The sequence below is a fragment of the Dendropsophus ebraccatus genome, chromosome 4 (assembly GCF_027789765.1).
Source record: "Dendropsophus ebraccatus isolate aDenEbr1 chromosome 4, aDenEbr1.pat, whole genome shotgun sequence".
NCBI lineage: Eukaryota > Metazoa > Chordata > Amphibia > Anura > Hylidae > Dendropsophus > Dendropsophus ebraccatus.
Window position 1 is genome coordinate 147,312,238 of NC_091457.1, and position 110,013 is coordinate 147,422,250.

Here is a 110,013-nt window from a genome sequence, read left to right on the forward strand (position 1 = left end):
TGTGGTGATATTATTTCTTACTTGTTATCTGGCACTGTGTTTTATTGGTCTTGGTATACTCAATCTGGTCAGTAACAATATGGTGGTGATGGTTGTGGTGTGGCGGTAATATTTCCTTCCTATATACTGGTATTACAGGTGATATTGGTCTCAGTATACTGGATTTGGTCAGTAACAGTTTGGTGGTAATATGTATGGTGATAGTATTTTCTCTTCCAATATGCTGGTGTTATTGGTAATATCTGTCTTGGTGTGTGTATTTATATATATATATATATATATATATATATATACATATATATATATACCAATAGAAAGGAGGGGGGGGGCCCAAGTTGACCGCTACGCCCCTGGCCAGGACCGTCTCTTAAAAGTGTTTCAGCTGCGGGATGGGGCTACCAGCGGTGCAGAGCTTGCTCAGGGATGGCAGCAGGCAGGTGTCAGTGCATCTGCACTTTGCACTGTGAGGCGGAGACTCAAGGAGGGCAGCAAAGAAGCCACTTCTCTCCAGAAAAAAACATCAGGGACAGACTGATATTCTGCAAAAGGTAGAGGGAGTGGACTGCTGAGGACTGGGGGAAAGTCATTTTCTCTGATGAATCCCCTTTCCGATTGTTTGGGACATCTGGAAAACAGCTTATTCGGAGAAGACGAGGTGAGCGCTACCACCAGTCTTGTCTCATGCTAACTGAAAAGCATCCTGAAACCATTCATGTGTGGGGTTGCTTCTCAGCCAAGGGAATGGGCTCTCTCACAGTCTTGCCTAAAAACACAGCCATGAATAAAGAATAGTACCAGAATGTCCTCCAAGAGCAACTTCTCCCAACCGTCCAAGAGCAGTTTGGCCATCAACAATGCCTTTTCCAGCATGATGGAGCACCTTGCCATAAAGCAAAGGTGATAACTAAATGGTTCAGGGAACAAAACATAGAGATTTTGGGTCCATGGCCTGGAAACTCCCCAGATCTTAATCCCATTGAGAACTTGTGGTCAATCATGAAGAGACGGGTGGACAAACAAAAACCAACAAATTCTGACAAAATGCAAGCATTGATTGTGCAAGAATGGACGGCTATCAGTCAGGATTTGGTCCAGAAGTTGATTGAGAGCAGCCAGGGAGAATTGCAGAGGTCCTGAAGAAGAAGGGTCACCACTGCAAATATTGACTTGCTGCATTACCTCATTCTAACTGTCAATATAAGCTTTTGTTACTCATAATATGATTGCAATTATATTTCTGTATGTGATAAAAACATCTGACAAACACACATAAAAACCAGAGGGCAGCAGATCATGTGAAAATATAAGATTTGTGTCATTCTCAAAACTTTTGGCCATGACTGCATACGCTCCAGCCGGGATCCCACAGACACCAAGGAAACGTATATTTTTGTAATAATACGAAAATATACGTTGTGTGAACATAGCCTAACACAGTTTGCAAGATCGCTGTCCTCAGTGAAACACAACAGGGGGATTTACTAAATAATATTTATATTGAATATTATTTATATAATATATAACACAAAATATTACATGATGGTTTTAAAGGGGTTGTCCAGCGAAAAACCTTTTCTGTCAAATCAACTGATATCAAAAAGTTATATAGATTTGTAATTTACTTCTATGAAAAAATCTCAAGTCTTCCCATACTTATCAGCTGCTGTATGTCCTGCAGGAAATGTTGTTGTTTTTTTTTTTCAATCTGACACAGTGCTCCCTACTGACATCTCTGGCCAAGACAGGAACTCTTGTCTCGGTTTTCTATGAATCCCCATATAAAACCTCTTCTGCTCTGGACAGTTCCTGTCTCTCAACAGAGAGCACTGTGTCAGACTGAAAATAAAACAACATTTCTTGCATGACATACAGCAGCTACTAAGTATGGGAAAACTTGAGATTTTTTAATAGAAGTAAATTACAAATCTATATAACTTTCAGACACCAGTTGATATGAAAGAAGAAGAAGATTTTCGCTGGACAACCCCTTTAAAAAGGTATTCCCAACTCCCATCTCTTAATAAAGTTTGCCCATCTGCACCATAGTCTACTCTAATTTATGCCAAGATTATAGTAATTGTGTAAAGCCATTGGAGGCCACGCGGCCAAGTGTCAGGACTAGTGCAAAAAAGGTAAAAAGTCACAAAATATTGCCGTGGTGTTACAGTATGTTGGAGCTGATATATGATCTGGCGTTAAATCAGCTGAAAAGATAGTTCAGATATTATCTTATATTATGAACACTGTGCGACTGTCCAAACATTTCTGGTCTCGAGTAGGTGAGGAAAAATGTCCGACTTTCTTACTTTGTCTGGAACATCTCCCCTTATAGCTCTCCATTGTGCTGTATCACTAAATAGCCAACTGGGTGTTACCAGCTGGAGGCGTGTCACTTTATTGGCTTGCACTGATTGGATAGTCTCAGGCACTGTAGGGACACGCCCCCAACTGATAACACCCATTTGGCTATTTTTGTATAGAATTCTAGTACGAATAACAGAACAGAACAGAGCTATATGAAAAGATTTTCCAGAGCAGCAGATGATGAACAGCTTAGCTTGTCGCTCCACCATAGTATTCCTTCTCAATGTTGCACTATGTCCTGTAGATTGCACCTGACAGCCGCAGTCATCTACCACCCTCGGCTAGCTCCATTGTAAGGGGCCTATTCCACAGAGCGATAATCAGCCCCATTTGGCCAATTATCGCTCCGTGGAATAGAGAGAACGATCAGCCGATGATCGACTCATCGGCTGATAATTTATTTATGGGCCTTTTACACGGAACGATTATCGTTCGTTTTTGCACGATAACGATTGCATTTGAGCGATAATCGTTCCGTGTAAACGCTGCGAACGATCAAGCCACAAGCGATAAATCGTTCATTTCGATCTTTCAACAGGTTCTCAAATCGTCGTTGATCGTTCGCAAAAAATTCCCAGATTGTTCCGTGTAAACAGTCTTTCAACGATTTCACCTATGTGTGAGATGGGCTTAAGCGATCGGAAAACGATCTTTCCGTACGATGTATCGTTCCGTCTAAACGCTGATCGTTAGAAAAAAAAACATGGTTCATTCAAAATCGTTAATCGTGCGATCGGGCGAATTATCGCTCCGTGTAAAACCACCATTAGATTCAAACCTAAAATCATCGGGCACCAATCGCGCATCGCTGCATGGAATAGCGATGCGCAGCGAGCGACCGACGATCTCCCAAGCACCATACATTACCTAAGCATGTTGCAGTTCTCCTGTGCTCCTTCTTCCTCCCGATCCCGCGTGCAGCAGCAGCTTCGGTGCAGCCTGTTAGATGACAGACCGCTCAGCCAATCACTGGCCAGGACCGCCGCGGCCAGTGATTGGCTGAGCGGTCTGTCAGCTCAGGCAGTGCTATACCAAGTAGTGGGCACTCTGAGCCCGTGGTGCTCGTGGGTGCATATACTATTTCAAAGAAAATAAATCCCTGGCACTCCTCCAGCACTTAACTTGCAAGGTGATTTATTCACATAACGAGGTGCACACACACAAAGAGTCACCCTATAATGACCCTATATGTGCGTGCACCTCGTTATGTGAATAAATCACCTTGCAAGTTAAGTGCTAGAGGAGTGCCGGGGATTTATTTTCTTTGTCAGCTCAGACAGGCCGCACCGAAGCTGCTGCTGCGCGGGACTGGGAGGAAGAAGGAGCACAGGAGGAGCCCTGCAACATGTGTAGGTAATGTACGGTGCTTGTGAGAACATCGGTCGCCCACCGCGCCAGCTATTCCACGCAGCGATGCGCGGTGGGTGCCCAATTATATATATATATATATATATATATATATATATATATATATATATATAATATAATTTATTTATTTTTTCTAAATAATATAATAAAAAAATTTAAATGATCCTTTTTCAAAACTAAAAAAAAATAAGAAGTTAGTAAGTTTAAAGGTAAAAAAACCCTATAAACTTACTCCAATCTGCTACAGCCGCCACGCCGATCCTTCCAGTACCCAGTCCTCATGGCTACTTCCTAGTCAGTGACTGGCCGAGCACTGGCGGAGCATTGCCTTTGTGGATGGAGTCATCGGCCTCCAGGAAGAAGCAGAAGGTGTTGGCGCGGCAGCTGTGTGGGATCAGGGAAGGTGAGTATAGGTTATAGTTTATTTTATCGCACCTGCAGCCACATATTTTTTTAAATCCTCAGATAATCCCTTTAATTTAATCGGGTATTGCTGTAATTGCACCGACCCGCAGAGAGAAGATAACTTTCTACCGCATGGTTTCACATCACACGTTATGGTAAAATGAAGGACCTTATTACAAAGTACAAGCAACAAGACGAGTCCTGGATGAATACGAGTAGACGGCAGTGGGAATTGCGCATGTGGCCGCTTACACAGAACCGTCAGCGTATAGAAATCCTCAGGCTTAAAGGGGCTCTCCACCTTATCATTAACCTCTAAATATAATTTAAAAAAAATACACTTTTGAGTATCATTTCCATTGCCAGCACAGCAGCATATGTCCTGTATACGTGTATAGGCGTCTGGTATGGGATCACTCAGGAATTGATGTTGCAGGAAGCAGCGCTTCATGCGCAGGTGACGTCACCCCGGAGCTTACTGTACGCAGCTGTCACTCACAGGCGAGCTCCGCCCCCTCTTCCTCCTCAGCCGGCTCCGTACAGTCATGTGACCGTGACGTCACACAGGGCCTTTCTCATTCTAATATCAGGGCAGCTCCATCCCCCTGGAAACAACAACAAACGCTGCTCGGTCCTCCCGGTTATAGGAGCGTCACCCCCGGTGCTGAACGCCAGCGGAGCCGGTAGTGGGGCGGTAGACATGCAGTCCGAGGACGCCAGATACCTCAAGAGGTGATTGCTGGGGAAGGGGGAGGGGGAGGATGGTTGTCAGGGCTGCTCCGCACCTAGTGATGGATGAATTACCAGATAATGGCTATATATAGTGCTCCTCCTCCTCATCACCCCCCAGATGTATGACCCCCATCATCATCACCCCGCAGATGTATGACCCCCATCATCATCACCCCGCAGATGTATGACCCCCATCATCATCATCACCCCCCCAGATGTATAACCCCCATCATCATCATCATCATCCCCCAGATGTATAACCCCCATCATCATCATCATCCCCCAGATGTATAACCCCCATCATCATCATAACCCCCATCATCATCATCATCCTCCAGATGTATAACCCCCATCATCATCACCCCCCCAGATGTATAACCCCAATCATCATCACCCCCCAGATGTATAACCCCCATCCTCCTCCTCCTCCTCATTGTCCCCCAGAGGTATGACCCCCATCATCATCTCCCAGATGTGTAACCCCATTATTATCATCCACCAGATGTATCACCCCCATCATCATCCCCCAGAAGTATAACCCCCATCATCATCATCACCCCCCCATATGTATCACCCCCATCATCATCCCTCCCATGTATGACCCCCATCATCACCCCCCCATATGTATCACCCCCATCATCATCATACTCCATATGTATGATCCTCTCATCCTCCTCCTGGTGTATAATAACTCCCATCATTATCATCTTCATCCTCCAGATATATAACTCCCATCCTCCTCCTCCTCCTGATGAATAACCCCCATCATTACCATCATCCTCCCTATGGGCCGATCTCTAATCTATGCAATCCAAAAATACGTGTGAAGTTAAAAACGGGGTTTCTCATCACCATGGAGATTCAATCGATCCAACAGGAACCTTTACGCTCCGGAAATCCGGAGCACAAATACGCACAATGCCTTCATGACATATATTTCTTTATAGTAGCATACTAAAGCTCACAGCTGATGTACTCAGACACGGACGCCCAGGTACGTCCTCCGCGCATGAGGAAGGAGGAGTTTGTTTGTTGAACAACCCCTTTAAAGCAGCTGATCGGAGGTGGTGCCGGGAGTCAGACACCAATGACCTATTCTGAGGCCAGGCTGTACATTTTATAAGGCTGGACAACCCCTTTAAATTTGTTCTTTTTTTTGTAGGAAGGTGAAAGGAGGTAACATTGATGTCCACCCAACAGAGAAAGCGCTGGTGGTTCACTATGAAGTGGAGGCGACCATCCTGGGGGAGTTGGGAGATCCCATGCTCGGAGAGAGAAAGGAGTGTCAGAAAATGTAAGTGGTGGTTGATGCAGTTCCATCTATCTTATAAAGCGTACCCACCACTACAAGACACAGCTGACCTGTCCATGGGAGATGTCCGAGGTTTTTATTGGCTGGGATATGAGCGTTCAGACCACAGACGATCAGCAAAATAAATGGAGAGAGAAGAGCACTGCCACAGGCTTCTTTCTCCCATCTGTTTCTATGGGACAGCCACATATAGGCGTTGGGCCAGTTCACACTGAGAAATCAGCGCTGAGTCAGCAAGGAAAGTCTTCTGCCCGGAATCACCTCTGGTGTGATTCTGCGCAAATTCATTTCAATGGGATTCCGCCAGCGGAATCCCCCAGAAGAATTGGCATGTCAAAGCGGATCCGCTGCAGAAAGTTTTGCGGGGAAATTCCGCTGTGTGAACTTTAGAGGGGAAATTACCATTTGGGCCGGAATATTCAGTGAGGAATCAGCGCTGATTTGGCCCTTACATTATGAGTCCATCCAGGTCATGTGATTTGATAAACTTTCCTACTTGTGCCGTGACCCATGTTGATGGTCACTATACGGTCAGCAGTTTCCTTCATCACCAGCAAATCACCTGCAGACAGAAGTAGCTGTGATCAAAAGTCTAAGCTTGATTCTTTGGGACAGAGCGCGACTAGGGCCTCTCCGATTGCTGCAGGGACTAGTTTTTTGTGGGACTAGTTGTACTTTGCATTGAATTGATACTTTTAATTTTACTGTAAAATGTAGGGCCAAAAAAATAAATTAATTCATTTTTCAATGCTTTATAAGCAAATATTTGATTCCTTATAGAGCTCAATGCTGTATGACTTCCAGTTGCCATGTTAACCCATGCAGATCTGAAATGGTGGACATTTAGAACATAACCTCGTAAATTGAATGACAACTATTGAGGAGTTAAATGTCTGGTATTAGCGTGATTACTGATGTCGGTCATTATCAGCATGTGTTGTCTGTAAATAGCAGCCGACACCTGCTGTGTTTGGGGTGGCCTTAGCTTCTGAGCCCAATCCATACACCTCTTTCCTTGTCTGCCATGTTAGTTTACGTGGAGCGGGGGTTAAACTTGCAGTAGTGGTAAATTCAGAGGCCGTAGTTTTGTGTTTGGCCACAATTTGATCAGCTTGAAAAAAAAACAAAGAGATTGTTTACCTTTTTTTTTTTTAAATCAACAGTTGCCAGAAAGTGCCAGGGATTTGTAATTTACTTCTATAAAAAAATCTCCAGTACTTACCAGCTGCTGTATGTCATGCAGGAAGTGGTATTTTTTTCAGTCTGGAGAGCAGGAGAGGTTTTCTATGGGGATTTGCTACTGCTCTGGGCAGTTCCTGACATGGACAGAGGTGGCAGCAGAGAGTGTCAGACTGGAAAGAATACACCCCTTCCTGCAGGACATACAGCAGCTGATAGGTACTGGAAGACCCGAGATTTTTAAATAGAAGTAAAATACAAATCAATGGCACTTTCTATTACCAGTTGATTTGAAAGAAGAAAAATTGTGATGAACAACCCCTTTAACTCTGAAACTTGGACACCACTACTAATACTAAGGTTGAAATTCTGTTGAGCATTTGTGGAATCACCGACATTTTAACAAATAATCTCCTTTTCACATTTTTCTCTTAAAGCATTCGTCTGAAAAGTCTTAATGCCAACACCGATATCTCTTCTCTGGCGCGGAAAGTGGTGGAAGAATGTAAGCTCATCCATCCTTCAAAGTTAGCTGAAGTGGAACAGCTCCTTTACTATCTCCAGAACCGCAGGGATGGGCTAACCGGTAAAGGTGAGGACATGGTCATCCTTCAGTTTTATCAGTAACACAATAGTGGATCTGGACTGTTCATGCAAGGTAAATCAAGGCTTCCCTCTCCTCTCAGCAGCAACCCAGTGCTTACTGTAACCCTTTCCTTGCATTATGTACTGTGCTGCCTACTGTTTCTAATCTCCCCCGCTGCCCTTTGTTTAGTCTTCAGCAGCAGAAAAGTGTTTAGTGTAACTATTTCCTCGCTATGTTGCTGGTCGATACCAGTTTGATACTTATTAAAGTTTGAAAAAAAATGCTTAAAAATACAAATATAATGCCCCCCCTCCGCCTGCAGCTATGATGCAAGGAGTTGATGTGCGCAAGGAGTTATGCTGGGAGTTGTTGTTGTGTGTTAGGAGGCTGCTGCGGCAGAACGGCAACTCCAAGCATACCCCCTTGCGCACAGGAGGTATGTTGGGAGTTGTAGTGCAAAAGAAGGTATGCTGGGAGTTGTTCTGCACAAGGAATAATGCTGGGAGTTCTAGTCCACAACGATGTATGCTGGGAGTTGTAGTTCTGCAGCAGTAGCCTTCCAATACAACTCCCATCATACTTTCTTTTGCAGTACAACTCCCAGCATACCTCCTTGTGCACAAGGGGGAATGCTGGGAGCTGTAGTGCACAAGGAGATATACTGGCAGTTGCAGTAGCTCCCCGACAAAACACACACACACAATCCACTGTACCGGCAGGACTGCAGCATCGGTGGCTCCCGGAAGAGGGAGTGAGGAGGGGGTTGCGATCGAGGGCAGCTACGATAGCAGGTCTCGGGGGAGGGGGGCTTAACATAGAGGAGCTCTACGCTGGCGGGTCCCGGGGGCAGAGAGGCTTGGGATGCGGGACTTTCAGCAGTTCCAGGTGGGCAATTGTTAAATGACCTGTCGCCCGCTGGATCTCGGGCTGCAGTCATTAACAGTGGGAGCCGCTCCATATGCAGCAGACTCCTATGGAGCAGCTCTGGAGGGGTTAAATCTACACTGTAAAAAGTGCCAGCTATTTGAATTTGGCTCCGCTGGGAGCTCGGTGCGCCGGAGGAGAAGGTGACGCTAGGGGGGCTGGGGGCGGCACAGAGAACATGGCTGGCGCTCCGGTAGTGTTCTCTGTGCTAACATGTATTAGGATAGACATCAGGAGGAGCTCACTATGGGACTCACTATGGGCCAGGGCTTGAGCAGTCCTGCTGTTCCTGACAGCCATTGGTGGCAGCAGAGGGCTGTGTCATATCCTACTGATGCCACTTAATGTAACTAAATATATATATATATATATATATATATATATATATATATAATGTGTGTGTGTGTGTGTTATTCTCACTGAAACAGCCCTTTAAGGGAAAAGGAGAGGCTAGACCACATCTATTTAATATGACGGGTAAGCTTGGACTATCAAAAGAAGAGAATCCTGACATTCTCTATGTATTGTGTTATTATCCTGTTAGTTGAATCCAGATGGAGAGAATAGAGATGTAAATATCTGGTTTAATGTTTTGTGCGCAATTTACTTAATTTTCTTGATATCCTGCGTGGACGTTCCAGGTCTGTGCGCCCCTCTGTAGCCGGCAGGGTAGGATTTCTTACATAAACCATTCTTGGTTTGGAGGTTATTTTTATGTCTTACAACTTTACGCCAGCTTAATATAAGCCAGTGTTTCATTTCCTGTTCAATATCATTCAGGCCGGAGAGCGATGATGCATCCACTGCTCTTTACACTGATGGGGAGGGGGGAGGGGGGAGCTATAACATGACACATGGTCATCCTGAATACAGCAAATACAGTCTTTACAAATAAAGTATTTCTATTCAAAGCACGTCAGCTTCACATTGTTTTATTGTATCATTTTTTATGTTTTATTATTTTAGTTTTACTTATTTTTCGGAATATGTGTATTTTAAAAAAAATAAAATATATAGATTTTTTTTAAAATATTTTTTTCCCCCTATATTGCCGCTAGGACATACTAGATTTTTCATCACGGCTTCCATTGTGTGCAGATAATGAGTTTTCCTACTTCAAAGGGATTTTCAGCTAGAAATGATTAAGAATGCTTCCTTCCCTCTCTGGAGGTCTTAAAGGGGTACTCCAGCATTTTTCTTTTAAATCAACTGGTGTCAGAAAGTTATATAGATTTGTAATTTTCTTCTATTTAAAATTCTTAAGTCTTCCAATACTTATCAATTTCTGTATGTCCTGCAGGAAGTGGTGTATTCTTTCCAGTATGACACAGTACTCTCTGCTGTCACCTCTGTCCATGTCAGGAACTGTCCAGGGCAGCAGAGGTTTTCTATGGGGATTTGCTGCTGCTCTGGACAGTTCCTGACATGGACAGAGGTGGCAGCAGAGAGAACTGTGTGAGACTGGAAAGAATACACCACTTCCTGCAGGACATAAAGCAGCTGATAAGTACTGGAAGACTTGAGATTTTATGAGCTGCACAGTAGTGGAGACTTCCTGCTCAGCAGTTGGGGGTATGCAGGGGGAGGAGGACAGCCTGGAGTAGATGTCAGCAGTGCATGATGGGAATTGGAGTTTGCGACCCACATGGGCTGCTTTTGAATTATGTCTTCACACTATGGAAAATAGGCGGAGATTCCGAGGGGAACCCCCGCACGTGGACACTGCTCAGAATCCTTCCAGCTTTTTTAATGGGATGCCTTGCACGCCCCTGCTCTCCGCACCTCTCCGATAATGCCACCATGTCATGACTTATGGCCAATGCTTTCTCATTACAGAGAAGAAAGACAAGAAGAATAGTAAACCCAAGGACCCGCCACCATTTGAGGGAATGGAGGTAAGATGGTGGTATAATAATTGCTGGTATAGTACATCATGTAGTACAGTGACATGGATAGAATAATTGTACATAGACAAATGTGAAAGATTGATAAATTCTTAAAGGGGTCTTTAAAGTGATAAAATATGACCTCCATGGTCACATGTTGTAAAGGTAGCTGCTAGAACTGAGCTGTTTTTTTTTTTTCCTCCCAGAGTGAAGGAAAGTTAGTTGGAGAATGTGGAAAGACACTAGATAAGAGGAGAAAGAAGCATTTTTCTCTGATAAGATATATTACAATGTTTCTTATATTCTCTTCTACTGTTGATGTATGCAACTTTTTTTTTAAATAACAGTCACTGTTTAAAGGGGTATTGACAGAATTTAACGTTATCCCCTATCCATAGGTTAGAGGGTAACTAGATGAAAGGTGGGGGTCGAACCGCCCATCACCAGAATAGAATGGAGGAGAAATGTCTCCTGCAATCAAAGTGGACTGTGTATGTGCAGCCAGCATGCCATTGAGCACGATCGGCACACTCCATAGACAGTGAATGGAGCACTGGCCGTGCATGTGTAGTCGGCTCCTTTCATTGCAGGGGACCATTTGTTAATCTGTTCTGGTGACTGGTCCCAGCAGTGGATCCCCCACTCATCGCCTAGTTCTTCCCTGTCCCATGGATACAAGATAACTGTATACTGTGGGAGCTCCCCTTTTACTATTGCATTTATTGTAGGTGCAGTATATGATGCAGTTTTGCCCATTTTCTAACAATTTGTTCCCATTTTCAGATTGATGAAATAGCGAATATCAATGACATGGATGAATACATTGAGTTACTGTATGAAGATATTCCCGATAAGGTTCGCGGTTCTGCCCTTATACTGCAACTTGCAAGAAACCCGGACAATCTGGAAGAGTTATTGCTGAACGGTAAGTCTCCCCCTTATTGAAGACTTGGGGTGTTTTGTCCATTGGGGGCTTTAAATTTTTTTAAAATTTTTTTCTTCTTAGAAACGGCGTTGGGAGCTCTGGCCCGCGTCTTACGGGAGGACTGGAAGCAGAGCGTGGAGCTGGCCACAAATATCATTTACATTTTCTTCTGCTTCTCAAGGTAAATCTCCTCCTCCTCCTCCACCAACACCCGGGGTAATTCTTCTGTATAACCTGCTTTATGGGAGGATTTCCTCTAATTATGATTTGCTATTTTTCTGAATCTCCTGAGAGTAAAATATATGGCTGTGGGTTCCTGAACGTTAACCCCTTCCCCATCGGGGATTGTTGCCATGTTTGTAACCCCTCACCTTCTAAGAGCCATATTTTTTTTTTTTGTCTTTGTGGGACCAATTTACCAAATGTAAAAAACAATAACTAAAATGCTTAAAATTATTTTTCTTTTAAATAAACTGGTGCCAAAGATTTGTAATTTATTTCTATTTAAAAAAATCTTGTCTTCCAGTACTTATCAACAGCTGTATGTCCTGCAGGAAGGGGTGTATTCTTTCCAGTCTGACACAGTCCTCTCTGCTGCCACCTCTGTCCATGTCAGGAACTGTCCAGAGCAGTAGCAATTCCCCATAGAAAACCTCTCCTCTCCAGACTGGACATAATACTACTTCCTGTAGGACATACAGCAGCTGATAAGTACTGGAAGACTTGAGATTTTTTAATCTCAAGTAAATTACAAATCCTCTGGCACCAGTTGATTTAAAAAAAAAAAAAAAAAAAAAAGATTTGCTAAACTACCCCATTAAAGCGAATATGACCTGATGGGCGCTGTCTGATTCTGCTGCTGTTTCAATTCCTGATATCTGCTTTTTCTGTTGTTGCACTGATGTCTCCATTCCTGGGTGATGCGCATCTTCTGTATTCTCTCAGTGCCGCCTTTTGTATGAAGTTTGCCCTGGCTTGGCGCGAAATAATTGCTGTCCGCATCAATGTTGCTACCAGATACAGAAGCCATGTTTAACAAGGGGAGGAGACATCTCCTGCTCACAGACTTCTTATGTGTATGTAGAAAAATAAGCAGATATCTGGAACCAGACGTCGTATTAAAAAGTAAACGGCACCATCAGAATCTGCGTGGCAGCACCCATCAGGTCCTATGAAAGTTTTTCAATGTTGCTTAAAGTGGTACATTTGCTTTAATCTCTTAATGGACGCTAGTATGCCTCTTTCTATGGCGGTCATCACAGGTTTTTATTCTAGCCCACTGCACAAAAAGAAAATGTACGTTTGGTATCGCTGTAATGTTACTTTTCCCAGAGGTGATGACTAGAGATGAGCGAACCTCCAGCATGCTCGAGTCGATCCAAACCCGAACTTTCGGCATTTGATTAGCGGTGGCTGCTGAAGTTGGATAAAGCCCTAAGGCTATGTGGAAATCATGGATACAGTCATTGGCTGTATCCATGTTTTCCAGACAACCTTAGAGCTTTATCCAAGTTCAGCAGCCCCAGCTAATCAAATACCGAACGTTCGGGTTCGGATCGACTCGAACCCGAACCCGGTGCGCTCATCTCTAGTGATGATATTTTTTTCCGTATGGTGAATGGCAATAAATTTAGAATGCAAAAACGAAATAATAAGCAGCATTTTTTCTATTTTCTTCACAAAAAAAGATAGGAAAGAATTACCAATAAAATATATGAGCCCATAATTGGCGTCATTAAAGGACAACTCCGGCCAAAAGTATTTTTTAATATGTTATTACTTATGAAAAGTTAGACTAATTCCTAATGTACATTAATTATGGGAAATGCAGATATAGGGCTATTTCCCTTAGATCAGGGAGACTTCAAATTCTCTCAAATACCGTGACGTCACGAATCAGGTGTAATTCCAATGGAGTGTCCAGCAGGGGGCACACTATATATAGAATTCAATGAGTACCATTGACTTCTATATATAGTGCGCCCCTGCTGGACATTCTATGGAATCAATGGCTGTCTATTTAACACGTCTGTATGGACACATACACTGTACTACTCCCCCATCATCTGCTCTTAGTATGAGCAGATGATGGGGGAGTAGTACCAGGGCCATCCCCATCACCAGTCTGCCCCCCTCCCCCCCCCCCGCTGCCACCACATATGCTCTGTACTACTTCCCCATCATCTACTCATACTATGAGCAGATGATGGGGAAGTAGTTCCAGGGCTATCTCCATCGCTGCCGACCCTGCACTTCACCTGATCCTGGAGCCACATATGCCCTGGTACTACTTCCCCATCATCTGCTTTTTACTATGAGCAGATGATGGGGGAGTAGTGCCAGGTCTATCCTCATCACCGCCGCTCCTGCTGTCACTCGTACGCTGCATACGTCCGCTGGCTGCAGCTCTGGCGTGACAGGTGGGTCCGCTGCTGTAATTAATGCCCTGGTCTCAGGGAGGAAGTAAGCCGGGGCCTACTTCCTCCCTGAGACTGGGGCCTCAATTACAGCAGCCATTGATTCCATAGTATGTCCAGCAGGGGTGCACTATATATAGAAGTCAATGGTACTCATTGAATTCTATTTATATAGTGCCCCCTCTGCTGGACACTCCATTGGAATTACACCTGATTCGTGATGTCACAGTATTTGAGAGAATTTGCAGTCTCCATGATCTACTAAATTAAGGGAAATAGCAGTGTATGTACATTTCCCATAATTAATGTACATTAGGATTCGGAATTTGTCTGACTTTCCATAAGTAATAACATATTAAAAAATACTTTTGGCCGGACTTCTCCTTTAACAAGTCACGTGTCATGCAAAATAAACCCTCAACAGGAAAAAAAAAAGTTACATCACTGGAAGAACAAGGGAAAGGGAAAGGGTTAAATCACTATATTCTAATCCTTATAATTGTGCAGTATGATTTGTAGTTTTTTTCCCAGCACCATTTTGGGCTAAATTGGACTTTCTATTCAGTTTTACCTGATATATGATGTGACCAAAAATCATCAGTTCTGGTGGGTTTTTTTCCCCCCCACTGTTTTTTTGACTATCGATATTACTTACAGTAGGCTGCCCTGCTTGACTATAGACTATAGGCTTACAGATCTGTGTGTCAGAACCAAGTATATCTTTTGCTGAATCCGTTTTGATTTTTGTTTTCCTCTGTTCTTCCAGTTTTTCTCAGTTTCATGGGCTGATAACACATTATAAAATTGGAGCACTTTGTATGAACATCATTGACCACGAATTAAAGCGCCATGAACTATGGCAAGAAGAATTGGCCAAGAAGAAGAAGGCTAATATCCTTTTTAAAAAAGTTTTCCAGTTTGACTAACTATATATATATATAATATAAAATAATAATGATGTTGTGCCGCGCTTAAAAAGTTACCATATTATGCTGAAATGGTTAACTACTTCGCATAATAGCTTTCATGTGTTTATAAGAGTCCACCATATACCCACAGGGGATGCTTGGGGCGGGCCTGGTCCTATGGAAAAGATTCATAGATGATGTGGTTTTTATTTGGGAAGGTGATCGATCCTCACTTAATGAATTTTTAATTAACTTAAATAAAAATGAGTTTTATCTTAATTTTACACCCACATCTAGCACCACAAGCATCAATTTTTTAGATCTGAATATTTATATCCAAGATGGACAAATATGTACGAGAACTTACCATAAGCCTACTGATAGCAATAGTTTTATCTCTTTAGACAGCTGTCACCTCCCTATGTGGCTTTTAAATATTCCACGCAGCCAATTTCTACGATTAAGAAGAAATTGTACATATAAAGAAACATATGAGGAAGAAGCTTGCATACTACAAACTAAATTTGCACAAAAAGGATACCAAATGGATCAACTGGAACAAATCAGGAGAGAAGTGGGAGAGATAGAGAGAGAGAAACTAGTGGAAAATAAAAAAGTGATCAAGATGGATAAACAATATCTACCTAATGATCAATTTGATATACCCCTTATCACTACATACTCAAACCAAGCAAAGAATGTGAAACAGATTATACAGAACCACTGGAACATTTTAAAGCAGGACAAAGTCATAGGCGATTTGATTCCCGACAAGCCAAAAATGATATATCACAAAGCGCAAAATTTAGGGAATAAAATTGCTCCTACAATTCATCAGAATAAAAATAAAAATGGACAAGGAAATGGTATAGTCACATATGGAGAAGGTTTCTTCCCCTGCAAAAAATGCAGGGGGTGTATTAGTATGTCAAACACCAAACGAATGAAGGAAATTAACCATCAGGGGGTTATGCATAAAATAAGAAGTCACATCACATGTAAAACAAAGGGGATCATTTATTTTATCAAGTGTCCTTGTAACAAATTATATATAGGAAGAACAAAAAGAGCACTAAGTAAAAGGATTTCAGAACATATATATAATATCAATAGACAATTTGATGGCCACCCGTTATCCCGACATTTTAAGGAACACCACAATGGCCAAATAGGTATTTCCACATTTGGGGGATTGGAAAAAGTAAACATAGACCAACGTGGTGGCAATTTTATTCATAAGATGTCTAGAAAAGAAAGCGAGTATATATTCCTATTTAATAGTTTGCAGCCGGCAGGACTGAATGCCGACTTTGAATTGTTTGCTTTTTTATAAAAAGAAATTTGGTTGGCATTAAAAGGTTAATCCTGTGCGGAGGACATGTACCTATATAAGGAAATCCAGCAAGTGAGGCAAATCCCTCTTGAGAAAGAAGGTCGGAACCTTTGAAACGCGTTGAGGACACTTTTGCCTCCTATAGCGATCCGTACTGTGACGTCACAGAGGACTCCGTTCAGGATTATTCCAACAAGCGGCTGTACGCGCCACCGGCCGGGGCGCACGCTTTGTAAAGTAGTTTAAAACAACCATAAAGAACTGTAAAGGACGTAGAGAACTCTAACTAATTCAAGGGACTTTGAAGGATTTTAAAGGAGTTTGAAGGAGAAAGAAAAAGAAAATCAAAAACCTATCAGACGCAGTATTGGCCGATACGGAGGACCACAAGTCAGAGCACAACCAGTACACCAATGCGGTGAGTGACTCTAGCTCTTATAAACACATGAAAGCTATTATGCGAAGTAGTTAACCATTTCAGCATAATATGGTAACTTTTTAAGCGCGGCACAACATCATTATTATTTTGTATTGTTTTTATTGAGTGGGAGCAGTAACCACTTGTTGGTAGCCTGCAGCTATACGGACACTGGTATTTTTACGAATAACTGTGTCTATCAGGAGCGCGGTTGTTTTTTACACAATTTTATATATATATATAATATGACATATATTTGACTAACATATATATATAGTCATTGTTATAACCTACAGTATAGGTCATAGTAAATAGGGCAGGAAGCAAGTATCTTCGTTCACTGTGTACAGGCCGCTACACAGTGAATGGTGCCAACTGCATCCAGCCGTATTCTATGTGTAGTGCGGGCACTGAATCGGCAGGGGTGTACGTTGTCATCATTGCCAGCTCCTGCTGATGCCACATACCCTGCACCTAGCATGCCTTCTAGTTTAGTATCATCTAACCAATGCAAACAACAGCAGAGAAAGTGTTAAAGGGGAATTCCAGAGTGCGAGCCACTGCTAACAGCATAGAACGGTGCAGAGGAGAAAGGTAACAGACGTACCTTCATCCTCAGCACCCTGTGCGCAATAGGGAGTTATCAGCATGTTAGATTGGTCTCACCTGCTGATTGTTCCCCTGTAACCGCACTAACCTGGTGCAGGTATGCCGATATACAGGCACAACTCTACAGTGGCCTTGTATAATTGATATAATTGATCCACTGCCAGACTGTGGAAGGAGGGCTGAAACCTTCATAAGTTGTTACCCCACCTGAGAAACATGCAGACAGGAACACAATGGACCCCTTAAGTCTTTGGCGCAGAATCCAGAAGAAAGCAAAAGTGCAGATAGCACGTCATATAAATTCTTTCTTTATTGCTAAGTGTTTCAGTGGCAGTGAAGAAAGGTTTCATATGAAGCACTGTTTTCACCTTCGTTTACTTCTGATTCTGCGCCAAGGACTTATGGAGTTCATTGTGTTCCTGTCTCCATGTTTATCTTGTAATTTTGACATTAGGCGCCACTAGTTTCTGATCATCCTTAACTTCTTGAATACTTGAAGATGATCCTGAAACCCCATCCCTAAAAAAGGAATATGAGAAAACCTATAAAAAATACCAGGGGCTTCTTGTCAAGCAGGAACAACTTCTACGAGGTAAGTACAACTGCAATTCCAAGATTTTTTTTTTTTTAAATAATAATAATTTTTTTATATTAAGCTATACAGCGTTGTACAACGGCTGTGATTATTACGAAAATATGCGTTACCTTGCTGTCTATGGGATCCTGGCCGGAGCGTATACACATGGTATACGCTCTGTCCGGGATCCCTAGCGCCGCCGCAAACAACTGACATGTCAGTTTTCTGTGGCCGCTATTCATTGAATAGTGGCCGCAGAAAACTCTGTCAGTGCAAACTGTGGAGCGAGCGGCTCCTGTCGCTCGCTCCATAGTGTGCAGTTAAGAGTTCTGATGTGGGCGTGCACGGATGCGCCCGCATTAGAACTCTGCGGCTGCAAAGATCATCCGACCGGTACTGCAGTACTGGCCGGGATGATCTTTTCAGAGACTCATACATTGTGTGAACATAGCCCAAAGCTGTATTTTTTTTAGTTTTTTTAAGAGTAGTTTATATGAGTATAAGGGTGCCTTCACACACACTGGATGTATGAGAATACATACTCGCAGTGGGATTGATATCCCGCTGTGAGTACGTATGTTAACCCCGCAGCGGCCGGAGCATACATCACCTACTCCCCGCTCCGGCTTGCTTCAGGGGTTCTGGTGTCTGCTCGTCCCGCTCAGCCAATCAGTGCGTTGCCCTGTCCCAGTCACTGATTGGCTGAGGGGGACGTCCTACCGAGAACCCCCAAAGCAAGTCGGAGTGTGGAGGAGGTGATGTATGCTCTGGCCACCAGGGGGTTAACTTACATACACGCAGTGGGATGTCATTCCCGCTGCAAGTATGTATTCTCATAGGGATGCACTGACACTGGATCCGCATCGGATTTCGCTGTGAATCCGCAGCGTTAAATCCGCTGCGGATCTGGTGTGTGTGAAGGCAGCCTTAGAGTGAGGTTTGTTTTTTTTAGTTTATATGAGTATAATGATGTCAGATTAAGCCAGTTGTGTCAATGGAAATACAGATTTTGGTATAAGAAAATCTAAGCGGTTTATTCTGTGTATTTGTAGTTGCTCTCTATCTGCTGCTGAACCTGGCCGAGGACACTCGCACTGAGCTGAAGATGAGGAACAAGAATATCGTCCACATGTTGGTTAAAGCACTAGACAGAGATAATTTTGAACTTCTTATCCTTGTGGTGTCTTTTCTGAAGAAGCTCAGTATCTTCCTGGAGAACAAGAACGACATGGTAAGCCAAACGCAACAAAAACAAATCTTAGGCTGGGATCAGATGGTGTAGCCGGGATGTGTGCCTGTTCTGTGGTTCCATGACAGTTTTGAGTAAAGAGTATGGTATTTATGTGCTTATTCTCTACTTGCCCCAAAACTGCAGTATATTTTGTGTGGTTGTGATGTGCTGCTACTCTGTGTGTCTATAGCTGATCCTCAGAAGCAGCAGAAGCATGGATGACATTATAGAGCTGTACTGAGCATTGTAAACTCTGAATCACACCCTGGGGTAAAATCTAATGCTCTGAGTAAGGGTCCATTTACACAGAAAGATTATCTGCCAAAGATTTGAAGCCAAAGCCAGAAACAAACTATAAATAGAGATCAGATCGTAAAGGAAAGCCTGAGATTTCTCCTCTTTCAAATCCATTCCTGGCTTTGGCTTCAAATTGTTGGCAGATAATCTGTCTGATTATCTTTCTGTGTTAATGGACCCTTACTCTTGTGTAGTCTCTTTGCGTCTGGCCCTCTCCTTTGACTCCCCCTCCCACCTTCATCCTTTCTCCATAGATATGTATGGGGAGCATGTAACTGACCCATGAGTGAGAAGGCAAGACACAATTTGACTGTTTTTAAGCATGATTGAAAGTTAAGGGGTGGAGGGAAGCAGGAAAGGAGCCTTAAAAAGAGAGAAGCATTTTTCTCTGATAAGATATATTACAATGTTTGTATTCACTTACACTATTGACTATTTAATCATGACTGTATGAGGGACTGCAGGGCTTCTGAAGCCCTGGTCCCGATACAGTTAAGGGCCTTTTACAAGGGGCGATTATCGGCTAAGAGTGTTGCTAGAGAGGCTTCTGCGGCCGATAATCGGTCCGTGTAAAAGTGACTAATCAGCCAAGGATGGGGAAAATGCTGATTGGGCCTTTAGAGCAGTCTTTAATATTTATTGTTTTTGGGCACACATCCTCCTGTAAACAGGGTTATGATGGTAGTCAAAAACAATAAAAGAAAACTGACAAAGATAACAAGCGGCATTTCATACTTACATCCGCGTCTCCTGTGATCTGACAGGTCTCCCATCCTCTGGCTGTATCTTCAGGCCCCGCCTCATCCAGAATGAGGAGGCGGAGCCTGAAGACACAAGGGGCAGCCAGAGGACTGTAGAGCCGGATCAGAAGCAGCGCTAATGTAAGTATACACTGCTGCTTGTGATTTTTAAATTGACTGTTCCCTGGACTGCCCAAATGATGCAAGGATTGTTTTCATGCAGCCCGGGCCCCTCGATTAGTCATACTGTGTAAAGGCACTGCAAATGAGCGATGATCTCACTGATTGGCCCTCGTTTGTACACCTTTCCCCACGGCTGACAAATCATGGTGTGTAAAAGGACCCTTATATATCGCTAACACTACTGCATGTAGTGCTACTAATACTGAGCCTCTCCTAGTGTCTATTCTAATGCATGTTACCCAAGAATAGACGGTCTGTGCCACTAGCTGTGCAACACAGTGTAGCAGAACAAGCTAATGGTAGCATAAACTAGAGACAGATAAGCTGAACAGAATGATGTATCACTTACATTGTTCTGTGCAGCTGATCCAGAGATCTCCTCCTGAATAACATGGACAAAAAGCAGTCTTCTCCATTATGTGCTTGAGCCCAGTAGTCCAGGATATTCATGAGAAGCATAAATCTCCACCCACCAGCTGCTGATTTGCAGTTATCTATCCATGCTGTATATAGGCAGTCAGCTGTCAATCAGCAGCTGGAGGGCGGGGAGGGGTGTGGCAAGAATCCTGTTCTCCTGCATATTAGGAGAACAGCTGAACAGAATGATGTAAGTAATACACCGATCTGTTCAGCATTTATATCGCTAGTTTATGCTGCTCTCATTCCCTTTTAAGTGTTTTTCTATATTTCATTATAATTAAAGGGTGATGGTTATTTCTCATATACTTGTATTCTGGTCTCTTAACATTTAATTTCTTGATACCTATTTTAGGCAGAAATGGATATCATTGAGAAGTTATGTAAAATGGTGCCATGTGATCATGAAGATTTACTCAATATAACTTTGCGGCTTCTTCTGAACCTCTCCTTTGACACCGGCCTGAGAAACAAGATGGTACAAGTCGGACTTCTCCCCAAGCTCACAGTTCTTCTAGGTATGACCTTGCTGACTGTATTATTATGCTTTCTCTTAGGTTGAATGTTTCACTGTCTTGTATAGTTGGTTTATTCACCCTGGCTCAAGATGTCAGGCTATTCCGCCTGGCTGTCATTGAGCAGTAAGGGATTCTGTTCAACAGCGCCGAAAAGAAGCGACGTGTCTGGTTTGGTTGTGGTCTTGAAAAATCAACACATTTTCTGCATCCAAAACAAGGAGTTTATTGCCCATGTGAACGTAACCTTAGAGCTGATCATATAGAGGTCACTTGTTGAACACGGCTCTCAGCAGTAAGATCACTATGGGGGGGGGGCAAAATCAATAGCTTCTCTGTCTTGCTCTCCATCAGATTTGCACTATAACATGTCCAGAGTGATTTTTCTTTTCCTCAGAAGTTCACTCCAGTTTATGAAGTAATGAAGTGTATTGGCTCATGTGCTGGGTGAGGCCTGCTCCCATTACAGCGCTCAGGGCAGGTCCTCCTGTCTGCACATGCGGTCAGTGCCACACTCGCCCCACTTTTTGCTGCTTCTAATACATGACATCACCATAGTTTTGCACTCAGTTCTTTAACCCTTTGAGGACCAGGCCCAAAATGACCCAATGGACCGCGCCAATTTTCATTTTTGTGTTTTCGTTTCCCTCCTCCCCTTCTAAGAGCTCTAGCACTTTCAGTTTTCTATCTACAAGGCCATGTAAGTGCTTGTTTTTTACAGGAGTAGTTGTACTGTGTATTGGCGTCTTTCATTCTACCATAACATGTATGATGGAACCCCAAAAATATCATTTATAAAAATATAAATTGGTGAAATTGGAAAAGAGAATGCAAATATGGTAATATTTGGTGGGTTCCTGTGTCTACGTAATGCACTATATGGTAAAAGCGACAGGATACTATTACTCTGTAGGTCAGTCCGAACACAACCATATGCAGGTTACACAGATTCTCTAATGTTTTTTATATATATATATATATATATATATATATATATATATATATATATATATATATATATATATATTATTTTTATTTATGAAATCCTTTTTTTCCCTGTGAATAATTATTAATAAAATGGGCCTATTGTGACGCTTATAACAGTTTTATTTTTTCACCTACGGGGCTGTATGAAATGTCATTTTTTTTCCGCCATGATCTCTAGTTTTTATCAATACCATATTTGTGTAGATAAGACATTTTGACCACTTTTTATGATTTTTTTTTATATATCATGTAACAAAAAATCAGTAATCCTGGAAATTTCTTTCCCTCTTTTCGTTTACACCGTTCGACATGACGATTGTTATATTTTAATAGATCGGACAATTACGCACGCTGCGGTATATTATATGTTTGTTTATTTATCTTTATATGTTTTATTTATATAATGAGAAAGGGGGGTGATTTAAATCTTTATCGGGGGAGGGGCTTTGGGGTATTTTAAAAAACATTTTTACTTTCTTTTTTTTTTACACATTTTAAGTCCCCATGGGGGACTTTTACATGCAAACAATAGATTGCATTCACTGATCATTGCTATGCTATAGGCATAGCATTGATCAGTCTAATAGGCGCTCTGCTGATTGAGTCTGCCACAAGCATTCTCAATCAGCAGAGAGCTAATCGGACCGCACCGAGGAAGGTAAGAGGTGGTCCAACACAGCGACAGTTACACTGCGGGGGGTTCCAATCGGTAAGTGACAGGAGCTGCTCCTGTCACTTTCATCTAAACGCTGCAATCGCAGCATTTAAGGGGGTTAATGACAGGCTGCAGTGCAACCAGTGCAGCTTGTCATTAACGGTGAGGGCCCAGCTACTGATTGCAGCCGGCCCCCACCTGCTATGAAGCGCGCTCTGCTCCGAAGCGCACTTCATAGCGGGATAAACACCCAGGACGTATCTGTACGCCCAGGGTCATCTGGTGACAGGCAGCCAGGGCTACAGGGATGTCCTATGTCGTCTAGGGGTTAAAGAGGTATTCCACTCAAACATAACTTTTGATATGTTGCTGCCCATGGTCAGACTAACAATTCCTTCCATACTTTTTATTATCTATTCAGTCTCCTTTCCCTAGTTCTGAGCTGCTGCTTTCTGCTGAAAACACAAAAATCTGTGTGTGAGCTTTTCTCTCTATCCCCTCCCCCCTCCCTTCTGAGACAGCTGATGTAAACAAGTCCCTGGCAGGCTTTATCTACAACATTCTAGCTTCTATTTAATGCTGGAAGGGTTAATTACAGTGAGTTGATTAGTAACGTGATCTCAGATTAACCTTCCCAGCATTACAAAGAAGCTATAATGTTGCAGATAAAGCCTGCCAGGGACTTGTTTACATCAGCTGTCTTAGAAGAGAGGAGAGAAAGAGAGAGAACAGCTCAGGCATAGATTTTTGCATTTTCAGCAGAAAACAGCAGCGCAGAACTGGGGGAAGGAGACTGGATTAATTGTTAATCTCACCATCGCCAGCAACATATGAAAAGTTATGTACCATCCCTGATGGGATGAAAAGTTATGTACCATCCCATTGGCGCAGTGCACCCGGAGCTGCAGAAGATGAGTCCTCCAGTATAAAGGAACATGGCAGTGGTGGCATTATTGTTAGTAGCTTTGAGAAACTAAAGGCAAGACACGGTGGCTACTTACCAGGGGTGCCCACCCAAGTGACCCTTGCTGCCAATTTGCATACAGCACATATAAGCTGTTCTCTCCACATCTCTAAATGGGATGACATCCAAGTATGGTCGGAAACGTTGTATTAAGGTGCATTGCGTGTTACTTATGGTTGCTTGAGTTGTCGGTGTATTGAAGCAGTTGTCATGATAGTGTCCTCGTCTCAGCCACATGCAGAATTTGCAGTCTTCAGTATCTGATCAGTGGAGGAGAAAAGTACAAGGGTCAAACAGGGCAAAAAGCCCAAATGAGATGCACATGTCCTGCTGGGAAACCCGACTAGAAGGTTTATCGGCATTGCTCACAGTTATTACAGACAGTAAAATTTATGTTCCCTCGTAATGCTTCACCAATTAGGATGAGGGGATCCGCAGCCGAGCCTGTGCCGACCATATGCTTCCAATAGTGTTTTTATTAATTCGATCTCCAGTCTTTTGAAACTGGTGAAAAAAAAAAATATATCACATCTACATGTGCACTGCTTATTGCTGGTGTCATTGCACCGATAACAGTAAGGATGGGCCTATAGATCCACGGGACGTCTACAGAGGAACAGCACAGCTGCATCACATCAGAATGAGAAGAATTGGGGTGTCAAAAATTATCATTTTCTTATGCTTTTTCTGTGTGTGTGTGTGTATGTATATAATATATATGCATTTGTTCTAATGTATAAACTGCCTTTTATATTTCAGAAAATGAAAACTACAAGCAAATAGTCATGTGTATTCTTTATCATATAAGTATGGATGATCGCTGTAAATCCATGTTTGCGTATACGGACTGCATACCCCAGGTACCTCCTCTTACTTGTATTATACTATGTCTTTGTGGTTAATCCAAGGGCAAATTAATAATTGTAACATATACAAATTAGTGTAAAATGTTGGTCCATGAAAAAAATATTGGATTTAAAGGGAATTTGTCACAATAAACATGCAGCCCAATCTGTGGGCATCATGTTATGGAACAGCAGGAGCCGAGTAGAGTGATGTACATATTTATGGGGGAAGGTAAAGGGGTACTGCGGACCTTTATTATTTTTAGCAATATATGAAATATTTTAAAGAGCCTATTCTTACCATGCTCACTGTGCTCCCCCAGTGTTCTTCTGTGGTGTCCTCAGGTCCTCCTCTGTATGATTCCACCCCAACTTCTGAGACGTAACAGCCCTTTTAGCCAGTCACTGGCCTCCATGCTGTCTTGTCTCAAGCAGATATATATATATATATATATATATATATGATAGATATGAATGTAGGGACTGGAGATCCCTTTTTAAAGTATAAGTAGTAAGGTCTTAATTTTGCCCTCTGCTTAGTCTTGGCTTAGGAGTCCAATGGGCATTCCTACTCAGTGATTAACAGCCTTTCTTGTATAACTGTGTATGCAGAGATGGCTGTCAGTCAGTAGAACCGCCCACTGGACTTCTAAGCCCAAATAGAGGCTGCCACGCACATAGCTATACTGACAACCAGCCTCCACATATTTTCCTGTGGTTTTTGTGCATATATATATATATATATATATATATATATATATATATATATATATATATACTCAGTCCTTACAGTAAGATTCTCTTTGGTGCCTATAGCTTTCACTTTACCAGAGCAACCTAAGAAAAAAAAGCTGAGCTGTAAGACAGTGCCATAAATCAGGTACTGGAAACCATCATAAGAACTAATATATATATAATCTCTTGGAATCCTACCTGGTAGTACTGAAAGGGTTATATGTAGTTTTGCTTATTTAGCCGTTACGTGGCATCATGTATTTATCTTGGCTCGCCGTCTGACACAGAGTCCCTCACCTATGGCGGCTGATGAATGAAACACGACTGGAGATGGAGAAATGATGTCATTTAGGGAAGTCTTGTCTATGATCTCTTTATAAGGAATAAAGAAAAGACCTTTTATTATATATATCGCAACTGATCAAACCAACCAAACACCCAACAACATGCCGCCCCCAAGGGGGTAAATAGCAGCTTTCTCCAGTCTTTCTAAAATAAGACTGAACAAATGAGAGTCCAACTTCCCATCATCTCTGTTTTTTCTGAGCATTTATTACTGATTGCAAAACCGCCTCTTCTTCCTTTCTATGTCCCTGTGATATGAAGATTTCATACACCTGAAACAAGGGTATATTATATTGTTTTATTACTAGACATGTCAATGCTATATACATTATCAGGTTACTATAGGGGCTGGGCACAAAATAAAATCTTTTTTTTTTTTCAACATTCTTGATTTAAATCTCAATTTTCCTAGTGACTCTAAGGGTTATCAGGAATTAAAGTTCAGTATGTATTATAATAAACTTATTGAACTTATTGTAGAACAGTTTATTCTGCTTCCTTGATTTGGAGTGTTTGGTTTATGTATTGCAGATGATTGAACTCCTGTTTTATTTGGGGTATTAGGGTACATGCTGCAAATTTCAGCTATTTATTTATATGGGTAAAATCCATTAAATCTGCAGCCAATCTATCACATTTGTTAGATATAATCCATACCATATAATCCTCACTATCAAATCCACACCATATAATCTGTACCATCAAATTTGCAGCATATAATCCGCACCATCAGATCTGTAGCATATAATCCGCACCATCAGATCTGCAGCATATAATCCGCACCGTCAAATCTGCAGCATATAATCTACACCATCAGATCTGCAGCATATAATCTGCACCATCAGATCTGCAGCATAAAATCTACAGCATATAATCCGCACCATCAGATCTGCAGCATATAATGTACACCATTTAATCTACAGCATATAAAGGATATACTTTTATATCCAGAAAGAAAAACACTCCCAAATTGTGTTGATATGAAATAAAAAATGTAACTCTCCACCCTTGTTGCTCATATGGTAACGCCCTCCTTGTTCCCTGCTGCTTACTGCACAAAATTGGTCTTTATTCACTTAAGAAGAACTCCAGGGCTGGGGCGTCGGAACATAAAAAAAAACAGATCATACCCCGTGAACATAAAAAATAAATAAATCATACCCCGTGACCCCGCAGCACAGCATCACCGTAGCTCCTGGCCCTGTGACGTCATGACCTTGGCTAAGCAATGCCTGCTAAGCCACTAAGTGACAGGGACACCTCTGCCTGGCTGAGCAAGGTCTACCTGCCAGGTCACAGCGATACTGTAAGATGGGAGAAACTGGAGACCGGAGGCTAAGATTCCGCCAGTTTTACTCCGTGCGTAAAACTGGCATAATTCTGCTGCGGAACTCTCTGCGCAGAATCCCACCAGCCTCTGTGTCAATACAGGCAGTCTATGGGAGGGCTCGCGCACCCTTTCTCCGCGCCTTTCTGCTTGTCAATTCTTCAGCGCAGAGAGGGGAGGCGTGCAAGCCTTCCCATAGACTACCTGTATTGACATGGAGGCTGGTGGGATTCTGCGCAGAGAGTTCCGCAGCAGAATTCTGCCAGTTTTACTCCATGTGAACTGGCACTTATCCTAAGCTATTTTTTTTTTTAGTCCCCACAAAGTGACCGCTCGTACAGCTCCGCTCACTATTTCTCACTAGATTGATGTCTTCTACAGCTTGATATCCACCAGAACTGCCACAACTCGGAGGCAAACAACGTTAATATAGTAATAGCTAAAACATTAACACTCCGATGTTTTCTTTCTAGTCCAGAAATATACGCGTGGTGGTTATACACATGCAAATGCCAACCATATGGCGGCCCGCTCGTCCTGTGAACATGGCGTTTTGGTGATGTCATGTGAACATTTCAATATCATTTTCTTCTCAGCGCGGTGAGCGATCGGCTTGGTCGTCCACATGTTGCACCCCGGCCTTCTGTTCTCAGTCAGGCTTTGATCTCGAGGGCTCCCTCTCCCAAATCATCCCTCCCAGCTGAACCCTTGTGCTCTCCGTACTCCATTGTTTGGCAGGGTGCAGAACTTCAAGCTGGTCTGCGGACTAATTCCTAAGGCATGCAGAACCACAGTATAATGACTTAAAGATGTTCAGGATAGGGGAGGGAAGAGGTGTGTGCGCAGAGAGGGAGAGCGATTTAGCGTTTGGCCTCTGGTCACTGGTAAATACGTGAAGTCAGGTGCCAGACAGTCTAGACACGGTGATTTTTAGTGCGCCCCTTATGCTATCTGATACTCAATATGGGACTTGTCTGATTAAGCTCCTTACATCTTCAGAACGCCTGCAGTCCTTTTTAATGCCTTCCTGCTAAATTAGGAAAAGATGACAGCGGGCACCTTTTAAAAGCGGGACAAATTTAATGTTAATATTTCCTATTGGGTGTCAATTATGACTGCTTTTGATGTGTCATGCTTCTCAATTATTGTAAACAGCTTATAACAAGCGACCAAGTTCGTAAAGTCAGTTTTGGATTTAATTAGGTTTTTTTTTTTTTTTACTTTTAAAAAAATAAAAAAAAACATTCGAAAGCAAGTTAAACTTTGTGTTTTTTTTTTATAATTGGCGTGAACCGATATGTACAAGGGCTGTGTCTAGGGTCGGCTATTGGAGTAGCCGTCCTATAAGTCACTGTGAGCAGAAACCATAGTGCACTACTACACGGGGCGATTGTCATGCGAAAAATCGTTATATCGTTCGAATTTAAACGATAATCGTTCTGTGTAATTGCAGGCAACGATCGAAAAATCGTCCGTATGTTGTTGATCATTGATTTAGATCTGAACCTAAAATTATCATTAACCTTTCGTTGTAATTCCACGTTCGTTCGCTCAAGTTCCGCATTTGTTCACTAATCGTTAATTGTAATTGCACATTGTTCATTGTTTTGCTGGCAGCAGAAGGAATAAACGATTATAGGAACGATCGTAACTAATGACCATCGTTCTGTGTAATATGGTGAACGATTTCAGGTAATGCTGCGTTTACACGTAACGATTATCGTGCGAATTTTCACGATAACGATCGAATTCGAATGATCGTACGTGTAAACGCTGCGAACGATCAAACGACGAGCGAGAAATCGTTCATTTTGATCTTTGAACATGTTCTCAAATCGTCGTTGATCGTTCGCAAAAAATTCTCAGATCGTTCCGTGTAAACAGTCGTTCACCGATTTACCCTATGTGTGAGATAGGCTTAAGCGATCACAAAACGATTTTTCCGTACGATACATCGTTCCGTCTAAACGCTGATCGTTATAAAAAAAAAAATTGTTACTTCGAAATCGTTAATCGTACGATCGGGCGAATTATCGCTCCGTGTAAACACAGCATTACGATAAGCAATCTTATTTGCGATCGTTTATCGTTAGTCATTAATTGTTAAAAATTGCTCCATGTAATAGGACCCTAAGGGTGTTATTACACGAGCCAATGAAGGCCTGATAATAACTGTAAACGAGCACCGATCTGCTAGATTGGCGCTCGTTTACTGGGCCTATTCCACAGCCTGATTATCATTTAACAAGGGCTGCAGGGACATTGTTATCGATGTCCTTGCAGCCCTTGCTTTTACGTTATACATTACCTGTCCAGGCTGCAGGGCTCCTCTTGTGGTATCACGCGCTCCTGCTCCCGGGCTTCCACGTGGTCCTGGCCAGTGATTGGCTGAGTGGCCTGTCAGCTCAGACAGGCCGCGCTGGAGCGCGCGGGACCCGGGGAGAAGAAGACCGTAAGAGGAGCCCTGCAGCCTGGATAGGTAATGTATATCGTCAGTCACCGGCCGCGCACCGCTATTACATGTAGCGATGCATGGTCGGCGCCTGACAATTATAGGTTCAAACCTATATCAACGATCAGCCGATGATTATTGTCATCGGCTGATCGTTGTATTTATTACACAGAGCGATAATTGGCAGAATCGGGCCGATTATCGTTCCGTGTAATAGTACCCTTAGAGTCCTGTTAGAAGAAGTGATGTTTGACTATTACCGATTAACGATAGACAATTGCAAACAAGAGCTTTCCTGAACGACCTGAAATTGTTCACCGTAAAACATAGAATGATAGTCAGTTACAATTGTTACTACCATTACTACTTCTTCTGATCCGAACAAAAGAAGGAATGATGGGGGGATATTTATCAAACATGGTGTAAAGTAAAACTGGCTCAGTTGCCCCTAGCAACCAATCAGATTCCACCTTTCATTCCTCACAGACTCTTAGGAAAATGGAGGTGGAATCTGATTGGTTGCTAGGGGCAACTGAGCCAGTCTCACTTTACACCATGTTAGATAAATCTCCCCCGATGTGTACATCTTGTGAACATTTAGTGAAGGATTAATAATGATTTTATGTTCAGCTTAAAAGATGCGATCAACGACACATGAACGATTTTCGTTGCCTGCAAACGCACAAAATTTGTTTAAATTCGAACAATATAATGATTTTTTTGCACGAAAATTGCCCCGGGTAATAGGGCCTTTAGACAAAAGTTGGTGGAACCTGCATTCTTTGGCGGGTTTGGCTTTGCTCCCTCCATGCTCCTGATACAGGCATTGCAGTCAACTGCGCTGCTGGAAGCAATCCGTATCTGGCGCATGCCTGCATTGGGAGCACAGCTGCGGTTTTTACATAGCATATCCTGCCGCCCACTAAACATTACAGTTACCCTTTAAATCCGACAGAACCTATTTAAGTCAATGGGATTCTGTCTTCCATTCGGCAGCATTCCCAACGCAAATGTGAACCTAACCTTAGTGTTAAGCAGTTTAGTAATGTGTGTGTGTGTGTGTGTGTGTGTGTGTATGTATGTGTCTATATATATATATATATATATATTTTTTTTTTTTTTTTTTTTTTCTTTCTATCTTTTTTAGTTGATGAAGATGTTGTTCGAGTGCTCGGAAGAACGTATTGATCTGGAATTGATTTCTTTCTGCATAAATCTAGCTGCAAACAAAAGAAACGCTCAGTTAATATGTGAAGGTAAGTGGGACCTGTAGCTATTATTACGGATTTTCTTTTGTAGCCTTCATCAGAGTCGCTGCTCAAAAAAACAGCTGGCCGTGCCATGGAAATCTGCAGGGAAGATGTACGGACGGCGCCCATAGAGATGAATGGCCACGTATGTAACACCAGCTGGCTCTCTCGTTTTGGTTCATAGAGTGGGTCTCAAATGGGGGACTCTTGTCTTTGATGTCCACATGTCCCAATAGGGCCCATAGACCGGTTATCCTCACCAGACAGCAACATGCTGAACAAATGCTAATGTGAATTGTACCTCGTGATTCTTGTGTTGCTCATACGAGCCATGAAGCACTGAATTATGAAATAATCCCTAATCATTGAAAGATGTCTCTTGCCTTATTAAATGAACATGTTTGGCTTCGTACCTTAACTTGACACTTACAAGGGTTTATAGGAGTATTTATGTGAGAGTGCTAGTAACGTTGTAGAAAGAAAAGGGAAAAGAAGACCAAGTTGGCCGCTCTCGAACGCTCTTTTCTGTGAAAAGTGAACAGTCTTTTCTATAGAACCAAGGAGACTATATGCAGAGTACCGGGTTGGTCTCTATGGTTCTCTATGGATAGTGCTAGGGAGAAAACAATAGAGGATAAAGCTTAGTCCATCTCAATGTTAAAGGGGAACTGTCGGCAAGTTACATAAATCTAACCTGGTGATAGCCCCATTTTGCACACAGGACGTTGAGGAGGAAGGTATGTCCCTTACCTTTATCCTCAGCGCTGTTCCCGTGCTTTTAGCAGTATAATCCACAGACCGGAGCACCGTTAGGAGCACTGCCCCACCCCCAGAGCACCGATCTGGCCTGCCTGCTCCATTGATTATCATTAGAAGGAGTCGGCTGGACCACGCGATGGGGCGGGGCAGTGCTCCTAACGGTGCTCCAGACCAAGAATTACACTGGTAACCAATAGCGGATTATAATAGGTCCGTTTCGGACGGTAGCCCGGTGCCCTGAGCTCCTGGGGGGGCCCATGGCCACCCAAACAGACTTATACTTTCAGTGGTGTATTGTCTCCTGGCTACAGTTCTGCCATGATTTGCAAAAAATTGCTGCTTTTTTACTGCTATTTTGCACAAATCAGAGCAAAACTGTAGCAGGGAGACAATTCAGTAACATTAAAGAACATACTGAAGGACCTTATCATGTGACTATGATGTCACCACAGGTCCTGTACAGTCTGCACTAATAAAGAGCAATACTAAAGATATAGTTACAGTGGGGTAGGGGGGCCCAGCCTTGGTAAACAGCCTTGGGGCTATGGTAAATCCACCACTGCTGGTTAACACAACAGGAATGGCGCTGAGGAGGAAGGTAAGAGACATACCGTCCTCCTTGGTGCCCCGTACACTACAAGGGGTAGCAGCAAGTTGGACTTGTCTAACCTGCTGAGAGTTCCCCTTTAAAGTGTCACATTTCCAGTGCATAAGAATAAAGCAGATGTCTCGTGAAGAAAACTCCTATGGGTCTCAACTTTATGAACAGGGGTTGTCTGGTATTTCTAGGTTGTAAAGAAATGTCATATTGCTTGGATATGGTTGGGAATCACATAGAGGGAAGGTTAGGAGTCACATAGAGGGAAGGTTAGGAGTCACATAGAGGGAAGGTTAGGAGTCACATAGAGGGAAGGTTATGAGTCACATATACTATCACATAGAGGGAAGGTTAGGAGTCACATAGAGGGAAGGTTAGGAGTCACATATACTATCACATAGAGGGAAGGTTAGGAGTCACATAGAGGGAAGGTTATGAGTCACATATACTATCACATAGAGGGAAGGTTATGAGTCACATATACTATCACATAGAGGGAAGGTTAGGAGTCACATATACTATCACATAGAGGGAAGGTTATGAGTCACATATACTATCACATAGAGGGAAGGTTAGGAGTCACATATACTATCACATAGAGGGAAGGTTAGGAGTCACATATACTATCACATAGAGGGAAGGTTATGAGTCACATATACTATCACACAGAGGAAAGGTTAGCAGTCACATATACTATCACACAGAGAAAAGGTTAGGAGTCACATATACTATCACATAGAGGAAAGGTTAGGAGTCACATATACTATCACATAGAGGGAAGGTTAGTATATGTGACTCCTAACCTTCCCTCTATGTGATAGTATATGTGACTCCTAACCTTTTCTCTGTGTGATAGTATATGTGACTCCTATCACACAGAGAAAAGGTTAGGAGTCACATATACTATCACACAGAGGGAAGGTTAGGAGTCACATATACTATCACATAGAGGGAAGGTTAGGAGTCACATATACTATCACATAGAGGGAAGGTTAGGAGTCACATAGTATATGTGACTCCTAACCTTCCCTCTATGTGATAGTATATGTGACTCCTAACCTTTTCTCTGTGTGATAGTATATGTGACTCCTAACCTTCCCTCTGTGTGATAGTATATGTGACTCCTAACCTTCCCTCTATGTGATAGTATATGTGACTCCTAACCTTCCCTCTATGTGATAGTATATGTGACTCCTAACCTTTCCTCTATGTGATAGTATATGTGACTGCTAACCTTTCCTCTATCACACAGAGGGAAGGTTAGGAGTCACATATACTATCACATAGAGGAAAGGTTAGGAGTCACATAGGCTATCACATAGAGGAAAGGTTAGGAGTCACATATACTATCACATAGAGGGAAGGTTAGGAGTCACATATACTATCACATAGAGGGAAGGTTAGGAGTCACATATACTATCACATAGAGGAAAGGTTAGGAGTCACATATACTATCACATAGAGGGAAGGTTAGGAGTCACATATACTATCACATAGAGGGAAGGTTAGGAGTCACATATACTATCACATAGAGGAAAGGTTAGGAGTCACATATACTATCACACAGAGGAAAGGTTAGGAGTCACATATACTATCACACAGAGGAAAGGTTAGGAGTCACATATACTATCACACAGAGAAAAGGTTAGGAGTCACATATACTATCACATAGAGGGAAGGTCCTTTTTAGTAGTACGACAATTGCAGATGTAAAATGTATTTATTTTTCTTCTAGTTTTCTTATTGTCCCCTAATAATATATATATATGTATATGTTTAGGGAATGGGCTGAAGATGTTGATGAAGAAAGCTCTCAAATTTAAGGATCCATTGCTCATGAAGATGATTAGGAATATTTCTCAACATGATGGGCCGACCAAGAATCTGTTCATAGTAAGCCATCTGTCTTTTCTATCTTAGTAACTCATGTTACTAAGTAAAGACTTTATTATTACTGTCTTTCTCCTAAAATAACATAGGATTTATTATTTTTTTTTCTCTGAAAATGTCTTCCTTTCGGGGTAGGATTTTTTTGTAGAAACATGGTAGGCTATGTTCACACCTGGGTTGTGATTTTTCCTGTAAAGGTGTCATCAGAAAGAGACCTATTATTTAAATCATGTTTTTATGTTAAAATGTTTTTTAACCCCTTCGGGACCAGGCTAATTTTCGTTTTTGAGCTTTCGTTTTTTCCTCCTCGTGTTTAAAAGACCATAGCGCTTGCATTTTTTCACCTACAGATCAGGCTTTTTTTTTTTTGCGCCACTAATTGTACTTTGCAACGGCAGCCTTCATTTTCAATACAACATGCTGTGAAATCAGAAAGAAATTATTCGTGCAATGAAATAAAAAAAAAAAAGGAATTTGTTTTTATTTTCGGGGGAACCCTGCTCTGAACCACTGCGATCCTGGGTGCTATCTATAGCCCAGGACCGCGGCTATTAGCAGGCGCGGTCTGATCTGTTATGTTCTGATGCGGGAAGGGGTACAAGAGTACAGTGACAGGAGTACGTTAACAGGTGACAGCAGTATATAGATAACACAGACAGGAGTACAGCAACAGGTGACACCAGTAAATAGATAAAACAGACAGGAATACAGTAACAGCGGACACCAGTACATAGATAACAGACAGGAGTACAGTGACAGGTGATACCAGTAAATAGATAAAACAGACAGGAATACAGTAACAGGGGACACCAGTACATAGATAACACAGACGGGAGTACAGTGACAGGTGACACCAGTATATAGATAAAACAGACAGGAATACAGTAACAGGTGACACCAGTACATAGATAAAACAGACAGGTACAGTGACAGGTTACACCAGTATATAGATAACACAGACAGGACTACAGTGACAGGTGACACCAGTATATAGATAACACAGACAGGAGTACAGCGACAGGTGACACCAGTATATAGATAAAACAGACAGGAATACAGTAACAGGTGACACCAGTACATAGATAACACAGACGGGTACAGTGACAGGTGACACCAGTATATAGATAACACAGACAGGAGTATAGTGACAGGTGACACCAGTATATAGATAACACAGACAGGAGTACAATGACAGGTGACACCAATACATAGATAACACAGACAGGAGTATAGTGACAGGTGACACCAGTATATAGATAAAACAGACAGGAATACAGTAACAGGTGACACCAGTACATAGATGAAACAGACAGGGGTACAGTGACTGGTGGCACTAGTATATATTTAACACAGACAGGAGTACAAAGACTGGTGACACCAGTATGTAAATAACACAGACAGAGGTACAGCGATAGGTGAGCCGGGAGAGGGCAGCACTTTTTCTGATAGAGCGGTTTTCTTCTGGCTCTATCTCCGGATCCGTATGGGTCTGAACACACGGACTGATGAAAACTTTTCACATCTCTCTATGACATGTCAAACGTTTTGTGAAATAACAGTGACACTTTTTAGTCCTTCAGTCGGTAATCAATATCAAAATGTGTAATCGGTGGTTAGAGGCAACTTTGATTTACTGTGTATAGCAATAATTCACCAGTCTGTGAGGTCTGAACAAGGCATTAAACATTTGTGACTTTTCAAGCCCCATTTTGTAAGTCAAAGTTTCCATTGATACCACAGGACTATGTCGGGGATCTGGCGGCTCAGATTTCAAATGATGAAGAAGAAGAGTTTGTGATTGAATGCCTCGGAACACTCGCCAACCTCACTATTAGTGACTTAGACTGGGAGCTGGTTCTGAAGGAATATAAGCTTGTCCCTTACCTGAAGGATAAACTTAAGCCAGGTAAATGTCACTGAACTGGTGGTTACGTGTAGACTGGTTGTGTCCAGTTTCTCCTGGTGATCTAGCATTGTAAGTGATTTACCAGGACCCATCATTGCCTGAAATTCTTGCTTCTCGTTTTTCCTTTGTCTTAGGATCGGCTGAAGATGATCTTGTCTTGGAAGTGGTTATAATGATTGGAACGGTGTCCATGGATGACTCCTGTGCCGCCTTGTTAGCAAAGTCTGGAATTATTCCTGCACTTATTGAACTACTGAATGGTAAATTTCCGAATACTGATATAAATGCTATGCTATAAAAAGACCATAGAGGGTCTGATGGCCGACTGTTTTTGATGATGATAACCAGTGTGTTTGTGTATGTATATGTATATTATTTATTTTTTTTTTATTTTTTTTTTAGCTCAGCAAGAGGATGACGAGTTTGTCTGCCAAATTGTCTACGTCTTTTACCAAATGGTTTTCCATCAAGCAACGAGGGACGTCATCATAAAAGAAACTCGTATCCTTTTGTCCAAATGTTTGTAGAAGGTCTGCTAAATGTATATTACCGATGTACAAAACGGAGGCATCAAAACCCACAGTTTTTTTGTTTTTTTTTTCCATACTAAAGTCTTATAAAAATTGTGTGGCTGAACTGCAGCTCTGAAGTGGAGTCCGGTGTGTTGGCTTCTTGGGGTAAGCTCACATTGGAGTACTGCTGGGGACTCTTATTTGCTCTTGAAGAGAATCTCCACTTACTGACCCTCCCCAAAACACTGGTACCGCTTGCTAGATTAACTAAAGTCCTTCCTGGATCTCTTTTTCACAATCCCTGTGGTGCTGTCTTTGGGGTGAAAAATAATATTATTATTGTGCAGCAGGGGTGTCAATAAGGCGGGGCCTACAGTGTTCATGCCCTAAGGCCTGTAATGCCTCTTGGTTCTTCTCCTCTGCTTTCTAGTACCGCCTCCAGCCTGTAGCGATCCTAGATGGCGCAGAGGCAATGACTTTCTAGTTAGGAACAAGAGTCCTCAGCTGTAATCCTAAGGGGTTATCAATGACTAGAAAAAACACAGCTACTTTTTTCCCCCCAAAACAGTGTCCCCCCTGTCCTCAGGTTATGTGCAGTATTACAATTCATTCTCTTTAATGAAACTGAACTGCAATTCCACACCCAACCTGAGGACAGGAGTGGTGCTGTGTCTGAAAGAAGAAGGTCATGTTTTTTTAAGCCTGGATAACCCCTTTAACCCAGAGCTGTTAAATGAATCGGTCAATTCTGCTAGTCCACATGTTAGAGCCACCATATTGCTTTATAACTTAAATAGTTCTTTTTTTACCCTGCTTTTTGTCATCTCTCAGTTAAGAATTCCAATGAAGCTATTGCATAAGTGAGCACCAAGCGGAGATTATATTACAGACATTTTGGGAAACAGTTAGTCATGTCTGTTATGTAGATGTTTCTGAATCAGGTTGTTTGTCTCTCCGTAGAGCTGGGAACAAAGCCGGCCTGTACTACTGCCTTTTGTCCGGAGACGCTCTACCTATGTTTGTCAGATGCAGATTTTCCACTAAGCCAAACATTCAGCAAATTACAGCCCAGGCGCTCGGCTAATTCATGTTTGGAAGTTTTCCTGTCTGGTTGATATCATAATTTCATGGGTCTGATTTTTTTTTTTCTTTTGGCAGTGAATGAGTTAAAATAAGTCTTTGCCATCTTTCCAGACAACTATGCGTGTCCTGATTTATAGCCTTTTTCGTGTACATGTTCATATTTTTACGTCAAGTGAAAAATGGGGCAGCAGTCTTTATTAAAAATTTCCTATTGTTTTGCATCCTAAAACAAACCTAATTCTGCAGTCACTCTTGCCCCCCTTTTGTCCCCTACGTTTTGCCATTTTCTCTACCAAATGTAAAAGGGTATTCCACTGCAAATCATCATGAGTTATACGCTGTTTATATGCATTTTACATAAACTACCTCCCCCCTCGGATACAGAAAAACAGGTAAAAGGAGTCCTCTCCATCTCACGTCCTACTCCTGGCCCCCACCTTCTGAGACGTGGATCACTTGTCCTCCTTCTCTTCACTGAGCTAGGTTAGCAATTATAACTCTGCCCACTGAAGAGATGGAAGACACGTGAATGACTGACATCACTTTCATTGGCCGTGCCTAAGCGTAGTGTAAAATATATTATACAGGCTGTGTCACCTCAGCCACCTCTTTCCTGGGCATGCACAGTAGTCTCCTGCCACCTCCCCCCCTCTCTCCTGGGCATGCACAGTAGTCTCCTGCAAACCCCTCTCTCCTGGGCATGCACAATAGTCTCCTGCCACCTCCTCTCTCTCTCCTGGGCATGCACAGTAGTCTCCTGCCAGCCCCCTCTATCTCTCCTGGGCATGCACAGTAGTCTCCTGCCAGCCCCCTCTATCTCTCCTGGGCATGCACAGTAGTCTCCTGCCACCTCCCCCCCTCTCTCCTGGGCATGCACAGTAGTCTCCTGCAAACCCCTCTCTCCTGGGCATGCACAGTAGTCTCCTGCCACCTCCTCTCTCTCTCCTGGGCATGCACAGTAGTCTCCTGCCAGCCCCCTCTATCTCTCCTGGGCATGCACAGTAGTCTCCTGCCAGCCCCCTCTATCTCTCCTGGGCATGCACAGTAGTCTCCTGCCACCCCCTCTCCTGGGCATGCACAGTAGTCTCCTGCCAGCCCCCCCTCTCCTGGGCATGCACAGTAGTCTCCTGCCCCCCCCCCCCTCTCCTGGGCATGCTCAGTAGTCTCCTGCCACCCCCTCTCTCCTGGGCATGCACAGTAGTCTCCTGCCACCCCCTCTCTCCTGGGCATGCACAGTAGTCTCCTGCCCCCCCCCTCTCCTGGGCATGCACAGTAGTCTCCTGCCACCCCCTCTCTCCTGGGCATGCACAGTAGTCTCCTGCCCCCCCCCTCTCCTGGGCATGCACAGTAGTCTCCTGCCACCCCCTCTCTCCTGGGCATGCACAGTAGTCTCCTGCCCCCCCCCCCCCTCTCCTGGGCATGCACAGTAGTCTCCTGCCACCCCCACCCCCTCTCCTGGACATGCACAGTTGTGTCAGCCCCCCTTTTTCCTACACATGCACAGTAGCCTCGTGCCAGCCCCCTCTCTCCTGGGCATGCACAGTAGTCTCCTGCCACCTCCTCTCTCCTGGGCATGCACAGTAGTCTCCTGCCACCTCCTCTCTCCTGGGCATGCACAGTAGTCTCCTGCCACCTCCTCTCTCCTGGGCATGCACAGTAGTCTCCTGCCCCCCCCCCCTCTCCTGGGCATGCACAGTAGTCTCCTGCCCCCCCCCCCCCTCTCCTGGGCATGCACAGTAGTCTCCTGCCACCCCCCACCCCCTCCCCTGGGCATGCACAGTAGTCTCCTGCCACCCCCCCCCCTCTCTCCTGGGCATGCACAGTAGTCTCCTGCCACACACACCCCCTCTCTCCTGGGCATGCACAGTAGTCTCCTACCACCCCCCACCCCCTCTCTCCTGGGCATGCACAGTAGTCTCCTGCCACCCCCACCCCCTCTCTCCTGGGCATGCACAGTAGTCTCCTGCCACCCCCACCCCCTCTCTCCTGGGCATGCACAGTAGTCTCCTGCCACCAACCACCCCCCCCCCCTCCCCTGGGCATGCACAGTAGTCTCCTGCCACCCCCCACCCCCCTCTCTCCTGGGCATGCACAGTAGTCTCCTGCCACCCCCCACCCCCTCTCTCCTGGGCATGCACAGTAGTCTCCTGCCACCCCCCACCCCCTCTCTCCTGGGCATGCACAGTAGTCTCCTGCCACCCCCCACCCCCCTCTCTCCTGGGCATGCACAGTAGTCTCCTGCCACCCCCCACCCCCTCTCTCCTGGGCATGCACAGTAGTCTCCTGCCACCCCCCACCCCCCTCTCTCCTGGGCATGCACAGTAGTCTCCTGCCACACCCCCACCCCCCTCTCTCCTGGGCATGCACAGTAGTCTCCTGCCACCCCTCCCCCCTCTCCTGGGCATGCACAGTAGTCTTCTGCCACCCCTCCCCCCTCTCCTGGGCATGCACAGTAGTCTTCTGCCACCCCTCCCCCCTCTCCTGGGCATGCACAGTAGTCTCCTGCCACCCTCCCCCCTCTCCTGGGCATGCACAGTAGCTCTGGAGCCATCTTATAGTTAGGTTGCCGTAAGTCACTGCATGTATGATCCAAGGGAAACACAAATCATCTGGAGCCTGGGAGCGAGGAGCGGATAAAAAGAGCAGAAAAGATGAATTACTGGAAGGAAATTAGATTAGAGCCCATAAATCACATTAATTTCTATCAGATATTTGAAAAAAAAGTCCGATATGGGAATAACCGTTATATAATCTGATTGGTTTGGCTCATATTATCTTTTTGCTAATGTGATAATTTCATTTATGAAACATTAGAAATCGTTTGGTGAACTTCTAGAATAGGAATGAAGCTTTGGCCCATTTTTGTTTCTATGTGAAATATACTTTGTGGTCAGATTAGTCCAAAAACCATGAAAGTCACCCAGCAAGAGGAGCCGCAGGAGCTTTGCCACATATATACATATATATACTGTATACATATATACACAGTATATGTAGAGCTCTCCAAAGCGTCAGGATTCCCACAACTTGGTAGATGGAGCCAGGAGAAGGGCTCCCTAGACTTAGGGCCCTATTACACGGGACAATTATCGTGCGGAAAATCGTTATATCGTTCGAATTTAAACGATAATTGTCCTGTGCAATTGCAGGCAACGATCGAGAAATCGTTTGTGTGTTGTTGATCGTTGATTTAGTTCTGACCCTAAAATTATCGTTAATCGTTCGCTGTAATTCCGCATTCGTTCACTAATCGTTCAGTGTAATTCCACATAGTTCCTTCTGCTGGGATAAGATGGAGTAAACGATCGTAGTAACAATCATTATAACGATTGTAACTACCGACTATTGTTCTGTGTAACGATTTCAGGTTAACGATAAACAATCTCGTTTTTGGTTGTTAATCTGTAAAAAAATCGCTTCGTCTCATAGGACCCTTACAATAGAAGCTGTGTCTCTTGCAGTAAGTTGGAGAGAGAAGAGCTCGGAAAGTGCTTCTCCCGGCTTAATCCAGCGATCAGTCAGGGTCTGAACAAAGCTGCTCAAAACTTTCTACATGTCTCAGGTGTCAAAAGTTTCTTGAACTGAAAATAACACTTTACAACTTTACAAACATAATAGATCCACAATTCTTATATAATTGAGACCTCGAAAGTATGCACAGACGTGTCAGGAGAGCGGACTGATCTTCTTCAGTCACTGTCCAGTATGGGTTTTTATGCACTTTAGGGGAGATTTATCAAACCTGGTTTAAAGTGAAACTGGCTCAGTCGCCCCTAGCAACCAATCAGATTCCACCTTTCATTTTCCAAAGAGTCTGTGAGGGATGAAAGGTGGAATCTGATTGGTTGCTAGGGGCAACTGAGCCAGTTTCACTTTACACCATGTTTAATAAGTCTCCCCCTTCGTGTAAAGTGAAACTGGCTCAGTTGCCCCTAGCAACCAATCAGATTCCACTTTTCATTCCTCACAGACTCTTTGGAAAATGAAAGGTGGAATCTGATTGGTTGCTAGGGGCAACTGCGCCAGTTTCACTTTACACCATGTTTGATAAATCTCTCCCTATATATGTATTTTTAAGGGATTGCATTTTTTGCTATTATTTTACTTTTCCTCAGCACATCCATTTCAGAGGCCCCTGCCTATCTAATAGACTTAATGCACGATAAGAATGCAGAAATCCGGAAAGTATGCGATAACACCCTGGATATCATAGCAGTAAGTTAGCGCTGTCATTTGTCTTTTCGATGAAAGTTGACAGATAAATATGTGCCTGACAGGACCCGGTCACGGGATGATTTCTATTGCATATACATTACTATACGCTCAGAAAGATACTCCAATGTATAAGGCAGTGTACTTGTACCTAACGTTGTCTGCTTGTGGCTACATTCGGCCCTCTTTGTGAACTTCGTTACTAAGTTTGTTACATTTAAAGGGAACCAATCACTAGAACTTTCCTTATAAAGCTACTAGCAGCAGCCGATAGACGAGGTAACCCGCTGCCTTACCATGTGTTCTGTGCGGTCTGTGGTACCTTTAGCTGCAGGAATTCTATCTTTTATTCGGTCACGTAAGGCAGGGGGAGAGCCAGGAACTAGTCATCTGGGCTGTGACTAATCGTGTCACTCTCCCTGTTAGCGCGCGCTGACGTGGTTCCTAATAGGCTGCTTTTCCTGTCAATCACCCTGCAGAGCGCTGACAGAGAGAAAGCTGTGACTAGTCACAGTACAGATGACTAGTTCTCTTTGCCTCACACGACCAGATAAAAGATACCACAGACCGCATAGAACACATGGTAAGGCAGCGGGTTACCCCATCTATTGAACGCTGTTAGTAGCTTTAAAAGGAAATTTTTAGCGATCGGTTCAACTGGTACAAGAAAGTGCTAGAGATTTGTAATTTACTTCTTAAAAAAATCTCAAATCTTCCAGTACTTATCAGCTGCTGTATGTCCTGCAGGAAGTGGTGTTTGATTTGCAGTCTGACACGGTGCTCTCTGCTGCCACCTCTGTCCACGTCAGTCGCAAGTTCCCATAGAAAACCTCTCCTGCTCTCCAGACCGAAAAGAATACAACACTTCCTGCAGGACATACAGCAACTGATAAGTAGTGGAAAACTTGAGGGTTTTTTTTTAATGGAAGTAAATTACAAATCTATATAACTGTCTGGAACCAGTTGACTTGAAAGTTGTTTTTTTTTGTGAACTACTGCTTTAAATCATTGAACCAACCACAGGTGAAAGGAATTCTGTAGTACACTTCCATTTTTATCCAAAAATGGATAAAAAAAACAGATGCATTTGTGTGCATCAGTTTTGACTTCAATTGTAAAAAAAAAAAACGGATCAAAACGGATCCGTTTTTTTTGACGACACAAAAACATAGCTGACACTACTTTTGTGTCCGTTAAAAAAAAAAAACGGATCTGTTTTGATCCATTTTTTATTACAATGGAAGAACGGACGCACACAAATGCATCTGTTTTTTGCAAAAGTTTTTTGCAAAAAACAGATGAAAAAAACGATTGCAAAAACGCAGTGTGAACCCAGCCTATCCTAGTGTCGAGCAGACCTGTCAAACTGTTCGGATTAGGCAACATTCTCCAAACATGAACGATGAAACATGAATGGAAACCATTACTAAAAGGTCATTCTACACGTTGGGGAGGGACCAAGCTGTGAGCTTTATCTGTTCTCTTCTCTATCTTCTGGGGTGGCTTTGCTACAGCCTCCTTTTTATTATCACAGACAGAATGGGAAGTCTGAGCTCAATTTTAGTCAAAATGGAAATTGTAAGATGTTATGGTTATTTTATAATATAAATAGTAAAATGAAAAGATTTTCAAAAACATCAAAAATTCTTTAAAAAAAATTATTTACCAGGAAAACTTTAAGATTTAAAGTGTCACTGTCGTTTAATTTATTTTTATTTTTTTTGCAGAAATCCATAGTACAGGCGATTTTAAGAAACTTTGTAATTGGGTATCATTGGGTATTATTATTATCATGAAAAAGCAGTTTGAAGCTCTCCCCCCTGTCTTCATGGTTCTCTATGGAGAGGGGAGGGGTGGAGGGAGATGAGGCACCAAAACAGGACAACAAAGAGTTAATTTACAGCTACATCACCAGACTGACAGCACTGACCTCTCTGACCTCTGAATACTGGCTTTCACACAGGTCCCACTCTGTAATCCTTTGTTCATTGCTCTCTGCTGGCGACTAATCTCCCTCCTCCCCCCTCCCCTCTCCATAGATTAGACAGGGCAGGACTGATGTAAACATGGGGCGATTTCCTGATAATGAGCAGTGAATGAGAGAGAGGGGGGGGGAGGGGGAGACCTGGGAAAAGGCTTTTTGAATGCAGATAATGGCATATTTGCCTAATAAACCCAATTACAAAGTTTCTTAAAATCGCCTGGACTAAAGTGACAGTAACACTTTAAGCAATAGGTCACTTTCTAATGACACGTCAAGCGTTACCATTTTTCCCATGTAGGAATATGACGAAGAATGGGCAAAAAAGATACAAAGTGAGAAATTTCGATGGCACAACTCCCAGTGGTTGGAGATGGTGGAAAGCCGTCAGCTGGATGAGAATGAGCAGTATCTGTACGGAGATGAACCCATTGAACCATTTATCCATGAAGGAGAAATACTGGAGAGACACGACTTGTACTACAGTGCGGGTGAGATGGTGTCCTAATGTCTAATGCTCATGTCCGTTCACACAACGCTTGTATATGAGCAGGATATGTTATGTTTTTAGGTTTCCTCCCATCACTTCTGCCAACCGCTCCTGGATCTGTTAATGGAAAATATTTCCATACTTGCATACAAGCATAATTCCTGTTTTAGCAAAATTTTTATGTTGACATAAAAATTTGAGTTTCCCTACAGGGACGTCGGTTGTTCTCTCTCTTTCTTCATATATATATATATATATATATATATATATATATATATATATAATTGTGTCCGTTGTCCTTGAATCTGTCATCTGAGCTCCAGCAATTGACTGCTCGCCGGTCACTAGAGACCAGCAGAGTTCTGATCCTGAGTAATTCAGCCGTGTAACTAAAGATCGTTGCAAGATAAACAAAATTTTTCAGAAATTTTTTTGAAATTGCAGAAGCATTCACACATTAGCGCCACCTATAGTTAGCCAACCTGTAAGTCAGCTTCCAGCACCTTGAACCTTGACCTACGTTAGGGTCCTGTTAGACAAATCGATTTCTCGTTTTTTCTATGATTAACGATAAAACGTTTGCAGACTAACACTTTTGCAAAGGACCGGATATCATTCACCATGATATACGGAACGATAGTCGTTAGTTACAATCCTTTGTATATTCTAGTGAATAAACAATTTTAGTTACGACCTATGGGGGAGATTTATCAAACATGGTATATAGTGAAACTGGCTCAGTTGCCCCTAGCAACCAATCAGATTCCACCTTTCATTTTCCAAAGAGTCTGTGAGGAATGAAAGGTGGAATCTGATTGGTTGCTAGGGGCGACTGAGACAGTTTCACTTGAGATACATAAAAGATACATAATTTCCTTTCTGTCATTCGTCCTAGAAGGACTCATACCATCTGAGGGGGCCGTGAGTCCGGACTTTTTCAACGACTATCAGCTTCAGAATGGAGATCTTATTGGGCAGCATTCATTCAACACCGGGTAAGCTTCCCACCCCCGCCCTTTTTTTTTTTTTTTTTTTTTAAATCTTATGCTTGTTTCTTCTGCTTGTTATGAGATGAAGCTACACATCATTGCGCTGTGTTACCAAATTCCACAAAAATCTAATCATAAGGCACCACATGCAAACACATTACACACATAATACCAGTATAAAGAAGGGGCGGCACTCACCATCATTCCGTGCAGAACATCGTGCTTAGTTTATTTCAGTATGCCCGTAGTAACTTACAACTCAGCAGGTAAGACGCCAATCTGCCATAATGATGTCAGGTGACAGCTGTTTCGCGCTATATAGTGCTTCTCCAGACCCCTGCGAGGAAAATGTAGAAGTCAAAGGGCTCAATGACCAATATTGGATAATTTAAAGAGTTACTGTCATTGGCAGTAACTTTTGGCAAGTCTCACTGCTGAGACCCGCTGCCATCCTGGAGACAGTGTACATCTTCAGCTGTCACTCAGATCTAACTTGTTTGCTTCATTACAGTCTATGGCGTGAACAAGTCTGATGTTCTGCCGGTTGGTGAGTGGTGCACACTGCCACGTATTCCCACGGCTCGGGATTGTAGTGGTTCCCAGGAGTGAAACCCAGTGCGATGATTAATTTTTGACGTGTCCGATTACGTGTGAAAAGTTGCTGCAAGTGACAGTAAGGCTGGGTTCACACTGCGTTTTTGCAGTCTGTTTTTTTCATCCGTTTTTTGCAAAAAAAAACGAATGAAAAAAACAGATGCATTTGTGTGCATCCGTTTTGATCCGTTTTTTCATTGACTTACATTGTAAAAAAAAAAACGGATCAGTTTTTTTTGACGGACACAAAAACGTAGCGGACACTACTTTTGATCCATTTTTTTTTTACAATAGAAAAAGGGATCAAAACGGTTGCACACAAATGCATCTGTTTTTTTTTCATCCGTTTTTTTCAAAAAAACGAATTGCAAAAACGCAGTGTGAACCCAGCCTAACACTTTAATTTCCATTTGTTTGGGTTTTTTTAGCTTTTTTTTTTTATAATTTTGAATCGAACTCTTGCTTGTTTAAAAACTAAAAAATTCTTATTCTCCGACTCCAACCGTTCGAGTTCCTTTGACAGCCCTCTAAAACAAGCTGGATATATATATACGTACATATTTTTTTCTTTCTGTTTTATTCTGTCGGAGTGAATTTTCCTTCCAGGAAGTAGCCGGAGGGGTTTATTTGGCTTTCCAGATTGAGCGGTCTTTGATCTCCCGCTTCTGTCACTTCTCGGATTACATAGCTCTTTTTCACTGCAGTTAATGAGAACAAAATTTCCTTCTTTTTCCCCACTCGCATGCTGTGAAACGTTAAGCCAGTCAAGTCCTTAAAGGCTAAAAATGTAAAGCTCAAAAGCGCAGTGTCCAGTTTTGATGATGTTGTCTTTGTAATTTATTTTAGTCCTCCGCCACCTCCTTTTTTTTTCTTTTTTTACGGGACCCACTTTATTAAAGATAAGTGGTTAAAGGCCGGCATTTGCGGAAAGATTTAAGACCCTCACAAAATAAAGGGCTCATAACTTTTGTTTAATGCCAACACTGGGAATTCTAAAATGAAAGCTAATTCGTGTGTTTTTTTTCTTGTCTAGTGTTTTTTTTTTTTTCTCAATGTTCAGCCTTTCCTGTACAATGCATTAAGGGATTACTTAAACCGGTTAAGCCTAATGTATTCATGTGTACGTGTAATTGGATCAACAGATACTGTTACCGGAGAGAAAAATTTATGTAAAGATTTGTGTGCGAGAGACTCTGGCAGCGGCCGAGAAAAAGTCACTAAGTGCAGAGCGTAAAGAGTTCTCCGCTCCAGCAGCCGCACTTACCGAGACACGCACTCTGCAACTCTGCTCATGTTTAGTCTCGGAAGAAATAAAATATTATCATGGCTAAGACCAAAGGAACAAAACCCATATATGATAGAGTGACTGTTGGCTTGGTGTTTTTCTGGGCAAAATTTTTACCATTTAAATCAATTATTAATGTGAAAGTGAAAAAGTTTGTAATTTATTCACAATAGGGGACGTTTATAAAGGTTGCACCATGGGCGTACACCAGCTGTAGAAGGGGTGCGGCAAGGCAGTGAGAAGGCATGGCCTCCTCCCTGCCTGATTTACCATGATTTACCAGGTGTAAATTATGGCAGGAACATACCCCTACAGCAGACGCAGGTCACACCGGTTTTGCAAAGAGGCGTGCATCTCTTAGTGAATCCAGCGGGCCTAATTTAAGTCCTGTAGGCCAGTGATTTTCAACCAGTGTGCCGCGACACAATGTCGGCTGTGCCGCAGGGAAAGTTCCCCAAACTATGGTGCCCCTGTGAAACAGGAGAAAACAATGGGGGAGAGAAACCTGGTGATGGGGGAGAAACAGGGGAGAGAAGCAGGGGGGAGAGAAACATGGGGATGGGGGAGAGAAACAGCGGAGAGAAGCAGGGGGGAGAGAAGTTTGGTGGAGAGAAGCAGGGGGGAGAGAAGTTTGGGGGAGAGAAGCACAGGAGAGAAGCATGGGGGAGAGAAGCACAGGAGAGATGTTTGGTAGAGAGAAGTATGGGGGAGAGAAGCACAGGAGAGAAGAATGGGGGAGAGAAGCAGGGGGGAGAAGTATGGTGAAGAGAAGCACAGGGGGGAGAATAAAACAGGCCCAGGTTTCACACTGAGTGACTATAAATACATTTAGAATCTATATTATTAACTATATGTATAATATGTACTGTTTTAGTGTCATTTTGTGCCATTTTGGTTGGTGGTGTGCCCCGGGATTTTTTAAGTATAAAAAGTGTGCCGCGGCTCAAAAAAGGTTGAAAATCACTGCTGTAGGCATACGAGTACACCAGTCTTCATACTTCAATCAAGTGATCCGCTTTTCTCTGAATGCCTTTCTGGCCATTCTAATGTATAGGTAATAGTCAGTGATTACGACACTTAAAGGGGTACTCTGGCAGTTATACAGATCTGTAAATTACTTCTTTTTTAAAATCTGACGTCTTTTAGTACTTATCAGCTGCTGTATGTCCGGTAGAGAGTGATGTATTCTTTCCAGTGTCACACCTTGCTCTCTGCTGCCACCTCTGTCCATGTCAGGAACTGTCCAGAGCAGTAGCAAATCACCAAAGAAAACCTCTCCTGGTCTGGATAGTTCCTGACATGGACAGTGGCGTGTCAGACTGGAAAGAATACATCACTTCCTGCAGGACATACAGCAGCTGATACTTGACATTTTTAAATAAAAGTAATTTACAAATCAATATAACTTTCTAGTACCAGTTGATAAATTTATTTTTTTCACCAGAGTTCCCCTTTCAGTGGAAGACTTGATTGGTGCTAGTTTATAGAGCCTGTTACATGGTTCGATCATGCGAGACGGGCTGCAGAAACAATGACTAGATTGTTCATGTGGCCCTTTGCTGCCATCACTGATTGGCTGCTATTTCACAAGGAGATGTGCGAAAAATGAGCAATTATTTGACCAGATTGGGTGACCAACCAGTGTTGGTCAACTGATCACTGGCCCTATTACACAAGGAGATATCAGCTTCTTCGGTAGTCCAACATGTGCTTCTTCTTACGCTCACACATACTTAGTGCCTGGGAAGAGGAGTAGATTATAGGCAGCTCCCTCCCGGTGTAGAGGGTAGAGCATACGCTTGGAGTCTAAAAAGGTGCACAAAGTTAGAGGGGTTAGGGGTGTAGTGGGCAGAGAAATCAGCTCTCTGAATTCTGGGAATGCTGGGAAAGAGAAATTGGCAGCTGCAGAAGACCGGAAATATGGCAAATGAACAAATTACCCTGTCTTGGGGACCTCATTAGATTTTCAGGAAACATAATTGAGGACATTTATTGTCAATGAAGAGGTGGCGCTCAGATTTCAGATGCTCCTCAGTGTCAGAAAAACACTTTAAAGGCGAACTCCGACCAAATGTAAAAAAGCAGAAAGGAGAGGTGAGAGTATAATAATGAAGTAATACTTACCTGTCCCGGTGCCCCTTCAGCCGCAGCTCTGCTGTTCACTGTCACCCTCCACGCTCCTGTATCTACCAGGTTTCTGTTTCGTCACAACCTGCTCAGCCAGTCAGTGACTATATCACTTCCTTATTCTATTCCCACCAACCCCTGCCTCTTCTTTTTTTTACATTTGGCCAGAGTTCTCCTTTAAGGGTTCATGCATGTGTACAGGCTCTGTTGGGTGCTGTATACATGGAACTTTTTCCCTAGAAACAACATACATACACCGGGTGCAGAATAACATAATTCGTATGAAGTTGGACTAGAGAAACCTCCTTATAAAGTGGGAGCAATAGAGAGGTACATCAGAGAATGCATGCACTTCTATGGTAGCCCTGATATACTGTAGCTCTGTACACAATGGGGGAGATTTATCCATCATGGTGTAAAGTAAAACAGGCCCAGTTTCCCGTAGCAACCAATCAGATTCCACCTTTCATCCCTCACAGACTCTTTGGAAAATGAAAGGTGGAATCTGATTGGTTGCTAGGGGCAACTGAGCCAGTTTCACTTTACACCATGTGTGATAAATCTCCCCCAATGTGCGCCATTGTCACTCACTGGTTCCATACTGCAGCACAAGAACTCTCCAATGTAAGCAATTGTTACTTCCAAATTTGTGGGTGCAGTTTGGGCAAGACTGATTCTTCTTACATCATGACTGTGCCCCAGTGTACACGGCAAAGGTCCTGCAGCTACAAGAGAGATTGGCAGGGCTGGGAGCCAATGGCTCTTAGTTCTGCATTTAACTGTAAGCACCTATTAGGAGCATTTACAGTTAAAGAACTAGGCATAGCACCCAGGGGCCCCTGCACTTACCTAGGTGTGCTGGGTACTAAGACCAGCGCTGCCTCTTCTTCTGCGGACCCGGTCTTTATGGCCCTGTACCAGCAGGGGGTCCACTCTAGCTTATTACTTAAAGGAGTTGTCCAGCAAAAATCTTTTTCTTTCAAATCAACTGGTGTCAGAAAGTTATAAAGATTTGTAATTTACTTCTATTAAAAAATCTCAAGTCTTCCCATACTTATTAGCTACTGTATGTCCTGCAGGAAATGTCTTATTTTCAGTCTGACACAGTGCTCTCTGCTGACATCTCTGTCCGAGACAGGAACTGTCCAGAGCAGGTGAGGTTTTCTATGGGAATTCATATAAAACCGAGACAGAGTCCCTGTCTCGGCCAGAGATGTCAGCAGAGAGCAGTGTGTCAGACTGAAAATAAGACATTTCCTGCAGGACATACAGCAGCTAATAAGTATGGGAAGACTTGAGATTTTTTAATAGAAGTAAATTACAAATCTTTATAACTTTCTGATATCAGTTGATTTGAAAGAAAAAGATTTTCGCTGGACAACTGCTTTAAGGAGAAGGGGTGGGGGATTCCCTGTTGGGCCCTCCCGATCATGGCCCTGACTTCAGCCCTAGCCAAACTATCCAACACCTTTCTGAGGAATTGGAACGCAGACCTTCCCATCCATCATCCATCCCAGGCTTTAGATCTGTTCAGTTGATGATTGGTGGATAATAAATTTGAAGCTTTTCTACGAGAAGACCTTACAACCTTAAGCTTTCTTTTTTTGGGTGTGCTTGTGTAACTACCTTTTTTTCCTATTTTTAGTCAACAAAAATAAAATATGGGATCAATAACGTGAAAGTGAAGCCATCCAAGTTGGTAACATGAAATAGTGAAATGAATGCCATATCTTCCTACCGCTGTGAATCTGACATGGGAATTTGCGCTGTGACCTTTGTTTTAAGACATTCCTCTATCATATAATAGTCCGCGTTCTCACGGGAAGACTATTTCTAAATTAAAACAGATGATTTTCTTGCAAAACCATAAAGTTAACAATAACCAGAACACTGATTCAGAAATAAAGTTGCATTTCACACACATATCAAGCAATAAAACAGCGGCTGACTGATACAACTGAATCTACTACAGGCACAGCCGGCCAAACAAAGGCTTTAGCACAGTGCTTACACCGCTCTTATGGATAAACAATGCACAAGTGCAGTAAAGTCATTTAGTTAAAGGTGGCTCTTTGCTTCAGACACCAAAAGTCTTCCAGTACTTATCAGCTGCTGCATGTCCTACAGGAAGTGGTATATTCTTTCCAGTCTGACACAGTGCTCTCTGCTGCCACCTCTGTCCATGTCAGGAACTGTCCAGAGCAGGAGAAGTTTTCTAAGGGAATTTGCTGCTGCTCTGGACAGTTCCTGACATGGACAGAGATGGCAGAAAAGAGCACTGTGTCAGACTGGTAAGAATACACCACTTGCAGTAGCTGATAAATACTAGAACTTTTTAAATATATAGAAGTAGTTTGCAAATCTGTATAAATTTCTGACACCAACTGATTTAAAAATATTATATTTTTAACTGGAGTGTCCCTTTAAGGCTATATTACATGGCTTGATAATGAGGCCAGTGCTAGTGATGTCTGTGCAGCTCTTAGCTTTAATCAGCTGTCCACTGAGCATCTCTTATTACACAAAGATGTGTGGGCGACGGGAGGATGTTTGTTGACATGGTGAAAGACAGCGATCAGCTGATGGGTGAGTGTTTGCTTGCCGGCTGATCACTGGCTCTATTACACATGTAGGTAGCTGCCTGATTTGGCATATAATCTCTCTATGTAATTGGCCTATGTAATTCTCCCCATTCACAGCAAATGAATGCAGAGCACAGACTAGTGTACATATGGAAAGTGTGAATGAGGCCTCAGGCTTAGTTTGAATGAATAATTCTTGGCTGCTTGATTGGCCAATAGCTGTACAAAGTGGATGACTTTGTATAAAACTCTGCCTCCCCATGGCATAAAACAATAAACTAGTCATACACATAAAAAATCAGTTCTCTTAGTCGATAAGACCAAAATAGTATTGTTCCAAAGTGGTATAAGGCTTTTGTTGCTTCCGCCAATCAATGTTCTTCATTGTGTAATGAAGCTTTCTGCAGTTTCTATAGCTGTAACTCCTGTCCTGTCAGTGTTAGCAGCGCAGCACCCTTGTGACCATTACATATCAGGACATATCAGTGACTGCAGACATCTGGACGTGGTATTCCAGAGACCTTTTCTTTTATTCTTTAATTTTAATAGAATCAAATGAAATAAGTCATGAAAAGTTACGATGTATATCTTATGTGTTTATTTATTCCAGATACACTTTCTCCTATCAAACTATGCTCAGGGGGCAGTTAAATAGCAGAAAACCTATACTTACCCTCCTCACTCCTCTGCTGCTGCTGTCTCCTTGCCGATCCCCGCTGCACTTACTTGTGTCTGTGTCGCAGAACCTTCCCATTCAGCCTGTCAGTGGCAGCAGTGGTGTCCGGCCTCTGCTAGGCCGAGTAGGAAGGTCCTTGTCCAATACAGACACAACAAATGCAATCACAGAGATATCAGTGGCGTGGGAGCGAGCAGAGTAAGTATGTTTTTTCCCATTTAAAGGGGAACTATCAGCAGGTTAGACAAATCTAAGCTGCTGATAGCCCCCTATTGTGTATGGGGGGCTGAGGATGATGGTATGGCTCTTACCTTCATCCTTGGCACTGTTTCCATGCAGTTTAAATGTAGTGCTCTATCCCGGAAGGGTCAGTTCACACTGAGGAATCGGCCCTGAAATTCTTGTCAGTTCTTTGAGCGGAGAGCTGCGGAGAGCAAAGGCGCCCTATATCTTACATTGAAGCGTTGAGGCAGGCGGAATTCCGAGTGGAGTCCGCCAGGGGGATTCCGCTCGGAATTTTGGCGCCAATTCCTCAGTGTAAACTGACCCTAAGGCCATTTGTAGCACTGCCCGGCTGCCAGAGCACCTATCTTCCCTCGGCCAGGGCGTGCCACTCATTATCATTAGAAGGGATGGACCAACCGGGGGCGGCTCGGAGCTCTGGGGGCGGGGCAGTGCCCCAAACAGCCTTATGGGACAAAGGACTACATTAAACTGCACAGGAACGGTGCTGAGGATGAAGGTAAGAGACACACTTTCATCCTCAGCGCCCCATGCACAATTGTTTCACAAAATTTCCCGGCACTCACCAAGACTTTCTTGAAAACGTGCGTTTATTTACATGACGAGATGCACACAATACAGCAGGGCAAAATGCGTTCCAACTAGGTTGCCATTATCAACTGCCTAAAACGCAACCTAGCCGAAACGCGTTCTGCCCTGCTGTATTGTGTGCAAGCAAGTCTTGGTGAGTGCCGGGAAATATTGTGAATATATTGTGATTCAATCCATGGGCACCATGTGACGGAGTGCTGACATTCAGCTCCATGCATAATTGGGACATAGAATTATCTAACCACCTAATAGTCCCCCTTTAACTACACCCACAGAATTTTTTTCCCAGAATACCCCTTTAAAAGCTGTATAACGATATAACATCATATACACATGAGCTTTTCAGTACCTTTTCATACAGTATCCCATGTGCAGTGCTATAGGTGACCAATACCACTACCCTTATTTAACATGCATCGGGAGACAAAACACAAGATGTGAACGAGGTCTTATACTTTCTGCCAGTTTTCTAGAAACCTTTAGCTGATGTGCTCCCCGCAGACATCTCGTCTGTAGACCCCTCCCAGTATATAAACACACGGCAAGTTCAGCTGCCACTCCTGGAAGGTCACAGATCACCGCATCGGCCGGGGGTAATCCAAGAACCTTTAAGTGCCACAACATCTCAGATGAAATTCACTCTGACAGGGCTGGCAAGCCAGTGGGAAAAAGAAATATTTGTGCTTTTAGAAGTCCACATGCCGCTCCTGCCAGTATTACCGAGGCCTGGAAGTGATTTCAGCCTTTAAAAAAAAAAAAAAAAAAAAAATCATTACAAAAGTGCAGAGGTTTCGCTCACATATTAAAGGTTCTAAAAACTCGGGAGTACAGCGGGGGTTTAGTTTTAATTTGCTGCCCGTGTTCTTGTTAGCTCAGACCGACCCCGGCCCTTTAAGATAACAATAACAGTTTGTGTAGCAGTCGGGGTATGACTGCTGATTTGTGTGCTCAGGTCCTCCATGTGATTACTAGGCCGCCGCCTCTTGGGTTACACTGTTTATGTCACTTCTTAAGGAATTTGTGTGAAATGAGGCTGCGGCAGGTTTGATGTATGCAGATGGCTTTAGAATTAGTAATGGTCCTTGCTATTAAAGTCAAATAAAGGGATTTGTCAGTCGGTGAGTATACATTGCTAGAAGGGTATTAATGCAGTCCTCAAATCATCGTGGTATTTTTTTGTGTTTTCACATTACATTGGTGGGAATTTCTTTCTTGGGATAATCAGTATTGCCTAAAGGGGTACTACGAAGAAAAAAAAAAGTGTTCAAATCAACTGGTGCTCGAAGGCTATACAGATGCTGAAAACTCTGCTGCTGGAAGTGGTGGATTCTTTCCAGTGTGACACAGTGCTCTCTGCTGCCACCTCTGTCCATGTCAGGAACTGTCCAGAGCGGGAGAAGTTTATATAAGGATTTGCTGCTGCTCTGGACAGTTCCTGTCATAGACAGAGGTGGCAGCAGAGAGCACTGTGTCAGACTGGAAAGAATACACCACTCCCTGCAGGATATACAGCAGCTGATAAGTACTGGAAGGACTTGAGATTTTTAAATAGAAGTAAATTACAAATCTATATAACTTACTGACACCAGTTGATTTGAAAAAATGTTTTGTGTTTTTATTTTTCCCCCGCTGGCGTGCCCCTTTAATAAAAAAAAGTCCTTTGTCATACAGAAGTAGGTGAATACCTTATGGGCCAGTTCACGCTGAGCAAACACGGCGCAATTCCGCGACGGAGCTCTCCGCAGCGATCAGTGTCCTGCTTTGAGTGAATGGGAGAGCGCGCGCCTGTCCGCTGCCACCGCTCTCCACTCAGAGGATGGGTTCACACTGAGGAATTCTCGCGGATAAATTCTGCGGAATTCCGTCGGCTGTACGCGCGCACGGCCGCACGCCTTTCCGGCGGCTCCATAGACAACATTCTATGGGCCGGCTGATTCCGCATTCCGTCGAAAGAATTGACGTGTCAATTCTTTCGGCGGAATCCGCCCGTGCATAAAATGTTGTCTATGGCACAGGCGGAGAGGCACGCGGCCGTGAGCGTGTGCAGGTGAAGGAATTCCGCAGAATTTATCCGCGAGAATTCCTTAGTGTGAACCCACCCAAAGAATGAACATGTTAGTTCTGTGAGCGGAGAGCGGCGGCAGTAGACAGGCGCGCGCTCACCCATTCACTCAAAGCAGGACACTGAGCGTGGCGGGAATTGCGCCGTGTTTGCTCAGTGTGAAATGGCCCATACTCTAACAGCTAAAAGAAGCAAACTTGACCATTTCTGAATAATTCACACTGTTCTGCTGTGGTGTCTCCATTGGATAGCTCGGACTTACAGTTTAGAATCAGTAATGTACTGGTATTTATTTTTTTGTCTTGCTTTTTCTTTAAGTCAGTAGCCAAGAGCGCCATCTAGTGGATAAGGATTTCATTGTACATATAAGTCTACCTTGTCCATGACCTTATCAGCAGGTTCGTACATACTGCATCCACAGCACAATCTGTGATCCCAATGCTGCTCGTATTCTTTTCCTCCTCTGTGCCATTTTTCTGTATTTTGATGAAAAGCAAATATATTAATGTGCATAAGAAGGAGGGGACGTAGAGCCTGTCAGGTGGGGGGCTGAGGAACGCATATTTGCTTTTAATCAAAACACTAAGAAAGCTGAGGAGAAAAAGAAGATGACCGGTGCCGGGAGCAGGAACTCTGCAGCTATATATATAGGTATATATCAGCAGGGTCATAGGTACAAGCTACACGGCTTCTCAGATAAGTAGCATGGCCAAAAAACTTGTCCATTTGCTATTGTGCAACTATCATATTGGATTTTTAGATTTGCAAATACAACAAAATCACAGACAGGTCACAAAGAAGCTGCAATTGTACGTGACTTACATAGAAGCCTATGATGGTGAAGTCTTGTGTGACTAATGACCAAACCTGCTAATGGGCGTTTGGTATTGTGACGTTGTTGTCCTGTTTAAGGTCTTGTTCACACGTTCCATGTTTTGTGGATGTGCCATCGGTCGTTCCCCCTCCCTCCGCATGGCTTCATCTGTCAATATGAAACATGGAACGTGTGAATAAGGCCTAAGGCTGTGGTCACACGTTGCAGTTTCATTGCAGTGCTGTTACAGTATACTATAATTTTGGTGAAAGTGCTTTAGCGCCTCTACAGTACTGCGATGAAACTACAACACGTGTGACCAGCACCTATGTGGACCTTGAGTTAAAAATACCTCTTTAAAGGGGTAGTTCACAAAAAAAAATTCTTTTAAATCAACTGGTGCTAGAATGTGTCAGAAATGTGTAATTTACTTCTATGAAAACATCTCAAGTCTCCCAGTACTTATCAGCTGTTGTATGTCCTGCAGGAAGTGGTGTATTTTTTCCAGTCTGTAGAGCAGGAGAGGTTTTCTATAAGGATTTGCTACTGCTCTGGCAGCAGAGAGCTGGAAAGAATAGACCTCTGCATGACATACAGCAGCTGATAAGTACTAAAAGACTAAAGATTTTTTAAATAGAAGTCATTTACAAATCTCTGGCACTTTCTAGTACCAGTTGATTTTAAAAAATTTTTGTGAATAACCCCTTTAATCCCAGCGCATGTAGTTAACAAGCAATATAACTTAGGGCGACTCTGTACCCACAATCTGACCCCCCCCCCAAAAAAAAAAAATGCTTTTACGCTTTTAAGATAGCTGCTTTTAATCCATGATCTGTCCTGGGGTCCGTTCGGCAGGTGATGCAGTTATTGTCATAAAATACAACTTTTAAACTTGCAGCCCTGTGTCAAACTGGCGTGGCCAAGATTGTGTATGCATTAGGCTTTCACAACCTCTGTGTCCCTCCTCCCCACCCTCCTTATCATTAGGAATGCTCCAGGCATATTGTGTCCTATTCATCACCTGTGTCAGCCCGGCACATGGGCTGGATTGTTAAGGCACCTGTGCAAATGTTCACTACAGAGGAATAGGAAAAATCCTGCCAGAGGCATTCCTAATGATCAGGAGGGTGGGGAGGAGGGACCGAGAGGCGGTGCAAGGTTAGGGCACAGATACTCTAGGCCACGGCCATTTGACACAGGGCTGCAAGTTTAAAAGTTGTTTTTTAGGACAATAACTGCATCACCTGCCGAACGGACCCCAGGACAGATCATGGATTAAACTGGAAAGGGGTCGGCACTCCGATCTCAGGTGGTGCCAGGGTAGGAAATCGGACATCAAAAAGGAAAATCCCGGCACTCGCCAAATTCTGCAAAGTGATTTATTGGTGCATGTACAGACAGGCGGATAAAGGACGCGTTTCGGCGTGAAGCCTTTCTCAACAAGGCTTGTTGAGAAAGGCTTCACGCCGAAACGCGTCCTTTATCCGCCTGTCTGTACATGCACCAATAAATCACTTTGCAGAATTTGGCGAGTGCCGGGATTTTCCTTTTTGAGATCATGGATTAAAAGCAGCTATCCGAAGGTACAAGTGGTTTGGGGGGGTCAGATTGTGGGTTCAGAGTCACTTTAACACGCAACTTTGGATTGGATGGATTGGACAATCTTCCTACCAATCCTAATATTATACTTTATGTATTTTCATGCAATTGCAGCGAAGTTATGTGTTGCTGCTACTGTTTTTATTCTGTATATTTATGCAGATTGTGGTATATAATGTGTTTTTTCTGTTTTAGGATTGTTGATAATTACGGGCAATCTGCTGCCATCCCTGGGCGACCTACAACTGCATATGGCTACCGTCCAGATGAACCTTACTACTATGGAATTGGAGCCCGATAATCGCCGACCGCCCCAAACATCGACTAATAACCAGAATAAATTCCGGTCAGCTCCGGAGAAAAGCATGCTTCTAGTCTGTGTGTATGACAGTAGATGTGTGCAGCATCTCTGAGGACGTCGATGATGGAATGAGCCCCATGCCTTAAAGGGGTTATCCAGCACTACAAAAACATGGCCACTTTCTTGCAGAGACAGCTCTTGTCTCCAGTTTGGGTGGGGTTCTGTAACGCACTTCCATTGAAGTTAATGGAGTTTACCACAGATTACCACATCGGAGCTGGAGACAAGAGCAGTGCTGTCTCTGCAAGAAAGTGGCCATGTCTTTGTAGTGCTGGATAACCCCTTTAATAGTCCTGCACCTGTAATGGGAACAGACACAGATGGTTTGGTAGGAAGCGTACTGCGTTATTACATGTCCAAGTGTTATCCATTCCTTATTTATATTTAATTTAATAACCGTACAGCCGCATGTCCGCCATGATTTCAGTCCCGCCACCTAACACCTCAATAAACACTTGTTACATAAAGCCTCAGCCTCCTTTTTATTCTATACTATTTTTTTATAGTCTCTAATGGTAAAATGTTGTGTAGAAAAAGATGGCAGGTAATTTAAACGTCCATTGCTTAAAGGGAAACTATCAGCAGGTTAGATTCATCTACACTACTGATATCTCCCTATAGTGCATGGAACGCTGAGGATCATAGTCAGCTTCTTACTTTCATCCTTGGTGCCGTTTTCACAGTGTTAGGAATTTAATCTATATGTTAGTAGGTTGTTTTGGTGCACTTAAAGGAGAAGTTATGGAAAGTTAGACAAATTCCTAATTTATATTAATTACGGGAAATGCATATATTGTGCTATTTCCCTTAATTTAGTAGATCAGGGAAGCTTCAAATTCTCTCAAAAACCGTGACGTCACGAATCAGGTGTAATTCCTATGGACTGTCCAGCAGCACAATATGTAGATGTCTATGGCACTGCATTAAAATCTATGTAATGTAATGTGGTCTAATGCTTTATTGATGCAATACGTTTATGGAATAATTTGGGGAACAAGGACACTTGCTCCCCGAATGGAGGGCACCGAGCAGGGAGGGAAAGAGTTGCCGGTGCATCAACCTTCCCCCTCCCTCTTTGCTCGGTGCAGTGGGACAGATACACACTACTACTTCTCCCATCATCTGCTCATACTATGAGCAGATGATGGGGGAGTAGTATCAGGGAGATCACCAAGACCCCCCCCCCCCAGCTGACATCCCCCATCTCCAGGCTGGGAGATGGGGGATGTCGGCTGGGGGGGTCTTGGTGATGGGGATCTCCCCGGTACTACTCCCCCCATCATCTGCTCAGATGAAATGGTGTATTCTTTCCAGTCTGGAGAGAAGGAGAGGTTTTCTATGGAGATTTTGTTACTGCTTTGGACAGTTCCTGACATGGACAGAAGTGGCAGCATAGAGCACTGTGTCATACTGGAAAGAATCCACCACTTCCTGCAGGACATACAGCAGCTGATAAGTACTGGAAACATTTAGTTTTTTAATCGAAGTAAATTACAAATCTCTGGCACTTTTGGACCAGTTGATTTAAAAAATATATATATTTTGGTGAACTACCTCTTTAATGAAACTTACCTTCATCCTCAATGCCTTGTGCGCTATAGGGAGATATCAATTTCGATTCTTCTAATCTGCTGATTAGAAGATTTAGTTATCATGGGAAACACAGCACTTCCTGTGTTCTGACTGTTTTTTTCTCAGAGAGTCAGAAAACAGGAAGTCCCGTGTATCCCAGGCCATCTGAGCGCTCACAGAGAGAAGGCAGTCATGTGACTGATGGACACATTGAGCTGTGATTCTCTGTACTGGCAGGAATTACTGTCTTTAGTCTGTTTTTTTACAACTAGCACAAGTCAGAAAATCTGCCTTCAGGGGACTGGACCTGGATTTCTGGTAAGTACAGCTTTGTTTTACAGCATGATAACAACAAAAAAATAATAAATTTATATTGCAAACTTTCTTTAGATCACATCTACTGTTGATTTAGAGCTTGAAAGTTATAACGACAGGTACACTTTAATGGTGCGTTCACACCTACAGGATCTGCAGCTGATTTTCTGCAGCAGATTTCATTTAAATAACTGAACACAGCATCAAATCTGCTGCAGATCTGCTGCAGATCCTGTAGGTGTGAACGCACCCTAAGGCTACATTTTTGCAATCAGTTGTTGCAAATAGTACATGTGAATGCAGTTATAACAATTAGAATCCTTTGAACAAAATGTTTTTTTTCTGTTACATATTGGCTTTGGAATCATTTCTGGTCTTGTGTAGACCAGTGCTTTTCAGTTCTAGACCTCATGACCACCAACAGGTCATGTTTTAAGGTTTTCCTTAGTATTTCACAGGTGATATAGGTGATATAATTATACATCAGGTATTATTACAGGCAATATAATTATACTCATCAGGTATTATCACAGGTGATATTATTATACTGAGTGCATCCTGTATTATCACAGGTGATATAATTACACACAGTGTATATGGTATTATCACAGGTGATATAATTATACACAGTGTATATGGTATTATCACAGGTGATATAATTATACACAGTGCTTAAAGGGAACCAATCACACACAAATTGGGCATAAAGATAAGGAAACGTGCTGGTACATCAGCCAGCACGCTTCCTAACCATCCTCCTGTCCCCCCCCGTTCCATGAACATTCAGCCCGCAAAGTTAGTTTAATCGTGTCCCGCGTTCTATGCAAATTACCATACAAGTAGTCACGGTGGACGGGCGGCTGGTCAAGTAGTCACGGTGGGCGGGGGCTTCGTCAAGTAGTCACTGGGTCCTGGGCCGGCTCTGGCGCTGTAATCACGCCCCTCCGGGCATGTTGTAAAGCGGCGCCTGGTGACGTCACTCGGGGGGGGGGGGCGGCATTGCACGTCGGCCACGCCAACGGCTTTACTGAGCTGCGCATGCGCAGTGCAGTGGGTGAAGCCGCTGCTGTACTATGCTGCGCAAGCGTGCAATAACGCCACCCCCCCCCTCCCCCCCCCCCCGAGTGACGTCACAAGGCGCCACTTTACAACAAGCCCGGAGGGGCGTGATTACGGAGCCGGCCCAGGACCCAGTGACTACTTGACGAAGCCCCTGCCCACCGTGACTACTTGACCAGCCGCCCGCCCACCATGACTACGGGACGGGGGGGGGGGGGGGGGGGGGGTAGGGGGATGGTTAGGAAGCGTGCTGGCTAATGTACCAGCACGTTTCCTTAGCTCTATCGCCAATTTTTGTGTGATTGGTTCCCTTTAAGGTATTTTCACAGGTGATATTATAATAAGTGCATCGGGTATTATCACAGGTGATATAAATTTACTCGGTGCATCAGGTATTATCACAGGTGATATAATTATACACAGTGCATCAGGTATTATCACAGGTGATATAATTATACACAGTGCATCAGGTATCACAGGTGATAGAATTATACTCAGTGCATCAGGTATTATCACAGTGATATAATTATACTCAGTGCATCAGGTATTATCAAAGGTGATATAACTATACTCATAAGGTATTATCACAGGTGATATAATTATACATCAGGTGTTATCACAGGTGATATAATTATACATTAGGTGTTGTCACAGGTGATATAATTATACTTAGTGCATCAGGTATTATCACAGGTGATATAATTATACTCTGTGCATCAGGTATTATCACAGGTGATATTATTATACTCGACGCATCAGGTATTATCACAGGTGATATAATTATACTCGGTGCATCAGGTATTATCACAGGTGATAAAATTATACAAAGTGCATCAGGTATTATCACAGGTGATATAATTATACTCTGTGCATCAGGTATTATCACAAGTGATATAATTATACTCGACGCATCAGGTATTATCACAGGTGATATAATTATACTCGGTGCATCAGGTATTATCACAGTGATATAATTATACTCGGTGCATCAGGTTTTATCACAGGTGATATAATTATACTCGGTGCATCAGGTTTTATCACAGGTGATATAATTAAACTGAGTGCATCCTGTATTATCACAGGTGATATAATTATACACAATGCATCAGGTATTATCAAGGGTGATATAACTATACTCATAAGGTATTATCAAAGGTGATATAATTATACATCAGGTGTTATCACAGGTGATATAATTATACATTAGGTGTTGTCACAGGTGATATAATTATACTTAGTGCATCAGGTATTATCACAGGTGATCTAATTATACATCAGGTGTTATTACAGGTGATATAATTATACTTGGTGCATCAGGTGTTCTTCGTGTGGGATATCCTCAAAACATGACCTGTTGGTGGCCATGGGGACTGGAATAAGGAAGCACAGGTGTAGATGGACCAGGAAGAAGCGGCTTTTTCTCACTATCATTGAAAATGTTGGATGGACATTCTGGTTAGAGATTGTGAAAACACCAGGGGGCACCATATTGTGTAGAACAGTAATATATAGAATATATAAGTGGCAACTTGTTTAGGACTAAGCCATTGTGCAGCTCTGAAATGAAGCAAGATTTTAGGCATCTTGTTCTTGTCAGTTTGTCATATATTATGCTATTGTTTAGAATTAAAAAAAAAAATAAGAAAAAAAAAATGTTTAAAGTGTCACTGTCGTTAATTTTTTTTTTTTTGCAGAAATCAACAGTCCAGGCGATTTTAAGAAACTGCGTAATTTATTAAGCAAATATGCCATTATCTGCATTCAAAAAGACATTCCCCAGCCCCCCCCCCCCCCTCCTCTCTCTCTCTCTCTCTCTCTCTCTCATTCACTGCTCATTTTCAGGAAATCTCGACTCTTTTACATCAGTCGATCCTGTCTGTGCTATGGAGAGGGGAGGGGGGAGGAGGGAGATTAGTCACGAGCAGAGAACAAAGGATTACACAGTGGGAGCTGTGTGAAAGCTAGTAGTCCAGTGATGTAGCTGTAAATTAACTCTTTGTTGTCCTGTTTTGGTGCCTCATCTCCCTCCACCCCTCCCCTCTCCATAGACAATCATGAAGACAGGGGGGAGAGCTTCAAACTGCTTTTTCATGATAAAAATGCATTTTTCGGCTAGTAAACCCCAATACAAAGTTTCTTAAAATTGCCTGGACTATTGTTTTCTGCAAAAAATGACCGTGACGCTTTAGTGCTAAGGCTATGTTCACACAACTTATTTTTTTATGACAAGAATGATTGTTGTTTTTAATAAAACAATGTCCGTTCTTGTCATAGAAAAAATGTGTTGCATCGAAGTCAATACAAACAATGGCCGTTTTTACACAAGGTATCGAACAACAGCTGCTGTTCACTACGGCCCAGGAAATAATTGACATGTTCTGCATTCATTTCAATGCAACAACTGCTGTTGTGCGTACCTTGTGTGAACATAGGCTAAAAGTGAACACACATACTGTATATGGTACACTGTATACATGATATTATGCTACTTTTCCTAACGGTCAGTCAGAGCCGTCCTGGTCCCACTCTCCATGTGGAGATCTAAGGAGTATCTGATACTGCCCCATGTTAGAGATACCATCCACAAATACTGACAGTATACGGATGGAATCTGTATGCCTTGCATTGACTGCTATGTACGAGTCTGTTCTGGGAATGCAGACTATGGGGGAGATTTATCAAACATGGTGTAAAGTAAAACTGGCTCAGTTGCCCCTAGCAACCAATCAGATTCCACCTTTCATTCCTCACAGACTCTTTGGAAAATGAAAGGTGGAATCTGATTGGTTGCTAGGGGGAACTGAGCCAGTTTCACTTTACACTAATGCCCCATATAAATCACATAGCTCCCAACTGTCACTGTTTCCGCGGGACAGTCCCGTTTTCGGGGTGCTGTCCCGCGGTCATGGAACAGCACCCAGTGTCCCGCATTATATGTGGCCCCACCGAAAAAAACAATAAACCAGTAACTCACCTGTCCGCCGGTCCCAGGAGCTGCTCTCCCGGCAGAGCACGCACTCCCGTCATCCTTCGGGGCGGGCAGCGGGGTACAGACACTGACTGTACCGAAAGTGACCTGCTGCCTCTATCATGAATTACTTACGGCACAGTCAGTGTCGGTATACCCCGCTGCCCGCCCCGGAGGATGACGGGAGTGCGCGCTCTGCCAGGAGAGGAGCTGCTGGGAAAGGCGGACAGGTGAGTTACTGGTTTATTGTTTTTCTGGTCGGGCCACACAAATGGGAGGATTGGCTACTATGTGCGGCACCATATGGGGGATTGGCTACTATGTGGGGCACTATATGGGGGCATTGGCTACTATGTGGGGCACTGTATGGGGGATTGGCTTCTATGTGGGGCACTGTATGGGGGATTGGCTTCTATGTGGGACACTATATGGGGATTGGCTACTATGTGGGGCACTATATGGGGGCATTGGCTACTATGTGGGGCACTATATGGGGGGATTGGCTTCTATATGGGGCATTGGCTACTATGTGGGGCACTATATGGGGATTGGCTACTATGTGGGGCACTCTATGGGGGATTGGCTACTATGTGGGGCACTGTATGGGGGATTGGATACTATGGGGGCATTGGCTACTATGTGGGGCGCTATATGGGGGATTGGCTACTATGTGGGCACCATATGGGGGCATTGGCTACTATTTGGGGCACTATATGGGGGATTGGCTACTATGTGGGCACTATGGGGGCATTGGCTACTATATGGGGGCATTGGCTACTATGTGGGGCACTATATGGGGGCATTGGCTACTATGTGGGGCACTATATGGGGATTGGCTACTATGTGGGGCACTATATGGGGGATTGGCTACTATGTGGGGCACTATATGGGGGATTGGCTACTATGTGGGGCACTATATGGGGGCATTGGCTACTATGTGGGACTATATATGGGGGGATTGGCTTCTAGGTGGGGGACTATATGGGGGCATTGGCTACTATGTGGGGCACTATATAGGGGGATTGGCTACTATGTGGGGCACTATATGGAGGGATTGGCTACTATGTGGGGCACTATATGGAGGGATTGGCTACTATGTGGGGCACTATATGGGGATTGGCTACTATGTGGGGCACTATATGGGAGCATTGGCTACTATGTGGGGCACTATATGGGGCATTGGCTACTATGTGGGGCACTATATGGGGCATTGGCTACTATGTGGGGCACTATATAGGGCATTGGCTACTATGTGGGGCACTATATGGGGGCATTGGCCACTATGTGGGGCACTATATGGGGATTGGCTACTATGTGGGGCACTATATGGGGCATTGGCTACTATGTGGGGCACTATATGGGGGTTGGCTACTATGAGGGGCACTATATGGGGCATTGGATACTATGTGGGCACTATATGGGGGATTGGCTACTATGTGGGGCACTATATGGGGATTGGCTACTATGTGGGGCACTATATGGGGCATTGGATACTATGTGGGATACTATATGGGGGCATTGGATACTATGTGGGGATTGGATACTATGTGTAGCACTATTGGGGGGATTGGATACTATGTGGGGCACTATAATGGGGGATTGGATACTATAGGGCATTTTGGGGGGGATTGGATACTATATAGGGCACTATTCAGTCCGCAGCATGTGGTGACTGTAGGGGAGTGGCTATGGAGGGTTGCTATGGGGGCGTGGCTATGGAGGGTTGCTATGGGGGCGTGGCTATGGAGGGTTGCTATGGGGGCGTGGCTATGGAGGGTTGCTGTGGGGGCGTGGCTATGTGGACCGCGGCGCACATGTTGCTCTTTGCAAAAGTTGGGAGGTATGAAATTAATAGGTTCTAAATCTATACTGTCTGTAATTACGGATAGAAATATACGGCTGTGTGATCACAGCCCAAAAGTGCAGTATAAACAAAAGTTAGAGGGAGTCTTAAAATAATGGCAAAAAAAAGGTAAAAGTAATAAAGTAAAGCATAAAAAAAAAAAAAAAATACAGGGTGTCTGTAATTGGGAGTCAGCTATGTAGTGTAGAGCACTGGTATCAAACTCAGGCCCTGTTGCTGTTACAAAACTACAATTCCCATCATGCCTGGACAGCCAAAGCTAAAGCCTTGGCTATCCAGGCATGACGGGAATTGTAGTTTTGTAACAGCTGCTCTAGAGGATAAACGCTCTCAGTTGCCCATAGCAACCAATCACAGTGCAGCTTTTATTACATGTAGTGTTCGTTAAAAATGAAAGCTGCGCTCTGATTGGTTAATATGTTTTGTTTTTTTAGACAGGCTTCTTTCACAGTATATGAGTGAAGAGCAAAGAGTTTGGAAACTGATACAAGAGCGCCCTCTACTGTCCCAGCCATTGAACGTACACTGAACAGCAGCATAGCCGCCACGTTATGGTTGGCATGTAACGATCACTGCGCATGCGCACGATGATATTTGCTGCTCGGGGACCATAGCTGACCGAGCTGCCAATTATCAGGCTAGATCTCGTGGTGGGCGTGGCCTGCTGTGTGCTCGGCCGCTATTGGATTGCGGACGCTCCAGTCTGTTCCGGGTTAGGAGGCAGGGACGGACAGCGGCACGTCCGGGTATTACAGGTGACAGCGGCTCCGCTCCATGGCGCTATGACAGACGCTCCGTGCGGCACCACAAGCCGAGCTCCCCGTCACGGCTAACCCTTCTCTGCGGTGCCGCATACAGGTTCCCGCTGGCCGGGCTGAAGGCAGCCATCCCTGCATACGGCTGCAGGATTATGGGCTCAGAGAGCAGCTCCATGAGGGGATTCACTCTGCAGGACCCGCCATGGACTCATCCCTCCGGCCTCACCATCCACCCGGCCCAGCTGCAGGAGGGGCGCCCGGCCTCCGTGTTCGTGTACCAGCCGGACAACCAGGAGAAGGTGGACAAGGCGGCCAAGGTGAGATCAGCTGGCAGCCAATCACATGGCAGCGTTCTGCACTGGCAGCCAATCCCGATGCTGCTTTCTCTGAGCGTCCTGGCAGCCAGTCACAGCGCAGCACCGTTTTCTGTGACCTATCAACCAATCACAACACATCTTTAACCTGTCCTGAGAGATGGCAGCCAATCACAGCACAGCTTTCATTTCTTTAACTACCTTTGAAAATAGAAAGCTACATTCTGATTGGTTACCGTAGACAACTGTTATTTTTCATTAGATACAAGTATTAAATTGGGATATAAGTTAGTACCAGGGTAAATAAAGGGGGGGACTATGCCATCTTGTTGCTATGGGCAACGCCATTATGTTTCCTTGGTGATTCATCTCCAGTACTAGTGACAGGAGCAGCTTTAGATGTAACACTCCCTCTAACCCTGGCCGTGTACAGATACCTGTGGGAATTCATAAGGTTGCAAGATGTTATCTGCTCCTGATAACTGGTTTATTAGCATTGTAAATGAGGCATTGTGAGCAGGAGGTGGAACTAGTCAAATGTAAATGCTGAGGGGCCCCACCATGATGGGGGCCTATATAGATCCATATATACAGGAGTCAGATCCTTCCTGATATCGTCAAGATCAGACGGTCATGTGGGGGGGTTGCGTCCCCCCCAATAGGGGATAATAATAGGTTGTCTTGCACCTCATTGCCTGGTCCTTATCTTCTACCAGGAGATGCGTTGTTGCCAGGGGAGTCTATTCCCATTGAGAGCACAAGCACGCTCGGCTGATACCTTGGTAACGTCCCCTATTAGAGTCTTTTTATTAAAGTGCTGATCAGCAATTTTCACTGAAGATGAGAGCATTTTTCCATGTTCTGGAAGTACAGACTGGTATATAAAAGGTACCATGTGTCTCCTTGACCTAACAGTGTCAGCAGTTTGGAACGTGAATTGCAGCTGATGGATTCCCTTTAAAGGAGACTTGTCACCCCCCGTGCCGGGGTGACAGGCTCCTGATCCCCTTATATGTAGCTCATCCTGCTGCCGGTCCCGGGACGGAGATGTCCCAGTCAGGAGCCAGCGCACGCGCTGTGGAGATAGGTCCGGCGTCCATAGAGAATGAATGGAGCCGTGCGCGCGGCAGAGATGAGTCCGGCTCCATTCATTCTCTATGGACGCCGGACCCACAGCACGCGCGCCGGCTTCTGACCAGGATATCTCCATCCCGGGACCGGCTTCGGCAGCGGGACTTGGCAGGATGAGGTACGTATAAGGGGATCTAGCTGGGGGTCGGGAGCCTGTCACCCCGGCACGGGGGGTGACAGGTCCTTTTTAAGGCCATCTCACACATAACGGATCCGCTGCGGATCCCTGCCGTGTACACTCTATGGGCAGACAAACTCGCAGCAGGATGGACATCCCGCTCTGAGTATGTCAGCAGCCCGCCCCTTTAACCCCCTTCCGCCGTAGCGTATACTTCACCTGCTCCTTGCTTCGCTGATGTATGCGCTCTGGCAGCCGCGGGGCTTAAAGGGGCTGCTGCTGACATACTCACAGGGGGATGTCCATCCTGCTGCGAGTTTGTCTGCCCATAGAGTGTACAGGGCAGGGATCCGCAGTGGATCCGTTACGTGTGAAGGCACCCTTTAAGGGGTACTCCAACCTATAACAAATATCACCTGCTCACGGAATAGGGGATACCTATGTGACCATGGGGCACTGACTATTGGTTCCTCCCGAGAGAGGACCGGAGTCTCCCATCAGAATAGAGCCATAGGGGTTCTCTGGTGGGAGTGTTCATTCTGGCTGACATTCATAGGATAACTTTAACCCTTTCCTACCCGGCCATGTACATTTGCTGGTACTCTTGGATATTCAGTACAGGAATGGTGGGGGGCGTCCATAGTAACCTAGTGCTGATACCGTACTGCAAGTACTGGGGCTAGAGGTACCACTTACCTGTATGACCCGCCAGCTCCTGCTGAATTGGTATCTGTGATGTACTGTATACAGAGGGACAAGCAGGGGGGATGCAGATGGCTCGGTTCCTGTTAACCATGAGTAATGTGTTCTGAGGCCTGGTGGATGAGTTGTATATTTAGGGCAAAGCTAACTGTGGGAAAGTCTTTCCTGATCCCTTAGGATGACCGGGTACAAATTATTGCTTGCATGTAGGCAAGATAAAATAAATTTGTAGTTTCTGAAACCTTAGATGTCTTTGAGTTGTCCAGCTTTATCTTCCTTTTATTTGGGCTTTTGGGCTCCCAATAATGTATCTCGTAGATCGGCACTTCTTTACTAAATCTCCATGTGACTCGACTAATCGTGCAGTTGTGCTGTGGGGGTAATTGCTGGATCATTCTTGTAGACCTTTGAATATATCACTGTGTGCCACACGCCCCCTGTTTATACAGCAAGATATTTAAATGGCCAGTCAATCAGTGGACAAACAAAGAGTTTTCTTGTCCATGGGCTGATTCTTTTACACAGGATACTTATCGGGGTCAGTCAGCTGATAATCTGTCTGTGTAAACGAACCTTTAGGCTCTGTTCATGTCTATGTTGACAAATTGCATTATATTTTACAATGACAGTAATGCAGCTTGCAGCGCCGTTCTTCTCTCTAAAATTACTGACATCGTAACATATGTAGACGGACCCCGTTATGAGCCAATGAGGTCTGCCGGGCTGCGTGACAGAACCATTACAGCGTGACTAAGGGCTATGTAAGCGAATGCCGATCTGCTCGATAATGTAAAATAATAAACATTATACTTACCTCTGCAGGTTCCCCCGGTGTCCTCCTGCCTGTTCAGAGGATTCCTTGCTCACTTCAGTCGCCGTTTGCACGCTGAAACCATCTGTGAAGTGACCGACCACTCCACCAATCACGGGCCATGGTGCTCTGCCACTTCACAGAAGGTTTCAGCCTGCCATTGGCAGCTGCAGTGAGTGGGGAAAAGTCTGCAGGACACCTGGGGAGCATGGACAGGTAAGTATAATCTGTATTTTACTTTACCCTGTCATCAGCCGTAAGCCGCACATCAGCTATTACACAGAGCAATGTACACCCAGCAGACGATTTATAAACATCTTAGAAGACAAAGATCAGCGGATCAGCTTTTCAGCTGACCGTTGTCTTTATTACATGGAACGATAATCTGCCAGATCGGTCTGATATGGCAGATAATCGCTCTGTGTAATGGGGCTCTTACTTCCATCACAGAACAGGTAAATGGTATTGAGACCTCAGCCTTACAGATTTTTATAGTATCGGTTTTTTGGACGTCTGTTTTGATCAGTCATAGGTTTTACATGTGGGTAAGACACGCCTCCCTTCAGACAAAGCCACGCCCACCCCGCCCACTTGGCACACAGTGAGCAGACTGATGAAAAGCTGTAAAAATTTTGTGCAAAACCTTGTGACTTTACATTTGTCCGTAATCGCCTTGAAATGTATTCTTGGTAATCATTCTCTCCTTTCTATCCCTTGAAGCATCTGAAAACCTTACGTCACCCGTGTCTCCTGCGATTTCTCTCCTGCACGGTGGAGGAGGATGGGATCTACCTTGTGACGGAGCGGGTGCAGCCCCTGGAAATGCTCCTCCAGAAGCTCTCAGCTGACGAAATCTGTTCCGGCATCTACGATATTCTCCAGGCACTTGTATTCCTACACGAAAGGGTACGGATCTATTTTTGGGAGTGACATTTTAGATGGAAATATTCTTGATTTTGTTTGGAATTATAGATAAAGTAAAATGCAAAGTTCTATCATGACAAGACATTGCGGCATGATGAACACTTAGAACGACGGCCGTGTCTGAGAGCAGTTCTTTAAGTGTCTCTATCATTTAAAGGAAGGACATAAAAAAAGTAATGTCCTATCCACAGTGTCGGCTAAGCAATCTCAAGAATAGGGACCCTGTTGGATTGTGTGTGTGTGTGCAGGGGGGGCATAGATGCATGCGTGCAGCTGCTACATTCATGCCCTATGGAACCACTGGAGAAGCTCCCTGTTGCACAGATTTTGGGGTCCACATTCTCACAATCACGGAGGGCCCCAGCAGTTAGACACCCCCCCTCCCCCCATCTTAGTTGTGCCGTATACTGTGGACAGGACATAATTTACTTTAAATCTGCTCTGGATTAGTAAATAAAGAAACATATACTCACCTGTTACCAATCCCCTTCTAGAGTCATTTTAACAGTGATGGTCCCTGCTGTCAATGCTTCCTGTGTTCTATTTTGACACAAAGGAAAGTCCCGCTCAGCTGATCACTAGCTGCTGCGGAGAGCAGGCTTAGTGGGCATTTTCTATGTAGTAAGATGGAGAACAGGAAGTACTGAAAATTACCTGTACTATCTGTATGGCATCAGAGGAGGATTAGCAGAAGGTGAGTCTATTGTCTCTTTATCCCCTCACTGAGCACTTTTATAAAGTGTATCTGGAAAACCCCTTAAAGTAAATTGAGTCTGTGTGTGTCATAGTTCTTGTATTGTAATCCCTTTTTATTCTGGTAGTAACCTTTTATTCCTTACAGGGGAAGGTTTCCCATAACAACATTTGCTTGTCCTCTGTGTTTGTGAGTGAAGATGGACACTGGAAATTGGGTGGAATGGAAATGGTCTGTAAGCTGACAGAGGTGTCTCCGGAGGTGAGAAACATATAATATACAAGAATATGTGTACAAGATGAATAGAAAGGTTTCCCATTTCTAACGTATTTCTAGCGTAGTAAAAAAAAAATACTGGGTCAGTGTTGGGTTGTGTTCACATCAACTTTTGGTATTGCTGCTTTAGGGTATGTTCACACTGAGTAAATCAGGCGGAATCCCACCTTTCTCAGTGTCCCCTAGCCTGTCTATAGGAGAGCACCCGCTCTTCCGCTGCCGCCGCTCTTCACTCAGAGGTGACAGGTCACTTCTTTGAGCGGAGAGCCACGGCAGCGGAGAAGCGTGTGCTCACCCATAGACAGGCTACGGGACACTGAGTCAGGTGGGATTTCGCCTGATTTACTCAGTGTGAACATACTCTATGTGCACGCTAAAGAATCCCAGCGGATCACCCGCCACGGATTCTGCAGCTCGCCCCCGCTCACGGATGTGCGCATCTCTGCTGGTCTTATAGGCTTCATTCTATGGTTTGCCAGATTCTGCTGTCAGCCCGAAGAATGAGTGGGTTTATTTTTCAAGCGGACGGAATCTGGCAAACCATAGAATAAAGCCTGTGGGGCGAGCGAAGATGTGCACATACCCTCACATGAGAACGGTCACAGCAGTACACACCAAGTGTATCCATAGGTATAGTAAGCTATACAGGGCTGACAGGCTTAAGGACACTCTGTTGGTCTCCATCGGGTACTGGAGACCAATAGAGTGTCCTTAAGCCCATCAGGCCTGTATAGCTGACTATAGCTTTAAGAGGATAGAATAGATCTACATTACACTATTCCATAAAAATGAATGATATATATAGGATACCACTACATACAGCTAGTCAGGTTTAATCTTTTTCCTATAGACATTAAGGGGTGTTCTGGGACTTAAAGGGCTATTCAGAGTTAATAACTTATCCCCTATCCACAGGGGTGAGTCCCCTCTAATCTCCAGAACAGGGCCTTGAATGTTTGGGATAAATGGAGAATCCCTTTAAGAAATTATGTAGACCTGTTATGAACACACAATCTGGTCCTGGCATCCTGCCTTGTGCTGTGTGTTACAATGCTGTATCCTCTTTCCAGTTTCCTGTGTTTTGTGTCTGCACAGTAACATGCATGTGAAGCTTTTATTCAGTCCTGCTATCGGAGCTCCTTCATGTATAAGCCAATAACCATCCCCTTTGGTCTCTGTATTATTTGTACACTATATGTGGTTTGTTTGCACACTTCATAATGAATCCCGCAGGGGCCGTATAATGACACGTCTCCTCCGGGGATCAGATCCAGCTAGTTATGTTACATTATGCCAGCGTCTCTCCAGAGGGACTCTATAGCTGACTTAATGCACCGTGTGAGTCACATCATTGTGTTGCATGGCCCTTCCTTCCCTGAGACATCTAGGTATAGCAGGCTGTATTTTAGATGTAACCTGAACCGAAAGGAAAGTTTTTGTTTGTTTGTTTTTCCCACTGTTGGGAGACAAAACCCGTTTTCATACAATCCTTTGTATAGCAAAGGAAAGCTGACTTGACCTTGTTTTATATCATGTTGCTTTGCTGCTCTGGTAAGTGACCAGTCTCTACAACAGTGGTAGGGAACCTTGGCTCTCCAGCTGTTGCAGAACTGCTGGAGAGCCAAGGTTCCCTACCTCTGCTCTAAAGTATATATGTAGCATTGCTGCTCTGGGCAGTGACCGGTCTGTACAGTATATATGTAGCATTGCTGCCCTTGGCAGTGACCGGTCTGTACAGTATATATGTAGCATTGCTGCCCTTGGCAGTGACCGGTCTGTACAGTATATATGTAGCATTGCTGCTCTGGGCAGTGACCAGTCTGTACAGCATATATGTAGCATTGCTGCTCTGGGCAGTGACTGGCCTGTACAGTATATATGTAGCATAGCTGCTCTGTGCAGTGACTGGCCTGTACAGTATATATGTAGTATTGCTGCTCTGGGCAGTGACTGGTCTGTACAGTATATATGTAGCATTGCTGCTCTGGGCAGTGATTGATCTGTACAGTATATATGTAGTATTGCTGCTCTGGGCAGTGACTGGCCTGTACAGTATATATGTAGCATTGCTGCTGTGGGCATTGAGTGGCCTGTACAGTATATATGTAGCATTGCTGCTCTGGGCAGTGACTGGCCTGTACAGTATATATGTAGCATAGCTGCTCTGTGCAGTGACCGTTTTGCTTGTTTGCTTTCCTCTATAGTCAGACATATAAAAATTTCAATTTTGTCCCCATTTTACTTCTTTTTTAGTCGGCAGAGTTTGGCGTTTTGCCGGTATCTTTAAGCCACGCTCGCGATGCTTTCTTGTTTGGACGGTTGGTAGAAAGTCTTCTGGCACATGTAAAAGTTCAGTGTAAGTAACTAAGTACCATGCAGATCTATCATACTCCCCCTGTCACTGATTATCTGATCATAGTTGTCACTGTGGCTGGGAACGGGGCTCTGAAGCTTTGGAGAGACCCCAGACTGACTAATGTCTCCTTATGAGTCTAGGACAAGGATGGGGGAACCTTCGGCCCTCCAGCTGTTGCAAAACTACAATTCCCATCATGCCTGGGCAGCCTAAGATAAGATAAAGCTTCGGCTGCCCCGGCATGATGGGAATTGTATTTTTGCAACAGCTAGAGGGCCGAAGGTTCCCCATCCCTGGTCTAGGGAGACGTCTATCAAATCGAAGCTAGTGGGGAACGCCACAGCCTGTGGTTCAGACAGCATGATACTGATGACTGCTTCCCTTTAAAGGCACTGGACATCTCAGCAAAACCTTTTACTTTTCCTTGTATTTATTATGGTGCCAAACATTTTCTCCTTAGGTCCTTATCTAAAAATGTTCCTTAGTTGCTCCCATAGAGGCTGCAGACTGCTGCTGTATAACCCCCTCCCCACTGCTATCTAACAGTCACAGATAAGACAGCCTACCGTACAATGGGAAACTTTTAATAAAGGAAAGTTTATGGGGAAAAAAAATCCAAGAGTGTCCATAGCCTATAAAAGGGAGCATATTACTGTACAGTGATGGCGTATTAGGGGCTAAGCCAAAGACATCGAAATAAATCAATCAATGTTTTTAATTTTGTTTCCAGCGGACGTTCTCTCTAGTTTCAAGACCACTGTTAAGAACTCCCTCCTGAACCCCGAGCCGGAGCTCCGTCCTGCCCTGTCAACTTTACTAAACCATGACTTTTTCAGGTAAGTAACTACAGTATAGCGGAGAGCTGAGGCTTTTCTATACTTAAAGTTTCACTGTCGTTTAAATTTTATTTGCAGAAATCAATAGTACAGGCGATTTTTAAGAAACTTTGTAATTGGGTTAATTAGTCGAAAAATGCATTTTTATCATGAAAAAGCTGTTTGAAGCTCTCCCCCCTGTCTTCATGATTGTCTATGGAGAAGAGAAGGGTGGAGGGAGATGAGGCACCAAAACAGGACAACAAAGAGTTAATTTACAGCTACATCACCGGGCTATCTCCTCTGAAGTCATAAATCGACAGTGACACTTTAATGTAGTAAATCTAGTCACTAAACCTGCTCTAGAAGCTATGTACTAAGTCTATTTACTATCGCTTTTCACTGATTATTTTGTATAGTAGTTATGAATATAATGTCATGTTGCGCATCTCTTTGGTTCACACATTTTTATCATATTCTTTGATGTCTTATTTTCCTTAACTAGAAACGATTTTGTCGAAGTTGTCAACTTCCTAGAAAGTTTAACTGTGAAAACTGAAGATGAGAAGAATGAGTTTTTCAAGTGAGTTTTCAGCCTTATAAATTTCTAGGCTATCCTCCGGATGGTAGATGGTGGGGGTCTGACTCCTGGCACCCCAGACGATCAGTTTAAAAGGGGGCGCAGTGCATGCGCCATCATTGCAGCATCTTCAGTGCCTCTTTAAGCATCAGCCCACTTCCATCTATTGTAACTGATGGCCACCTTTACTGTTTGTTATTGGGTGGCTGTTCTTTCCATGCACATGCACACTCACTTAGGGTGGATTTTTCGGCAATAAATGATCTTAAATCGTTCACCCTATTACACAGGACGATGATCGTTCTTTACAGTCGTTCTTGTGCTTGTCCTTTCTTGGCTGACCAGGGAACGACGTGTTATTACACCAAACGATTTGTGAAGATCAACGACGAAAATTGGTCCAGATTCAATCAAACGGTCAACGATTCCTCGTTGGTCGTTTAATCTTTGTCTGCTATTACACAAAACGATTATCATTTAAATCCGAATGATCTAACAATTTTTTTTCTAACAACAATCGTCCCATGTGATACGGCCCTTAGTCACTCTTTCTCAATGGGGATAGGGGAACATGCTGCTGCTAGACGTCTCTGGCAGCCACCGCTTATCTCCCCTTGAGAATGAAAGGATCTGACTTTGAAATTCCACATGCCTAATACTTTTCCTTGACCACTTCCATCAGAGTCCAGAGGCCCGATACACATAAGACAGATGTATGGACTCTCCAAAATCAATGCTGGGTCCATACACACAAAGGTGCTCACACAGCAGTATATGTCGGCACAGGAGCTGTAGACTTTTAAAGAACTGTTATAAATGAATGTGTGTATAATTGTCAGTATAAGGTTGTGTAATAAAGCTTTTCCTCTTGTTTAGGACTCTCTTTGACAGAGTATCTTCCTTGCCAGAAGAGCTCATCTCCTCCAGACTGGTCCCTTTACTTCTCACCCAGTTTGTATTTGCTGAGCCTATGGCTGTAAAAAGCTTCTTGCCCCATCTTCTTAGGCCTAAAAGAGGTAAATTCCAGTCACGCTATAAGATCACCTTTTAGGGTAAAGGGTTCCTTTGTTTATAAACTCTACCTATATGTCATCATAGAAGTCTTAAATGGGGTGTCAGGGTGATATATTGGATGTATGTGTATAAAATATGTAACCAATTTTCCCCTTTGATTGACTATAGATATTATGGGAAGAAACCGTGAAGATTGTCTTCTGTCCCCAGCTCTCTTCCAGACCAAAGTCATCCCAGTATTGATGAAAATGTTCGAAGTGCATGAAGAACATGTCCGAGTGGTTTTGCTGACCCACATAGACGCATATGGAGAGCTGTTCACGTTAAAAGAGCTGAAAGACATTATTCTTCCACAAGTATGTGATACATAAAATGTTTTTAGAGGGGACTGACCACAGGTTCTATTTAAAGGGAATCTATCATCAGATTTGTGCAAACGAAGCTGCTGATATCTCCTTGTAGCCGTGTACCTCACCACGCCTACCGAAAGACCGGCCTGTTTAAGCATAATTCAATATGCATAGGAAGGAGTGACTGACAGAGGAGGTGGGCAGGACGAATGGTGCACTGGGGGGGGGGGGGCTGAGAAACGCCCCCAAACTCCTAACAGGCTTAATAACATATTTCCTTCTAAAGTATTTGAAAACAGCAAAGAAAGGAACACCGGTCCTGGAAACATGAGGTACGTGGCTGCCGGGGAGATTTTTCATGAACCTGCTGATAATTTTCCTTTAGGGTATAAACCCACACACCGTATAAGCAGCAGATATGCAACAATTACGCAGCAGATTTGTTGGTACAGATTTGATGCTGTGTTCAGTTATTTAGATCTAATCTGCTGCGAGTTTGCTGCGAGTTTGCTGCGTATCGCAGCAGTAAATACGCTGCATATACGGTGTGTGGGTTTATACCCTTAAAGGGAACTAATTGGTGTGATTGGGCTGATATGGTTCCGTGCAGCACAGTATTAATCTGCTGTGCAGCTCGTGGAGAATACCCTATTCTGGTGCAGCAGTAGCTTTACAAAGTGAAAAAAGATTTTTTTATTTTGCTGCATGAGGCTGGAAGAGGGGCTCCCCACCCAGATGACTAGTTGCCATCCCTCTTCCGACCCTGTGATGCCTATTAAAACATAATTTCCCCCCATGTTTCCCCTGGTATACTCCGCAAACTGCACAGTAGATCTATACTGTGCTGCAGGGAACCTTATCAGCACAAACTGCTGATTGGTTCCATCTAAAGGAGTCTGTAAGCTCTTTATTATATCTGCAGCTCATATGATAAAAAACTGACAGAACTCCTTTTAAAGGGGTTATCCAGGAGGAAGAAAAAACTTTTTCCTTGCCCTTGGTGCTCCACCACGGAGTGGCAAAATTGAAAATTGGCTATGTCCTTAAAGGAGTTATCCAGAGAGCGGAGAAGGTCCTACCTGTTCTGCTCTCCAGTGCTCCACTTACTCCCTCTGGTCTCATCCGCAATAAGAAGGGGACTGGTGCATGTTTCACGCAATTTGCTGTGACATCAGTAACATTGGGCAGAAGTTGAACAATACCTGCAACATACACCTACTCCGTCTCGTCCCAGAAGATACTTCACTTCCTCCCTCTGACAGGTGGGACCTATTCTGCCCTCTGTATAACCTCTTCAATATGCAAAACAGTGTCAATTTTATGTTTGTCTCTTTCAGGTGCTCCTGGGTTTACGTGACACCAGTGACTTGCTAGTGTCTGTAACCCTTCGTGGCCTGGCAGCTTTGGTGTGTTTACTTGGACCAGAAACGGTGGTCGGTGGTGGAAGGGTTAAGATTTTCAAAAGTACTACCCCAGGATTTACAAAGATTGCAGATACATCTCCTGAAGGTAAGTGCAGCCGATACCTCGTCCGTAGTCAAACCTCATAGAGATCTGCCAACAAAAAAACACAGTGCATAGAGAACCATATCACACCTAGAAGCCATTGTGAAAACTGATGGAAGCTGATTATATATAGGTCAGGGATGAGGAATCTCTTGCCTTCCAGCAGTTGCAATGCCCGTCATGCCTGGACAGCCAAAGCCATATTTTTTGTTGTCCAGGCATTATGGGAATTGTAATTTTGTAACAGCTGGGAGGCTGAAGGTTCCCCCTCTCTGATGATATAGGTTATCCATGGCTGAAGCCACAAGGTGGACCTGCTTGTAAGTTCCTTTGGTCAGGATTGGCCTATGTGCACACCTGACCATAGATTCAGTACCATGGCTTCTTGTGTCTTATTATTACACAACCAGCATTTTCTTTTTATCCCTGTGAAAGATCTGGAAGGTTTCTCTAGCTCAGGGACCTTCTCCCTCACTTGGTAACGGTGGTATACACAAGGCTCCCCCGGGATTATGTTCTTGCACCTTGTGTAGTCACAATAATGTTTAAAGAAGTAATTCTCAGGATATCTTGGCACCTCTATTCCCATATGTATTCTGTTTATGTATAGAGGATTAGATGTGATTTATAGAGAGCTATCTATTTTTGGTTTTTAAGTGCCAGTGTCTACATATTTTCTCACATTGACAGTGTGGCTGCATTTGATTTGTCATGATCAGATCCATCTGGCACAGCAGTTTTCCTTAAAGGGGTTATCCAGGGCTACAAAAACATGGCCACTTTCTTCCAGAGACAGCACGACTCTTGTCTCCAGTTTGGGTGCAGGTTTTGCTGCTCAGTTCCATTGAAGTGAATGGAGCTTAACCCATAGCTGCACCAGGACGTTACTGAACGTCCTCGTGCCGCTATGGGAGTTCAGAGGGGGGGGGTCGCGTGGCTTCCCCCCTTTGAACTGCCGCGATCCCGGGTTCCGCATGTAGCCCGGGATTGCGGCTATTAGCGGGCACGGTCCGATCGCCGTGCCCGCTAATTAAGTACTTAGAAGTAGCTGTCAAAGTTGACAGCTGCTTCTAAATACTTGCTCATCTCAATACCTGGTGGTCTAGTGGGGGGATCGCCCCCCTGCGGTGCGATTGTGGGGGGCGATCCTCGCATCCATCCCAGGCCGGGGTCTGCGCCGTAATGGCGCTGATCCTGGCTCGCCATTCTATGGCTTTCAGCTGCAGCAGCCAAAAGCAATAGAACACTGATCTCATGGATTCATGCAGTATAACTATACTGCATGGATCTCTATGAGAGATCAGAGTGCATATACTAGAAGTTCCCCAGGGGGAATAACCCTAACCCCAGGGGGGCTTCTAGTATATGTGCAAAGTAAAAGAAAAATGTATTTTTAATAACACAAAATCCCCTCCCCTAATAAAAGTCTGAATCACCCCCCTTTCCTCATTTTATAAATAAAAATAAATAAACAAACATGTTTGCTATCGCCGCGTGCGTAATCGCCCGAACTATTAATCGCCCGAACTATTAATTAAACGGCGTCAGCGCAAACAAATCCCAAAGTGCAAAATTGCGCATTTTTGGTCGCATCAAATCCAGAAAAATTGTAATAAAAAGCGATTAAAAAGTTGTATATGCGCAATCAAGATACCGATAGAAAGAACGCATCATGGCGCAAAAAATTACACCTCACACAGCCCCATAGACCAAAGGATAAAAGCGCTATAAGCCTGGGAATGGAGCGATTTTAAGGAACATATATTTTCTTTAAAAGGTTTAAATTTTTTAACAAGCCATCAAATAAGTTATACATGTTACATATCGTTGTAATCGTAACAACTTAAGGAACATAAATAACAAGTCAGTTTTACCCTAGGGCGAACAAAATAAAAACAAACCCCCCCCCCCCCAATAAAAAAAAAAAAAAAAAAACATTTTTTTTTTTCAATTTCACCACACATAATTTTTTTCTGGTTTCCCGGCACATTTTAGGCAAAAATTACATCTGCCATAGCAAAGTACAATTAGTTGCGCAAAAAATAAGGGCTCATTAGGTGGAAAAATGCAGGCGCCTTATATACACGAGGAGGAAAAAACGAAAGCGCAAAAATGAAAACTGGCTGTGTCCCCTAAAGGGTTAATTGCAAATAGCACCTGAACTGGAGACGAGTCGTGTTGTCTCTAAAAGAAAGTGGCCATGTTTTTGTAGCACTGGATAACCCCCTTTATATACTGGGGTCTATGAACCAGATGACTGGTAATGTGCTGTTTTAAAGGACACCTGTCACAATTTTTTTATTTATTTATTTTTTTTTTAAATCCATAGTGGTTGTGATCACAAGCAATTTTGATTATTATTATTTATTACGTTTGAAAGTGTAAATCAACGTTATACATACGTCCACACTGTAGTCCATGTTCCTTCTGTGCCGGTATTTGATCTTTTCTCTCTTGAAAAAAAAAAAAAGAAACCAAACACAGGACGTCCCAGTCCTTTGTGCAGGTTGTATATCAACTGAGAGCAATTATTTTAGGCCAATTATATTAACTTTTGCTTATTATATTATCTGCCCCAGCTTACCAGGAGACAATCCTCTTTGTTGTGTAACAATCACTCAGTATAATGTCACTTAGTGGTTAGAGGTTCTGGTGCTGTGTGACAGGAGAGCTGACCATAGAATGCAAGTACCCCCAGGATTCAGTATTTCAGTTGCCTCTGCATTTTTATAGTTGCAAGAAAACAAGCTTCAGGGGATAAAACACTGACGTAAGAAAGTAATAAAATAATAATCATCTTAACACTGCGCTCACATTTCAATGGTGTCTGTGCACTCTTAATCATGGATACCATGAATCTGGCTGGATTCTTTCCTTGTCCCCTACTTCTCTGCCCGCCTGGGTGTACAGATCACTGGTCACAGTAATGGGCTGTTACCATTAGATCACAGATCAGTTTGAGTGATATTTTGCTCTGCACATCAAGGCCCAAAACACTCCCATATCAGCAGATGTTTGTTCTTATTGCTTTGCTCTTCGTCTGGCAATCTCCTTCATATACAGGGGGGGTCAAAAGTCTCTTTCCAAAACGAAAGGGAAAATGACATATCTGAATACCCCAGCAAGTAATGGGTGAGGGGGCTATCTCTTATTCTATGTCCGGAGCGTGGCTGCCATCTTAAAAGCCGCCATATTGGACCAAAGGCAAGTTTTTCCCAATGGGAAGGTGGTCATGTAGCATATCAGCGAAGACCAGAATTCTCTCAGAAACTTTTTACTGCAATCAGATTTGCAAAATATCTTGAAGTTATCAACATGGAAACTTGCTTTATGTTCAGCACCTTGAACTTACAGTAGCTGTGCATCAGTTATTGAAACTTTCTGTGCCGATAACTTCTAAGTTGAATAAAGTGGCAGTGTGCATGTCTGACCGCCAAATACTTTACTGTAAAGTATAAATTTTTTACTTTTTTTTTTTTTTTACTTTTTATTTGGTACATAGAAGACTTTTTTATTTTTTGGATAACATAATAAATCTTGGATTTCTCTTCCGTAGCTTTGCCTTTCACACCTCTTCATTCTCCTCCTGACTGGATATAACTTTGCTGACAATGAACTTCTATATAAATTGAGGCCCAGGTTATGGATGACCGGGATATTCTTCTTCTCACTCTCCATTATTCAATAACTTTCCTTAGAATATCTTTCTTGGATATTAGATTTCCTGCTAAACAGCCAAAACAAAGTGTAACTTTACATACAGCCGTCCAGGCCCCTCCGAGACGGGAACCATTTCTCATTGGCTTTCCTGCTATGACTTTCCAGTCAGTTTTGTGCTGTGATCCGGAAATTATAGATGTTATGGAATTCCTATATTTCAGGACCTCAATCTATATACTGTCATTCCTTTTCTGTTACTACTATGAGGCCAGCAATATTTTGTATTCTTTATTGGATCTTTGCTTCCCCTGTGTGGCGGATTCTCTGATCACCCGTGTCTTTTGCATCACGCTTGCATCGTCACCCTAGGGATGGACTATACCTGAGAGTCACCCTAGATGCGTACATTGTAACTCTGAATATACCTCAGATCTCTGGAGCTTGGACTAAGAAATTTCCCATGACTGGATTATTTGCAATCATGGATGTAGACTTCATTGTACAATATTGGCAATTTTTTAATTTTTTTTTAAAATCCCCTATGAGACCTTTTTCAGCAAGGCCGTGCAGTGTGCTGGGATTTGTCATCACTTTTTCATCGGTTGGAGTTCATCCTTTGGGGTCTGAGTCCCCCCATTCCATCTTAAAGGTCCTTGCCACTACTTGCTGCCCCGTGCTGTGGAGAGTTACGGCTCATGTCAGGGGATCGGGTTGTCGCCCTAGGCCCCATTGTGTTCAGGGACAAGCTTTATTCTAAATAATAGGACCAAACGTGTTAGATGTGAGATGGTTCTCTTGGCAGAAGATAATCTATAGGGCTCATGGAAGCGTCCAGACACAGTTTCCCTCCCACTTATTCATCACTTTGTGTTGTCTGACAATGAAACTTTTTTTTATTTTTTCCCAACAGTCTAATAAATTTATATAAATTGGTAAATAAAGTTATTTTACTACCTCTCTGTGGGTTTTTTGATTTCTAATTTTCTGCTTTGTCGTCTTCATGAGCCCCCCCCCCCCCCTTTTCATGTCCAGTGTACATCCTGTGATGGACTTCCTGTTCCTTCCGCAGACTAGCCAGGAATTAAAGGGGTTGTCTGGGCTTAAAAAAATATGGCCGCTTTCTTCCACAAACAGCAGCTCTCATCTGCTGTAGGTTTTGCTACTCTTTCATTAAAGTGAATGGCTTATAAAGTGTAACTGTTGTTTATTTATTTGTTGCAGTAGTCAATAATACAAGTGATATTAAGAAACTCTCTAATAGGTTTTATTAGGAAAAAGAGTTTCCTTCTGTACTGAAAAAGCGGTTTTGCAGCCCCCCACCCACTTATCTGCGTCTGGTATGGTCTACGGGGGGTGAGGGAGCACGGAAAGTAGACAAACAGCTCCTGTATAGGAGACAGCGCAACACAACATCCTGCAATCTTATCTCAGCAAGTTCCCAGATAAGTAGTAATCAGTGTGACCCATGAATCCAGCGTTTTACATGCCAAGACACACAGGGGGGCATTTATTATTTGGCGCACCAGCCATTTTCTGGCGCAGAGAGCCCACAGGCGTTTGCACCTCTGCACCTCTTGCACCAGAGGGGCGGGGAGGGGGCTGGTGGAAACATGTTAAGAAAACCTACGCCGGCTCTGAGCTGGTGTAGGTTTCACTTCATGTGCATGGGGTTTATGTAGAGGCATTGTTCCTCTACATAAATCTGGCAAACATTGGCGATGTGGGGGCATTTTTGAGCCCGGCACAAAAAAAAATACCAGACTTAATAAATGACCCCCCCCAGTCTCCAAACTGCACAAGCTGGCTCTTTCCTGTTCCTGCTCATGCATCCCGCTAGGCCCCTCCCCCCTTCATAGGTTATAATGGACTCAGTAGATCAGTCTTCCCTTTGCTCCTCTTTAATGAAGATGACTTTTCCTGATAATGAGCAGATAAGTGAGGGGGGGGGGGAAGGAAAGCTGCAAAACAGCTCTTTGGGAACAAAAGAAAACTCTTCTGCTTAATATAACCTAATTAAGTTTCTTAAAAATCTATTGATTTCTGCAAAAAAAAAAAAAAAAAAAAAAAAAGAATGACAGACTTAAATTGCGAAACCCCACCAAAACTGGAGACAAGAGTGTTGCTGTTTCTGGAAGAAAGCAGCCATGTTTTTTGTAATCTGGGATAAACCGACACTATGTTGGAGGCTCCTGGCTTTATAGTAAGGGGGTGTTGCAGGAGGGAGGTTGTTGGCTAAATTACCGGCTGGAGTGTACTGCAGGAACAGGAAGTTTCTTACAGAATGGTGGGTTAATGAGGACAATGGAGCACAGTTGGCATCAGATGAAAAAACACAGATGGTACGCTAACTTTATTTACTAATACTTTATTAAATAACAATAAGTTGTGGTGTCAGATAAGCCCTTTAAAAGAAACGCGCTACTAAATTGATTGTATTCCCCCCCCCCCCCCCCATATAAGTAATAGTTATCAGTGTTCTTATATGGCCAAAGAATGTTCTACCTATGTTTTACCTATGTAGGCTGGGGGCAGTCCTCTGCTGCTAACCAGTCACTGTTGGAAGAAAACTTCTTAGTTAAAGGGTTTATCCAGTGCTACAAAAAACATGGCCACTTTCTTCCAGAGAAAGCACCGCTCTTGTCTCCAGTTTGGGTGTAGGTTTTCCAACTCTGTTCCATTAAAGTGAATGGAGCTTAAAGCGGTTATCCAGCATGGGGGCACTTTTTTGGGGGGGACCAGGGAGGAGGTGGCTGAAATAAGACGTCCATTTACCTCCCCGGTTCCAGCGGCGGGTCCCGCATCACGGCGCTCTGGTGCCCGGTTCCCGGCCGCTTCCTGGTGTCTGACACCGGCCAAGACGCTACGTCTCAAGGCCGCTCAGCCACTCAGTGAAGGAGGCGGGATCCGAGCGGACTTCAAACGGATCCCGCCTCCTTCACTGAGTAGGTGAGCGGCCCTGAGACGTAGCGTCTCGGGCGGCGTCAGACACCAGGAAGCGACCGGGAACCGGGCACCGGGACCCGCCACTGGAACCGGGGAGGTAAGTGGACGTCTTTTATTTCAGCCACCTCCTCCCCGGTCCCCCCAAAAAAGTGCCCCCATGCTGGAGCACCCCTTTAACTGCAAACTACATCTGAAATGGAGACTAGAGCGGTGCTGTCTCTAGTGGAAAGTGGGCATGTTTTTGTAGTGCTAGATAACCCCTCTTATCACACCTCTCTAGGAGTGATAGCCCCTCTGTGATGCTACTGCCTCCTATATGCCAACACTCCCAGAAAGGCCTGATGGCCACAGAGGCTTCCTGCCAGCGGTGACTAGTTCCCAGCTGAGGAGCGCCCCCACGCCTGCATAGGTAGAATTTACAAAGTGCGTTTTCAGGCCATATAAGTAATGCTCATGTCGCTAGAAAGTTGGGAAAAATAAAATAACTTTTAGAATGTTTTATAAAACTATCCAAAAAAAGCTTCGATTTCTTATATTGCTTGTGTTCTTGAAAAGCTGCCATAGGCACTAATGACAGTAATTATAAATCTTCCCCCATTTTAAGCTTTGCACAGTTGTTGTTTCTGGATGTATTGTTTCTTTATGGCTTTATTTTTTGTTTTTCAGCTCTATAGACTTCAGTAATAGTAGTTTTGAATAAAAAAAAAATGTGTGTAGTTAAAAAATACCAAAAAAACAAAAAGAAAAACTAACGGGAAAATAAACAGATACAAGTATAGAAAATGACAGGAGTTTCTTTTATGTGTCTTACTGTATGAATTTGGCCAAACCTTACACAGGCTTTGCCATCTAGTCTGGATCTAGTGTAGAAAGACATTACATGCGTCGTTAGGCCATGTTCACACTACGTAACTTCATCAGAAATTATGGCGGTTGTTACAATGGCCGTGATTTCTGCAGTACTTACGTAGTGCTGCAGGCTGAGGGAATCCCGGCCGGAGTGTGTACACATAGTATACACTCCGGCCGGGATCCCTAGCGGCGCCGCGAGAAACATGTCAGTTTTCTGCGGCCGCCATTTACTGAAAAGCAGCCGCAGAAAACTCTGTCAGTTCACACAATGGAGCATGCAGCTCCGGCCGCACCCTCTATTGTGTGCAGTGGGGAGTTCTGATGCAGGGGCCGGTACTGCATTGTCACGGAACGGCTGGTCTCTTACAAAATGTGAACTTAGCCTTACTCTGTATTAAAAAGCACACAACAGGAACTGTCCAGAGCAGTAGCAAACCCCATTAAAAAACCTCTCCTGCTCTGGACAGTTCCTGACATGGACAGAGGTGGTAGCAGAGAGCACTGTGTCAGACTGGAAAGAATACACCAGTTCCTGCAGGACATACAGCAGCTGATACGTACTGAAAGACTGGAGATTTTTAAATAGAAGTAATTTACGAATCCGTATAACTTTGACACCAGTGAATTTGAAAGAAGAAAAGACTCCATCGAAGTACCACAACTAAGAGTATTAGCCAACCCCGATGCCCATTTCTAGTCAGCAGTTCTGTGCTCTTGGCTAGATCTGGGGATCCTCATTGAGGAAATGTAGCTGGTGTGATGATCGTCTCAGCTCTCCTAGGACTGTGTCCATCTTTTCCAGGCAACTAGAATGCTTTGGAAGTAGCATTAATGTATGCAGACTAAAGCAATCGCTGGCTGAGACACCATTTACCGTCTCCTCCGCATTTACTGACACTATATGTGGTCTGTATTCTATTCATGTATTGCTATTTTTGCCCATATATAGAAATATAAGTGTATAAATAGGAAGTGTTGTGTGGGTGAGACCAGCGGAGCCCTGTATGTGTATACTGTAACCCTAATCATATTAGACTGCTGCTTTATCTCTTGGTGTGGCCTATTGTTCCCTTTTTAGGTTCTCCGCTTCACTCCGCCAACAACCATCTCAGCCTGACGGCACAGAACAGCTTATCCACTGTACTCGCCAAAAGCAACTTTCCAGAAGTAAGCCCGAATTGTCTGACTAACACAGAATTGCACACACAAGACTCTTTGAAGGAATTCAGAAGGAACGACTCTCCCGTTGAAAGTAAGAGTTTTCATTAGAACAAACTACCGGCCCCTTTTTTTTTTTTTTTTACACATATGTATATGTATTTGTGTGTGTGTATGTATGTATATATATATATATATATATATATATATATATATATATTAGGGCTGGGCGGTATACCGTGAAAATACAGATACCGTCCCTGGCGTCGGTTAACTGACCTCAACTTCGCCAGGACGGTATCTGCGGTATTTTCACCCACCCGCCCGCCCCAGGACACTGACAGGTCAGGCTCCCCTCCCGGCCGCTCTCACACGGAGCTCCTCAGTCTCTCAGCATTTTCTATATAACAGCATGCAGTGCTGGGGGTCCTGGGCTTCTCTCCCTTGCCTCCATCCTGTCACAGCGGGTCAGCTTTGTCGCCCCGCACCGCCCGTATCTTTGCCACTTTAGCCGGCCGGTCCCCACTTGTAATAGTCAGAACACTGCTAGCGGGGTGACGTCACGGAGCGGGGACAGCAAGCGGCCTATTAACGCAGATCATCTACCAATGTGACCTCACCATAGAAGCTGTAAGTGTCCTATATAGCGTAGGTGCCGTGTCCTTCCGTAGGACATAGGTGCTGGGTACTACTGATGGGGTCAGGCTCCACAAGAGAGGAGAATGTGAGGTTAGGAAGGATGTTACTAGTCATAGGCGCTGCTCTGGGGCTATTATAGTCATATATCATACAGTTGTATATATTGCACAGTTCTATATATATATGGTATTATATCATACAGTCTATATATTACAGTTGTATATAGTGTATTATATGGTACAGTTGTATATATTGTATTATGTCATAGTAATATGTATATATTGTACAGTTATCTAGTGTATTATATGGTACAGTTATATATATTGTATTATGTCATAGTAATATGTATAGTACATTTGTATATATTACAGTTGGATATAGTGTATTATATGGTAGTTAGTTATGGTAGTTATGGTATGTACACACTACAGGATGTGTATATAGAGGTATACAGCTATGTACACACTACAGGACAAGTATATACAGATATACAGCTATGTACACACTACAGGATGTGTATATATAGCAATACAACTATGTACTACATAGCTGTATACCTGTATATACACATCCTGTAGTGTGTACATAGCTGTATTACCTCTATATACATAGCTATATACCTGTGTATACACGTCCTGTAGTGTGTACATAGCTGTATACCTGTATGTACACGTCCTGTAATGGCTGTATACCTAGTTATACACGCCCAAGTCTCTTCTGAGACCCCCTAATAATGACAAATAATAATAACAACTATAGAGTAAATGGGCCAGCCTTGTGTTGCTGCTCAGTGAGTTTCTTTTTAAAACATATTGAAACAAAATCGCTAGTTTGACACAGCCAAGTGGGTGTGGCTTGCCAAAGGGGTGTGGCTTGCAAACAGGGCGTGTCATAATTATCATTCAATTATCGTTACCGCGTCTACATCAACGATAAACCGAGATATTGATTTAGGCCAATATCGCCCAGCCCTAATAAATATATATATGTATGTATGTATGTATGTGTATGTGTGTGTGTGTGTGTGTGTTGGCCACATTTTACCTACTCTGTGAGAGCATGGAGCACAAGCAGAGGGACCTGCTTCCCCCTAAGAAGCCATATTATAGAAGGGGGAGCTGTCCTGCTGCACACATGGGAGGTAGGCACAGCTGTATACTTATACATGTACTGACCTATAGTATATGTGCCAACCCCTTTAATAAAGTTAAATTTTATTGGAATAGTGCCATTTAACTGCTTTTTTGTTTGTTTTTTCCTCTCCGTTAGATGACATATTTTTTTTATACCAAGAAAAATTTTGTTTTTGGTGATTTTATAGGGAAAATATCAGGTTAGAAGCATCTAACCTACTGACATGTCCCTATAGCGCACAGGGCGCTGAGGATCAAGGTAAGTTTCTTATCTTCATCCTCAGTGCTGTTTTCGGGATATAAGCAGTTTATTCCCTATGCTAATGAGGCATTAGGTGCACTATCACCCCCAGCGCTGATATCCTGAAAACAGTGCCGAGGAAGAAGGTACGAAACTTCTTCTAAACCGCTGATTCACTTTAAAGCAAATGTCTTTAAGATTTATACTTCAATAGACCGCCGCTGGCCCAGGGATGCTGGTGCTGTGGTCCTTTTTTTGAACCGCAGCACAGTTCCCGTGCTGGACGCTGGTCTTTTCCCGGTCACTGGCCCGGCCTGACGCCCTGGAGGCGGGTCTGCCGGCCCCCTGTGTGACGTTCTTCCCTCCCCTCACTGGGGGCCGACATGCCTGCATCCAGTGCTCCAGGCTGGGCTGTATAAATGATGTATAAATCTTAAAGCGATGTACCTGATGGTACCTATGCTTTAAGGGAGATGGAGCTTTGTACTACTTAAAGGGGTTCTGCAGAGACTCAATTCTTTATGCTAATACATTGCTTTAACAAACTTATATAACGTTGTAACATACCTACATTATGAGAGAGAGAGATTGTTGTTGGATATTTATTTTTTTCCCCTTTATCCTATTCATGTTTTCAAGAATATCACCTGTCACACTCTGTAAATGACATTCCGGTGGTCAAAACAACTCTCCCCCCTCAATGTGAACAAGTGCACCAATCGCCAGAAGATTGGCCGGACTGGAGCGAAGCTGATGGTTTCACAAGTGACAGCAAGCCACAAAAGCGGGAAGAGCCGGCGGACCGCCCGGATACCGAGCAGTGGGATGACTTTGGTCTGCCCGAGTCTCCGAAACCTGGAGCTGCTAATCTCTTGAATGAAGCACTTGTAAATGTGGAAGAGAAGAGACTTCCCAGTTTGAACTCTGTCCCTAGTGTGGATAAGATTCCCCTCCCGGACCCCCAGTCATCCTCAGTATTAATATTACCCAAACCTGCACAGGATAAAGTCTCCGAAAAGAAACTCGAGTCCTGGAATAGTTTAGGGGACGAATTCACAATAAAGGTCAAGAGCAAAAGCAGAGACCCAGAGTTGGATTTTTTTGCCGATATGGCACCAGAAATAAAGATTCCTACGGCCTTTTCTTCTCTCGGATACAATAAAGACACTGTACATAACACCGAGCCAAATAGTGACCAGTCTGCTACATTTTCATCCAAATTTGCTGCTGCTGAAGTTGAAGAGGTAAAAATTTTAAAATCTTTAATATAGGGCTGGAAACTCGAAAATTAATTTTTTTATTTTTTATTTTTTTATTATTTTTTTAAAACGCTAATTCTATTTAAAAAAAAAATAAAAATCCAAAAGTATACATTTTGTAAATGGACCAAGCTAAGCCACTGGTAGACTGGGTTCAGCTTAATAAACATAAATGGTTTGCCATGAGTACAATGAGGTACAACCTCTGCATACCCAATTCCTGTATGCCAATTTATATGGACAGATAGCATAAACTATATGACATCTAATGTCATTGTAGCCTTTTTTTTTTCCGTTAGAAACTGTGTCCTAGTGGTTTAGTGTCAGAAACAGCAGCACAGCCAAATATATACAGGAACTGCACAGCCTCTACAATTGCAGAATAGTGGGGAAACCAGATACTTTATTTTAGGGGTGTCAAAGTCATGGCCCTCCAGCTGACCAAAATCCTGCTATTAAAGGGAATCTACCACTAGGTTTACATTCTCTAAACTTCTATCACTGTTCTAATAGTTAAAGGGGTTATCCAGCTTTAGACAGACATGGCCACTTCTAGAGACACGACTCTTGTCTCCAATTCAGGTGTGGTTTGCAATTAAGCTCCATTCACTTCGATTCCCCCAAGCTGTATTTGGAAGAAAGCAACCATATTTTTCTAATGCTGGATAACCCCCTTTCAATAGTGCCTCCCCGATTAGCCTGCATTCTCTTCTGCTGGCGTAACTTTTGTATATCACCGCGTCGGGTCGTCATGGTTGTACCTAAAGTTATCCGAACTTCTGGCGCCAATCCTATCTGGGGAGAAATTGTAATGGACAGGTACTCTTTAAGGCCTTAAGGGCCCCCAGTGTGGCGTTCTGGGTGATGCTCACATCCTCCCTCTGCATGGTTCTGAAGTATACCTTCTGAGACGAGGGGGTAGGTGCTACTGGTGGTTGTTGTGTTCAGGGGAAACCACATTATACATACTGTACAATGATTACAATTGGTACCTGAACCTGAGTTTTGCTCCGTGTGAACTGAGCCTAAATCTTAGAAGCTTGCATCTCATAAAACCATCTGGGCATCTCCTTTATCGCCTATGAATAGAAAGGTCACGGTGAGATTATTCTGGTGTAATAGGTTTGTGGCCTTCAGGACTGTCGATATGCCTCAAGCTTTCCTTCAGTTTCAATTTTTTTTCTCGCCATTTGTTTTGCAGACAGAAGCAGAAGGCTGGGACGAAGAGAACTTTGGTTGGGAAGAAGACACTAACAACTGGTGACAGCCTGGAGATGATCATCCCATACTATTTATTATGAAGTCAGCCGCCGGCACCGGGCATTGTGTGTTGACCACACTATGAACTGTCATGGACAAGGCTCCTCGTGGGGCCGGACCATTAATTCTGCTGAACTCTTTGGTGTTGATTTCTCTCTGGTTAGAAGAAGTGGAAGCTACAGTTTTCCTAGAATGGATGTTTTAAGCAATGGAATATATTAATTTTACTGAAATTTTTGTTTTTCCCCCTTATAAATCTTATGCTGCTTGTTGTGCAAATGAATGCCTACCTAATTCTGTTTTTCATCACCCATGTGCGGTTTTTTTTTGCATACATTTTAAAAGCCATAGTTTCTTATGATAATGTTTTAATATAATACTTGAAAGTAGAGCAATCACAATGACCATTGACTATTATTATGACGCTGTACCGATCAAAGAATGATAAAATACGTTAGATTTACCTGGGTGGTTTTCTGAGCAAAACACACAGAAGTAGCAATGACAGTAACGGTGGATAGCCAAAGGCAGTAGTGGTGGATAGCCGATGGTTTTAGCAAAAAAATAAAAAAAATTGCAGTTTCTGATCTGTATGACAGCAGCACGTAATGTTGGCTTAGTTATATTGGCTCTGTAATTTAGCTTCCCTCCATTTGTGAGCCTAGGTCATTCGTAACATATTTGTGGATCACTCTACTTACCAAAAATGACTCACTATCCCAGGAACAAAAAAGCTGGTAAGTCTCGGCCACTAGGTTTCTTGCTTCCCGCCGCCTGTTAGGCTTAGATTGTCTCTAGTAAGAGACACAGAGATGGATCACAGGAAGTCGGTGTCGGGCATAGCTAGTGCTATGTGCAGGAGAACTCTAGCCTGTCTACCTCTTCCAGATGGCCCATGCTGTGCCTGAAAGGTAAGTCAAGGCTTAGCTTGTCTAAATGGCAGTGCACCTACTATGTACACAATGCTATTTCTTATATATAAACTACATTCTCCCTGTAGTCTGCAGGCTTATCAGCGTCATTATTAGTAGCAGTTTGATGCCCAGTGTACGGGTATGTTTGCTCATGTTGAAGTTTCATTGCATTAATGCAATGATAGACGGCTAGATAGCAATTAGCTGATTAATTACTGCAATAAAGCGATGCAGCAATGAAATGATCGATTACTGCAATTAAACAATGCATTCACATTGCAATATGGCACAGCCTAACCCCTTTCTTGTTGGGCTGTTCCCCCTTCCCCTTTCTGTACCTTGCAAACCCAGTGCATCAGTAACCCCCTTAATTATCCACATGCCAGCTATAGTACTCAACTATGAAAATCATCTCCCAGTAAAGGCCAATGATCCCTCATCAGCCCTCATGAGCAGCCATGGCATAGCACTGAGGAGTGGATGCTGTATGGTGACCGACAAGTAAGGGAAAGGAAGCCCTTGTGTGGGTACTAGCATACGTCCCTTAATAACAGCAATGAGAATACTAATATCATGCCCTTATAACTGTGAAGGGTTAATCCATCAAAACCAGCTTTTTTCCTTTTCTAAATCTTTTAAAAGTACAGGTACACTTTAAGAACTGCAGTTTCTCACCACATTGATACAGGATGTCCCACTTGTATGAGGCCTGGATTAAGAAGGGGGGGGGGAAGGTGAACACATTTTAATAAAACTTGTTATAAATGTGTTTATTGAGCACTCCTTATCCGTAAACTTTAGAGGCATCACCAGCAGTGGGCAGCTAGCCTGGCTCTGTCACTCGGCACACAAGTATAACCACCATAACAGCAGTGTTGCCCGTATCCCACCATACTGTACATGAGTTGTGGCTCAGTGTTTGTGCCGCACTCTGCCATGCCTCACCACTCTTCCTTCTTCCCCTTCTCTATGAATAAACATTTTGGTTCGGACTCCAGCACGGACACCTATTTCCTCAGCTGAAGTGCGCCGCTCTTACAGCACCCGCACAGGTTAATGATGCAGGACATGCACGGCCCTTAATATTAGCGCTGGAGGCCGAGCTGGAATATTTATTCATACACAATAGGAAGGAGAAGTTGTATTGTCATCTATATAACACTGTTAGCACCTCAGGTCAGAGTCCTCACAGATTCCCAATAAATTAATATACAGTAGCCTCTCAGTTTGGATCAAGATGAGCCGTCTTTTCCATGCTGTCCTGGACGTCCTCATCTGTAGAGAGAGCTCCTCTTTATGCAGACTGAGTGACTGCTGACTAAATCCTAGGAGATAGCCTTGTACCGTTTAGACTCCCCATGTTTTGTAATAGCTGTATTTCTGGTTCTGATAAAATAGGCTTTTACACCTCACTTTTATGTTTGTTTTATTTTTTAATTAATAAAAAATTCTATTAAAGTCAGTGCCCACATAGTACAAAAGAAAAGAAAAACCTGCTGGCCTCACTGGGTTACAATTGAAACAATGTAAAAGGTTAATAATGCAGGATAAGCTTCATCCTACTGAGACAGAATACGTCTTGATGGCACTAGGGTAAAGAGGCCAGACTAAAGGGTCCTATTACACAGGGCGATTATTTGCTGAATCGGACTGGTATCGCCCCATATAATAAAGACAGCGATTAGTTGTTCATTGGTTGTTCGTCTTTCAACATGTTATAAAATTGACGGTTGGCCATGCATCGCTCTGTTTAATAGTGATGAAAGGGTAAAGAAAATAAAGATTATACTTACCTATCCAGGCTCCCCCCGGTGCCATGCTGCATTGTTTCTGGGTTCTCTGCTCGCACCAGCCACCTTCGGCATTTCCAAATCTTAGTCTTAGAAGTAAAAAGGGAACACAAATAAATAATGTTTGTATAGCGCTAACAGATTCTGCAGCAGTTTAAAGTTACATTTACATGACAGAAAAGGGGCCCTTGCACACTGAATAAAAGAGGCGGATTCCGCTCGTCATTCTGCCTGTCTTATTGCTTCAATGAGATTTTTTTGAGCACCTCTGCTCTTCGCTTTAAGACAGACTATGTCCATCCTTTGAGCGGAGAGCAGATGCGCAAGAGAAATTCCATTGAAGCAATAGGACAGGCACAATGACAAGCGGAATCTGACGCACAGACTACGCTTCTTTTCTGTAGTCAATACTACTTTTGTGTACCTTTTTTTTTTTTTTTTTTTTTATAATCGAGGTCAATGGAAAAACATACAAACGTATGACACACAATTGCATCCATTTTATCCATAAAACGTATAGGTTAAATGGAACGCAGTGTGAACCCAGCCTTAAATAGCGTGTAAGAACTGAGGGCTGAGGGTGACATAAGAGGCAGTAAGTGCTTTGCTTGCAGATGTTCCTGCCATTGTACATAGAATAGTAAAGAGCCTATGAGTTGGGTGAACCAGTCAGTCGCCACTATGATTTACGACCTTTGGATGCATATACAGAAGAGACTAATAATGGTTGATAACAGAACAGTGAGAGATGAACTGTATATATTTAGCAAAGTTATAGGCCACTCATCCCCCACCACAGGTTCACTTCCTTGTCCCAGTGAGAACACAAAAGGTAATTGTTCCCATGTGGCAGTATAAGCCATACCTGAGTTTAGATATAAATTTTATCAGACCCCCTCTCTCTAACAGTCCTTGCTTCAGAATCATCGAGCCGCATAATAGGCTCAGTAAGCGAGCACCAATCTAGCAGATCGCTGCTTGCTTAAATTAAATGTAGGGCCGTCTAAAGGCCCTATTCCACGGAACGATTATCGTCCGTATTCGGCCGCTACGGACGATAATCGTCCCGTGGAATAGAGTGCAACGATCAGCCGACATTGTTCATGTTGGCTGATCGTTGCAGTCACTTGTTTTTCAACATATTGAAAAACAAGCGACTGATAGCAGCGATCTGCTGCCGTCGCTCCGTTGAATAAGAGCGTCAGCAGCAGACGCTGCTATATCCTATGGGCTGCCCGGATGATCAGCGATCACCCGGGCAGCCCCCCCACCCCTCCCGCACTCACCCGCTCGCTGCTGCCGCGTTGAATAGCGGCGGCAGCGAGCGCGGAACGAGGAGCAAACGAGTGCTGAGAGCGCTCATTTGCTTCTCTTAACGATCCGTGGAATAGAGGCTTAATACAGGTCTAAGAACAGCAGCTCAGATTTCCAAAAAGCACACACACTTTGTGGCCTAAGGCAAACAATCAAACCTCAGCTACCATAACAACCTATTCTTATGGTGCGTTTACACAGACAGATTTATCTGACAGATCTTTGAAGCCAAAACCAGGAACAGACTATAAACAGGGATCAGGTCATAATGGAAAGACTGGGATCTATCCTCTTTTCAAATCCATTCCTGGCTTTGGCTTCCAAAATCTGTCAGATAAATCTGTCTGTGTAAACCCAGCATTAGTTTTCCTATGGACAACAAAGGCAGTTTTTGTCTTTTGGGAATCTAAAACAGCGTTCCAACTTCACTTTTTCTATGGCAGAAACTATCAATTAAAGGGGTACTGAGGCGAAGATCTTATGCTGCGTTGACACGAAACGATTATCGTGCGAATTTGCGTGATAACGATCGAATGCGAACGATAATCGTACATGTAAATGCAGCGAACGATCAAACGACGAGCGAGAAATCGTTCATTTTGATCTTTAAACAAGTTCTCAAATAGTCATTGATCGTTCGCAAAAAATTTGCAGATCGTTCCGTGTGAACAGTCGTTCGCCGATTTAACCAATGTGTGAGATAGGCTTAAACGATCGCAAAACGAATTTTCCGTACAATATATCGTACCGTCTAAACGCTGATAGTTATGAAAAAAAACGTTACTCCGGCATTGTTAATCGTACGATGGGGCCAATTATCGTTCCGTGTAAACGCAGCATTATTCTTTCAAATCATCTAGTTTCAGAAAGTAATATAGATTTGTAATTTAATTCTATTTAAAAATTTCAAGTCTTCCCGTACGTATTAGCTGCTGTATGTCCTGCAGGAAGTGGTGTATTCTTTCCAGTCTGAAACACTGCTCTCTGCTGCCACCTCTGTCCATGTCAGGAACTGTCCAGAGTAGCAGAGGCTTTCTATGGGGATTTGCTACTACTGTATCAGACTGGAAATAATCCACCACTTCCTGCAGGACATATAGTAGCTGATAAGTAATAGAAGACTGGAGATTTTTAAATGGAAGTAATTTACAATTAAATATAACTTTATGAAACCAGTTGATTTGAGATGAGAAAATACCTCTTTAAGATGGGACTCTTAAGGTCCATTTACACAGAGAGATTTATCTGCCAAAGATTTAAAGCCAAAGCCAGGAACAGACTATAAACAGAGATCAGGTCATAGAGGAAAGCCTGAGATTTCTCCTTTTCAAACCCATTCCTGGCTTTGGCTTTAAGTCTTTGGCAGATAATCTTTCTGTGTAAATGGACGCTTATATAGAGCAATACAGGTTTGGCATGGTCATCACACTGGCAGGTGGCCCTAGATAGGACCCCATCGTTATACTCGCCTCTTATGGGCTTAAAGGAATACGAGTCACCATAAGGGGTGGGGAACAGATATCTAAGTCTTCAGGTCGCAACCAATAAGGAGAAGAGCGGGGAGAGAGTCACTGCCTCCCTGTGTCTATGGGAGAATGTACTGAGGCTGTGTGCAGACATCTCCTGCCTCATTGTCTTGTCTGTCAGGACACTTAAGACACCGACTGATAGAAACTCTTAGACATGACCGTATACATCTACACTGCATCAGCTGTAATCCTTATGTAGGCCTCATCTGACTGAGAATGTGAGGGGTCCATCCTTATCCCACCCACAAGCCTGGACCTTCAGAGATGTCTACTGCTCCATCTCCATATGGACGGTTCTTCAGACATTGACCAACTGTAATAATATTTATTTGTACAGCGCCAACAGATTCTGCAGCGCTTTTTTATTTATACATACAGAGGTTACATAATACACAGTTAAATTAGAATAAAATAAAAATACAAAGTGTATACGAGACCTGCTCATTGGAGATTACAGACTACAACTGGGGTCAACACCAGGCACAAGTGCTTTATTTTCCCATGGTCCGGCCATTGTACATAGTTGGAAAGAACAGGATAAGCCAGTTACACGCCGATGTCCGATTGCGAGTAAAATGTATAAAGTGCAGGAACCATCAGAAATATAGAGGGAGGGGACAACAGAAGGGGGAACAAGTTTAGGGAATGTTATAAGTAGGCTGGATCGAACTTCGGGAAAAGCTAGGTTTGATCGATCTCGAACCTAGCCAGACCTTCCGCATTTGATTGCTGATGTCTTCACGATCCGTGCAGAAGACATCCTGGGGACCGCCTGGAATTCTGGGATTCAGCATAGGTAATTCCAGGCGGTCCCAGGATGTCTCCTCCTTCCGCACGGACCGGGAAGGCATCAGCAATCAAATGCGGAAGGTCGGGCTTCCTAGCTTTTCCCGATGTTCGATCTAGCCTACTTATAAGCAAGCCTGAGGAGACAAGTCTTTAGGGCACGCTTGAGACTGAGTGTTGGGAATGAGTGTGATGTCTTTGGGTAGGGCGTTCCAGAGAACTGTAATAAGTCTATGTGTAATGGTCGGGTCTAAACAGTTCAAAATAAACAAAATTTTGCAGAGTTCAGATGCTTTATTGAACAAAAACAAGATATAATACAGAATTCATATAGTAAATGTGGATATTTAACGGGTCATTCGAACTTTTTTTAAATCAGGATTTAAGGCTAAAGGGAGAGATAAAAAAAAAAAAAAATTGGATTTAGCGTCCATCCAGCTCAGTCTATTATCCTGCAGTGTTGATCCAGAGGAAGGGGGGAAAAAAGAAAACCATTAAAGTTTCCAGGTCTGGGAAGGGACCATTGACCCACACTAGATTATGGCTACTGGAATAATGTTCAGTATTTCTGATCCCCTCTGCTACCCAGTCATCTCGTCGTTATTGCCACCATCTCATTCTTCTCCCCCCCCCCCCCCCCCAAAGTTAATTTCCAAGTCCCATTTTTATTCTCACCCTTTACACACACATTTCCCTCTCCTCAGATCCCTAGTTTAAACCCTCCTAGAATCTTCCATCCATTGACTCCTCCCCATTCCGGTGCCCCTCCTTACATCCTGTACACAGCCCATTTCTCCAAGAACCTAAACCCTTCCTTGTTACACTAGCTCTTGAGCCACTTGTCCCGCTGTCTCAGGTATAACATTACGGAGGTAAGTATTTGGCGCAGAGAGTATTTCAGAAACTAGTACATTGAAGACCTTGCCTTGCAGCTCAGTGCAGGCAGAGAAGTGCTGGTGAGGACTATCAACCAGATCCACAACATAACAAACTCGAGTGCTAGGAAGACATTGGTAGGCGATTCCAGCTTTTGGGCCATTATCCTGTGTGTTCCCCACTACCCGCACCCCTCTGGCACGATCGGCACAGACAGATGTTCTCTTGGACGTTTTATTACAGCAATGCCTCCCCTGAACTTACACCCCCACCACCACACACCAACTTAGGGGAACCAGTCCTGATCATTCACACTCAAAACAAGGTTACTGATGCTCTTCTCCTTCCCATCACCCTCCCCCACATCTGCCCAAGTGAGCAGCAGTCTTTCCATGTTATCACTGGATCTCAGTGTTCCAGGTTGCTCATTTACATCCAGGATTCAGAAGGTGTATATTGCCATCTAAAGAACCATATATTCGGAAGACACCAGATGGCAATGGGGGGTAAGCATCTCCATGTTCAATACAATATGTAGAATTGTGGAGACTGTTCCAGAAGTATCACAAGTCTATTTGAATCCATCCAGAATCTTTCCGGTAGTCGAGATTACACGAAGAGTACAATATATATATGTAACTGCCATAATGTGTATATCCCATCCACGTGGCGTTGTTCTTTTCAGCAGTCCATAACTATATCGTATTTCACGCCAAATCCATGTTAGATCCAGGAATCATCCTCGCAGATAAGATTTGGCTCCTTACTGTTATATATGGGCCAGAGGGAAGTATCTGTTCTCACCAGTTTAATATCGGATACGTCCGTGTATCTTCCCAACCACCTCAAAGCTTCCTCATGTTCCTGTATATCTGATACGTCCACTATATTCAATGGATTTATGTTAGAACTTGCTCTTTATAACAGGCAATTACGGTTGGCACCAAATAGAGACTGTATACGCCACAGGAACGCTCTCCTCTGTAAGTGTATGCCGCACAGCTTCAATACACCTGATGGTAAAAAGAGAATGGGACAGGTCATCATATAGTTTATCCCAACATACAAAAAAAACAAAAAACAAATATCAGGGTTAAAAAGTTTAAATCGTTTGGGGTCTGTACATTTAGACCGCAACCGGATGGGGAGAATGAGTCGGGAGAAGTCACACTCCGTACATTCCTCTCCTGGCTGCAGCCATATTCCCCAGCCACTGGAATTTGTTTGGGTCTTCCAGTACTTATCAGCTGTGGTATGTCCTGCAGGAAGTGGTGTATTCTTTCCAGTCTGACACCGTTCTCTCTGCTGCCACTCCTGTTCATGTCAGGAAGTGTCCAGAGCAGGAGCAAATCCCCATAGAAAACCTCTCCTGCTCTGGACAGTTCCTGACATTGACAGAGGTGGCAGCAGAGACCACCGTGTCAGACTGGAAAGAAAACACCACTTCCTGCAGGACACACAGCAGCTGATAAGTTTAAATAAGTAAATTACAAATCTATATAACCTTCTGAAACCAGTTAATTGGAAAGTAGATTTTCGCCGGAGTACCCCTTTAATACTTTACCTGTCCACACTCCCAGTCATCTCCTGCATTCTGTATGTCTTTGCACTGCATGCTGCAGCTTTAGCGTGGTGGTCTCGGACAGTGATTGGCTGAGGGGTCTGTAGCTCAGACAGGCCGCTCTAATGCTGCAGCGCGCGGTGCCAAGATGCATACGCGCATCGCTAATACTGTACATGTAGTGGTGAGCGGCTGATGAGCCCATGACCCTCCCCATTGCCCATGTAGATTAGCTCTGTCCCCATTGCACAGCAGCCAGACCAGAAAAATTCACAGCACAGGAGGAGAGGTCAACATTATGGAGGTGGGTGTCTTTCCAGGTTGCAGAACTACAACCCCCAGTATAGCCTGCTGACAGTTCATGATAGGGGTTGTAGTTTTGAGACAAGTGGCTCTATAGGCAGCAGCACTACATCGCCCATTGTGTACATTAGTGGACAGTGGTGCCTTGGCCGGATGGAGAAGAAAATGAAAGACTCATCAGGGAAGCCATCACCTGTAAGTCACTTATATAACCGCTTATTTTGTAATAGGCCAAATGCTCATTCGTTGACTGATTGGGTCATTTTTAGGCTGTGTTCACACGTGCCTTTTTGCTGCGGTTGTCCTGCAGTTTTAGGATTTTGAGGAAATTACAGCACAAATGGAGCTAGTTTACCACAACTCAGCAATTCACGGCAAAGACAGGACATGTGAACACAGCCCGAAATGTGAAATCAATGACACCCCTCACAGCTGATGGCAGCACAAACAATCCAGTGATCAATTACAAAACTGTGTGATAAGTTAAACAATCATGAGGATCAGTGCTAAGTTATACAGCGGCCTAGGCCATGTAAGGCTGCCTTTACACAGATTTGTCGTGCTGTGTAATCTAGGAAATAGACGCTCATTTAGGATATTCACTGGGCTGTCATTGGCCCGATTAAAGGGGTTTTCCAGCGCTTCAAAAACATGGCCACTTTTCCCCCTACTGTTGTCTCCAGTTCAGGTGCAGTTTGCAATTAAGCTCCATTTACTTCAGTGGAACTGAGTTTCAAAACCCCACCCAAACTGGAGACAACAGTAGGGGGAAAGTGGCCATGTTTTTGAAGTGCAGGATAAACCTTTTAATAGGATCCTAAGGGTGCCTTTACACACAGTTTATCAGAGATTTTGAAGCCAAAGCCAGGAATGGATTTGTAAAGAGGAGAAATCTCAGTGTTTCCTTCATGACCTGTTCCTGGCTTTGGCTACAAAAATCACCCTGATAAATCTTTGTGCCTGGGTAACAGGCTCCCGACCCCCAAACCCCCCCCCCCCCCGCTACAGCCCCCTATACTCACCTGATCCCGCTTCTGGATCCGGTCTGGTCACGGAGATCTCAGCCGCTGCAGCCCGGCGCACTCGCTGAGAGAGGAGTCCAACGCTCATAGAGAATGACAGGAGAGTCCAGCGCTCCGTCATTCTCTATGAGCGTTGGACTCATAGGGAATGAGCTCTGTTATCCCAGTGGCACCCCTACAACACTTACACTGACAGACATAATATACAAGTAGGGAAACCCACCCGTAACTACAGTGGTGCATCTGTAACCCTCCACATTTGCGCAGACCCATTCATTAATTATAGGCGATTAAAGCTGCAACTACAAGCTGCATAACTGGTTGTCGGCTTTTGAGGTACAGATCACAGCCCCAATAGATCCTTAACACCTACGGGGGGGGTGGGGTGGGGGTCATAGAAAACAAAAAGGTCCTTATTCTATGGACAGAATAAACCAGAGGCGGAATAACTTTACCCTAGGCCCCGGGCTGTTCACCAAGCCTACCCCCCCCCCTGCCCCGCCAACTATGGTAGCACTAGCCTGGTGTTCATAGTACAGGATAGATAATGTCATGATGCCCCGATTTGAACAAAAGTGCAGTAAAAAAAAGCAGTGATTTTTTGCAAATCATGGCAGAACTGTAGCCAGGAGACAGTACACCACTGAAATTTTAAAGCGACTGTACCACCAGGCCCAGGCTGAAGCACTGGAGGCGGCCGACCCACCCTTAGTGGGAAGAAACCCCCACCCCTCTGATAGGGTTTCATGGGTTTCATTGATTCTAATGGAGTCACGTCATGGAGGGGCTGGGGTTTCTTCACACTGGGGGTGGGTCGGCCTGGGCCTCGTGGTACAACAGTCACTTTAAAGAGGACCTGTCACCCCCCGTGCCAGGGTGACAGGCTCCCGACCCCCTGCTAGAGCACCTTATACTTACCTGATTGCTTCTTGAGACTGTCCAGTGATGGAGATGTCAGCGCCCGAAGCCTGGTGCGCACTCCTGAGATGAGTCCAACTCTCATAGAGAATGACTGGTGAGTCCGACGCTCCTTCATTCTCTATGAGCGTTGAACTGATCACAGGAGAATATATATTAAAAAAAACAAAAAAAAAAACAAAAAAAAAACAAAACACACATACATATATATATATATATATATATATATATATATATATATATATATATATATGTATGTGTGTTTTGTTTTTTTTTTGTTTTTTTTTTGTTTTTTTTAATATATATTCTCCTGTGATCAGTTCAACGCTCATAGAGAATGACTGGTGAGTCCGACGCTCCTTCATTCTCTATGAGCGTTGAACTGATCACAGGAGAATATATATTAAAAAAAACAAAAAAAAAACAAAAAAAAAACAAAACACACATACATATATATATATATATATATATATATATATATATATATATATATATATATATATATGTATGTGTGTTTTGTTTTTTTTTTGTTTTTTTTAATATATATTCTCCTGTGATCAGTTCAACGCTCATAGAGAATGACTGGTGAGTCCGACGCTCCTTCATTCTCTATGAGCGTTGAACTGATCACAGGAGAATATATATTAAAAAAAACAAAAAAAAAAACAAAAAAAAAACAAAACACACACATATATATATATATATATATATATATATATATATATATATATATATATATATATATATATATATATATATATATATATATATATACATACACACACACACACACATATATATAATAAGAAGAATTCACATATACACTTTGGATTACGAGAAGAATTCGTTCCCGGACTGTAATCCAAAGCAAACTTTCCCATAAGAAATCACTTACATTCAGACAATTGGTTCCACACCCCAAAAATAATGATTATTCTGAACAACATGTGAAACAAATGAAACAGCAGAATATGTGATAATATAAGTTACTGTACAGTAATGGAGAGGATGGGAAACACAAGGGCTGATAGAGACTGCAGGGAGCAGGAAGGAATGAGCAGGACAGATGTGGGCACATACATGCAGCACTCTCTGTCCGGGGAGAGAAGGGTTACAGCTATGGATAGATTATCTCCACGGTCCTGTCCCCTGATGTAAGCCCCAGCCTGAAGTGGATCTGCTATGATTTGGAAGGTGAGGGAGACTTCCTGGGTCAGAGTACAGTGCTGTAGACCCCGCTATGCAGACCATGCCCCTCCCCCACTAACGCTCCCACCCAGTACAGGGAGCTCTTAAACCAAAGCAATGCTCTTATACCAAGTCACAATTATGAAAAACTGAGCTCTTAAACCAAGTAACTGTGGTTTTACACGGAACGATCATTCGAATTTGCACGATAACAATCGCATTTGAGCGATAATCGTTCCGTGTAAACGCTGATAGTTATGAAAAACACATTGTTCATTCGGAATTGTTAATCGTGCGATCGAGCAAATTATCGCTCTGTGTAAAAGTATTATTTTTTTTTTTAATTACCCCCCACTTACTGGGCTGCATGCAGAGCTCCCTGGCTGATGAAAGTGCTGGGCTGCACATAGTAAGCAGTGATTCTGCATGCAGGACACTCACTACATCTGCAGGTGTGCAATAAACTGGGGGTCTGACCACTGAGACCCCCAGTGAATGTGGTCACTATTACAGTCACGCACAGTGTTTGCTGTAGGTCCCATTGACAGTGAACAGAGCAGCGGCTATGAACGTGTTCTAATGCTCCATCTACTCCAAGTGGTCGGACCCCCATGTAGATGCACATTTATCTCCTGTATTGTAGGAAGTGATTTTAGGGGGAAACCCCTTTGAGGCAGAAAGTGCGCAGGTCACTAAGGGGTTAAACTTTAGAATAATTTTGTATAAAACCAACACTGGCAGTGACAAAAACTAGGGGCCGCCAGCACATCCACATCCTGCTGCCACTGACCACCGCCAGGCATAGAGACAAGAGCAGCAGAACAAACCTCCTAAGGGTGCGTTCACACCTACAGGATCTGCAGCAGATTTGATGCTGTGTTCAGTTATTTAAATGAAATCTGCTGCAGAAAATCAGCTGCAGATCCTGTAGGTGTGAACGCACCATAACAGGACATCCCAAACACTAACATTACACTGCATACAACTTACTATAGATGTAGATGAGAGATCTCACTGACTCCAGCTCCTTCCTTCAAGCTGACAGAGATCTGACTGAGCTGCAGACATTCTAAAAGGTGATGATCACACCTGATCCCTGATCACAACTCTCTCCAGCTGAGAAGTCCAGGTGGTGCTCTCATCTGACGTCAGCATTTGGACCCGAACTTCATTGATGAAATTCTGTGTTTGGGTCTGAACACAGACCCAAATGAATCTTGAACAGAAAGGATAGGGTTAAGAGGGTCGCTGTGTGCGGGGCCAAAAACTGAGAGTATGAGATCCCCTAGGGAGTTAACGTACCCCCTGTGGGCCAGACTGTGCTCTGCTACAATTTTTAAAGATTTTTTTTAAAGCTGGAGTCGGTACATTTTTTTCTGACTCCAACTCCGACTCCGACTCCAGCCAAAACTAGCTCCGGCTCCACGACAAGTCAAATCTTGGTTGGAGAGTGTTTTGTACGACAAGTAAACAATTAAAATCTTTTTTTTTTTTTTAAATGCTGCCCGGTTCAGGTGCAGGTCTTTTCCTGTGTATGGGCCGGGGTCTGAGCACTGGGGGTGGTGAGATGATACCCCCTCTGCGATGCCCCTATTGATTCTAACTCTAAGGCTAGGTTCACACTGCGTTTTCAGCATCCGTTTAACGGATCCACACGAATGAATCCGTTTTTTGCAATCCGTTTTTCATGCGTTTTTTTTAAAAAAACGGATGCGTTAAACAGATGCTGAAAACGCAGTGTGAACCTAGCCTAACCGTGCTCAGAGCTGGCGCGCAGGAACTGGGCAGTTTAAAAAAAACAAAAAAACACACACCGTATACGCAGCAGATTTGATGCTGTGTTCAGTTATTTAGATCTAATCTGCTGCGTATTTGTTGCGTTTCGCAGCAGTAAATACGCTGCGTATACGGTGTGTGTGTTTATACCCTAATACAAGCCCCCTTGTGTCCCCATCCTGATATTGTACCAGGCAGAAATCACTCTTATTTTACTTCACTACCATCAACTCTGCCGGTGATCGGACGTCTTCCAGCTCTTCTCTGGTGCCCGTCCACAAAGCTAATCCCGTCACCAATAGCTGCTCCAGGCAGCCGGCACCAGCAGATTAGCAGCCACATGGGGAGGTGTGTGGAGGGAGAGTTAACCCCATCTTTACTGATACAGCGTTTTTTATTGATAGAGAACACTTTACCTACCTTTTTTATTTATTTTTACATGTTATACATACGGCCAAACTGTGGTCGGTGACAATATTTGGTCTTTTCTCTGTTCAAAAGAAGAGACCAAACACACGAAGTCCACCTGTTTCTCATGCATATTGTATATCAGGCTATGTTCACACATAGCGTTTAAAAAGCACTATGCTGCTGCAAATTGTACAATTCGCAGTAAAATAGCACTATTACTGCTGCAGTTTTGATGAAATTGCAGGAAATATATTGCTGTTTCACCGCTGTGTGTGAACATAGCCTAAACTGAGGGCAAGTAACTTAATTTATTTAACAAAAGTCAATATAATTAAACCTATCAGCTCTGCAGCTTCCCATGAGACAATGCTCTTCGTAATCTAACAATTCAGTCAGCATATTGTCACTGTGTGGTTACAGAGGTGTTAGTGCTATGACAGGAGAGCTGACCATACAATGTGAGCACCCTGAGGGTTCTTTGCTACTGAATGTGGATGCATAGCAGCTCTGTGCGTGCTCAGGAATGGCTGTCAATTCATACCAAGGCATGTCTGTGAGTGTGCAAAGAACTGGGACTTAGGGTCGTATTCCACGGGCCGACCAACGATGTTAACAAGAGCTGATCTGCTAGATCGGCGTTCGTCTACTGGGCCTATTCCACAGCCCCGATGATCGTTAAGCGAGGGCTGCAGGGACATTGTTACCGATGTCCTTGCAGCCCTTGTTTCATACATTACCTGTCCGGGCTGCAGGTCTTCTCCTTCTTCCTCCCAGTCCCGTACCACAGCAGCCTCGGAGCGGGGCTGTATGAACTGACAGACCGCTCAGCCAATCACTGGCCGCGGCGGTTCCGGCCAGTGATTAGGTAAACGGTCAGTCAGTTCAGACAGCCCCGCTCTGAGGCTGCTGTGGCACGGGACTGGGAGGAAGAAGGAGAAGACCTGCAGCCCGGACAGGTAATGTATGGTTCTGCTGAAATCGTCAGTCGCTGCCGCACACTGCTATTCCACTGTAGCGATGCGCTGGTGGCGAACAATGATTTTAGGTCTGAACCTAAATGAACGATCGTTCTCTCTATTCCACTGAGCGATAATCGGGCTGTGTTACTATGTTTAGTCTCTTTTTTTTGAACAGAGAAAAGACCAAATATCAGAATGGAGAGAGCATTGACATGGAGAGACACCTAGTGGCCATATATATATAACACCGATTCAAACAGAAAACTTAAAATAAATAAGAGTATTGGTAGACTTCTTGTGATTAAAACCCCTGTTGATTTTCTCAAAACATTTTCCCAACAGTTCCTCCTCTATAAGGCTGAATCCTGACAATGTGGTCCACTATACTCTGTCTGGTCCCAGCTTATAAGTGGTGGCAATCAGCTTCTACTAAGACCAGAAAGAGACAGTCATGTGCTAAAAGATGCTTTGACTTGCAGGAAAAGGACATTATAATCTTCCTTCTTTACACATCATCTTGGCACATGTAGGCCAGTTTCACACACAACAGATCCGCAGGAGATTTTACGCTGTGAATTTGCAGCGAAATCTGCTGCGGATCCCTTGTCAGTCATTTTGTATGAGAAGACATACTCACAGGGGGATTGACATCCTGCTGCGAGTATGTAAATGCTGCCCGTTAACCGGAGCATATTGTACCTGCTCCACGCTCCCGCTTGTTTCGGTAGTTCCCAGCTGGACGTCCTGCTCAGCCAATCAGTGCACTGCCCTGCCGCACCCACTGATTGGCTAGACGGCAGGAGCCCCCGAAGCAAGGAGCAGGTATAGTATGCTCTAGCCAGCAGGGGGTTAACGGGCGGCATTTACATACTTGCAGCAGGGATGTCAATCCCGCTGCAAGTATTGGCGTGTTTACACGGAACGATAATCGTTTGAATTTTCGCAATAACGATCGCATTTGAGCAATAATCGGCTTGTGTAAACACAGCGAACGATCAAACGACGAGTGAGAAATCATTTATTGTGATCTTTAAACATGTTCTCAAATCGTCGCTGGCTAAAAATTCGCAGATGGCTTCGTGTAAACAGTCTTTCAAAGATTCACCCTGTGTGTGAGATGGCCTTAAGCGATCTTAAAGACAATCACAATAACGATTTTTCTAACGATTTGTCTGAACGCCGATCATTATAAAAACCAAATCGTTAAACGATCGATTGGACGAATTATCGCTTTGTGTAAACGGACCATATGTCTTCTCATTTAAAATGAATGAAAAGGGACCAGCAGCGGATTTCGCTGTGAATTTGCAGGGTAAAATCCACTGCGGATCAGTTACGTGTGAAGCTACCCGAATGGAGGATCTTAGGGATGGTGGTTATTAGAATAAGTGACCAGAGCTAGGCTTATGCTGGGTTTACAAGGAACGATTATCGGGCGAATTTTTGCAATAACGATCGAATTCGAACGATAATCGTACGTGTAAACGCGACTAACGATCAAAAAATCGTTCATTTTGATCTTTTAACATGTTCTTAAATCGTCGTTCGCAAAAAATTCGCCGATCATTCCGTGTAAACAGTCGTTCACTGATTTTACCTATGCGTGAGATAGGCTTAAGCGATCGGAAAACGAATTTTCTGCACGATATATCGTACCGTCTAAACACTGATAGTTATTAAAAAAAAAAAAATGTTACTTCTAAATCGTTAATTGTACGATCGGGCGAATTATCGCTCCGTGTAAACCCAGCATTAGGGTGCGTTTACACAGACAGATTTAGGAAGCCAAAGCCAGGAATGGATTTGAAAAGAGGATAGATCCCAGTCTTTCCTTTATGACCTGTTCCCGGTTTATAGTCTGTTCTTGGTTTGGGCTTCAAAGATCTGTCAGATAAATCTGTCTGTGTAAACGCACCATCAGGGAGATATTGGGGTAAATTTCAGGCATGGCAGGTTGAAGAAATCTCTGCATATTTCCATTTAAATTAATAGGACAACAGTAAAATGTCTGCAACAAATGAAGCAGTGTGTACACTGAGAGGAGCAGGGTTCATTTCTATAGATTTAGGTGAAGACTTAGATAAACCTTTTCCAACAAAACAATATCAACATGTTTAGCTCCTCCCTGGGCCACATAATGTTTATCCACTTTCATTTATGTAGTATCCAGTATTAGGGCCCTATTACACGGAGCGATTATCTCACAAACCAGGCTGATTTTGCTTTGTGTAATAAAGGCAACGATCAGCCAAGGGTCCAATCATCTGCTGACCGTTATCTTTTAGCATGTTATAAAACCAGGGGCTGTGCATCGCTACATGTAATAGTGCGGCCGACAGCTGATGTCAGTCTACTGAAAATAATAAAGTATGAACTTACCTCTCCATGCTCCCGCATTGTCCTCCTGGATTTTCATCTCCACTGGCACACTGATACGTCTCTGATCACTGGCCCCATCTCGGCCAGTGATTGGCTGAGCAGTCACTTCAGAGATGGGCTCAGAAGCTTCAGTGGTGGTTGCGGTCAGTAGGTAAAAGGCAGTGGGACATTGAGGAGAGTGGACAGGTAGGTATACATATATATATATTCTATGGTTGCAAAAGGGTGATGAGGATCCAGCACTCCAAGAGGTTTAAAATTCAAAAACTTTTATTAGAACATATCTAAAAAACAGCTGAGCAGCTCATGCTGTGTGGCCTGAAAGACTGACGCGTTTCGCGCATGCGCGCTTAGTCATAGTCTAATGGTCAGAGTGTGACTAGAGATTTAAAAACAAGTAATGGCCAATGAGAATGTTTCCCCATGCACGTGTGTGCAGGTGGGGTGAATAAGTGCAATCAGTGATGTACTCGCTTGAACACTGTTAAGTTAGTTCAATGGTCAGTCAGTATTACAAAGTACAATGAGTGTCCGATTCCACCAGACATGATGTTGTAAATTATAAGTAAGCTATGATCATACAATACAGATAAAGGGAGGTGGAGTGTGGTGACACATTGTCCACATAGGAGCGTGTTTGGCGATCAGGTCGTATTTTTTTTAAAATGAAATGAAAAAATGTGTAACTCTATCGCATGTGAAACGACCAAGCCGCACAGTCTGAACTACGCTCTAAAAATGGATATCATGAAGACAAATAAATGATTAAGTTATA

At 43.6% G+C, this 110,013-nt stretch overlaps 2 protein-coding genes and 1 long non-coding RNA gene across 6 annotated transcripts; 2 read left to right on the forward strand and 1 right to left on the reverse strand.

The window, feature by feature from the left end:
* The first annotated feature begins 4,736 nt into the window (after positions 1–4,736).
* On the forward strand, positions 4,737–58,707 carry KIFAP3 (kinesin associated protein 3). 2 transcript variants are annotated; one of them, XM_069967388.1, is made up of 20 exons: positions 4,737–4,869; positions 6,032–6,163; positions 7,798–7,952; positions 10,707–10,765; positions 11,540–11,681; positions 11,763–11,862; positions 14,865–14,989; positions 17,860–17,958; positions 18,996–19,174; positions 21,167–21,329; positions 24,692–24,792; positions 30,784–30,892; positions 34,024–34,136; positions 35,874–36,039; positions 36,174–36,299; positions 36,442–36,540; positions 41,764–41,849; positions 44,129–44,318; positions 45,213–45,312; positions 58,075–58,707. In XM_069967388.1, the coding sequence occupies exons 1-20, from the start codon at positions 4,838–4,840 to the stop codon at positions 58,178–58,180; spliced, it is 2,382 nt and encodes a 793-aa protein (XP_069823489.1). In that variant the 5' UTR covers positions 4,737–4,837; the 3' UTR covers positions 58,181–58,707. The 2 variants fall into 2 exon arrangements, with proteins under 2 accessions (XP_069823489.1, XP_069823490.1); XM_069967389.1 differs by having other exon boundaries at positions 45,216–45,312.
* On the reverse strand, positions 53,514–66,649 carry LOC138788957 (uncharacterized). The gene is made up of 3 exons (XR_011362673.1): positions 66,543–66,649; positions 62,492–62,610; positions 53,514–54,147 (listed from the first exon to the last, which is right to left on the reverse strand). It is a non-coding gene; the product is annotated as an uncharacterized lncRNA (long non-coding RNA).
* SCYL3 (SCY1 like pseudokinase 3) lies at positions 66,632–91,975 on the forward strand. 3 transcript variants are annotated; one of them, XM_069967390.1, is made up of 12 exons: positions 66,632–67,093; positions 70,573–70,758; positions 71,618–71,731; positions 74,000–74,102; positions 74,833–74,938; positions 75,423–75,500; positions 76,374–76,513; positions 76,680–76,867; positions 78,199–78,370; positions 86,901–87,074; positions 89,633–90,237; positions 91,454–91,975. In XM_069967390.1, the coding sequence occupies exons 1-12, from the start codon at positions 66,929–66,931 to the stop codon at positions 91,514–91,516; spliced, it is 2,094 nt and encodes a 697-aa protein (XP_069823491.1). In that variant the 5' UTR covers positions 66,632–66,928; the 3' UTR covers positions 91,517–91,975. The 3 variants fall into 3 exon arrangements, with proteins under 3 accessions (XP_069823491.1, XP_069823492.1, XP_069823493.1); XM_069967391.1 differs by lacking the exon at positions 66,632–67,093 and adding an exon at positions 67,692–67,872; XM_069967392.1 differs by lacking the exon at positions 66,632–67,093 and adding an exon at positions 67,924–67,978.
* The last annotated feature ends 18,038 nt before the right edge of the window (positions 91,976–110,013 follow it).

Bases quoted from the DNA above. Each gene is read 5' to 3' on its own strand.
- KIFAP3 (XM_069967388.1), top strand. From the start codon at position 4,838: ATGCAGTCCGAGGACGCCAGATACCTCAAGAG. The intron at 10,766-11,539 runs GTAAGATGGTGG...TCCCATTTTCAG, and splicing joins CACCATTTGAGGGAATGGAG to ATTGATGAAATAGCGAATAT. The intron at 36,040-36,173 runs GTAAATGTCACT...CCTTTGTCTTAG, and splicing joins GAAGGATAAACTTAAGCCAG to GATCGGCTGAAGATGATCTT.
- SCYL3 (XM_069967390.1), top strand. From the start codon at position 66,929: ATGGGCTCAGAGAGCAGCTCCATGAGGGGATTCACTCTGCAGGACCCG. The intron at 70,759-71,617 runs GTACGGATCTAT...TATTCCTTACAG, and splicing joins TTGTATTCCTACACGAAAGG to GGGAAGGTTTCCCATAACAA. The intron at 75,501-76,373 runs GTGAGTTTTCAG...CCTCTTGTTTAG, and splicing joins GAGAAGAATGAGTTTTTCAA to GACTCTCTTTGACAGAGTAT.